This window comes from Bos mutus, chromosome X, assembly GCF_027580195.1.
Source record: "Bos mutus isolate GX-2022 chromosome X, NWIPB_WYAK_1.1, whole genome shotgun sequence".
Taxonomy (NCBI): Eukaryota; Metazoa; Chordata; class Mammalia; order Artiodactyla; family Bovidae; genus Bos; species Bos mutus.
The window spans coordinates 101727779-101871957 of NC_091646.1; the positions used below are offsets into that span (position 1 = coordinate 101727779).

Consider the following 144179-nt stretch of genomic DNA (forward strand, 5'->3'; position numbering starts at 1 on the left):
GTCCACTTGTCTTCATACTCCAGGTTGTCTGGCTCTGGGTGAGTCATCACACCATCATGGTTATCTGGATCATTAAGACCTTTTTGGTACAGTTCTTCTGTGTATTCCTGCCACCTCTTCTTAATATCTTCTGCTTCTGTTAGGTCCTTGCCTTTTCTGTCTTTTGCTGTGCTCATCTTTGCATGAAATGTTCCCTTGATATCTCCTATTTTCTTGAAGAGATCTCTAGGCTTTCCTATTCTATTGTCTGTCTCTATTTTTTTGCATTGTTCACTTAGTAGGCAAACCATTTTAGTATTCTTGCCTCAGGAACCCCATGAAGAGTATGAAAAGGCAAAAATAATAAAATATACTATTTATAATTACAATAATGAGATTCATAAGAAATAACTTATAAAATATTTGTTAAAGATGTAAATGTGAAAAAAAAAAAACAAAGCTTGAAAATCTTCAGAAGAAAATAGAGTTATGTATTTCTGACCTTGGACTAATAAATAATGTACTCAGATAAATGCAAATAAATGTGTTCAACTTAACCAAATAAAAATTGAGTTTCTTCCAGTGAAAAGATGAAGGTGTCCATTAAATACAAACAGCAAACAGAAAAAGGAAACCATAATGGATAGTGTACTAGTCATTAGTCTTTAGAATGTTTAAACAAATCTTACAAATGCATGAGAAAACAACAAACATCTTCCCTTTCCTCAATAAAAATAAAACACAGGAACAGGCATTTTACACTTACGACCAGTACATAGTATGTAATCAACAAATTGAAAATTCAGACCGTATCTTAATTGGATTCCCCGGAAAGCTACTTATAAGAGACCACAACCCCAAGGAGCAGGAGTGAGGGATAAGCATAATGAAGTAGGGAGAGAGAGCCAAGATGAGGGTGTGTTAATGACCTGGTTGCAGCTCAGTGTGCCTGATTATCCTATAGGATTGTCTTCTGAGAAGTTGTTTAATTATGACTCACGTCAGTCTAACTTAGAGGAGAGAAATGAAGGGGGTAGAAAAATGTACTCCATTTCTCATATTCCCTAGTCAGGATTCATCCCATGAGGCATATGTGGGGCTGCAGAACAGAGTTTCATAGCATCCCACATCTTGGCCTCAGTTCAAATCCCCAAGCTTAGCAAGGGCATGAGACCAATTGCTGTTATTTTGTGCCTGCTTGAAAATTCTAGAAGTCTTCACTGGTTATGGTGCAACTGGAACAGGAGATGGGGAAGTTGAGACTTTGAACTGGTTCATAAGAAATATCTGATAAAGATGCTAGATACCTTTTTCTACCTGCTGTATTTGTGGAAATTAAGAAGTCTGGCTACATCAATTGTTGGCAAGGATATAAAACAATGATGTTACATAGTGCTGATAGATAGCATATATTTGTTTGGATAAATGCTAATCAGAAAAGAAATAATAATTTCCCCTGGTACTAAAAAGGAAAGAAACCTTTCAGAGCAATTTTTTTTTTTTTTAAAAGAAAACTTATAAATTCTTTCTCTGTTTCTTTGAGATGTCCATAAATCTTTTTAAAACTGAAGTAAGCCTCTTTATAGCCTTACAACCCAGGAATCTTTTTCTCTAAGACTTGGGAGCCATATGTTTGAAATGTAATCATTCAAAGAAGAGAGCGTCCCTTGCTCGCATTTTCTGTGGGAGACTAGGAGCCTAACCTCAGCACAAGTCTTGCTGAAAAATTAAATTATGTAATAAAGATAGGATAAATTTATTTTTCTTTTGGATAAAGCCAGTTAGCTAGATGGTCAGCCCAACTACCAAGTGAATTTTAGGATGAAGCATGTGTGAGAAATGTTGCTGTCAAGTCCTTTTACCTGCAGACTGGTGGTTTTTTCTCTTGAGAACATAAGTGTAACAGGTTGTATCTCCTTGACTATAGAGAAGTGGAGGTTTCTTTCTATTTGTGCAGCATTTTTAGTGGATTGCCTGTGATGTACATCACATTCTGGTTTCATGTTTATTAAATAATAAAACTGTTTTGTCTTCTATCTTTGTTGGAGAGGTTTGCTAGATTGGCAGGAGTTTTTCTTTTTCTTTTTCTTTCTTTATTTATTTTAATTTAAATTTATTTATTTTAATTGGAGGCTAATTACTTTACAATATTGTATTGGTTTTGCCATACATCAACATGAATCCACCACGAGTGTACACGTGTTCCCCATCCTGAACCCCCTCCCACCTCCCTCCCCCTGTACCATCCTTCTGGGTCATCCCAGTGCACCAGTCCCAAGCATCCTGTATCCTGCATTGAACCTGGACTGGTGATTCATTTCTTATATGATATTATACAAGATTCAATGCCATTCTCCCAAATCATCCCACCCTCGCCCTCTCCCACAGTGTCCAAAAGACTGTTCTCTACATCTGTGTCTCTTTTGCTGTCTTGCACACAGGGTACTTCCCCATCATGTTTTCATTTTGGGTTTAGGTTTTAAGTTCATAAATATTCATTATATAATTATGATTTATAGATTACAGACACACACATTCTTTTGAATGTATCAAATAATATTTTAAAATATGGTATATTAAATATTTTTACTCTATCCAAAAATTCCTTAAAAGGCACAGACACAAGTTAGTCTGCTATGTTGTCAGAAAAAAGATGTAGTAGCACCCCTCTCCCCCACCCCTCTTTAGAGCTGAAATATTCCTTTATCTAGTGGCTGGGAGTATAGGCAATTACAGTACACAACTAGGTTCCTCCCTCCCTGGGAACTGTCAGAGGACAAAGGTTGTTACATGACCTCCCACCAAGGTCATGTCCCAGTCAAAGACAGCCTAGTTTTACGTGTTAAATATTAACAAACTTTATGTATTAATGTTATAAAAACTTAATTTTCTAGCAGCAGACTAACTTGTGTCTGTGCCTCTCAAGTTCAACTCAGAAGATGCCACAGAAACAAGGGTAATGAGACAGAGACACTACATAAGAAGGGACATGTGAATAATTGTATAAAGCTGAAATTAAAAGCAAAGGAGAAAAGAAAAGTAATGCAAATAGAAAGAATTAAATAAAATGACAAAAAATCCAAATGTGACAGTATTTGAAAAAAAGTAAATATGTTTTTTGAGCATTTGTAAACTCAGAACCCTAAGATTGGAATTTTTTCTTTAAAGTTTCAAAAATGTCTAGCAGTATATACCCAGAAATTTTTAAAATAAAATGCAAATATGAAGAACTCTAGATGGATATAGGACCTAAATGTTAACTTCTCAAAAAAACAAAAGAAACTGAGAGAGTATCTATTTATCTGGGGGAATGCAGAAGATTTCTTAAATAAGATAAAAATAAAGCACTCATGATTATGTTAACATTGATTTAATTATCTAAAAAATAAAGATTTATCTCAAGAATGTCATATGTATTGATATGTATCAATATGAAGCTATTTACAATGCTTATCACATTGTAAATAAATAGTGAATCCCTGGATATCAACAGGAAGATGGAGAAAGGATAGATATTTTGTACATGAAAAGATGCTCATCATCACTATCAATCAATAAAAAAGCTAATTTATTATTTTTTAATCTATTTATTGAGATGAGATGGTTGGACGGCATCACCAACTCTATGGACATGAGTTTGAACAAGCTCCAGGAGTTGGTGATGGACAGGTAAGCCCGGTGTGCTGCTGTCCATGGGGTCGCAAAGAGTGGGACTCAATGGAGCTACTGAACTGAATTGGTTTATTTATTTATTTGGTTGTGCCAGGTCTTAGTTGTGGCACACAGGGTCTTTCAGTTGCAACATGTGAGACCTAGTTCCCTGACCAGGCATTGAACCCGGGCCTCCTACATTGGGAGCATGGAGTCTTAGCCACTGGACCACCAGGGAAATTCCCAAAAATGCAAATTTAAAAAGGAGATACTACTCAACAATCATCAGATGCATAAAATTAGGAGCTGATAGTATAAAAAGTTTTCCAAGAATGAGGAGAAATAAATCTAAACTGGTAAAGGAATATAAGTTGGTAAAGGCTTTCTGGTGGAGAAGGCAATGGCACCCCACTCCAGTACTCTTGCCTGGAAAATCCCATGGATGGAGGAGCCTGGTGGGCTGCAGTCCATGGGGTCGCTAAGAGTCGGACACGACTGAGCGACTTCACTTTCACTTTTCACTTTCATGCATTGGAGAAGGAAATGGCAACCCACTCCAGTGTTCTTGACTGGAGAATCCCAGGGACGGGGGAGCCTGGTGGGCTGCCGTCTATGGGATCGCACAGAGTCGGACACGACTGAAACAACTTAGCAGCAGCAGCAGCAAAGACTTTCTGGAGAGTAATTTGGCAGAATGTAACAAAATTAAGTCTGAATATTTTCTATTGGGAAGAAATTTCCCTTCTGAAATAGGCAAATTGTTTTCCAGTTTGGTATTGTCTAGTCTTCTTTGAACTCTCTCCTGTCAACTTGGCAAAATCACCCTTTTGGCCTCTTTTCCATCACCCATTCTGTTTCAAGCTTATTTGTAGAAGTTTATAAGGAAATGTAGCTAATCAGTGTCACTTACAAAGAGTGATCATCTAGCTCTTTGTCTGAAGGCACATTTCCTTTTTTAAAAAATTTGTTTTTACTGAAGTATAGTTAATTTACAATATTGTATTAGTTTTGAGGTATGCAACATAGTGATTTAATATTTTTATAAATTATTCTCCACTTAGTTATTTTTAAATATTGGCTATACAATATCAAGGAGATCCAACCAGTCCATTCTAAAGGAGATCAGCCCTAGGATTTCTTTGGAAGGAATGATGCTAAAGCTGAAACTCCAGTCCTTTGGCCACCTCATGTGAAGAGTTGACTCATTGGAAAAGACTCTGATGCTGGGAGGGATTGGAGGCAGGAGGAGAAAGGGACGACAGAGGATGAGATGGCTGGATGGCATCACTGACTCGATGGACATGAGTCTGGGTGAACTCCGGGAGTTGGTGATGGACAGGGAGGCCTGGCGTGCTGCGATTCATGGGGTTGCAAAGAGTCGAACACGACTGAGCGACTGAACTGAACTGATACAATATCTTGCTGTACAGTAGAACTTGTAGCTTATTTATTTTATACATAGTAGTTTGTACCTCTTCATCCAATATACTTATCTTGCTCCTCCCCCATTTCATCTCCCCTCCGGTAGCCACTAGTTTGTTCCCTGTATCTGTAAGTCTGTTTCTCTTTTGTTATATTCATTCGTTTCATTTTTTAGATTCCACATAAAAATAATAACATACAGATTTGTCTTCCTCTGCCTGACCTATTTAACTGAGCATAATGCCCTCCAGGTTCATCCTTGTCATTACAAATGGCGAATTTCATTCTATTTTATGGCTAATGTTTCATTGTAGATATATAAACCACATCTTCTTTATCCATTCATCTGTTTGACACTTAGATTTCTTTCATATATTGACCATCATAAGTAATGCTGCCATCAACAGTGGAATGTATGTGTTTTTAGAATAAGTGTTTTCTTTTTTTTGATAGATACCCAGGAGTGGGATTGTGGATCCTATGATCTAATTTTAGTTTTTTGAAAATTTCTGTACTGTTTTCCATAGCAGTTGCACCAGTTTACCAACAATGTAGGGGGTTCCCTTTTCTCCATGTCCTCACCAACGTTTGTTATATATGTTCTTTTTGATGACAGTCATTCTAACAGGTGTAAAGTGATATATCTCAGTGTAGTTTTGATTTGCATTTCTCTCAATATTGGCAGTGTTGAAAATCTTTTGTATCTGTTGGGCATCTGTACATCTTTATTAAAATGTCTATTCAGGTCTTCTGCCCTGACCATTTTTAAAAATCAGGGTTTTGTTTTGTTTTTTGATACTGAGTTGTATGAGCTGTTATATATTTTGGATATTAACCCCTTATCAGTCGTATCATTTGCAAATACTTTCTCCCATTCAGTAAGTTGCCTTTTTGTTTTGTTGATGGTTTCTTTTGCTGTGCAGAAGATTTTAATTAGGTCCCATTTGTTTGTTTTTGCTTTTGTTTCTTTTGTCTTCAGACACATTTCTTATGTAAGTTTTTTTTTTTTGTTTTTAGTTGTTTGTTTTAACAAGATATATGCCCCTCTTAAAAGCAGCTACTTAAGACACCTTAGCATTTTAATTTTATTATTATTTTTTTTTACTTTACAATATTGTATTGGTTTTGCCATACATCAACATGCATCCGCCACGGGTGTACAAGTGTTCCCCATCCAGCATCTTTATTTTGAACTCTGAGAAACATTTCTTCCCTATACAATTCGATACAAAAATTTGAAACTACAAATGATAAATATTGACAAGTCTATATTTTAGAGTTTTAAAATTTGCCAATATGTTATTAATACAAGCAATAAAACTGCATATATAGTTTATCTGAATTTATTTTAACTGGGTGAGGTAGGAAAGGAGATGGATTACTTGTTATGAATGAAATATTCATTGAAAGGCCAAAGCCACCTTTCCTTCAAAAAAGAGATATTTTGTCACACTTTCTGGGGGAAGTAGATAAAATCAGAATTTCGAGCAAGTTGTGGGTTAGGGCATCAAGGGGTTACTTGTAAGAAGACTGTGATTAGGCATTTTACAAGCAATTTGTAGTGAAATTATTAAATAAATCTCATTGATAAATTGAAAATTTCTCAGTCATTTTTTGTCCCTCTCTTCTAGCAACAAGCTGAGTTATTGAATAATTATGAATATTTTAACAGTTGAAATCAGTTCAGTCGCTCAGTCGTGTCTGACTCTTTGTGACCCCATGGAAATGTATGCATGCCGACACAGAATGAAAGTTAAAACTCAAGGCAATTTTACTTATATTTTATTATTTTTAGCACTAAATGTTATACCCTGTTCAAAGCATGCATTTCTCTTTTTTTTTAATTTAAATTTATTTATTTTAATTGGAGGCTAATTACTTTACAATATTGTATTGGTTTTGCCATACATCAACATGCATCCGCCACGGGTGTACACATGTTCCCCATCCTGAACCCCCCTCCCACCTTCTTACTTGATAATATATGGGTCTGTGTTTAGAATTACTGCTCTAAACCATTCTCCATTTTTCTCCTATATGGAACCAGAGCTCTTAAAAGTATTCTGAGTGTGAATTTCATACCTGTTTGTTGCTGATTAAATACATGGAAATTGGTTTTTCACTATCTCAAATGACAGCTTACATGTTGTCAACCAGATAGAAAAGAAAACCTGTCAATTGTTGAGCATTTCCCACATAATGAGATAAATGTTATAGTGTGGGTAAAATATTAGCACACTTTAAAAACAATTATTTACTTGTCATTTGGAGGATTTGGTGTCATGTAGTCAACAGTTGGAGAAGGCAATGGCATCCCACTCCAGTACTCTTGCCTGGAAAATCCATGGACAGAGGAGCCTGGTGGGCTGCAGTCCATGGGGTCGCTAAGGAACGACTGAGCGACTTCACTTTCACTTTTCATTTTCATGCACTGGAGAAGGAAATGGAAATCCACTCCAGTGTTCCTGCCTGGAGAATCCCAGGGACCAGGAAGCCTGGTGGGCTGCTGTCTCTGGGGTCGCACAGAGTCGGACATGACTGAAGTGACTTAGCAGCAGCAGCAGTCAACAGTGATCAATGAATAGAACATATGCCTCTTGACTCCCGGTTCAGGGCTACAAGAAATGGCAGTTAGTTAGCATTATATTGAAAATACATACTATAAATGATTTTGAAGAAGTACATAAAGGACATTCAATTCATGTCAGAAAAAAATAAATGAGGAATCTAAAAAGATAAGCAGTAGAATAAATCTGAAACTTATGAATTGCTTCATTTTAAAAATCACTTCCTACTTAAATATGTATGAAGTGGGCCATAAAGTGCAGCTAACCATCACTGGCAAAAATGTAGATTTTTTTTTTTTCTCTTTTGATGGCTACAGAATGCAGAGTATGAGGATTTCTTGAGATGTCCCACTTTTCATTCACAAACCTTGCATTCCCTGTACTAGTGTTTTGAAATCAGATTCCAGAAGAAGATTTAATTTTGGTTACTCAAGCTTTAGAGTAAATTATGGCAATATGTTACTACTCATCCTGCTATTATCTGTTAAAATAGTGTTGCCTAATTGAAAGAGCACAAGCCTTAGAGTTATAAAGATATGCACTTTATTTTTTAATTTATTTTTTCTTCCAGTTTTATTGAGATATGATTGACATACAGCACTGTACATTTCTGTGAAACATAATGATCTGACATGTACATCATGAAACGATTACCAAAGTATAGTGAACAGTAATTCCCTCAAAGTTAAAGAAATAGAAGAAAATATCTTTTCCTTACAATGAGAACTCTTAGGGTTTATTCTCTTAACAACTTTCAGAAATACAAGAGTAAGGATGTATGGTTTAATTTCAATTGTGACAATAAATTAGCTGTGAGACCTCAAGAAAATATGTTTTTTTTTTCCCTTTGAACTTGTTTACTTTCTGGAAAGGACAAGTAATAAGATCTTTTTTAGAGCAGTATTATAATTAAATGTAAAACTGAACATTGAATTTTTGTATAAAAATTCAGTAAGTGGTAATCATTGATATAATTTTACTAATATAGTTAACTTTATTCTTATTATATATTTCTAATTTTAGTTATTACAACCCTGGGCAAGTTACATGTTCTCTATTGCCACTATCTACAAATGTGTAAAATGAGGATAGGTTTCGTATGTATTCTTCGGATAAAGTAATGATTTAATACATGTAACTCACATAGCAGAATACCTTGCACACTAAAAGTGCCATGTAAATGTTAATCATTATTATGATTTGTGTTAGAGGAATTTCTTGTTCTTGTTCAGTTGCTTGTTCAGTACAGTTCAGTTGCTCAGTCATGTCCGACTCTTTGCAACCCCATGGACTGCAGCATGCCAGACCACCCTGTCCATCACCAACTCCTGGAGTTTACTCAAACTCATGTACATTGAGTCAGTGATGCCATACAATCATCTCATCCTGTGTCATCCCATTCTCCTCCTGCCTTCAATCTTTCCCAGCATCAGGGTCTTTTCCAATGAGTCAGCTCTTTGCATCAGGTGGCCAAAGTATTGGAGTTTCAGCTTCAACGTAATCCCCAGGACTTATCTCCTTTAGAATGGACTGGTTGGATCTCCTTGCAGTCCAAGGGCCTCTCAAGAGTCTTCTCCAACACCACAGTTCAAAAGCATCAATTCTTCGGCACTCAGCTTTCTTCACAGTCCAGCTCTCACATCCATGCATGACTACTGGAAAAACCATAGCTTTGACTAGATGGACCTTTGTTGGCAAAGTAATGTCTCTGCTTTTTAATACACTGTATAGGTTGGTCATAACTTTTCTTCCAAGGAGCAAGCATCTTTTAATTTCGTGGCTGCAATCACCATCTGCAGTGATTTTGGAGCCCCCCAAAATAAATTCTCTCACTGTCTCCATTGTTTCCCCATCTATTTGCCATGAAGTGATGGGACCAGATGCCATGATGTTAGTTTTCTGAATGTTGAGTTTTAAGCCAACTTTTTCATTCTTCTCTTTCACTTTCATCAAGAGGCTCTTTAGTTCCTCTTCACTTTCTGCCATAAGGGTGGTGTCATCTGCATATCTGAGGTTATTGATATTTCTCTCAGCAAACTTGATTCCAGCTTGTGCTTCATCCAGCCCAGCGTTTCTCATGATGTACTCTAAATACAAGTTAAATAAGCAGGGTGCCATTATACAGCCTTGATGTACTCCTTTCCTGATTTGGAACCATTCTGTTGTTCCATGTCCAGTTCTAACTGTTGCTTCCTGACCTACATACAAATTTCTCAGGAGGCAAATCAGGTGGTCTGGTATTCCCATCTCTTTAAGAATTTTTCAGTTTGTTGTGATCCACAAAGTCAAAGACTTTAGCTAGTCAATGGAGCAGAAGTAGATGTTTTTCTGAAATTCCCTTGCTTTTTCTATGATACAACAAATGTTGGCAATTTGATCTCTTGTTCCTCTGCCTTTTCGAAACCCAACTTGTCCATCTGGAAATTCTCGGTTCACATACTTCTGAAGCCTGCTGCTACTGCTGCTAAGTCACTTCAGTCGTGTCCGACTCTGTGCGACTCCATAGATAGCAGCCCACCAGGCTCCCCCGTCCCTGGGATTCTCTAGGCAAGAACAATGGAGTGTGTTGCCATTTCCTTCTCCAATGCATGAAAGTGAAAAGTGAAAGTGAAGTCGCTCAGTCGTGTCTGACCCTCAGTGACCCCATGGACTGCAGTCTTCCTGGCTCCTCCGTCCATTGGATTTTCCAGGCAAAAGTAATGGAGTGGGGTGCCATTGCCTTCTCCACTTCTGAAGCCTAGCTTGAAGGATTTGAGCATAACCTTGCTATCATGTGAAATGAGTGCAACTGTACTGTAGTTTGAACATTCTTTGGCATATCTGTTCTTTGGGATTAGAATGAAAACTGACTTTTTCCAGTTCTGGGGCCACTGCTGAGTTTTCCTAATTTGCTAGCATATTGAATGCAGCACTTTAACAGCATCATCTTTTAGGATATTAAATAGCTCAGCTGGAATTCTGTCACCTCCAGTAGCCTTGTTTGTAATAATGTTTCCTAAGGCCCACTTGACTTCACACTCCAGGATGTCTGGCTCTAGTTGAATGACCACACCACGGTGGTTATCCAGGTCATTAAGACCTTTCTCTTTTTTTGAAGATTACAACATATTTTTCATTGAATGACAAGAATAATTGTACTTAGAAGAAAGTTTTATAGCTTTAAAAGCCTATATTAGAAAGGCACAGAAGGTTTTACTGACTTTTCCTCCAAACATTTATAACACGTCTTTTTTTTTTTTTTTATAACACCAGTCTTAAAATCTTTTAGACAATAGAAAAAGAACACTTTCCAGCTCATTTTATTAGAACAGCTTCACAGGGATATCATAGCATAACAAGGATATTACAAGGAAGAAAAATTACAGGCCAAGCTCCCATATAAATAGAAGCAGAAATTCTAAAAAGAAAAAGTTAGTAAATTGATCCAGTAATTTATAAGAAGGATAATCTATGACAAACATTCAGGTTTATTCCAGGAATGTATGAGTGTTTTACCACTCAAAAGTCAATCATTGGTAGTCACACTTTTTTAAAATTCCAATTTCCTTATTTTTTTTCTTTTTTAAGTTGTATCCAGATATAATTGACATATAACACTGTATAAGTTTCAAGTGTACAACATAATGATTTTATATAATTATGCGATTCATGGAGTTGCAAAGAGTTGGACACGACTGAGTGACTGAACTGAGCTGAACTGAAATTATGAGATGACTATCACAATAAATTTAGCAAACATCCATCACCTCACACAGTTATAAAGTTTTATCCTTGTGTTGAGAACTTTAAGATCCACTCCCTTAAAAGCTTTCAAATATACAATACAGTATTATTACCTATATTTACCATGCTATGCATTACATCTCAAGATTATAACTGGAAATTTGTACTGTTTGATCTTCTTCACCCAATTCTCCCTCTGTCTTCTCTACCCCCTCTCCTTCTAACCCCTGGAAGCCAGCAGAAATTTCTATGAGGGATTTTTGTTTTTGTTTTAAATTCTGCATAAAAGTGAAATCATAGAATATTTGTCTTTCTCTGTCTGATTTATTTCACTTAGCAGAGTGCCCTCAAGATTCATCTGTATTTTTGCAAATGGCAGGATTTCCTTATTTTTTCAATGAATTGTATTCCATTGTATATACTCAGACTTCTTCTTTCTTTTTTTAGAAACTTCTTTATTATGACTACTTTTTTTTTTCTCCCAGTTTTAGTGAGATATAACTGAGATACAGCACTGTATAATTTTAAATTATATAACATAGTGGTTTGACTTAAATATATTTTGAAATGCTTACACAAAACTTAGTTAACTTTAGTTGTCATCTCATATAAATACAAAATTTCTCCTTTCAATGAGAACTGTTAAGATTTACTCTCTCTTAACAATTTTCATGTATTACCTGCTACAGTGTGATATTCTCATTTATAGGTGCTGAGAGACTGCATATGTGGACAATAGACCTTGTGTAAAAATGGAACTCTGACCCACAATCTGCAAGAACTTGCCAAAGAAATCAACTGTCTTATCAATAATAAACAGCCCAGGAAGACAGCCTTGTGTAAGTCAGACTTGTAGGAAGACAGAATGTTAGCTTTGATAACAACCTAGGAAGCCAATCACTTCTGTAAAAATAGGCCCCAAATATCCAATACCTGACAGCTTCCCTAATTTTTGCCCCACTTCCAATTTAGGACCAATCAGAGAAAGCCAGATATTTACCCTACCAATCACCCTGCTCTTTTTATTCCCCCAGGTCTTCTTATCTGTTTTTTAATTAAATTTATTTTTAATTGAAAAATAATTGCTTTACAGTATTCTGTTGGTTTCTGCCAAACATCAGCATGAATAAGCCATAGTTTTACCTACATCCCCTCCCTCTCAAACATCCCTCCCACCTCCTTCCCCATCCCAACCCTCTAGATTGTTACAGAGCCCCACTTTGTGTTCCCTGAGTCATATAGCAAATTCCCATTGGCTATCTGTTTTACATACGGTAATGTATATTTCCATGTTACTCTCTCCATACATCCCACCTTCTCCTTCCTCCCCCCTCCCCCAGTGTCCATAAGTCTTTTCTCTATGTCTGTGTCTCCTTTGCTGCCCTGAAAATAGGTTCATCAGTATTGTCTTTCTAGATTTCATATGTGTACATTAATATTCAATATTTACTCTTTCTGACTTACTTTGTGTTATAGGCTCTAGATTTACCCACCTCACTAGGACTGACTCAAATGTGTTCCTTTTTATGGCTGAATAATATACCATTGTATATATGTACCACAGCTTCTTTATCCATTCATCTGTCGATGGACGTCTATGTTGCTTCCATGTCTAGCTATTGTAAATAGTGCTTCAGTGAACATTGGGGTACATGTGTCTTTTTCAGTCTTGGTTTCCTCAGGCTATATGCCTGGTAGTGGGATTGCTGTGTCATATGGTGATTTTATTCCTAGTTTTTTAAGGAATCTCCATACTGTCTTCCATAGCAGCTGTGTCAATTTACATACCCACCAACAGTACAAGAGGGTCCCCTTTTCTCCACACCATCTCCAGCATTTATTGTTAGTTGATTTTTTGATGATGGCCATTCTGACTGGTGTGAGGTGATAATTCATTGTGATTTAATTTGCATTTCTCTAATAATGAGGGGTGTTGAACATCTTTTTGTGTGTTTATTAGCCATCTGTATGCTGGCTTTGGAGAAATGTCTGTTTAAGTCTTTTTCCCACTTTTTGATTGGGTTGTTTGTTTTTCTGGTATTGATTTGTAGGAGCTGCTTATTTATTTTTGAAATTAATCCTTTGTCATTTGTTTCATTTGCTATTATTTTCTCCCATCTGAGGGTGTCTTTCCACCTTGTTTCCTTTGTTGTACAAAACCTTTTAAGTTTAATTAGGTCCCACTTGTTTATTTTTGTTTTTATTTCCATTACTCTAGGAGGTGGGTCATAGAGGATCTTCTGTGTTTTATGTCAGAGTGTTCTGCCTATGTATTCCTCTAAGAGTTCTGTAATTCCTAGTCTTACAGTTATGCCTTTAATCCATTTTGAGTTTATCCTTGTGTATGGTGTTAGGAAATGTTCTAATTTCATTTTTTTACATGTAGCTGTCCAGTTTTCCCAGCAGCACTTATCTTTGCCCCATTGCATATTCTTGCCTCCTTTGTCAAAAATGAGGTGCCCATAGGTGGATGAGTTTATTTCTGGGCTTTCTATCTTGTTCCATTGGTCTATATTTCTGGTTTTGTGCCAGTACCATACTCTCTTGATGACTGTAGCTTTGTAGTATAGTCTGAAATCAGGAAGGTTGATTCCTCCAGCTCCATTCTTCTTTCTCAAGATTGCTTTGGCTATAAGACCTTTCTTATATAGCTCTTCTGTGTATTCTTGCCACCTCTTCTTAATATCTTCTGCTTCTCTTAGGTCCTTACCATTTCTGTCCTTTATTGTGCCCATACTTGCATGAAACATTCCCTTGATATCTCCAGTTTTCTTGAAGAGATCTCTAGTCTTTCCCATTCAATTGTTTTTCTCTATTTCTTTGAACTATTTGTTTCCAAAGGCCTTCTTATCTCTTCTTGCTATTCTTTGGAACTTTGCATTCAGTTGGGTATATCTTTCCCTTTCTGCTTTGCCTTTCATTTCTCTTCTTTCCTCAGTTATTTGTAAAGTCTCCTCAGACAACCACTTTGCCTTCTTGCCATTGCTCTTTCTTCAGGATTGTTTTGGTAACTGCCTCGTGTACAATGCCACGAACCTCCATCCATTGTTCTTCAGGCACTCTGTCTACTAGATCTCATCCCCTTGAATCTATTTGTCACCTCCACTGTATAATCATAAGGGATTTGATTTAGGTCATACCTGAATGACTTAGTGATTTTCCCTACTTTCTTTAATTTAAGCCTGAATTTTGCAAAAAGGAGCTGTTGATCAGAGCCACAGTCAACTCCTGATCTTGTTTTTGGTGACTGTATAGAGATTCTCCATCTTTAGCTGCAAAGAATATGATCAATCTGATTTGGTATTGACCATCTGGTGATGTCCATGTGTAGAGTCATCTCTTGAATTGTTGGGAAAGAGTGTTTGCTGTGACCAGTGTGCTCTCTTGATAAAACTCGGTTAGCCTTTGCCCTGCTTCATTTTGTACTCCAAGGCCAAACTTGCCTGTTACTCCAGGTATCTCTTGACTTCCTACTTTTGCATTCCAATCCCCTATGATGAAAGGACATCTTTTTTTGGTGTTATTTCTAGAAGGCGTTATTGGTCTTCATAGAACCCTTCGACTTTAGCTTCTTCAGCATTAGTGGTTGGGACGTAGATTTGAATTACTGTGATGTTGAATGGTTTTCCTTGGAAACAAACAGAGATCATTCTGTACCCAAAGTACTGCATTTCAGACTCTTTTGTTGACTATGAGGGCTACTCTGTTTTTTCTAAGGGATTCTTGCCCACAGTAATAGATATAATGTTTATATGAATTAAATTTGCCCATTCCCATCCATTTTAGTTCACTGATTCCTAAGATGTCAATGTTCACTCTTGCCATCTTCTGCTTGACTATGTCCAGCTTACCTTGATTTGTGGACCTCATATTCCAGGTTCCTATGCAGTATTTTTCTTTATAGCATCAGATTTTACTTTCACCACCAGACATATCCACAACTGAGCATAGTTTCTGCTTTGACCCATCCTCTTCATTCTTTCTGTAGCTCTTAGTAATTGCCAGGGCACTCTTCCCCATTAGCATATTGGACACCTTCCAACCTGGGAGGCTCATCTTTTGGTGTCTTATCTTTTTGCCTTTTAATACTGTTCATGGATTCTCATGCCAAAAGTACTGGAGTATGTTGCCATTTCCTCCTCCTGTGGACCATGTTTATCAGAACTCTTCACTGTGACCCATCCATCTTGGGTGATCCTGCATGGCATGGCTCATAGCCTCATTGAGCTACACAAGCCCCTGGTTAGAAGAATTCCATTTTCTTTATTTAATTTCGTAAGTCAATTGGGGAGTATTTGGAGTGTATAAATGGTCACTCACCACAAACACTAAACACTTAATTCCTGCAGCATTATAGAGAAATGTGCCATCTCTTAGATCATAGTGAAACAGCAACAACAAAAAATATTCAGAACTAGAGATGTGAGCAAATCTCATGACGTAAAATATAAATGTAAAACATGAACATCTAAATCAGTGTTACAGAATTGAAAATTATTTAAAACAATTTGAAGAGTTTGACAGTGCAGCCCAAATCCAACCTCCCAGGAGATCATGCCAGAAAACCCTAGTGACATATTTTAATCTGTACCTCCATAGGCATTCTGTTATACCCTCCCCAGGGAGCCTTGCAACTCCCTCTTCTTAGTCCCTGCCAAGTAACATAAATGCTGTGGTGAGTCATGGTTACTGGTAGAAGTTAACTACGGTACAGTCTGAGAATCCCTGGTTTGAAGTCAAGATTGTCTTTTCACATTTGGTAGACATTTTCTTCTTTCTCATCTGAATAATCATATACTAAATATATACATCCTTGTTAAGATAGAAACTTATTTATAAAACACTTGAAGTAATATTTTATGGAGATAGGGTTAAACTGACCTGTTTGCAGCTGAGATTTAATTTCAGAGTTTAATGAGACTTTTTGTCCACTAGGTGTGTAATTTTTTCTTTCAGATGAATAAGAAATTAAATATCTCACCACAATTGACATAGTAAGGGAATTGTATTTTTACAGTGATACAGCTAAGCTTTCACTAAATGAATAGTTGAGAGTATTGGCAGACTGTCACTATAAATTTCTAAAATTAATAGTAAATATTTAATAACTCAATATGAAATCCAGCCTGGGTGTGTGGAATCATAGATGGTGTTTGATTCTTTTTTATCTAAGTTTTCTTGGAGGAAATTAACTTGACTGTTTGTTGTTAAGTAAAGGAAGATGACTTGCACCCTTTTCTTCTTGAAGGGTTGTCTCAATTCTGTCTTCTTTGGAAAGGAATTTCCGTTCCCAAGTTTCTAAATTATATACTTAAAAATACAAAGATTATTTTTTCTAAGCATGATATATAGATGTCACTGAAGACAATATAAAAATGTAAGGTTTTAAAATTTTCATCAGTTAACAGTTTTGAAGTTTAAGATAAGCAGATATTAATGTGGTTATCTCACTTTATCCCCACAGCAACCTTGCTGTTGTTTCTGAAATGATATTATTTGCATTTTGCAGATTAAGAAACTAAGAGTACTTGAATTATGTGTTCATGGTCACTCAGGTGATAATCTTGGTAGAACTAGGGTTTGAACTATGATCTGCTTGCATTAGAACCTCCATTCTTAACCATCAGAGCACAGGTTATGTGAATACACCAGGTTGTTTAAAGAAATTGGAAAGGGCCATTGCGAGTCTGATTCAGCCACTGAGACTTGTAGAAAAAGGGCAGTGGAGAGAGTTCTTATTTGGTCAGAAGTTCTTTGTTTATGCTCTTTAATCTTTGTGGGTGTTGTTGTAATGGCCCAGATAGTCTTGTATCCTTCTCCGCATTTAAGGAAAGATGATATGGCCATTTATATAACTAAAAAATGCAACTAAGATGAAAACAGAACATAGCACATGTGACAGTTTATTCAAAATCAAAGTGTTTCTTTTCTAGAATATGTTGAAAGTCATTGCTAAAGGAAATATATATATTTGTTTAGAAATCAGAGGTACCCATAGTTGCTTCATGTATGGTAATTGTCTTAATATGCACAATCTGCTTTCAGGAACTAAGTAGATATTCACTGCCATGTTACTTACCCCACCGTGAACACAATCCTGGGATCACTCCTACTAATTTTGTAAGGTTGAAAATGCATCCAATCAATTTGCAATACTAATAATATTAATAATATTTTTGAACACTTGATGCACTCTTCTAAAATCTCTATGTGCTGTGAAAATATGAAGAATTTACCTATTCAGAAAATCTCTGTGGATCATAGAGAAGGAAATACATAGGGCAGCAAGATAAAGGGTTTATTTTGTAGCTAAGTGCTGTAAAGTTTCCCTATTGCCTCTAGGATCTCAAGCAACACAAATCAATTTTGTAAGTATTACCAACAGGCCAGCTTTCCTTGCAGTTTAATGCTTTATATTACAGGTTGCCCTTTTCTCTCAGTAATGTGAAATCCTCTTAAGCTGTGCTTGTTTAGCAAATTCTGTCAGCATGATGACAAGGTAGTGTGAATGTGCACCGAAAGAACCCTGCAGTTTTAAAATATTTAAGAGTTGGTCTAGGTATCATTTATTCTTTCTTGTGAAAAATCTATGGAAGAAGTTACCAAAACTGTGTATTTTTGTCTGCCATTTTCTTACAGTCATGTCCTAAAATAGCTTGTACTTGCTATGATCATTGGTAGAATATAACTTTTTTAAAATTTTATGACTGTCATAAAATGATGCAAGTTTTATTTCACATTCTTTGAAATATCCCAGAAATTTAGAGTCAGAAAGGCACAATTTTTCTGAACAGTGTAGATTTTCTTTAAGTTAGCAAATTTTAAAGTAAGGCAAATTTGAGAGTAAACTGCGAACTAGTATTCCTCGGGAGATGCATAGATGCATAGCTGAGAATCCCATGTCTGCAGGCATCATTCAGCTTGAAAGTCAGACTGACAAAGGAGTTAATTTCCATTCTATATGGGACCTCAAACCTTGAAACAGATATGGAAGTTTTTGTCCAGGTCTGCATAGTCATTCAGTCAGTCAGGAAACAAACTTTCGCATCTACTCTGTGCCATGGGTGGGTGATATGTAGCACATGGTCATGGTGTCCCACCTGTATCCCTTTAACATGTGACATTTCAGTGCATATTGGCAAGTTTCCAGCTGCCAGGAACCTGTGACTTTGAGGGCTCTCTCTTGCCCCAAAGCTTGCTCTGCAATAAGTACTGATAATCACCCACCCACCCTATAAGCAACATTTAGCACAGCTGCTGGGAACTGCTGGATAAATACTCCATTTCCATAACCTCTTTTGTAAGATAACTCTGAGGTGTTGCCCTGAACAGTCTCCCCGAGTTCTCCAGGTGACTAAACTTCATTTACATATCATGATAAGTAGCTTGAAAAACTACCTTTTAAAATTTTTACTTTCCTTTCATCTAAATCTAATGTTCTCACTTTGCTGCTGGTTACCGTCTCCCAAACAAACCACTTGTAATCAAATCCTTGTCTCTGGATCAGCTCCCAGGGGATCCTAAATTAAAGGATAAATAATATAAAAATGATGAAATCAGGATCTGTCATGAAGTAATTTGAAAGAAATAGTCTGAACAAGGAACAGTAGTGATTCTGAAGAGGAAGGAGAATGGAGCTTTATAAGGAGTTCAAATAAGTCCTGCAATAAATTCCCTGGATTTAGCACTTTGCTTTCTAGGTGATCATTGTAAAAGTACGTGGCAACCATGAACACTGGCTGCTCAGATCTTACAAAGGAGAAGCTGCTAAAAAGAATATAGTTGGCTGACAGCCTCCAGTTGTTATCACTTGGGAATTATGCATGGCATTCATGCCAAGGTCACAGTCTCCCTGGGCAGCTCCCTGGTAGTGACTGAGCATGGCAGGTGTATCAGTCAGGCTTTAACCAGAGAAACAGAACCAGCAGGATCAGTTTACATGGTTGTAAGGGATGCCTCGTTGTCGTTATTTAATCACTCAGTCATGTCCGACTCTTCGTGACATCATGGACCATAGCCTGCCGAGTTCCTCTGTCCATGGGATTTCCCAGGCAAGAATACTAGAGTGGGTAGCCATCCCCTTCTCCAGGGGATATTCCAAGCCCACATTTCAGAGGGTTGGGAAGATTAGCGTCTCCTGCATTTCAGGGGGGTTCTTTACCACTGAGCTGCCAGTGAAGCCCGGGGAATGCCTAGACAAGTTTGAAAATCCATAGCCCAATACTTGGCCACCTGATGCAAAGAACCAACTCATTGGAAGAGACTCTGATCCTGGGAAAGACTGAAGGCAGGAGGAGAAGGGGATGACAGAGGATGAGATGGTTGGATGGCATCACTGACTCAATGGACATGAGTTTGAGCAAACTCCAGGAGATAGTGGAGGACAGGGGATCCTGGCATGCTGCAGTCTATGGAGTTGCAAAGAGTCGGACTGAGCAACTAAACAACACCAACAGCAGGGGCAAGTCAGGAAGGCTGGAGCTCATGGGCACTAGTTGAAGTGACAGTTCATTTAACAGGCGGAATTTCCTCTTCCTCAGAGAAACCTAAATTTTGCATTTAAAGCCTTTATTCTGATTAGATGAGGCCCACTCAGATTATTGAGGCTAATCTTTATAGAAAGTCAGCAGATTGTAGATGATAGGGACATCTCCAAATGTACCTTCACAGCAACACCTAGAGTAGTGTTGAATAATTAGACCAATTTATATACTGATCATAGAGGGTATTAGAAGTAAGAATGTGAGATTTTTCCAGCGGTGGTTAGTATCAGATAGGAAAAATTAATAAATTGGGACAATGACTCTAATAAGGAAAACAAGTGCTCAAATGAAGACCAACTCTTTGTTCTGAAAGTAGTTTTCTTATTTTTGTTTTTGTAATGCATTACTACATTGAAAATATCATCAAAAGTATTATCAATAGGTACATTTTTCTTTTCATTGATAATCTATTTTAATTTTTAATCTTCTATTAATAGATTTAGAATTAACCTTTTAAACACATCAAAATTTAAAATGTATTTGTAAATCAAGTATATTCCAATACAAAATTTTAAGTTTAATATGTATTAACAACACCTTGTGATAAATTCCACAAACCCTAGTAAATAATTCCTCTCTGTTAATTGCATAAAATGTGGTGCCTGCTTTTCCTTATACTTGTGACAATTACAAGTATAATTGATATTACTATAATAACTACACCATGGAAATACAGAGGAATAATTTCCAACATTTATAAGTACAACACTATTAATCAGTAATATTATTAAATGTGAATTTCTGAAAATTAACTTCTTTTAGGCATTTATACATTAAACACTGCAGAATCACATGTTAACATTTATAAGCCATTATTTGTGCACTTTATTAGCAATTAGGTTCAAAAATTGCTCCTGTTATTATTTTCTTCACAATGTAAACTAAATCTCACCCATCAATTTAACTTCAAGAAAACGCCTCACTGAGCAAGGCACCAACTCAAATGGCTTGTTTTAGCTCATTATTACTAAAATTTGTTAAGTATTTTTCATTTTTTGAAATGGTGGTTTTATTTTCAGTAGGCCAAAGTTGGTTCATCAATATATTTAGTTTTGAATCTGCAATGAACTACTCAGGGTATTCCAGTTCCTGCAAACAACCACCTTGGTTGTAGGGGATGAATTATGGCTCTAACAAGATCAGGGTGGCCTGTTTAGCTGTCCTTATAAGGCCAGTTTCAGCCTCCTGTGGAGAAAGAGTATATATCTGCCTAGAGAGCCACAACTGAAAATTTTCATAGTCTCCTCAGTTTCGAGTATTTTGTTCATCCATCTTCATGGAATAGCCTTGGTTTGATCTATCCAAAAGTTCTATCATTATTAAGGTAGTCATTGTTTAGATAACAAAAGCAAAGACATATTCTCTAGACCTGTATTAGACAATTGCAGTAGCACTAGCCACATCAATCTAATTAAGATTAATTAAACATAAAAATTCAGTTCTTTGGTTGTAGAAGAACCTATTTCAAGTGTTGAATATCCACATGTGGTTGGTGGCTACCATCCTGGACAATGCATTTTATTTCCATCACAATAGAAAGTTGTCTTGGACAGCACTGCGCTGAAAGGTCTATAAAGTATCTGGTTAATAACTTAGGTCTTGATTAAGATTCAGGTTACATTTACTGAGCGCCTCAGATATATCTAGCATTACATATTCATGGATGTTATTCTTTGTTAACTGTCACAACAGTCCTGATGGGTAGGTATTGTTCTTCACATTTTAGAGATGGGAAGACTGAGGCTGGAAGACTAAGGCTGTGTATGACACAAGAATGAATGACAAGTTGATTCATGCTCTTTCCACTGTAACTTGCTGCCTCGAAGAGAGAAACATACTCCAAGACAATCCTCAAGAGCTAGCATGAGAGTAAACAATGCCTGAAAGAGAGCTCAATTTGGAAGAGTTTCTTCCTTCAGGTGAGAGCACAAAAATAAGCATATTGATGACTGAGAGGAAGTTCATGGGGAATGGCGTAAGAAAAAAGGTAGACGAGAGGGCCCTATCAAGAAGGAACACGTGCTTTTTTTTTCCCTTTTACTGTTCAGAACATGGCAGTGTTCTAGCCTAAGGTAAAATGTAAAATATATAAAACCTTTATGCATTAACATAGATTTCATAATGTTATTAATAGAGTGGGAAAAACTACTTAAATATCTAATAATATAGTTAATGAAACTCAATAGAATATGATCCAGCCACTGGAAACAGTTGTTAGGAACCTGATATAATAACAGAGAGAAGCATTTGACATCCTCTTCAGTTCAGAAAGTATTGCTAAAATCAAAAACATATATAAAGATGTATACATATATAATAAACATATATAATATAAAACATATATAATATAATATAAAAACATATATAATAAAGATGCTGCTGCTGCTAAGTCGCTTCAGTCATGTCCGACTCTGCGTGACCCCATAGACGGCAGCCCACCAGGCTGCCCCGTCCCTGGGATTCTCCAGGCAAGAATACTGGAGCAGGTTGCCATTTCCTTCTTCAATGCATGAAAGTGAAAAGTGAAAGTGAAGTCACTCAGTCATGTCCGACTCTTAGCGACCCCATGGAACGCAGCCTACCAGGCTCCTCCGTCCATGGGATTTTCCAGGCAAGAGTACTGGAGTGGGGTGCCATTGCCTTCTCCAATAATAAAGATGACAACAGTATTAATGAAAAGTGCATCAAAATTTACATGGAGAGACATAATGCTAATAGTTTGAGCCACGGAGTAGTTAAAATTTACTCTTCCTTCTAAACTGTAATACTTGAAATTTACATGAATCATACAATTAAGACATGTCTAATAACCCTAAGCCACAGAACAATTTGGAAATAGTCACAAATTAAATGGGAAGAGGTAGTACGTTTGAAGAAGTTTGATTAAAGTTCACTGGTTATATAATAAAGCAGCTTTCCTTATGTGTTCACCACACCTACACACATCCCCCCACAACACATACACATAAACCATCTCCCAACTTAGGAATTAGTGTTATTTAAAAATTTACCTATTGAATTTAACCTACATATGGCAGTATTATTGTATTTGGATGATCTATCAAAGGAAAAATTGTTCTATTACTCATTTATGTGTGCATGGTGTCTAGATATTTTTACAGCTATTGTGTCTGTAACGAAGGTGTTGTTAGGAATTAGAATTAGGGCTAGAAAATGTCAGACCTGGGACTATTCGAGAATATAATATAAGGGCTATGTTCCCTATGTTCCCCAGAAGAAAATAATTGCATGAATGATTGTCTAGCTTCAATTTATTTAGGGCTTCCCATGGGTCACACAGAGTCAGACACGACTGAAGCAACTTAGCAGCAGCAGCAGCCGTAGGTGGTCTTAGTGATAAAGAACTCACCTGTGAATGCAGTAGACATAAGAGATGCAGGTTCAATCCCTGTGTTGGGAAGATTCCATGGAGAAGGAAATGGCAGCCCACTCCAGTATTCTTTCCTAGAGAGTCCCATGGACAGAGGAGTCAGTGGGCTACAGTCCATGGGGTCGCATAGAATCAGACACAAGTGAAGCGACTTAGCATGTACACACCTCAATTTATCCCACTCACCTGCAAATTTCACCATAGTTTGAACACATGCAGGGACATGAATGCATTGCAGTTTAGGTTTGATTTTAAAGATACTGAAATAAATGTTTCAACATCAATTGTATTGGGCCTTATACTTTATATTTAAAACAAGTGTCTTCTGAAGGAGCAATATTTCTCATCCCTATTAATACAGAGAAATTCTGCAAAAGCAGTTAAGGTTTATGAACTTCAGTAACACATTTCATGAAAAGAATGTAAGTGTACATTTATCTTTAATGGAAAATAGGGCTTTTTTTTTTTAAATTAATGGTCTTGATTTAATTTCCTTGCTACAAAATGAGAGAAGTAAAATGATATTGAAAAACTATGGTGGTGGATCTTCACTAAGGAATTCCTCCTACATGCACAGTGGGAATATTTAACTCACTCTTATTATTTTTGTTCATTATTTTGTTTTATTTAAATGATACAAAAATTATATTTACAAGCTACCTAGATACATGAAAACAATTTCTGTAAAGAATTCTAGATGTCCATTTAACCTTCATGGGTTTCTAAAATGAATTATCAGCTACATAACAAGATGGAATTTTGTACTTGTGGAAGGAGAGGCCTATATCTGGGTAGTTTTCACACAACAGCACCTGTTTTCTCACGTCTAGTTTATTGCAAATATCCAGACATGGATATGATAGCTTACAGTGAACGATGTCAGATTCGTGATCTCTGAAGAAGATTTAGCTTTGAAATCAGGGACCAGGCTTGATTACTCAGAGCTTTTGTGTGGCAGAAGTTTTATTACAGTGAAAAAGGACAGGGACATCAGACATAGACATCAGAATGGGAATGGAGCATGCCCTGAGAGAGTCAATTCCTAGGCAGGTTGATAAGAAGTCTGGGGGTCCCCAAGGAGAGAGGGGTCTGGAATTCTCAAGGAGGCTGCTGCTGCTGCTGCTTCAGTTGTGTCCGACTCTGTGTGACTCCATGGACTGCAGCCTACCAGGCTCCCCAATCCATGGGATTTTCCAGGCAAGAGGACTGGAGTGGGTTGCCATTGCCTTCTCTGTTTCAAGGAGGAGGAAAGAACAAACTTTTTTTTTTTTCCCTCTACATTCCTTAGTCTTAGTCACATAAAACATTTTTATCTTTAAGCCAGGAACTGATGATTACACAAGGAACAACTCAGTTTAAACTCTGTACTAAGGATATATAACAACAATGTATCCTGCTTGAAGACAGTTTCTCCTTCCTGAAAACCTTCTGGCTAATCCTGTTATCTTAAAATGTAAATTATGAGAGTGGGTCTAGTAAGATCTTTACAACCTCCAGACATTCTTTCCATTCATTGTAATAACTAATCAAAAAGTATATAACTCCCTTGCTAACACTAGGGAGGGGGTACTCTTTCTGCCCACTTCTGATGTCAATGTTGGAAGCTTTATCTATCCCTTTTATACTTTAATAAAACTCTATTACACAAAAGCTCTGAGCAATCAAGCCTTGTTTCTGGCCCCGGATTGAATTCTTCTCCTCCAGAGGCCAAGAATCCCAGTGTCTTCTGTGGTTCAGCAACAACCTTTCAATGGCAACCCACTCCAGTACTCTTGCCTGGAAAATCCCATGGACGGAGGAGCCTGGTGGGCTGCAGTCCACGAGGTCGCTGAGAGTTGGACACGACTGAGCAACTTCACTTTCACTTTTCACTTTCATGCATTAGAGAAGGAAATGGCAACCCACTCCAGTGCTCTTGCTTGGAGAATCCCAGGGATGGGGGAGCCTGGTGGGCTGCCGTCTATGGGGTTGCACAGAGTCGGACACGACTGAAGCGACTTAGCAGCAGCAGCAGCAACAACCTTTCAGCCCCCTCACTAGTCTTAGCAAGGGAGCTATATACTTTTTCAATTGGTTATTACAGTAAATCAAAAGAATGTTTCAAGGTTGTAAAGTCTTACTAGACCCATTTCCACAATTAACATTTTAAGATAACAGCATTAGAACTAACAATAGAAAGGTCTTACCAGACCCACTCCCACAACTTACATCTTAAAATAACAAGATTAGTCAGAAGGATTTCTCCTTCTGCAAGATACACTGTTGTCCTCAAGCAAGATACATTGATGTCCTCAAGCAAGACACATTGATGTCCTCAAGCAAGATACATTGTTGTTAAATAATCATTGGTACAGAGTTGAAGGAAAAACATATCCTTGACCAAGATGAGTTGTTTTGTTCTGTAATCATTAACTCTGGGCTTAAAGAAAAAAACTTTTATGTGTCTAAGAATGTAGGAAAAATATTAAGGAATGTAGGGGGGAAAATGGTTGTCCATTTCTCCTCCTCCTCCGGGGCTTCTTATCAACCTACCTAAGAATTAACTCCCTCAGATATGAATACTCTATACTCATTTCCTGTCCCTGTGCCTCCCTTGAGGTTCAGCTATAAATTGTTACCCTTTGACAAAGTCCCAGAGATAGTCTTTGCTCTCTGTTCAAGTTGATTCAGCTTGACATATATTCACTGGATGATTATTATGGCTGGAGTGTTTCAGTAGATGACTTCTTTTTCTTTTCCTCTTTATACTTTTAAAATTTTTGTTGGAGTGTAGTTGATTTACAGTGTTGTATTAATTTCAAGTATATAACAAAGTGAATCAGTTATACATGTCATATACCACTCAATTTGGGGATTATTTTCCCATATAAGCCATTACAGAGTATTGAGTAGAGTTCCCTGTGCTATACAGTAAGTCTTTATTAGTTATCTATTTTATTTCTAGTAGTGTGTATATGTCGATCCCAATCTCCCAATTTATCTCTCCCATGCTTGCCCCCTGGTAACCATAAGTCTGTTTTATACATCTGTGAGTCTGTTTTTGTTTTGTAAATGAATTCATTTCTCCGTTATTTTTTAGATCCCACATATAAGTAATATGGCCATTCTGACTGGTGTGAGATGATACCTCATTGTAGATTTGTTTTGTATTTATCTAATAATTAGTGATGTTGAGCATCTTTTCCTGGACTTTTTGGTCATCTGTATGTCATCTTTGGAGAAATGTCTATTTAGGTCTACCACTCATTTTTTGATTGGGTTGTTTCTTTTTCTTATATTAAGTAGAATGAGCTGTTTGTGTATTTTAGAGATTAATTCCTTGTCGATTGCTTCATTTGCAAATATTTTCTCCCATTATCTGGGTTATCTGTTATGATTTCCTTTGCTGTGCAAAAGCTTTCAAGTTTAATTAGATCTCATTTATTTTTATTTTCATTACTCTAGAAAATGGGTCAGAAAAAGATCTTGATGAGATTTGTGTCAGAGTGTTCCTCTAAGCATTTTGTAGTGTCTGGCTTTACATTTAGGTTTTTAATCCATTTTGAGTTTGTTTTTGTGGAAGTGTTAGGAAGTGTTCTAATTTCATTCATTTACATGCTACTGTCCACTTTTCCCAATTTTTGAAGAAACTGTCTTTTCTCCATTGTACATTTTGCCTCCTTTGTCATAGATTAAGTGATAGGTGCATAGGTTTATCTCTGGGCTTTCTATCCTGTTTCATTTATCTATATTTCTGATTTTTTTTGTCAGTACCATACTCCTTTGATTACTGTAACTTTGTAGTACAGTCCGAAGTCAGGGAGCCTGAGTCCTCCAGCTCCATTTTTCTTTCTCAAGGTTGCTTTTGCTGTTCAGAGACGCTCATATTTTCATATAAACTGTGAAGTTTTTTGTTCTAATTCTGTGAAAAGATTGCTTTGGGTAATATAGTAATTTTGTTGATATTGATTGTTCCAATCCAAGAACATAGTATATCTCTCCATCTTTCTGTGTCATCTTTGATTTCTGTCATCAGTATCTTAGAGTTTTCTGAGTACACATCTTTTGCCTCCTTTGATAGGTTAATTCCTAGGTGTTTTATTCTTTTTGATGCAATAGTAAATGGAACTGTTTCCTTAATTTCTCTTTCTGCTCTTTCTTTGTCAGTGTATAGGAATGCAAGAGATTTCTGTGTGTTAATTTTGTACCCTGCAGCTTTACCAAATTCATTGATGAACTCTGGTAGCATCTTTAGGATTTTCCATGTATAGTATCATGTCATATGCAAACAGTGACAGTTTTACTTCTTTTCCAATTTGGATCCTTTCTTTCTTTCTTTCTTATTTTAATCACTGACTGCCATGCCTAGGACTTCCAAGACTATGTTGAATGATAGTGGCAAGATTTGATGAACTCACTCTTATTAAAGGATTTTAGAAGGAACCTTAGAAGGCACAGAGTTTTCCACTGGAAAAAATAAATAGAAGAAAAGAAACTTGACTGAATATTTGTCTCCATTTTTAATCCAATGTTGAAGTGTAAGGGCATCTCACATGCATGCCACTTCCAAGATATCCACTTGCCACAGGGGAGAGTCTTGTAAATGGGGAAATGCTTCAGGCATGGCATAACTCATGTGGTTGCTTTTCTTCCTGTGAAGTTAAAAGGAGAAAAAAAAATCTGTTTCTCAAAGTGGATACTGTTAGTATCTCTATTCCAGTAGTAAGTAATGGAATCACCCTTCTTCTGAGCCCATTGAATCTGAAACAAAGTTCAGAGTATCTTAGTCATCTTAGTATTTAATACTGTTTCTTTCTTTATAATATCTGCAAGGAAAAATTACTATTTCTACATGTAGATATTGTTGGAAAGATAACTGGGCTCAAAGGATAGATTATCATTTATTCAAGAATGTGAATTCCAAATTGATCTTCTTTTTCTGTTCTTGGTCATTGTAGTTCTTTTTGAGTTAGTATTTATGAAATATAGCATATCCATCCATTAATTCAATTAGGCTTCCTTGAATTTATAGGCCTTTCTGATTTAAGTTGCTATTTTGTTAATATTCTATACCTGGTAATGAATTCAAGCGACACTGAAAACTTTTATTTCAAAGATATCAATAGTTTCTGAATACTAACTTAAAACTTTCCATCTAAAAATAGAAGTCCTCTTTTCTTTTATATATACAATCTTCACTGCTCATGGTATGATTTGATTTAGTAGTTGATATTTCACCTAGAAATATCAGTGTTCTTCTAGACACACAGAAATGACACTGCCCTCTAGGTGCTCTTGAAATTCACTGTAACATCACTGACTAGATCATAGAATGTAGACATTATACAATTTTGCTTAATCATTACATTAATTGTACTTGGAATTAGGTAAAACATTTTTTGCCATTGAGTTTGTTACAATTGCATAGATCTCATCTTTCAAAGCATTTAAAACACTTGCTAATATCCTCTTATATCATCACCAGAGCTTGTAAGGGTGACAAGAAACAAATGAAGGTATATACTTTCTTTCACAGAAATGGGGGAAAAAAGCAAGAGCTTGGTACCAGTAAGTATCCAAACTTAAAAGTTGAGGGCTGTGTTGGACAGATATGAATCTGGAGAACTCAGCATCGTATGCAGTGACATAATTTAGAATACTGATATGTAACCTGTTTGAGTCTACCAGAAAGTGTTTTGGTAGGAGAAACAAACATTCACAGAATAAATTAGATCTCATGGACCAGTTCCAAATCTGATAGATATTTGTGATACTTTTATATTATAATTCTTTTCCTTCCTGCCTCTGTTGATAAAAACCTCTTTGTTTTTAATATTGGTATTTCTTTAGTGATACAATGTTTTCATTTTTTATATCCAATGTAGCTAATTCAAGTTCTTAAAATAGTTAGAGTCATAAACAGGATATTCAAGTAACATTTATCCTTGTCTAAGAGAGTATCTTGGAGAAGGCAATGGCACCCCCCTCCAGTATTCTTGCCTGGAGAATCCCATGGATGGAGAAGCCTGGTAGGCTACAGTCCATGGGGTTGCAAAGAGTCGGACACGACTGAGTGACTTCACTTTCACTTTTCACTTTCATGCATTGGAGAAGGAAATGGAAACTCACTCCAGTGTTCTTGCCTAGAGAATCCCAGGGATGGAGGAGCCTGGTGGGCTGCCGTCTATGGGGTCACACAGAGTCGGACACAACTGAAGTGACTTAGCAGCAGCAGCAGCAAGAGAGTATCTATAAGAAATCATTTGGGTTGAAAAAATGAGTACTTCTAGAGTGAGGAGAGATTGTCCCCCAATACTAATAGTTGATAGTTGAACAGGGCTAACTACAGAGAAAGAATGTGTAGAATCCAACTAGAAAAGAAGTGTTCTTTAGCTTTTTAGCTACTAGATGGCTTGGCAAGAAAGAGGCTGATTCCAGAAAGTTCCAAAAAGAGAAGTAAATGCTTGGCAGAACCATACTTAGGAATTTGTCCTTCTTTCTCAGACACAAAAGCATAAAGTCAGAATAGGGGTTAGGGAATTGTTACAGAAGAAAAGAGACTAGAACACTTAAATGTATTATGTGGCCTTTGTTTGGATCCTGATTGAAACCAACTATAAAGAGACATCTTTGAAACAGTCACAGAAATTTTAAAAAAGTCCAGTATGAAATAAGTATTAAGGACTTACTGCTGAGGGTAGTAGATGTAATAATGCTCAATAATAATACAGAAACAAATGTATTTATTTGTGTATCAACCAGAAATGTGTGATAAAGTATTTATGGGTGAAATGATACGTCTGAGATTTCCCTTGAGGATCCAGAAAAATTAATAAAGAGGAGGGTAAATGAAGCAATGAGAAAGATCGGTATAATATTGAAATGTTGAAGTTGGTTGATGGATACATGAGGTTAATTATATTATTCTTAGTTTATGTTACAAAATTTCTATAATAAATGTCTTATTTAATGTGAACAGCTCAATCCAGTAGTCAGAGAACAATTCTGTCAGATACTAGAGGAACAAACAGAAACAAGTTGATTGTAGAGACTGCCACTCAGGCAGATAAATGCAGAATAATCAGCAGTTAACCTCAGATATGCAGATGACACCTTATGGCAGAAAGTGAAGAACAACTAAAGAGCCTCTTGATAAAAGTGAAAGGGGAGAGTGAAAAAGTTGGCTTAAAACTCAACATTCAGAAAACTTAAGATCTTGGCATCTGGTCCCATCACTTCATGGCAAATAGATGGGGAAACAATGGAAACAGTGAGAGACTTTATTTTCTTGGGCTCCAAAATCACTGCAAATGGTGACTGCAGCCATGAAATTAAAAGATGCTTGTTCCTTGGAAGAAAAGTTATGACCAACCTAGACAGCATATTGGAGAAGGAAACGGCAACCCACTCCATTACTCTTATCTGGAAAATCTCATAGACGGAGGAGCCTGGGAGGCTGCAGTCCATGGGATCACAAAGAGTCAGATACGACTGAGCAACTTCACTTTTTGACTTTGAGACAACATATTAAAAAGCAGAGACATTACTTTGCCAACAAAGGTCTGTCTAGTCAAAGCTATGGTTTTTCCAGTAGTCATGTATGGATGTGAGAGTTGGACTATAAAGAAAGAATTGATGCTTTTGTACTGTGGTGTTGGAAAAGATTCTTGAGAGTCCCTTGGACTGCAAGGAGATCCAACCAGTCCATCCTAAAGGAGATCAGTCCTGAATATTCATTGGAAGGACTGATGCTGAAGCTGAAACTCCAATATTTTGGCCACCTGATGTGAAGAGCTGACTCACTGGAAAAGACCCTGATGCTGGGAAAGATTGAAGGTGGGAGGAGAAGGGGACGACAGAGGATGAGATGACTGGATGGCATCACCGACCTGATGACATGAGTTTGAGTAAGCTCTGGGAGTTGGTGATGGACAGGGAGGCCTGGCATGCTGTAGTCCATGGGGTCACAAAGAGTTGGATACAACCGAGTGACTGAAATGAACTGAACAAATTTTTCAGCAAGGTCCAGAATTTTAGGATTCTAATTGTCCACAAAATTAGGAAAAGGAATAAAAGGAAAATTAGAAAAAGGAATCAAAACTCTGCTCAGAGTTAGAGCAGAGCCAGCTTTTCACTCTCCTCTTTCACTTTCATCAAGAGACTCTTAAGTTGTTCTTCGCTTTCTGCCATAAGAATGGTGTCATTTGCAGATCTGAGGTTATTGATATTTCTGCCGGCAATGTTGATTCCAGCTTGTGTTTCATCCAGTCTGGCATTCCGCGTGATGTACTCTGCATATAAGTTAAATAAGCAGGGTGACAATATACAGCCTTTTCATACTCCTTTCCCGATTGGGAACCAGTCTGTTGTTCCACGTCCAGTTCTAACTGTTGCTTCCTGACCTGCATACAGATTTCTCAAGAACTAGATCAGGTGGTCTGGTATTCCCATCTCTTGAAGAATTTTCCAGAGTTTATTGTGGTCCACACAGTCAAAGGCTTTGGCATAGTCAGTAAAGCAGAAGTAGCTGTTTTTCTGGAACTCTCTTGCTTTTTCGATGATAAACGGATGATTGCAATTTGACCTCTGGTCCCTCTGCCTTTTCTAAATCCAGCTTGAAATCTGGAAGTTTACACTTTACATACTGTTGAAACCTGATTTGGAGAATTTTGAACATTACTTTACTAGCATGTGAGATGAGTGCAATTGCATGGTAGTTTGAGCATTCTTTGGGATTGGAATGAAAGCTGACCTTTTCCAGTCCTGTGGCTATTGCTGAGTTTTCCAAACTTGCTGGCATATTGAGTGCAGCACTGTCAGACCATCACCTTTTAGGATTTGAAGTAGGCAAGAATCAGAATTAATGCTGGTAACAGATCAATTGGAGCCAGTATTTCTCACCACAGCTGCCTCCTTTTGATTCTCATTTAAAAAAATGATGGCATCCAGATATTGACAACACCTTTGCAACCCTTACTTACCTGGAAACTGTGAACATATCCCAGGAGCCCTGTGCAGGGAGGTTTAGTATGACAGTCAACTAGCATGTAAGTGAAGAATCAGTTTGTCCTAGAACAGAAGAGTAGAGGTCCGTGGATGGTGCAGAGAGTGGAATAGATGGAATAGACATTCAATTCAGTTCAGTCACTCAGTCGTGTCCAACTCTTTGTGACTCCGTGAACAGCAGCACGCCAGGCCTCCCTGTCCATCACCAACTCCCAGAGTTCACTCAAACTCACGTCCATTGAGTCAGTGATGCCATCCAGCCATCTCATCTTCTGTCGTCCCCTTCTCCTCCTGCCCCTGATCCCTCCCAGCATCAGAGTCTTTTCCAATGAGTCAACTCTTTGCATGAGGTGGCCAAAGTATTGGAGTTTCAGCTTTAGCATCAGTCCTTCCAATGAACACCCAGAACTGATCTCCTTTAGGATGGACTAGTTGGATCTCCTTGCAGTCCAAGGGCCTCTCAAGAGTCTTCTCCAACACCACAGTTCAAAAGCATCAATTCTTTGGCGCTCAGCTTTCTTCACAGTCCAACTCTTACATCCATACATGACCACTGGAAAAACCATAGCCTTGACTAGATGGACCTTTGTTGGCAAAGTAATATCTTGGCTTTTGAATATGCTATCTAGGTTGGTCATAACTTTCCTTCCAAGGAATAAGCGTCTTTTATTGGCTGCAGTCACCATCTGCAGTGATTTTGGAGCCCAAAAATATAAAGTCTGACACTGTTTCCACTCTTTTCCCATTTATTTCCCATGAAGTGATGGGACCAGATGCCATGATCTTCGTTTTCTGAATGTTGAGCTTTAAGCCAAATTTTTCATTCTCCTCTTTCACTTTCATCAAGAGGCTTTTGAGTTCCTCTTCACTTTCTGCCATAAGGGTGGTGTCATCTGCATATCTGAGGTTATTGATATTTCGGCCAGCAATCTTGATTCCAGCTTGTGCTTCTTCCAGCCCAGCATTTCTCATGATGTACTCTGCATATAAGTTAAATAAGCAGGGTGACAATATACAGCCTTGACATACTCCTTTTCCTATTTGGTACCAGTCTGTTGTTCCATGTCCACTTCTAACTGCTTCCTGACCTGCATATAGGTTTCTCAAGATGCAGGTCAGGTGGTCTGGTATTCCCATCTCTTTCAGAATTTTCCACAGTTTATTGTGATCCACACAATCAAGGCTTTGGCATAGTCAATAAAGCAGAGATAGATGTTTTTCTGGGACTCTCTTGCTTTTTCGATGATCCAGCAGATGTTGGCAATTCGATCTCTGGTTCCTCTGCCTTTTCTAAAACCATTACTGAAGCCTGGCTTGGAGAATTTTGAGGATTACTTCACTAGTGTGTGAAATGAGTGCAATTGTGTGGTAGTTTGAGCATTCTTTGGCATTGCCTTTCTTTGGGATTGGAATGAAAACTGACCTTTTCCAGTCCTGTGGCCACTGTGAGTTTTCCAAATTTGCTGGCATATTGAGTGCAACACTTTCACAGCATCATCTTTCAGGATATGAAATAGCTCAACTGGAATTCCATCACCTCCACTAGCTTTGTTCATAGTGATGCTTTCTAAGGCCCACTTGACTTCACATTCCAAGATGTCTGGCTCTAGGTGAGTGATCACACCATCATGATTATCTTGGTCGTGAAGATCTTTTTTGTACAGTTCTTCTGTTTATTCTTGCCACCTCTTCTTAACATCTTCTGCCTCTGTTAGGTCCATACCATTTCTGTCCTTTATCGAGCCCATCTTTGCATGAAATGTTCCCTTTGTATCTCTAATTTTCTTGAAGAGATCTCTAGTCTTTCCCATTCTGTTGTTTTCCTCTATTTCTTTGCATTGATCGCTGAGGAAGGCTTTCTTATCTCTCCTTGCTATTTTTTGTAACTCTGCATTCAGATGCTTATATCTTTCCTTTTCTCCTTTGCTTTTCACTTCTCTTCTTTTCACAGCTATTTCTAAGGCCTCCCCAGATAGCCATTTTGCTTTTTTGCATTTCTTTTCCATGGGGATGGTCTTGATCCCTGTCTCCTGTACAGTGTAACTAACCTCCATCCATAGTTCATCCTGCACTCTGTCTATCAGATCTAGGACCTTAAATCTATTTCTCACTTCCACTGTATAATTATAAGGGATTTGATTTAGGTCATACCTGAATGGTGTAGTGGTTTTCCTCACTTTCTTCAATTTCAGTCTGAATTTGGCAATAAGGAGTTCATGATGAGCCATAGTCAGCTCCTGGTCTTGTTTTTGCTGACTGTATAGAGCTTCTCCATCTTTGGCTACAAAGAATATAATCAATCTGATTTTGGTGTTGACCATCTGGTGATGTCCATGTGTAGAGTCTTCTCTTGTGTTTTTGGAAGAGGGTGTTTTCTATGACCAGTGTGTTCTCTTGGCAAAACTCTATTAGCCTTTGCCCTACTTCATTCCATACTCCAAGGACAAATTTGCCTGTTACTCCAGGTGTTTCTTGACTTCCTACTTTTGCATTCCAGTCCCCTATAATGAAAAGGACATCTTTTTTGGGTGTTAGTTCTAAAATGTCTTGTAGGTCTTCAAAGAACCGTTCAACTTCAGCTTCTTCAGTGTTACTGGTTGGGGCATAGGCTTGGATTACCGTGATATTGAATGATTTGCCTTGGAAACGAACAGAGATCATTCTGTCATTTTTGAGATTGCATCCAAGTACTGCATTTCAGACTTTTGTTGACCATGATGGCTACTCCATTTCTTCTAAGGGATTCCTGCCTACAGTAGTAGATATAATGGTCATCTGAGTTAAAGTCACCCATTCCAGTCTGTTTTATTTCTCTGATTCCTAGAATGTCGATGCTCACTCTTGCCATCTCTTGTTTGATCACTTCCAATTTGCCTTGATTCATGGACCTGACATTCCAGGTTCCTATGCAATATTGCTCTTTCCAGCATCGGACCTTGCTTCTATCACCGGTCACATCCACAACTGGGTATTGTTTTTGCTTTGGCTCCATCCCTTCATTCTTTTTGGAGTTATTTCTGCACTGACCTCCAGTAGCATATTGGGCACCTACTGACTCGGGGAGTTCCTCTTTCAGTATCCTATCATTTTGCCTTTTCATACTGTTCATGGGGTTCTCAAGGCAAGAATACTGAAGTGGTTTGCCATTCCCTTCTCAGTGGACCACATTCTGTCAGACCTCTCCACCATGACCCTCCCGTCTTGGGTGGCCCCACACAGCATGGCTTAGTTTTATTGAGTTAGACAAGGCTGTGGTCCGTGTGATCAGATTGGCTAGTTTTCTATGATTATGGTTTCAGTGTGCCTGCCCTCTGATGCCCTCTTGCAACACCTACCGTCTGACTTGGGTTTCGCTTACCTTGGATGTGGGGTATCTCTTCACGGCTGCTCCAGCAAAGTGCAGCCGCTGCTCCTTACCTTGGATGAGGGGAATCTCCTCACAGCAGCCCCTCCTGACCTTGAATGTGGAGTAGCTCTTCTACTAGAGGTAGGGTAAACAGTGTTTTTGGATTTAAAAAAAAAGACCCATTTGAATTTGACATTGAAAACTTCCCTCACTAAGCGTCATAGGGGCATATCATTAGAGCAGTTAGAGAAGGAAATATTACTCTAGAATATTGCTAGATCTGGTGGTAAATAATAATTAAACCAAATACTGTGTGTTTATTATGTGTCTATGGGTGCATAAGAAGTTATTCCTCCGAATCAGTGGTTACAACAATAAGAAACGTTATCTCTCACAGTTTCTATAGCTTAGGAATTTGGAAGCAGCCAGGTGAGAGGTCCTGTCTTGCTGTTTCTTACAAGGTTGCTGTCAAAATGTTGCCCAGGGTGCTGTGATTGGGTAGCTTGACTGGAACGGGAGGATCAAATTCAAAGATAGCTTGCTCACATGACTGGCAAGGTAGTGTGAGTGAGGGCTGGCAGCCTCAGTCCCTCTCCAGATGGGCCTATCTCCAGGGTTGCGTGACAGCCTTCTCTACGTGGTGCCTGCTGTCATGGTAATTTTTAGTGTCAACTTAAGTAGGTCTCAAGGTGCCCAGAAATTCTGTGAAACATTATTCTGGGTATGTCTATGAGGGTGATTCAGGATGAGATTAATATTTAAATCAGTGGACTGAGTAAAGTGGATTGCCCTCCACAATGTGGGTGCACCTCCTCCAATCTTGTGAAGTTTTGAAAGAACAAAAAGGCTGACCATCCCCCAAGTAAGAGACAATTCTTCCTGCTTGACAGCCTGTAAATTTGGACACGAACTGAAACATGAACTCCTCCTGGGTCTCAAACCTACGGGCCTTCAGAATGGAACCTATACTCATTGGCTCTCCCAGGTCTCCAGCTTGCCAACTCATGCTACAGACCTTGCAATTTGCCAGACCTGTGATGGCACAAGCTGATTCCTGATAATAAATCTCCTTAAATATATATATATAAATATATATATATATATAATGTTATAATTTGTGTATTGTGTACACCCATTCACACACACACACACACACACACACACATGCATACATATATACTGTTAGTTCTGTTTCTCTGGAGAATGCTGATTAATACAATAAGTTATCCAAAAATGCACTTAGAGTAATGGAACAAGAAATGGAGGTTTAAAATGTTTGACAGGAAGGAAAAGGTGCATGGAAGAATTGAGATTATTGATATAAAACTGATTTGGCAGAAGCAGAAAGAGATTATAAGATGTTGTTAATAAGCCAGTGGGTCATTATCAACTGAGAAAAGCATAGATAAATTGTAAAATTAATAAGTAAAAGTTATCATATAACAATAGTGTTTAGAAACAGGACACAAAATTCTGTAAAGCAATTATTCTTCAATTAAAAATTTTTAAAAAGAGTGAAAGCAGAAACTATTCAATTTTTTATTCCTTGGGGTGGTGGGGTGGGTAGTAATACAAAAGTGGGATGATTACAGAAAATTATTGATTATATTATACATTGTTCTGTATACTATTTGATTTTCAAACATGCATACGTATGACTTTGCCAAAATTACAAAAAGGTGATTTTTTTATGAGAATGAGTAAGATAGGTAAAGTATTTTTCAGAAAAACAAACTAAATGAAACAACAAATAAGGCTAAAAATCTTTGTCTTATTTCTTTATGCAAGATTTTGTTTCCTGTTATTAAACAACTGCTTTCTGGGTTTTCCTTTGCTTCCTGATACTGAATGAAAGTCATGTGTATCATCCACATGGGTTCATTCATAAAAATAACTAACTTGCTTCTTTGAATCAAGGTTTCATAAAATTAATAATGTTTATTGATTAGCCAAGAAAATTTATTTTTATTAGTGAAGTACAGTTGCATTAAAATTTATATTAGTGTCAAGTTTTTACAACATAGTGATTTAATGTTTTATGGATTATTTCATTGAAGGTGATTATAAAATAATGGCTATATTTCCTTGTGCTGTATAATATATTTTTGTTGCTTATTAATTTTATACATAGTAGTTTTTCTCTTAATACCATACCCTTATCTCACCTTCCCTCTGTCCTTCTCCCCACTGGTAACTACTTATTTGTTCTCTACACCTGTGAGTCTGGTTCTATTTTATTATATACATTTTTTGTTTTTATTTTTTAGATTCCCCATAGAAAGGATATCATACAGTATTTGTCTTTTTCTGTGTCACTTATTTCATTTAGACAAATGCCCTCCAAGTAAGTCCACATTGCTGCAAATGACAAAATTTAATTCTTTTTATGACTAATATTCCATTGTGTGCATATATACATCATCTTCTTTATCCATTTTTTCTGTTGATGGACACTTAGGTTGCTTCCATTTCTTGGCTGTTGTAAATAATGTTGCTATGAACATTGGGGTACATGTATCTTTTCAAATTAGTATTTTGAATTCTTTGGATATATACCTGGTAGTTGGAGAAGGAAATGGCACCCCACTCCAGTACTCTTGCCTGGAAAATCCCATGGATGGACGAGCCTGGTAGGCTGCAGTCCATGGGGTCGCTGAGGATCGGACACGACTGAGCGACTTCACTTTCACTTTTCACTTTCATGCATTAGAGAAGGAAATGGCAACCCACTCCAGTGTTCTTGCCTGGAGAATCCCAGGGATGGGGGAGCCTGGTGGGCTGCCATCTATGGGATCACAAAGAGTCGGACACAACTGAAGTGACTTAGCATAGCATAGCATAAGCTGTTTATATATTCTTGATATTAACCATTATCAGTCATATCATTTACAAATATTTTCTCCACTTAGTAGGTTGTCTTTTCATTTTGTTGACCATTTCCTTTGCTGTGCCAAAGACTTTTAAGTTTAATTAAGTCTCAGTTGTTTATATTTGCTTTTATTTCTTTTGCCTTAGGAGACAGATCTAAAACATTTTGCTACCATTTATGTCCAAGAGTGTTCTATATTCTCTTCCAGGACTTTTATGGTTTCCAGTCTTACACTTTGGTCTTTAATCCATTTTGAGTTTATTTTTGTATATGATGTGAGGAAATTTTCTAATCTCATTGTTTTGTAGGTAGTTGTTGAGTTGTCCCAGCACCACTTATTAAAGAGATGGTGTTTTCTCCATAGTATATCCTTGCCTCATTTGTTGTACGTTAATTGACCATAGCATATGGGTTTGAAGTATACTCTAAAGTCAGGAAGCATGATACCTTCAGCTTTGTTCTTTTTCCTCAAGATTACATTGGCTGTTTGGGTCTTCTCTGGTTCTGTATAAACTTTAGGATTATTTGTCTCATTCTGTGAAGAATGTCTTTGGTATTTTGATAGGGATTGCATTAACTAATCGGAGAAGGCAATGGCACCCCACTCCAGTACTCTTGCCTGGAAAATCCCATGGACGGAGGAGCCTGGTAGGCTACAGTCCAGGGGTGGCTAAGAGTCGGACACGAGGAGCGACTTCACTTTCACTTTTCACTTTCGTGCATTGGAGAAGGAAATGGCAATACACTCCAGTGTTCTTGCCTGGAGAATCCCAGGGACAGGGGAGCCTGGTGGGCTGCCGTCTCTGGGGTCGCACAGAGTCGGACACGACTGAAGCGACTTAGCAGCAGCAGCAGCAGCAGCAGCATTAACTAATGGAGAGTGCTTTGGATAGTATGACCATTTTAACAATATTAGTTCTTCCAATCCAGGAACATGAGATAGCTTTCCATTTCTTTGTATCATTTTGACATTCCTTCATAAGTGTTTTAAAATGTTCAGAGTATAGGTCACTGACCTCCTTGGTTATGTTTATTCCTAGGTATTTTATTCTTTTTGATACAGTTTAATGGGATTGCTTCCTTAATTTATCTTTCTGATAGTTCATTATTTATTATAGAACAACAGATTTTGTATATTAATTGTATATCTTGCAGCGATTGCTGAATTCATTTATGAGTTCTAATAGATTTTATTAGAGACTTTAGGGTTTTTTATAAATATTGTCATGTTATCTGTAAATAGTGACAGTTTCACTTCTTCCCTTCCAGTTTAGATGTCTTTTATTATTTTTGTTTGTTTGTGTGACTGCTATGCCTAGGGACTTCCAACACTATGCTAAATAGAAGTGTCAATAGTGGGCATCCTTGTCCTTTTAGATGAAAGGCTTTAGGCTTTACACCATTGAGTATGATATTAGCTGTGGGTTGTCATAATTGCAGTTTGTTATATTGAGGTATATTCCCTCTGCACCAACTTTGATGAGAATTTTTATCATGAATGGGTGTTGAATTTTGTCAGATGCTTTCTCTGCCTGTATTGAGATGATTGTGTGATTTTTTTATCTTTCTTTTGTTAATCTGATATATCTCATTGATTAATTTGCAAAATGTTGATTCATCCTTTCATCCCTGGAATAAATCCCACTTGATAATGGTGTAAGATCCTTTTTGTATTTTTGGATTCAGTTTGCTAATACTTTGTTGAGAATATTTGCACCTGTATTCATCAGAGTTATTGGCCTATAATTTTCTTTTTTTGTTGTTGTATCACCTTGTCTGGTTTTTGGTATCAAAGAAATGGTGGTCTCCTAGAATGAATTTCGGAGAGTTCTGTCCTCTACAAAAACTTGTTTAATAAGGATGCTGTGCTGTGCTTAGTTGTTCAGTCATGTCTGATTCTTTGCAACTCCATGGACTGTAGCCAGCCAGGCACCTCTGTCTGTGGGGATTCTCCAGGCAAAAATACTGGAGTGGGTTGCCATGCTCTCCTCCAGGGGATCTTCCCAATCCAGGGGTCAAACCCAGGTCTTCTACATTGCAGGTGGATTCTTTACTAGCTAAGTTATCAGGTAAGCCCAGATATTCAGCTTCTGAGTCCCTAAATATCCATCTCTTAACAAGAAAATTCCTAAACTTTTTTCACATTTCATGCTAGTTTGAGCATCAAGATATGACCAGGGATCGATCCCATGTCCCCTGAATTGACAGCTAGATTCTTAACCACGGACCACCAAAGAAGTCGGAGATTGTTTTAAAGGACTTAAGAATTAGAATTCTGACAAACCGCAACCCTTCAACTTTTCAGTTTACACGTTTTCCTATTGTTCAATAATATTAAATAATGACTTTATGATTCAAGACACTGATTTTTTAAATTTTAATACAGTTATATTTAGCTTAAACACCTTATTAAAAGTTAATGGCTTTCAAAATAATAAATGGTGAGTGAAGATTTTAAAATCTCAAAAAATTAAGATATCTATTTCATTCATAAGTTCTAAAACTATGCCTGCTGAATTTTAAAAATAAACATATTTCTTTGATTCAGTACTGTACTATAAATTGTCTAACACCTTTCAAAGACAGGGTAACATTAAATGTCTGTCATGATTCAAACTGATTTATTTGTGGTTAAGCCTAAACTAGAGTACTGTTTATTAGGACAGTAAATGAAGAACTCATTAGAATTCTGAGAAACTGCAACCCTTCAACTTTTCAATTTACATGTTTTCCTATTGTTAAATAATATTAAACAATGGCTTTATGATTCAAAAAAAAATAAAATAAAATAAAGTCTATTTTGTCCAACATGAGTATCATCATACCCCCCACTTTATTGTTTCCAATTGTGTGTAACATCTTTCTTCCATCCCTCACTTTCCATCTGGGTGTGTCTTTAATTCAGAAGTGAGTTTCTTGTAAGTAGCCTATAGATAGGGCTTGTTTTATTATCCAATCATCCACTCTATGTCTTTTCATTGGAGTATTTAAGCCACTGACATTTAACATAATTATTGATAGGTTTGTACTTATTTCCAATTTATTACTTGTTTTCCAGTTGTTTTTATAGTTCTTGCCTGTTAATTCCTCTTCTTTTAGTTCTTTTCCCTTGCAGTTTGATGGTTTTCTTTAGTGGTACCCTTGTGTTCCTGTCTATGTTCTGTGTGTCTGTTGTAGGTTTGTGCTTTGTGGCTGCAATGGGCTTCATATATGTTGCCCTATAACTATACATATTTGTCTTAAATAGGTAGTCCTTTAAGTTCAAACACATTCTAAAATATCTACATTTTTTATTCCCTTCCCCCACGTTTTGTTTTTGATGTCATATTTTACACCTTGATGTCTTTCTCTTCACTATTTATTGTAATTGTACTTATTTACATTATTTTTCTTTTAATTTTCATACTAGCTTATTTAAATGGTGGATCCTCAGACTTTACTGTATATTTGCCTTTACTAGTGGAATTTTTCCTTTCCTATAGATACTTTTAGATATAGCTTTTAGGACTTATTTAGTCTTGATGCACTCACAGTTTTTGTTTGAGAAATTTATTTTATCTATCCTTCAATTCTCAGTGTTAATCTTGCTGGGTGAAGTATTCTAGTTCCCAGGTTTTTCCCTTTCAGCACTTTAAATATATCATGTCACTCCCTTCTGACCTACAGTGTTTCTGCAGAACAATCAGCTGGTAGCCTTAAGGGGGTTCCTTTGTATATGGCTGTTTAGTTTTTCTTGCTGCCTGTAGAATCCTCTCTTTATCTTTGATTTTTCCCATTTTAATTTTGTTATGTCTTGATATGGGTCTGTTTGAGTTCGTCTTGTTTGGGACCCTCTGTGTTTCCTATCTGAATATCTGTTTCCTTCAGGTTTGGGGAAGTTTTCAGCCATCATTCCATTAAATACATTTTTGACCCCTTAGTCACTTTTTTCTTCTGTAACCCCTGTAATGCAAATATTGGTACTCTTGAGGTTATTCCAGAAGTTTCTATATTTTCTAGTTTCTTGCTATAACTCTGGTCATCTATTACTTTTGCTCATTTAGTTAGCATTCTTATTACTAATACTTTGAATTATTTATCTAGTAAATTTATTGCCATTTCATTAGTTGTTATTTTGGGCTTCCCAGGTGGTAAAGAACCTGCCTGCCTAGTGCAGGAGACTTTAAAGATGCAGGTTAGATCCCTGGGTTGGGAAGATCCCCTGGAGGAGAGCATGGCAACCCACTCAAATGTTCTTTCCTGAAGAATCCCATGGACAGGGGAGCTACTGGCAGGCTACAGTCCATAGGGTCACAAAAAGTTGGAACCAAGAGAAGTGACTTACCACGCATGCAGCAGTTTAGTTATTTGAGGAATTTTCTCTTTCAATTGAGACATTTCTCTGCCTTCTCAGTCTCTATGATATGAGGTGAAGCAGTTGTCTGTGGTGGTTACAAAGGGCTATCCTTATGTGGGAGCTCCCTGTACAGTCTATGTGTACCCAGTGGCTTGGGGACAGAACTGGATTTGACATGAACAAAAGTGTGTGGTGACATGAACAAAAGTCTCAGGGTGTGTTGGTAGCTATCACCTTGATAGGAACTGGGGCTTCAGGGAGGTGATAGTGCTGAAGCCAGGTGTGAGCTGGGGCTTCTCCTGTGATCATTGGCCATCCTCGCCCTATAAGGGGTGGAGGCAAGTCTCAAGCTATTGAAACAAAAGTCCTTAGGGTTGGGTCTGAGCTGATTCAGTTCCCTTCAGCTGTGAGATCTCCCTCCCAGCACTGGTATCCTCACCCCAGAGGAGAGCAGCCCTGGAATAAGAAGGGATGGCATGGGCACTCAGTGAGGGTGGAGCATGGGCTATGGCAGTCTGGCTGTCATCAGAGATCTGCACTACCTCCAATGTGCTACCATATTTTGCCAAGTAGTGGCTGTCTCCATCCTGCTCATGTACCACTTTGGATTTGAACTACCTCAGTGTCTCACAGCTGAGGTCTTTCCTGGGTTGTGGCAGCTTTCACTCCAGTCTGAGCTGCAATGTGAGTTAAGTGGGATTAGTTGGACACAACTGAAGCGACTTAGCAGCAGCAGCAGAACATTCACATGGCCCAGGCTGGGGTATGCACCAGGACAGTTACAGGAAACCAGTAAGCAACCTGTGCATTCTCATTCTGCCCATTCTACCTTGCTTTTGGAGGAAGCTAGCATTTGTATGATACTCACAAACAAAGTTTAGGCTTCCTGCAGCCCTCTGGTTAGCCCCACTGCCCTCCAACCCGCCAAGGTGACTTGCTTTCCCTTGGTTGGACCCCAGGACTAGGGCACCCAATATGTGGCTCGAACTACTAATCCCCAGGGAGGATGTTCACCTGTGTAATCTTCGTTTTCCTGAGTACCCTCCCACAAGAGACTGACCCAGACTTGTCTGTGAGTGTCCAGGAGTCTCTAGTGGAGGCGTGGGTTGGTGGTGGCCTGCTGCAGGGTTGGTGACACTAAGTGTAGCAGTACATGCATGGGATCTTTTGAAGGAGATCACCATTATCTTCATTACCTCCACCATAGTTTAAGTGAAATTGAAGTCGCTCAGTCATGTCCGACTCTTTGCAACCCCATGGACTGTAGCCTACCAGGGTCCTCCGTCCAAGGGATTTTCCAGGCAAGAATACTGGAGTGGGTTGCTATTTCTTTCTCCAGGAGATCTTCCTGACCCAAGGATTGAACCTAGGTCTCCTGCATTGTAGGCAGATGCCTTCCCATCTGAGCCACCAAGGAAGTCACCATAGTTTGGCTCCAGGTACCTAACAGGGAGGGAACACAGCTCCACTCCACAGAAAATTGGATTAAAGATTTACTGAGCATGACCCCACCCATCAGATCAAGACCCAGTTTCCCCCTCAGTCAGTCTCTCCCATCAGGAAGCTTCCATAAGCCTCTTACCCTTCTCCAGCAGAGGGCTGCTGCTGCTAAGTCACTTCAGTCATGTCTGACTCTGGGCAACGCCATAGACGGCAGCCCACCAGGCTCCCCCGTCCCTGGGATTCTCCAGGCAAGAACACTGGAGTGGGTTGCCATTTCCTTCTCCAATGCATGAAAGTGAAAAGTGAAAGTGAAGTCGATCAGTCGTGTCTGACCCTCAGTGACCCCATGGACTGCAGTCTTCCAGGCTCCTCTGTCCATGGGATTTTCCAGGCAAGAGTACGGGAGTGGGGTGCCATTGCCTTCTCCATTGTCATAGATTAGGTGACCGTAGATGTGTGGGTTTATCCCTAGACATTCTATGCTGTTCCATTGATCTGTATTTCCGTTTTTGTTCCAGTACTAAGCTGTTTTGATGACTGCAGCTTTGTAGTAGAGTCTGAAGTCAGGGACCCTGATACCTCTAGCTCTGGTTTTCTTTCTCAAGATTGCTTTCTCTATTCAGGGTCTTTTGTGTTCCCACACAAATTGTAAAATTTTTTGTCCTAATTCTGTGAAAAATGCCATTGGTAATTTGATAGGTATTGCATTGAATCTGTAGATTGCATTGGGTGGTATAGTAATTTTGATAATACTGATTCTTATGACCAAGGAAAAAAATTACTATTTTAAGACTCCAGAGGCAGGCTCCCAGTATAATTCTGTGATGTTAAAAAAGGCTTATTTTGTAGACCAAAGGGGAAAATCCAACTTTAAAAATATATTCAAAGTGCTGAAATTTGACTTTTTTTGTGATAAAAGTAGGTAAATATTAAATATTTAATAAGTAAATCTTTTAAAAGGGTGTGAATATTTAAAAAGATCATGGAAGTTTATAAGAAACTGAAGTAAGATAACATCAATAAAATTAGTTTGAAACTCTCAAAAGGAAAAATGTAACATTTGTGGTATAGATAATAGGATTTAAAAGCATATGATTGACCAAGACATGGAATAATTCAGGTTGTTTGGGAAAGCAATGACTCCTTTAGTCACAGTGAAATTTTCACATTATGTTTAACCTATATATGAGTATGATATTAGTTTCAATATTAGAGTTCACCTAAATTGTGTATGTAAAGTTATATAATGTAATTACATTTCTCAAAAAGGTTCTTTAATTTTCAATGTGTTTGACTTTGTTTCCATTTACTAAGGAATTATCATAAAGTCTACTTTTCGGACTTCAAGCTGTTCACCCCTTCCTGATTGGAAAAACATGAATGTGGACAGTCATTAATATTCACTAAAGATGTCCTTTTCAACATAGTGGATTGAAATGCCAAAGTAGGAAGTCAAGAGATACCTAGAGTAACAGGCAAGGTTGGCCTTGGAGTACAAAATGAAGCAGGGCAAAGGCTAACAGAGTTTTGCCAAGAGAACATACTGGTCATAGCAAACACCCTCTTCCAACAACATAAGAGACGACTCCACACATGAACATCGCCAGGTGGTCAATATTGAAACCAGATTGATTATATTCTTTGCAGCCAAAGATGGAGAAGCTCTATAGAGTCAGCAAAAACAAGACTGGGAGCTGACTATGGCTCAGATCATGAACTCCTTATTGCAAAATTCAGGCTTAAATTGAAAAAAGTAGGGAAAACCACTATACCATTCAGGTATGACCTAAATAAAATCCCTAACGATTATACAATGGAAGTGACAAATAGATTCAAGGCATTAGATCTGATAGAGTCCCTAAAGAAGTATGGATGGATGTTTGTGACATTGTACAGGAGGTAGTGATCAAGACCATCCCCAAGAAAAAGAAATACAAAAAGGCAAAATGGTTGTCTGAGGAGGCCTTAAAAATGGCTGAGAAAAGAAGAGAAGTGAAAGGCAAAGGAGAAAAGGAAAGATATACCCATTTGAATGCAAAGCTCCAAAGAATAGCAAGGAGAGATAAGAAAGCCTTCCTCAGTGATCAGTGCAAAGAAATAGAGGAAAACAATAGAATGAGAAAGATTAGAGATCTCTTTAAGAAAATTAGAGATACCAAGGGAACTTTTCAAGCAAAAAAAAGTGAAAGTGAAGTCCCTCAGTCCTGTCCAACTCTTTGCAACCCTGTGGACTGTAGCCTACCAGGCTCCTCCCTCCATGGGATTCTCCAGGCAAGAATACTGAAGTGGGTTGCCATTTCCTTCTCCAGGTTATCTTCCTGACCCAGGGATCGAACCCAGGTCTCCCACGTTGCAGGCAGACGCTTTAACCTCTGAGTCACCAGGGAAGCTTTTCATGCAAAAATGGGCACAATAAAGGACAGAAACAGTATGGACCTAACAGAAGCAAAAGATATTAAGAACAGGTGGCAAGAATACATAGAAGAACTATACAGAAAAGATCTTCATGACCCAGATAACCACGATGGTGTGATCACTTACCTAGAGCCAGACATCCTGGAGTGTGAAGTCAAGTGGGCCATAGGAAACATCACTAAGAACAAAGCTAGTGGAGATGATGGAATTCCAGTTGAGCTATTTCAAATCCTAAAAGATGATGCTGTGAAAGTGCTGCACTCAATATGGCAGCAACTTTGGAAAACTCAGCAGTGGCCACAAAATTGGAAAAGGTCAGGTTTCATTCCAGTCCCTAAGAAAAGCAATTCCAAAGAATGTTCAAACTATTGCACAATTGCACTCATCTCACACACTAGCAAAGTAATGCTCAAAATTATCCAAGCAAGGCTTCAACAGTATGTCAATCAAGAACTTCCAGATGTTCAAGGTGGATTTAGAAAAGGCAGAGGAACCAGAGATCAAATTGCCAACATCCATTGGATCATCAAAAAAGCAAGAGTTCCAAGAAAACATCTACTTCTGCTTTATTTATTACACCAAAGCCTTTGACTGTATAGATCACAATAAACTGTGGGGAATTCTTAAAGAGATAGGAATAACAGACCACCTTACCTGCCTCCTGAGAAATCTGTATGCAGGTCAAGAAGCAACAGTTAGAACTGGACATGGAACAACATACTGGTTCAAAACTAGGAAAGGAGTACGTCAAAGATGTCACACTGCTTATTTAGCTTATATGCAGAGTACCTCATGCAAAGGGCTGGGCTGGATGAAGCACAAGCTGGGATCAAGATTGCTGGGACAAATATCAGTAACTTCAGATACGCAGATGACACCCTTATGGCAGAAAGTGAAGAACAACTAAAGAGCCTCTTGATGAAAGTGAAAGAGGAGAGTGAAAAAGCTGGCTTAAAACTCAACATTCAAAAAAATGAAGATCATGGCATCCAGTCCCATCACTTCATGGCAAATAGACGGGAAAACAACAGAAAGAGTGACAGACTTTATTTTGGGGGGGCTCCACAATAACTGAAGATGATAACTGCAGCCATGAAATTAAAAGATGCTCTCTCCTTGGAAGAAATGTTATGACCAACCTAGACAGCATATTAAAAAGCAAAGACACTACTTTGCCGACAGAGGTCCATCTAGTCAAAGCTATTGTTTTTCCAGTAGTCATGTTTGGATGTGAGTTTTGGACCATAAAGAAAGCTGAGCAGCAAAGAATTGATGCTTTTGAACTGTGGTGTTGGAGAAGACTCTTGAGAGTCCCTTGGACTGCAAGGAGATCCAACCAGTCCATCCTAAAGGAAATCAGTCCTGAATATTCATTGGAAGGACTGATGATGCTAAAGCTGAAACTCCAATGCATTGGCTACCTGAAGAGCTAACTCATTGGAAAAGACTGTGATACTGGAAAAGATTGAAGGCAGGAGGAGAAAGGGATGACAGAGGATGAGATAATTGGATGGCATCACCGACTCGATGGACATGAGTTTGAGCAAGCTCCGAGAATTGGTAACGGACAGGGAAGCCTGGCATGTTGCAGTCCGTGGGTTCACAAAGAGGCAGATATGACTGAGCAACTGAACTGACCTGACCTTATATTTTTAAAGAGTTCCACGAAACATGAATACAGCTGGGTACATAGTTTACTCTGTGGACTTTGTCCAAAGATAGTTGTATTAATAAAAATGGGGGGAAAAAACCTTATAAACTGATCAAACCGGAAATTATTTCTTGTTAAACTGTATTTCCTGGAGTATAGAGAGAACCAAAGGACCTTACAAGCAAAATTCATTGCATACCAAGGTGGTACCAATGAAGCAAAATGGCATGTATATAGAAACCTCCATAGTTATTTGTTTCTGAATTGAATCAATGGTCTCACCTAAGGGAACACTGTCCAGTAAGTGTCCTGCCTCCTGAAGTCATGTTAAAATGGGATTTGTAGAGTCCTTGGTAACTGAAAAAAAAAAGTGCTTCTACCTTTTTAGTCTATTTAACCACTGATATTTAAGGATAATCTTTCTTTTTCTAATTCCTTTTCCCAATACTGAATACTTTTACTTGTGCCTGTATTATCATATTGGTTTATTTATTGCTTCTTTTTAATGTGAACTTCTCTACTTCTGAATTGTGAATTTACTGCCTCTGTACCTGGCATATCATGAATGCTAAATAAATGCTTATTGAGCAAGGATATCTTGGGCAATCTGAACCTAAACATAATTATTCTAATAATCTAACCAGCTTTTATGGAGTGCAAGCTATGCATAAAATGCATTGCTAGGCATTAAGACAGAAACAAAAAGGAGATAAACTCGCATCCTTACAATTTGGTTTGCGAAGCAGAAACATAAAAAAGCACCTTTTGTACAGCAGAGTGAGAGAAGGACTGAAATACTCCTAAGCTTTGTTTTAAATACCTTTTTATCGGGGAGATATATGATAGACTCAGGGAAGAGGAAGGAGGACACATGAGTGTTGCTCATGATATTCCCTAGAACATTCTGTCCTCCTTTAAGGAAAGACTAGTTCAATTCATCATTTTCAGCATTTCCTCTGAGTTAATTATATCCCAGAATGCCTTATGTCTTATGTCTGCCAAAATTCACACTATGTCTGTGGTTTTACAACTGCTCCCTCTTTTAGATTTTTGCATCCCTTTTCCCAGTTTTCTTTTCAAGGTTATTGACTCAAAGCCTCTGCTCAGATTTACACAGAAAGATATTTGACTCTTTAGTGTGTCATGTATGACCGGTAAGCCACGAGACCGTTTACATCCGAGTATGAAAGGGAGGGATAAATTGGGAGATTGGGATTGATATATACACACTACTATATATGATAGCAAATTAATAAGGACCTATGTATAGTACAGGGAATCCACTCAACACTCTGTAATGACATAATAAGGACCTACTGTATAGCACAGGGAATTCTACTAATAACTGTTAAGGACCTACTATATAGCACAGGGAATTCTACTCAATACTCTGTAATAACCTACATGGGAAAAGAATCTAAAAAAGAGGGGACATATGTATATGTATAACTGATTCACTTTGGTGTACAGCAGAAACTAACACAACATTGTAAATCAACTATACTCCAATAACAATGATTAAAAATAATAATAGTACCTTTACAACAGCTCTAATGGTCCCTTAGTAGAAGCACAGAACTGCTTAGAGTACTCTCCATCTTTTTCTCTTCTCCTTTCCCTAGTCATAATTCTAAGAAGGTATATGAAGTTTGGCTTCAGTGTACAGTACCCCCTGGTCCACCCACAAAGGTGAAATGATGATGAAATATTGTGATGGTGTTAGGACGTGCTATCCAAAATATGGTACCTTGGCATATTAAATATGTTAAGCTGAAGGGGTTTAAGAAAATGGCAGAAGTGGGAGCATCACTGTGACCTCACATCTCTTGCCCTTCTTCCCTGAAACAGGTCATAAAACTCCTTTGTGAAAGGTACGGTCTGTACCTGTACCAGAGGGAAGGAAGACATTCTTATCACCAGAGACAGGGAATTAGAGGGCCCAGATATCTGTATAAAGAAATGTTGTTAGACAATCTCTTGTGTTCCTAGTTACTTCTTTACCATTTACTATCTCTAGCCCAAATCCCTTTGTCTTTTCAGTTCTTCACAAATTTGCTGTTTATCTAAAAGATGTAAAAGCTTCCTGCTCTGGGTCATTTCTTTCAGTCTTCATTCAATAAAACTTGTATGCTTTTCTCCTGCTAATCTGTCTTTGTCAGTTTAATTTTCAGGGCCAATCAGGGACCCTAAGACAGGAAAAACTTTTTCTTCCTCTGCAGTTACTAAGGGAAAAATTCTGAAAGGGACAGGAGAAGTTCAAGGATAGTAGAGAAAACTGTTCCCTGATCATTATAAAGTTGCATTCTAACAGATTCTAATCTGGTAAATTAGAAGTACAGAACTATATCTCAGAAAAATATTATCAAGGATGTTGATCAGTGTGTTTTCATGATGACTAATCTCATATTCTATTTCCATATATATCACCTGGACCTCTGAAATTCATACTCTTGTTATGCACCACTAGTCATCACTGAATATTTCATGCCATTTTCCATAATCAAACTTTGTCTTAATTCACTCAGTCCTTCTGGGAAGCCAAATATGTGAGAATAAGATCAGTAGTAGTTAATATATTATCAGTTCATTTGAACCATGTCATCTATCACTGAGCAGAGTTATAAAATGCCTACTATGTGCCAGGCACTATTATTGGTATTGCTGCAGACTCACAAATGTTTTATCATCAGAAATTTCTTTGGTGAAGAGAACTTTTTTAGGCTTTTATGTTTCATTTGCAGATATGGTGTTCACAAATATATAACAAGAACTGTTTTAGTGGAAAATCTTTAATAGGTTGGCATAAAAAATATTAGTGCATTCTAAAGCACTTAGGGTGGGACAAACTTATTTCTGGCACAAAAATTTCATGTTATAAAATGAACTGGTGAATTACAGGAAGATGTCACAGATTTCGAGATTTGCTTCTTTTAAAAAATATATATATATATATATATATATATATACACACACACACATATGTATTTTAATTGCCAGTATTAGAAAACATGTTAAATTTGAAATTGTATTTAAGTATGAGGGAAAGAAGCCTATGATTTACATAAACATTTGGAGAAATTGCCTGCAGATAGTTTTTCTATCCCCTTAGCCTGACTCCCTAAGGCTAAACCATCAAGCCTGACCAGATCATTTTAGCTACTGACAAGAGATGTGGAGAATTAAGAGATTTTCTGGGTGTCTAAAAATATTCCTTTCATAAAAGTCAGCACTACATTTCTAGGACAGAGACCTGGAAACTGCATTTCTTTGTTTCTCCTTTCTCTGTTTTCTCTGTCTCATTGGTGATTTGGTTAATTAACACTTCATCCAAGGATTACATCTCTTAGAGATTCAGGAGAGTGTGAAATTGCTCTCCTGGCAATGACAAGGATGAAGGAATATCCCACTCTCATAGCTATTACTGTACAGCTGGATTTAAAATTTAATATTTTAAAGAACACTTTCTCTGGGAAAAGAGAACTATTACTCTATGACAGTGGTTCTCAAATTGTGGTCCTCAGATCAGCAGCATCACTGTCCTTGAGGAACTTGTTAGAAATGCAAATTATCAAGCCCCATTCCAGATCTACTGAGTCAGAATCCCTTGGATCAGGGTCCCTGTAATCTGTGTTTTAACCCCCAGGCAATTCTGATGAATGATAAAGTTTGGGAACCATTGGTCTATGCAACTCCCTCACTATGTTGTATATGAATATATTATTTAGTGATACAAGAAGACTTGGGTTAAATTATTAATTAGTAATTTAAATCTTAAATCATTGCCTTTGAATTTGTTAAGCAGACTAGTTCAAGTCCACAGGGCTCCATCAATGTTTTATTGCAGTTCACAGCATGTAGGTCTATTGGCACAAAAACGACTAATTATCTTAGTAGATCTGAAAAGCAGGAAATGCCAGCTGAAAAGTGGCAATGCTTGTTTGAACAAAGTCTCCAAGCTGAAAAAGTGCTCTGCTGCTGCTAAGTTGGCTTCATTCGTGTCCGACTCTTTGCAACCCCTCGGACCATAGCCCGCCAGGCTCCTCTGTCCATGGGATTCTTTAGGCAAGGATACTGGAGTGGGCTGCCCATTTCCTTCTTCAGGGGACCTTCCCGACCCAGGGATCAAACCCACATCTCATGTCTCTTCACCACTAGTGCCACCTGGGAAGCCCTTCATATTTATCTAATGGCCCCTTTTCAGAGTGGTGGAGCCACAGGAGGAAGAACCCAGGGTTCACACCCAAGTCAGGCTCAGAGCCCACATGGCCCCGGGCTCTCCCAGATGCTCCCCATCACAGTACCCATGACACCCAGGGCCATATCTGGTGGACAACTGAAAGCCACACCACAGAAGCAGGGACAGCTGTACTGTCCAGAGAGCTGTCCTGACTCTGGCTGTGTACCATCCACCCATGGAGCCCATACAGGCACCGGTGCTTTCTCTGCACACTTGTACTGCACCTTTTCCTTTCGTGTCACCACACTGGGGAAATTCAGTGCTTCCCAAAGGCCGGCTGCCCGCCTGCACAGTCTCACCTCAGTGCCTGGAGGGCGGCTACGGTGGAAGCCTCCTGACCATGGATGGTGGAACACACGGATGCTTCTACTTGGCCTTGAGCCCCACCTTCTAGGGGAAGAAGTTCACCCGCCACCAGGCTCTGCAGCTTTGCCCCAGTGGCCCACAGGCACCAGGGCAGGCCACCTCCAGGCCTGGGGAGGCGGACGGCAGTGCCTGCAGGAAGCACCTCTCTGTTCCGAACTCAGATCTGTGCCTCGGGTGGTTTGACTAGGTCACATGATAGGTCTACTGAGGCTGTTCCAACTCCCTAACCATGTGGGGCAGGAGGGAAGTCCTGGGATGTCAGTATCTGGGGGACCAGTGCCTCACCATCAAGGGGGAAGTTAGGATTTTTAATGTCATCATATTCATTCTTGGGATACTGCCTTATCTTACAGAATTTGGTTTAAAGTGTTTTTTTTTTTTTTTTTTTTTCCTTTTCACTATCTTGTGTTACGGTAATTTCAGTCACCACACTTGCCATTGTGGTTTTACATTGGTGGTGTTATTTCTTCCAGGTAATGCTATTTGTCAGGAGAATTGTAGGTTTTGATGCCTAAGAAGTCTTTTGGTGAAGAAGTAGGAGCTCCTGGATGAAGATAAAGGTGGGATTTTATCTTTATTGCCCCATTTTCCAGTCCTTTTCCCTTTTATATCCACACCTGATCAATTTCAAGGTTCTACAAATCATTTCTCAATCACCTCAACCTATTCTCCTCATTTTAATTTTTTGCCACTGTTACAACTTGGCTGCTGATCATTTCTCAACTTGATGATTCAAATTCAGAGACACAGAAAGGATTCACAGCAGCTAATTATCATTCTAGCTTCTAAGGTAAAGTTCAGGTATTTAATAATTGTTCCTGTAATACTAAGTGAATTGAATGGGAAAACCAACCAGTGGTGGTTTGTGATGGTTCTGTTCTTTTCAACCGACACTCCCTCCAACTCTATGTACCTATATAATGCTTGTACTAATTCATTCAGTCAACTTTTTTAGGCTGTTATATGTCAAGAGCTATTTTAAACAAAAATGTAACAATAGTCAACAAATACAAAACCTGGAGACTTCACTTATAGAATTCATAATATAATAATGGTTATGTGTGATCGAAGACCTACCATTATATCTGTATCTATAGCCATAGCTACAGCTTTCTGTATGTGTATCTACTTATTTGTCTGTCTAGCTATTTTAATTATGATGGTAAGGAGGTCCTCTGATGTACTGACATTTAAACAAAGACATGAATGAAGTGATTGATGTTGCTATATGAGGATGAAGTGTTCTATTAGAGCAAACCAAGTAACCTGGGGTAAAAAAAGGAGACTGGTATAACTGGGCAGGGTGGTGGTGATGAGAAAGGTGCTGGATGGAAGAGGATAAACTCAGAGGTAGCCAGGGAATGGGTTGCCAGGGACCATTTACATTGTACTTCAAATGAAATGAGAAGTCCTTAAGAGGTTTTAAGAAGAGAGGTGACTGACACTGTGGCGATATTTTAGAAAGACCACCCTGATTACCAGCAACTGAAGCAAGAAAACCCTTTAGGAGACAATCTGCAATAAACCTGATGAGATTTGATGTTGTCGTGAGTATGTCATGAGTGATTGGGGTGGGAGTAGTGGTATTTCTTTTCACGCTGAATGTGGAGAATGAGAGAAAGGAAGGAGTCTAACAGCAACTCAAAAATTTTAGGCCCGAAGGAACTAAAAACTGAATTGCCTTTCACTGAGACAGGGAGATAGCAAACACCCTCTTCGAACAATACAAGAGAAGACTCTACACATGGATGTCACCAGATGGTCAATACTGAAATCAGATTGATTATATTCTTTGCAGCCAAAGATGGAGAAGCTCTATAGAGTCAGCAAAAACAAGACTGGGAGCTGACTGTGGCTCAGGTAATTAACTTCTTATTGCAAAATTCATGCTTAAATTGAAGAAAGTAGGGGAAACCACTAGACCATTCTGGTATGACCTAAATCAAATCCCTTATCATTATACAGTAGAAGTGACAAATAGATTCAAGGGATTAGATTTGGTAGACAGAGTGCCTGAAGAACTATGGACAGAGGTTTGTGACATTGTACAGCAGGCAGTGATCAAGACCATCCCCAAGAAAAATAAATGCAAAAAGGCAAAATGGTTATCTGAGGAGGCCTTACAAATACCTGAGAAAAGAAGAGAAGCAAAAGGCAAAAGAGAAAAGAAAAGATATACCCGTTTGAATGCAAAGTTCCAAAGAATAGCAAGGAGAAATAAGAAAGCCTTCCTCAGTGATCAGTGCAAGGAAATAGAGGAAAACAACAGAATGGGAAAGATTAGAGATCTCTTTAAGAAAATTAGAGATACCAAGGGACCTTTTCATGCAAAGATGGGCATAATAAAGGACATAAACAGTATGAACCTAACAGAAGCAAAAGATATTAAGAACAGGTGGCAAGAATACACAGAAGAACTATACAAAAAAGATCTTCATGACCCAGATAACCACAATGATGTGATCACTCACCTAAAGCCAGACATCCCGGAATGTGAAGTCAAGTGGGCTGTAGGAAACATCACTAAGAACAAAGCTAGTGGAGGTGATGGAATTTCAGTTGAGCTATTTCAAATCCTAAAAGATGATGCTGTGAAAGTGCTGCACTCAATATGGCAGCAAGTTTGGAAAACTCAGCAGTGGCCACAGGACTGGAAAAGATCAGTTTTCATTCCAATCTCAAAGAAAGGCAATGCCAAAAAATATTCCAACTACTGCACAATTGCACTCATCTCACACACTAGCAAAGTAATACTCAAAATTCTCCAAGAGAGGCTTCAACCGTATGTTAACCGTGAACTTCCAGACGTTCAAGCTGGTTTTAGAAAAGGCAGAGGAACCAGAGATCAAATTGCCAACATCCATTTGATCATCAAAAAAGCAAGACAGTTCCAGAAAAAAACATCTATTTCTGCTTTATTGACTATGCCAAAGCCTTTGACTGTGCAGATCACAACAAACTGTGGAAAATTCTTCAAGAGATGGGACTACCAGACCACCTTACCTGCCTCCTGAGAAATCTGTATGCAAGTCAAGAAACAACAGTTAGAACTGGACATGGAACAACAGACTGGTTCCAAGTCAGGAAAGGAGTACGTCAAGGCTGTATATTGTCACCCTGCTTATTTAACTTATATGCAGAGTACATCATTAGAAATGATGGACTGGATGAAGCACAAGCTGGAATCAACATTGCCAGGAGAAATATCAATAAACTCAGATATGCAGAAGACATCAGCCTTATGGCAGAAAGTGAAGAACAACTAAAGAGCCTCTTGATGAAAGTGAAAGAGGAGAGTGAAAAAGCTGGCTTAAAACTCAACATTCAGAAAACTAAGATCTTGGCATCTGGTCCCATCACTTCATGGCAAATAGATGGGGAAACAATGGAAACAGTGACAGACTTTTATTTTGGGGGGGCTCCAAAAGCACTGCACATGGTGACTGAAGCCATGAAATTAAAAGACACTTGCTCCTTGGAAGAAAAGCTGTGAGCAACCTAGACAGCATATTAAAAAGCAGAGATATTACTTTGCCAACAAAGATCCATCTAGTCAAAGCTATGGTTTTTCCAGTAGTCATGTATGGATGTGAGAGTTGGACTATAAAGAAAGCTGAGCACCAGAGAATTGATGCCTTTGAACTGTGGTGTTGGAGAAGACTCTTGAGAGTCCCTTGGACTGCAAGGAGATCCAACCAGTCCGTCCTAAAGGAGATCAGTCCTGGGTGTTCATTGGAAGGACTGATATTGAAGCTGAAACTCCAATACTTTGGCCACCTGATACGAAGAGCTGACTCATTGGAAAAGGCCCTGATACTGGGAAAGATTGAAGGCAGGAGGAGAAGGGGACAACAAAGGATGAGATGGTTGGATGGCATTACTGACTTGATGGACATGAGTTTAAACATGCTCTGGGAATTTGAATGGACAGGGAAGCCTGGCGTGCTGTAGCCCATGGGATAGTAAAGAATTGGACACGACTGAGCAACTGAACTTAACTGAGAAAGGGAAAACCATTTTGTAGGGATAGGGGCCAAAGTTGGGGAAAATGAGTTTAGCTTTGGATACGTTATTTGAGATAGCAACTGTCAATCAAGTAAAAGGTCATAAATTGTTGGTTCCATCAATTCAGGTGGGAAGTTTAAAAACATATACCTCAGGTCACTCTTTTAAATATAATCACCCATTTTGTTGTTGTATAGTGTTGTCTGGTATTTTTGTCCATATTACAAATCATGCCTTCTCATTCCTCAATAATAAAATATACAGACGTATAAAAGAAAACCAAAAATCACTGTCATCTAATCTTTCCAAAGGTGATAACCATTATCAACTTCTCAATGTATAAGTTTCCAAATTGTGTGTTTGTCTACATATATTTAGATATATATTAGTGTATACCATGTGAAACTATTGCTATTCACTTTGATCTACAAAAATAATAATTTAACATATCAGCTTAATATATACATATAGATATGAACACTATAAAAATAGAAGCATGCAAAATCTATTTGTCTATGAAGTGAAAGTCATTCTTTGCAACCCCATGGACTATACAGTCCATGGAATTCTCCAGGCCAGAATATTGGAATGGGTAGCCTTTCCCTTCTCCAGGCGATTTTCCCAACTCAGGGATCAAACCCAGGTCTCCTGCAATGCGGGCAGATTCTTTACCAGCTGAGCCACAAAGGAAGCCCAAGAATACTGGAGTCGGTAGCCTATCCCTTTTCCAGCGGATCTTCCTGATCCAGGAATCAAACGAGGGTCTCCTGCATTGCAGGCAGATTCTTTACCAACTGAGCTATCAGGGTAGCCCAATACAAATAGAAGCATGCAAAATATATTTGTCTATGCTTTTGTTAAATACTTTATTTTGGCTGAGTCTCTTACGTTGCACATGACAGGAAAAAGCTAGAATAACTGATGATGTATTTTAAAGAAAGGAAACAGGTAGTGTGTTAAACCTGACAAATCCTACAAAATACAATATAACTATACAACATTAAGGGTTCCAAAATGGTCCTGCTGCTGCTACTGCTGCTAAGTCGCTTCAGTCATGTCTGACTGAAAATGTCATGTGCGAAAATGGTCCTAGGCAGCACCAAAATTACCAGTAGACAAATATCATGTTTTTGGGTACTTCTTTATTTTTCTGTTGAGGATTATAGCATAAATATGGCAAAATTCTTTGATTTACTTTAAAGCATTTTAATCAGAGTAACTGAATTCTGTGAGATGTTGGTTGTTAAATTAGGCGTTCAGCTCAATGGTGTTTTTATAACATTTTGAAAGAACAACATTGAACAAATTAGTAGTCAACAGTGGCTTTAATGAGATTAAATTGAATTTATGGGTTTAATACCTCTCTGGGTCAATTTTGGGACCTAGTGAATAATCTTAGCTGTATTTATCATTGGTCTTGAAGAGAGATGGAAAAAATATGTGTAAGCTAGTACATCTCTGTTTCAGGAAAAATTACCCACAGTAGATACCTCAGAGTTATTTAAGGATCAAATGTACAATTACACATTGTGAAAGTACTTAACAAACCACAAAGCACTAAATAAATTCAATAGATTGTTACAGTGACAAGATAGAGCTAGCAAACACATAACCGAAGAACAGATTGTTCTTTCAACTTCAGTCTTTTGTTGTTTGCTTCTGAAGGTATTGTAGGTTTTATTTTGTTGTTCCTTTAGAAATGAAAAGAAAAAAAATTTTAAAAGAATGCACTGTAAGGCAAAGAGAAAACTAATAATTTCCCAAAAAAACGTTTTAGTCTTTTCTTGAAATGTTGCTTATCATGTGTAGAGCAAGAGGAAGATAGATAATGATGGGTTTTCTTCCTTTTCATTGGGTCAATTAAGAAAGATACTGAAAACTCCTTCCAACTGCAGTTTAAATTAGGAACGATAGCTTTTTGTTATTTCGTAAAAAGTCATTACAGTGTGATGAATTTTCATTAAAAAAAACATATCTTACAAGATTGGACTTTATTTTAAGATGCAATTCTCTTGGTTACAGATTTAAAAATACAGCTTTTTGATGAGTTAGATATAAATGAATAAAGAATTTAAATGATTTTCCCTGGTAATTCATATAAGGCAAAAATCAAGTAGTAAATTATATTATGGCATAAAAGCACCTTTTAAAAACTAAATATTAATCAATTTGATAATATACCTACCTTTAACTTAAAATTTAACATACTTTTTTCAGCGTTCATCGAGGAAAATAAATGTGTTGGGCATGTCAATTTATTCTACAAATGAATAAAATATCTGCACTGAGGTGAGTAGGGAAGACAAGAACTAACCTAACCTAAGTTACTTTGGGAATCAATACTTTGACTGGAGACTGTAAATCAATAAAAAAGGAACTATAAGTATTAAAAAAAATTATTCTAAAGAACTAAAATTGCTGTTAACTTCCATAATCCAAGAAGCTTTAAACATGACGCTGGCTAGAAAAACACTGGCACAGAAATACAGTGAAGTGGAAGGAGCTAGAAACTGGGTAGAGACGAGGCTAAGAGACCACCCAAGATGGAGGAAAGGGCCAGAGATTGAATAGGACTGGAAATCCACTTCTAGGAGTTGGGTGAGGATTAGTTTCAGGACCAGGTACTGAGTCCTTCACTGATGCTGTGACAGTAATCTTCCTGATAAAATTAAAGCCAGAAGGGCACCTGTTGTCATTCTAATGGTAAAATGGTGGACCACTAGGCTCAGAAACTTGAAAAATGAAGTTTTGAGTCATCCCACCAGGAGAAGTACTGTGACCAGTTGAGGTTTTATCTGAAAGTAAAGGGAATATAAAATGTGTAACAGAAGCAGGAATTTATAAATACTGTATGCAAGCACATGACTAGTTGTAGAAAGAAAAACTATAGTTATTATGCATTCTATTTATTAAATAAATTTTTATCTTCTACAGTTTTATATATAAAGTATGTATTTGGTGACTTACCTTATTAATTGAAATGTTAGAGGATATCATTAAAGGATAGTGACTGAGATAATAGTAGAGCATTCATCACTCACAGGTGGAGATGTTTACGAGCAGGGTGGCCATATGATTTATTGTCCAAACTAGGAAGATGATAAAATCAAAGGGCATACTAAAATAGTAAAATATATACGTTTAAAAATATTTGATTAGTGTTTATGAACCTAAAAATAGTTTTATTCAAAAGTTATTTTCCAAAATAATTTCTGAAAAATCATGTATGTTACACCCTTTTAAACAATTTCTGTATTCATATTCTGAATATAAAACTTAATGGTGATAAGTATTCTGGTTACGTGTCCATATACTTCTGTCAGGTTTTAACTATATATGTTTTTAATACTGTATCACTTGTATTTCTCTAAAGAATATATTTTTCCAATGTATCTTCCTTTCTATTAAAAAATAATTCGTGGGACTTCCCTCGTGGTCCAGCGATTAAGATTTCACACTTTCATTGCAGGGGCTGTGGGTTCAATCCCTGGTCGGGAAACTGAGACCCCACATGCTGCAGGGTGCAGTCAAAACAAACAAACCAAAAAAAAATTTCCAAAACAAAAAAAAACTTGCACCTTCCTCAAAATTGCATTTGATGACTGACAAACTAAGTTGTTGACATCTTCTAATGTCTCTTTACTCTAGACTTTAATCATTTTAATTGAGAAAAGTGTATCTGTACAGGTGCCAAGGTACCTGGTAAACTGCACAATCCTACTAAATGGCAGACATTCTTAGGCCTATTTTTCATATTGAAAGGTGTTAATATATAATTCCAAATATTTTATTTTTTCTCCCATACTGAGTAACTTTTGTGAACAAATACTGTCCCAGGGCAAAACTTAACAAATAAGTTGCTTTTTTTTTTTTTTTTTTGCACATTCATTTAAAAAAAAATTTATTTGACTCTGCCGGGTCTTTGTTTCAGCACATAGAATCTTCATTGTTCAGTTGCAGCTTGTGGTATAGATGGTGTTTTTAAAGTATTTCATTGGATTGAGATGCTACACAATCATGTTCTTTCAACTTCTCTCCTTTTCAGGACAATATAAGTTTTTTCAATTAGAAATATGAGTGCCATCAAAACGCTCTTCCAAAACACCTAGATTTCTAGGCACAACTATAAAATTTCAAAATAAGATGTTGTAATTCTTTTTTTTTTTCCTTAACTTTTATTTATTTTTTAAATATAAATTTATTTATTTTAATTGGAGGCTAATTACTTTACAATATTGTATTGGTTTTGCCATACATTGACATGAATCCACCATGGGTGTACATGTGTTCTCCATCCTGAACCCCCCTCCCACCTCCCTCCCCATCTCATCCCTCTGGGTGATCCCAGTGCACCAGCCCCAAGCACCCTGTATCATGCATCAAACCTGGACTGGCGATTCATTTCACATATGATAATATACATGTTTCAATGCCATTCTCCCAAATCATCCCACCCTCGCCTTCTCCCACAGAGTCCAAAAGACTGTTCTATACATCTGTGTCTCTTTTGCTGTTTCGCATACAGAGTTATCGTTACCATCTTTCTAAATTCCATATATATGCGTTAGTATACTGTATTGGTGTTTTTCTTTCTGGCTTACTTCACTCTGTATAATAGGCTCAAGTTTCATCCAAGTCATTAAAATTGATTCAAATGTATTCTTTTTTAATGGGTGAGTAATATTCCATTGTGTATATGTACCACTGCTTTCTTATCCATTCTTCTTTCTCAAGATTGCTTTGGCTATTCGAGGTTTTTTTTTTGTATTTCCACACAAATTGTGAAATTATTTGTTCTAGTTCTGTGAAAAATACTGTTGGTAGCTTGATAGGGATTGCATTGAATCTATAGATTGCTTTGGGTAGCATACTCATTCACTATATTGATTCTTCTTATGTGTGAACATGGTATATTTCTCCATCTATTTGTGTCCTCTTTGATTTCTTTCATCAGTGTTTTATAGTTTTCTATATATAGGTCTTTAGTTTTTTTAGGTAGTTATATATTCCTATTTTTATTCTTTTCATTTCAATGGTGAATGGAATTTCTTCCTTAATTTCTCTTTCTGTTTTCTCATTGTTAGTGTATAGGAATGCAAGGGATTTTTGTGTGTTGATTTTATATCCTGCAACCTTACTATATTCATTGATTAGCTCTAGTAATTTTCTGGTGGAGTCTTTAGGGTTTTCTATGTAGAGGACCATGTCATCTGCAAACAGTGAGAGTTTTACTTCTTCTTTTCCAATCTGGATTCCTTTTATTTCTTTTTCTGCTCTGATTGCTGTGGCTAAAACTTCCAAAACTATGTTGAATAGTAGTGGTAAGAGTGGGCACCCTTGTATTGTTCCTGACTTTAGGGGAAATGCTTTCAATTTTTCACCACTGAGGATAATGTTTGTTGTGGGTTTGTCATATATAGCTTTTATTATGTTGAGGTATGTTCTTTCTAGTCCTGCTTTCTGGAGGGTTTTTATCATAAATGGATGTTGAATTTTGTCAAAGGCTTTCTCTGCATCTATTGAGATAATCATATGGTTTTTATTTTTCAATTTGTTAATGTGGTATATTATGTTGATTGATTTGTGGATATTGAAGAATCCTTGCATCCCTGGGGTAAAGCCCACTTGGTCATGATGTATGATCTTTCTAATATGTTGTTGGATTCTGTTTGCTAGAATTTTGTTAAGGACTTTTGCATCTATGTTCATCAGTGATATTGGCCTGTAGTTTTCTTTTTTTGTGACATCTTTGTCTGGTTTTGGGATTAGGGTGATGGTGGCCTCATAGAATGAGTTTGGAAGTTTACTTCCTCTGCACTTTTCTGGAAGAGTTTGAGTAGGATAGGTGTTAGCTCTTCTCTACATTTTTGGTAGAATCAGCTGTGAAGCCATCTGGTCCTGGACTTTTGTTTGCTGGAAGATTTCTGATTACAGTTTCAATTTCCGTGCTTGTGATGGGTCTGTTAAGATTTTCTATTTCTTCCTGGTTCAGTTCTGGAAAGTTGTACATTTCTAAGAATTTGTCCATTTATTCCAAGATTTCATTTTATTGGCATATAGTTGCTGATAGTAGTCTCTTATGATCCTTTGTATCTCTGTGTTGTCTGTTGTGATCTCTCCATTTTCATTTCTAATTTTGTGATTTGATTTTTCTCCTTTTGTTTCTTGATGAGTCTGGCTAATGGTTTGCCAATTTTATTTATCTTCTCAAAGAACCAGCTTTTGGCTTTGTTGATTTTTGCTATGGTCTCTTTTGTTTCTTTTGCATTTATTTCTGCTCTAATTTTTAAGATTTCTTTCCTTCTACTAACCCTGGGGTTCTTCATTTCTTCCTTTTCTAGTTGCTTTAGGTGTAGAGTTAGGTTATTTATTTGACTTTTTTCTTGTTTCTTGAGGTAAGCCTGTATTGCTATGAACCTACCCCTTAGCACTGCTTTTACAGTGTCCCATAGGTTTTGGGTTGTTGTGTTTTCATTTTCATTCATTTATGTGCATATTTTGATTTCTTTTTTGATTTCTTCTGTGATTTATTGGTTATTCAGAAGCGTGTTGTTCAGCCTCCATATGTTGGAATTTTTTAATAGTTTTTCTCCTGTAATTGACATCTAATCTTACTGTATTGTGGTCAGAAAAGATGCTTGGAATGATTTCAATTTTTTTTGAATTTACCAAGGCTAGATTTATGGCCCAGGATGTGATCTATCCTGGAGAAGGTTCCATGCACACTTGAGAAAAAAGGTGAAATTCATTGTCTTGGGGTGAAATGTCCTATAGATATCAATTAGGTCTAACTGGTCTATTGTATCATTTAAAGTTTGTGTTTACTTGTTAATTTTCTGTTTAGTTTTTCTATCCATAGATGTAAGTGGGGTATTAAAGTCTCCCACTATTATTGTGTTATTGTTAATTTCCCCTTTCATACTTCTTAGCATTTGTCTTACATATTGTGATGCTCCTATGTTGGGTGCACATATATTTATAATTGTTATATCTTCTTCTTGAATTGATCCTTTGATCATTATGTATTGTCCTTCTTTGTCTCTTTTCACAGCCTTTGTTTTAAAGTCTATTTTATCTGATATGAGTATTGTGCTATTTGTGTTTTGGGAGTCCAGGTCTTTGCCTCATTAAGTAGGTTTATTTCTAGGTAGTTTATTCTTTTTGATGCAGTGGTAAATGGGATTGTTTCTTTAATTTCTCTTTCTCATGTTTCATTGTTAGTGTATGGAAATGCAACAGATTTCTTTGTATTAATTTTGTATCCTGCAGCTTTACTGAATTCATTGATGAACTATAGTAGTTCTCTTTTTTCCCAGTTGGTTGGCAATTTATTAAAGCAGTAAGTCTCAGGAGATTAGCACAGGAGATTAGCACACATAATATTATAAGACAAAATGTCAGTGTCACAAAACAAAGAAGTTAGTATGAATCAGAATGCATTTGAGCTTTTCAAGACGTATATTTTATTATTGGAATATACTTACAGTATTAGTTTCTGTTGTACAACAAAGTGAATCAGCTATATGTATACCTAAATCCCTCTCTTGAGCCTCCCTCCCACACCTCCCCCCACATCCCATTCCTCTAGGTCATCACAGGACCAAGTTGAGCTCCCTGTGCTTTATTGCAACTATACAGCACAGAACTCCCTGTGCTATACACTAGTGATCTGTTTTATATACAGTAGTGTATATATGTTAATGCTAATCTCCCAGTTTGTCCCACCCTCCCTTCCCCTTGTGTGCCCACATGTAAACTCTGTATGTCTACATTTATTCCTCCTTACATAGGTTCATCTGCACTATTTTTTTAGATTTCATATATATGCATTAATATATGATATTTTTCTCTTTCTGACTTCACTCTATATGACAGATGCTAGGTCCATCCACATCATTATTTACCTTCCTTGTTATGGGTGAGTAATATTCCCTTGTGCATGTGTATGTATATGTGTGTGTGTGTCCACATCTTCTTTATCCACTCATCTGTTGATGGACATTGAGGTTGCTTCCATGTCCTTGCTACTGTAAATAGTGCTTCAATGAACATTGGAGTACATGTGTCTTTTTGAATTCTGGTTTTCTCAGGGTATATGCCCCTGGTGGTATTTCTAGATCATATGGTAGTTCTATTTTTATTTTTTATTTCCATAGTGGCTGCACCCGGAGAAGGCAATGGCACCCCACTCCAGTACTTTTGCCTGGAAAATCCTATGGATGGAGAAGCCTGGTGGGCTGCAGTCCATGGGGTCGCTAAGAGTCGGATACGACTGAGCGACTTGACTTTCACTTTTCACTTTCATGCATTGGAGAAGGAAATGGCAACTCACTCCAGTGTTCTTGCCTGGAGAATCCCAGGGACGGGGGAGCCTTGTGGGCTGCCATCTATGGGGTCGCACAGAGTCGGACACGACTGAAGCGACTTAGCAGCAGCAGTGGCTGCACCAAGTTACATTCCCACCAACAGTACAAGATGGTTCCCTTTTATCCACACACTCTCTGGTATTTATTGTTTATAGATTTTTTGATGATGGCCATTCTGACTGGTGTGAGGTGATACCTTATTGTAGTTTTGATTTGCATTTCTTTATTAGTGATGTTGAGCATGTTTTTATGTGTTTGGCCATCTGTACATCTTCTTTGGAGAAATGTCTATTTAAAAGGTCTTCTGCCCAGTTTTTGATTGGGTCATTTGGTATGAGCTGCATGAGCTGCTTGTATATTTTGGAGATTAATCCTTTGTCAGTTGCTTAATTTGCAAATATTTTCTCCCATTCTGAGGGTTGTCTTTTTGTCTTTTTTAGGTTTTCTTTGCTGTGCAAAAAGCTTTTCAGTTTAACTAGGTTCCGTTTGTTGCCCTAGTGGTTTTCTGGTAACATCTTTAGGATCTTCTATGTATAGTATCACATCATCTGCAAACAGTGACAGTTTTACTTGCTTTCCAATTTAGAGTCCCTTTAGTCCTTTCTTTGCTGATTGCTGTAGTTGGGACTTCCAAAACTATGTTGAATAAGAGTGGTGAGAGTGGACATCCTTGTCTTGTTCCTGATCTTAGAGCAAATACTTTCAACTTTTCACCATTGTGGATGATGCTAGCTGTAAGTTTGTCATATGTGGCCTTTATTATGTTGAGGTATGTTCCCTCTAAGCTCACTTTCTGGAGAGTTTTTATTGTAAATGGGTGTTGAATTTTGTTGAAAGCTTTTTCTGCATCTATTGACATAATCATAAGGTTTTCTTCAATTTGTTGATGTTATATATCACACTGATTGATTTGCAGATATTGAAAAATCCTTGCATCTCTGGAATAAATCCCACTTGATTATGGCGTATGATCCTTTTAATGTAATATTGTTGGATTCAGTTTGCTAGTATTTTGAGGATTTTTGCATCTTTGTTCATCAGTGATATTGGCCTGTAATTTTGTTTTTTCGTAGTATCTTTTTCTGGTTTGGGTATCAGGGCTATGGTAGCCTTGTAGAATGAGTTTGGGAATATTCCTTCCTCTGCAATTTTTTGAAACAGTTTCAGGTGTTAATTCTTCTGTAAATGTTTGATATAATAATAATTCATCTATGAAGCCATCTCTTCCTGAAATTTTGTTTGTTGGGAGGTTTTAAGTCACAGTTTCAATGTCAATACTTGGTCTGTTCCTATTTTCTATTTCTTCTGGTTCATTCTTGGGAGATTGTGCTTTTCTAAGAATTTGTCCATTTCTTCTAAATTGTCCATTTTATTGGCATATAGTTGCTTGTAGTAGTCTCTTATGATCCTTTGTATTTCTCTGGTGTCTGTTGTAACTTCTCCTTTTCCATTTCCGATTTTATTGATTTGAGCTCTCTCCCTCTTTTTCTTGATGAGTCTGGCTAAAGGCTTATCAATTTTGGTTATATTTTCAAAGAATTAAATTTTAGTTTCATTGATCTTTTTTCTATTCTGTTCTTCATCTCTATTTCATTTATTTTTGCCAGTGAGTACTCCCCAGAGCTGCTTCTGCCAGTGTCCTAGTCCACATAATGAGCCACACCCATCCCCTCCCTCCACAGGAGACCTTCTGATACCTGCAGATAAGTCTGGCCCAGTCTCTTAGGAGGTTATTGCTTTCACCTCTGGGTCCCAGTGCACACCAGACCCTGTGTGCTCCCTTCAAGAGTGGAATTCCTGTAGTGAAACTCCATTGGCCTTCAGAGCCATATTCTCCGGGTATTCCTCCTCCCATTGCCAGACCCCCCCAGGCTGGGGAGCCTGACGTGGGGTTCAGAACTTTCACTGCTGTGGGGGAACCTCTGTGGTATAATCATTTTCTAGTTTGTGGGTTGCCTACCAGGCACGTGGGCTCCCTAGGTGGCTCAGTGGTTAAAAAAAAAAAAAAAATCTGCCTGCAGTGCAGGAGACCTGGGTTTGATCCCTAGATCATGAGGATCCCCTGAGAAGGGAGAAGAAAATGGCAGCCCACTCCAGTATTCTTGCCTGGAGAGCTCTATGGACAGAGGAGCCTAGTGGGCTACAGTCCATGGAGTCACAAAGGGTTGGGCATGACTGAGCAACTAACAGTTTTACTTTTTACCTGGCCTATATGGGACTTAAGTTTATCACGATTGCATCCCTCCTTCCATCTCATTGTGACTTCTTTGTCTTTGGATGTAGGGTATGATTTTTGGTAGGTTCTAGCATTTTGTTTTATTTTTGTCACTGGTTATTTAGAAGGTAGTTGTTATTTTGGTGTTTGCATAAGAAGAGGTGAGCTCATGTCCTTCTACTCTGTCATCTTACCTCTGGACTGGAACTACTGGAACTTGAATTGACTGCTGATAGGAGCATAAAACAGTACAACCACGTAGGAAAACTGTTTAGAAGGTTTATAGAAAGTTACAAATACACATACCATATGATCCAACCATTCCACTTTTAGAAGAGAAATTAAATATACATATAAAGACTTAAACATTAATGTTCATAACAGCTTTTAACTGTATCACCCTCAGACTGGAAATAATCCAAATCTCCTTTACTAGGTGAGTGAATAAACAAATTGGGACGTATCACCCAATAGAATAGTACTCAACAATAAAAAGCAGTAAACATTCAGATATGTTGATGATTTTCAAAATATTTATGATGAGTTAGAAGAAGTAGACCAAAAATAGTACTCTGATTCCATTTATAGAAAAATTCTGGAAAAGGCAAACTTATCTACAATGACAGAAAGCAGATCAGTACTTGCCTGGCAATGAGGGCATAGGAAGTGAGGGGCAGAAGGGAGGAAGTACAAAGAAACATTAAGTAACTTTTAGAGGTGATGTTCATTATCTTATTTATGGTGATGGTTTTATAGGCATATACTTATATCAAAACTCATTCAAATTTTATAATTTAAATATGTCGTGTTTGTTGTATGCTAAGTTATACCACAGCAAAGGTATTGAAACTGCAGATTTAGTCATCAAAGGTACTGGAAAGATAGGTGATTTCTGAGGCCAAAATAACAAATGAATTTACTTCATACATTTGGTTACAGAAACATAAGAATGTGTACATCTGAAAATACACTTGCAAAAGAGTTGAAGGTTATTAGCAGTGTGATCAGAAGTATTTGAGATATTTATTTCACACAGTGTGTTAAGGTCTATAACATAAGAAAAGTGTTTAAAGTATGTAAATCTGATAAAAATGTATAAGTGTGCAAATCAGTAGAAATAAAGCAGAAATCATCAATAAGCATATTTTAAAACTGTACATTAATAGTTTTAAAAATCCATACATAAAAAATAAATCATTTCTCAAAACTGTCAAACATATAGAAAACAATGTTAATACCAAATCTTGTCTCCACAAAGAATACTTGGTTGCTCCCACATATTGTGAGGAAATTAGGGCAAACTCCTAAGCTCCAATTGTCAATATATTCAAAATCCTTAAAACAGGTCCTGATCAGCAACTCTAGTTCTATAAAATTACTAAAATAAAGTCATATGAATATGTCAAGGTACAAAGATTTAATAACAAATACATGCTGTTAATATTAGGAAACAAGTTATATATCCAAAAGTAAAAGATTGATTGGGACATCTGTGGTGCTTCTCTGATCTCGTTGTGACCCATAAGATGGAATACATTGCTGCCTTGTGTTTCTTGATCCTCAAATAATAGCAAAATGTTTGGAGTGCAAGTTTTGAATACAGACAATCTGTGACATCACTTACTACTTTCAATCTTCATTATGAGGCATCAGTTGGTTAGCATACCCAAGTCTCAGTTGCTCATTATGTAAAGATAGTGATAATTACAGCACTTATCTACAGGCTTCTACTGAATATTATATTTAAGATAATTGGTAGAATATTTGTAGTCTACTGCCTGGCCCTAGTAGGGATCATGAATGTCACCTATTATCATCAAGTGAAAATGCTTAAAACAATATTGTTTATTTTCATTAAAAAAGTATACACATATATTAACAGTAGTTAACTCTGAGTCTTGGACTTACACATAATTGTCATATTCTTCTTTCCTCTGTTACTCAATTTTACAATAAACAAAGTAATTTTTAACATCTATGTATTTTCAAATTTGCTACATTTATAAATAGAATTCAGTAGTAAATATAAAATTTCTTGATATTTCAAACATTTAACTTGAAAATGCATTTAATTGAAAAATTATCTTATTTCATTAAAGAGATAAATTAGTGGTTAATGAATGCAGTAAAAAAAAAGAAGCCATATTTATTAAATTCTCCAAAAGACTAAGTCACCTTCTTAAAGTTGTGAATTTTCATTCAATATGGTATTGTGAGTTGACTTTAATATATAGTAAGCAAACCATATTTCCTCTGAAGTTGTATAGTTTCCTGAGATAATTTGGAAAGATCAAGATCCAGTTGCCAATGTTGTTGTCTCCTTTTTAGTGAAATAGGCATAATGAATCATCTTAACTGCCACCACAGGATTCTTTTGACTCTCATATAATAAAATATGGAGAAAGGTCCTGATAAAAGAAATATCCTATGGAAATATAAAATATTTTTATTTTAGAAATCATCAAATATTTGTTTCACATTCTTTTAATAAGTTGAAAGCATACTAAAAATTATTAATCAATAACCCTATCTGGTAAATAGTAGCTTCAATAACAAAGATAAAAGCATACAATGAGTAAAAGTGAATGGAAGTATATTTCCTTCGCATGCAAGTTCGACATCCAGACTGGAGGTGTGGCTTAATGCCAACAAGATATTCAGTGGTGAAGGTGCTGTCAACATTGGTGCTTTGCCATCCCCTAGTATACAGCCCTCCTCTGCATGCTCATAGCTGTCCCCTGCCTCGATTGGCTTCTAGCTTATGTGAAGAGGAGATAGAGGAATCCAGATGAAACAAAAATTGCTTGTGCTCATATTTTATTAGCAAGAATTTAGTTGAGCGACCACATGTAACTACAAAGGAGACTGGGTACTGTGGTCCCCAGTTGGGTTGCCCTGAGTAACCAGGGAGAAAAGTACAATAGATTTAGAAGGCACAAGTAACAGTCAAATGTACACCCTACACAAGACATCTGGTCACTTGGAACCACTTGATGTAGCAATAATACTTGAAGTAATTTCCTAGATTTCATGATTAAATTTGCTTTGTATCAAAGTCATGTTGTTTATCTCTTTCTATGTGTTCACTTCAGTTCAGTTCAGTCGCTCAGTCGTGTCCAACTCTTTGCAACCCCATGAATCGCAGCACACCAGGCCTCCCTGTCCATCACCAACTCCCGGAGTTCACTCAGACTCACGTCCATCAAGTCGGTGATGCCATCCAGCCATCTCATCCTCTGTCGTCCCCTTCTCCTCCTGCCTCCAATCCCTCCCAGCATCAGAGTCTTTTTCAATGAGTCAACTCTTCACATGAGGTGGCCAAAGTACTGGAGTTTCAGCTTTAGCATCATTCCTTCCAAAGAAATCCCAGGGCTGATCTCCTTCAGAATGGACTAGTTGGATCTCTTTGCAGTAGGTGTTCTTTATTCTAAAAACTATACTTTAGTATAAGACAAAAAGAACAGTTGTGGCAAGTTTTCTGCATTGTACAGGGATTTCATCTCTTCTAGTCACAAAAGAACTCTGCTTCATCATCAGATGTCTTGCTTGTCAATAGCTCCCTGTGTGAAACTTCACAAGAGCTATAGAAGTAGTTAATGTTTGAAGTTAGGTAACTTTGATGGTGTCTGTAAGGAATAGTGGGGAAAAAAAGAGAGAGGAGAGTGTTTGAACTGTTTCAGAGAAAAACATATTTTGTACAGAAAGCCTGTAATACAACTTAAAGATTTGGCAAAATGCCCACAAGGTAGCTTAATATGCTTTAGTAATGGGAGGTTGCTTTAATACTGCTCATGAGGAAGCAATTCCTTTGTTAAAGGGCTTTCCAAGTGAATGAGTATGCCCTGTGCTTACCTTCAGAGGCCTTCCATTCCTCTAGAACTCATGTTAATTGCTTAATGCATGCCTGGAGACAGACATAACCTTGATTTCCCAAAAAAAACAACTTCACCTTTGATTTGAAAAATGGACTTAATAGGTCAACCCATTAAGCCTTTCCTTGTTGTTTGGTAATATTGCCAGGATTAGGAATAACCTCACACTACTGAAAATTCCATCTGTTTCAAGAAGCATGTGGTTTGCAACAGAAGGTCTTCAATCTAATTTCAAAATGTCCATGGCTGCTATAAATTACTTTGGGCAGAAAGGTGGTAGCAGACAAAGTTCCTGTGAAATACATAATTTTAAATGTCATGGAGGGAATCAATAATCAAGGTTTGTGACATAAAGTTTTTTTTAGCAGATACAAGAATGAGAAAAGGCTCTATAAATTCCCTAAGGTCTTCTCTCTGAGCCCCAAAAAGGAATTAATAGTAAGTGAACTGGATGACAGACCCGAAAAGATTACAATAATTCCTTCATGATTTGAAGTATGAAAAATAATGGGAAGTTGTAAGACTGTGTCAGAGTCATTAAGCAACTCTTTCAGAAATTGTGAAAAAGAAGGATGGCAGGAAGTCATCATATTGAGAAAGCAGATGTACTTTTCTGAAAGTAAGTCTTTTACAAAAATATAACATTCAAAAAAAAGACACAAGAAAACATTGGGAGGTGTTACATAGGTCTATTACCTTGACTGGTGATGGTATCACAAGTGTTTCAGTTCAGTTCAGTTCTGTCACTCAGTCGTGTCTGACTCTTTGCAGCCCCATGGACTGCAGCACACCAGCCTTCCCTGTCCATCACCAACTCCTGGAGTTTGCTCAAACTCATGTCCATCTAGTCAGTGATGCCATCCAACCATCTCATCCTCTGTCTTCCCCTTATCCTCCTGCCTTCAGTCTTTCCCAGCATCAGGGTCTTTTCCAAGGAGTCAGTTCTTTGCATCAGGTGGCCAAAATATTGGAGTTTCAGCTTCATATCAGTCCTTCCAATGAATATTCAGGACTGATTTCCTTTAGGATGGACTGGTTTGATTTCTTTGCAGTTCAAGGGACTCTCAAGAGTTTTCTCCAACCCCACAGTTCAAAAGCATCAATTCTTCTGCACTCAGCTTTCTTTATAGTCCAACTGTGACATCCATACACAACTACTGGAAAAACAGTAGTTTTGACTAGACGGACCTTTGTTGGCAAAGTAACGTCTCTGCTTTTTAATATGCTGTCTAGGTTGGTCATGGCTTTTCTTCCAAACAAGTATTTCCCTATGTCCAGACTTGTGTGTATTGAATTATACACATGAAGTATGTGTAGTTTGTACATCAATTATACTTCAGTATGCTATTGAAAATGTAAGATGTGCAGAAAAGTGCCCAAAACTTAATGGAACAGCATGGTACATTTTCAGAGAGTAAATACCTACATATACCCACCAATCTGATAAAAAAATATAGCATTACCAATACCTTTGAGGCCCCACTCATGCTCACTTCCACTAAGTACCATCATGAAGTAACCATCCTGATTTCTAACACTTATATTAGTGTCGCCTTGTCTTGGACTTTATATAAATGTAATTATATGCTGTATACTCTGCCCAGTTATTTTTAAAAACTTTTTTTATATTGTAGTAAGTTAACAATGTTGTGATATTTTCAGGTGGACAGCAAAGGGACTCAGCTATACATATACCTGTATCCATTCTCCCCCAGATTTCCCCCCCCATCTTGTCACATAACATTGACCAGGGTTCTATGTGCTATACAGTAGGACCTTGTTGGTTATCCATTGTAAATATAGTGGTGTGTACATGTCCATCCCAAACTCCCTATCCCTTCCACCTATCCTTCCCACTATCCTTCCCCCCAGCAACCATAAGTTTGTTCTCTAAGTCTATTTTGTAAATAAGTTCATTTGTACCATTTCTTTTTAGATTCCACATATAAGGGATGTAATACAATATTTTTCCTTTTCTAACTTCACTCAGCATTACTATCTCTAGGTCCATCCATGTTGCCACAGATGGCATTATTTCATTCTTTTTAATGGCTAGTAATATTTTTTGTATATATGTACCGCATCTTCTTTATCCATTCCTCTGTCAATCAACACATAGGTTGCTTCCATGTCTTTTGCTTGGCTTCTTTTGTTGAATATTATGTTGATGCTCATCTGTGTTATGGAACATGGCAGTAATTTAATCCTTCTCATTGCCATATAGAGTTCAGTTGTGAATATTCCTCATTTTGTTTATTCTCTAGAGTTGATATGCATTTAGATTGCTTCCAATTTGGAGATCATATGAATAATACTTCTCTGAATGCCTTTGTATACATCTTTTGATGGATGTACCTACAAACATTAGAGTTATATACTTAGTAGCTGAGTTCCTGTGTCACAGAGTGTACCTGTGTTCAGATTTAGAAGCTACTGCCAAGGAGATTTGCAAAGCAGTTATGCCAAAGTAAACTCCCACTGGCAGGATACGAAGGTTCCAGTTACTCTACAGCCTCAACAATCCTTTAAATTGTCAGGCATTTTAGTTTTCTGCATTCTGATTTCCATAGGCTTATAACTCCTGTTATAAGCCTGTTAAAAAGCCTGCTTACAGGCTTTTTCCTGTAAACTTGCATTTAAAGATATAATAATAGATATTATTTATTTATAAATGTATATTTAAATATGATTTAAACATAAGGACATAAGAATAGGTTAATCTGTATATGATTTAGGGGCAGTAAATTAATTGTATAAATATCAATCATTGCAAATTTCACACGGTTCACGTGTATATAGAGAGAGTGCAAAAGTGAGAGAGAGAAATCTAAATATACACATATTTTCCTCTCTCTCTTTTGATATATAGGAATAAAGATTGATTTTGGTTGGTGACTTATTTATATACTTTATCTTAATAGCAATTTGTTTTAGTAAACATTTAATGACTTTCATTATCCTTTATTTAGGAGCCAAATGAAACATTTTCTACATTTACAATCCAATGATTGGTTATATCATAAAATAAAATCATTGAGAAAAACAGTTTAAATTAATAACACATGCTGGGTCTCTATCACAAAGTTTGATTCAAGAAGTTTATTTTCTTTTTCATTTAAGGAGTTGGATCATTATGCTGCAACTAATGGGAAATAAATACATTTTTAAAGTTTTGCAATAATGATCTCACACTGCTGCATTATTCTTAATTATAAAATGTTACAGTTGATTTCATTCAGTGTTTATCTATACAACAAGGGTTTAATTTTAAATAGATGTAAACCCTTCATTAAAGCTCAAAAAATTCAGCTTATTCCCATTGTTCAGCAATTATATAAAGTCTGTCATTTAAGACCCACAGGTATACTGCTAAAGAAGTAATTGATATAAAAAAAAAAATGTCCTTTATTTTACTATAGGGCTTCCCAGGTGGTGCTAGTGGTAAAGAATCCACCTGCCAATGCAGGAGACATAAGAGACACTTGTTCAATCCCTGGATTGGGAAGATCCCCTGGAGGAAGGCATGGCAACCCACTCAAGTATTCTTCCTGGAGAATTCCATGGACAGAGGAGCCTGGCAGGCTATAGTCCATAGGGTCACACAGAGTCGGACATGATTAAAGTGACTTAGCATGCATATTTCACTATATTGAGCCTTCCTAGAGGGAAGGGAAAGTGTTAGTGTTAGTTGCTCAGTCGTGTCTGACTCTTTGCAACCCCATGGACTGGGGTCTGCCAGGCTCCTTTGTCCATGGAATTGTTCAGGCAAGAACAGTGGAGTGGGTTGCCATTCTCTTCTCCAGGGGATCTTCCCAACCCAGGGATTGAACCCAGTTCTCCTGCATGCAGGTGGATTCTTTATCATCTGAGCCACGAGGGAAGCCCCTGAGGGAAGAGCGATAGACATTAATTATCACTGTTTGCATATATCTAGAAAAGGATCTTAGAAATAATAACAAGGGCTTCTTGTGTTGTTTTTATTCTTTGTTATGATGTAGTCTGATAATAAGGTAGGCTAATCTATGCAGCCCTGAAAGGATCTAAGGTTAGAACCACTGAGTATGGAAAATGGACCCACAGATTAGTACCCAGTCATATTCATTTATCCTTTGAACAAATGGAGCAATTTGCCAGAAGTGCAATATTTTGTCTGCTTTGTCCAGATCTAAGCTCCAAAGTTCTTGGTGTAGACTTAGGTTTGGTCACCACTTTTCTCCTTGTATCATGTCTTTTTCCCTGTTGACATTGTAATTTCTGCCACTAAAGACAGAGTTTACTTTCTCTTTGACTTTGGGCTCAACCATGTGACTCGTTTTGGTCAGTATGTTTTAGTAGAGGTGATATAAACAGGCATGTAATCTACATCTTTGATAGGGCTTACACTCTTGCAGTTCTGCCATAATAATGAGAAGAGAATGGGTCTCAGAATGAACACATGTTAAGTAAAATGGGGCAAGGAACAATATCTAGCAGAACTTGCAATTTGAAACAGTGAAGAGAGATTACCCACTTAGCAATCAACCTGTATACCCATGAATGTGAAAATAAATGCCTGTGGTTGCATGACACCAAGTTGTCTAGGAAGCATTGTTGTAGCAGTAAATAAGTGATACAATTCTTAAAGGCAGGTACCATGTTGAATTCAAGTTTGTCCATAGTACCTATCCAAGTACATGTAGTAAGTAGTCTACAAAAGATTATGGAATGAATATATGAAAAGACCTATTTTCAAAAGCCCAATCTTTGAGTACTTTTCTTCTCAGTATTTTATTATGAAAAGTGAAAGATAAGTTGAAAGAATTGCATGGGGAACATCCATATACCCATCATCTGAATTTGCAAACTTAACATGAACTTTCAGATGGCATTTATAGTAATTAACTGAAACCAGTTAAACTAAAGAATCAAGTATCATCATTTGTTTGTTATATCAATATTTCAGAAAGGAAATAGATCAAGGCTAGTGTGCTGAAGGATCGCTGCTCCATATATCTCTATCAAGATTTTAGGGAGATTAATTGCAATGCCTAAGACAAACTCCATACCTGTTTCTCATATACATGATTCAGTTAAGTGTACAGATTGGTAAGGATAGTTTCTGTCATTCACTATCTGTCCCTGGCATAGTTTAAGAAATGCCCAAATTAATCATTTTAATGCAAGGAGGAGGGGATTCTCTTCAATGGAGTGGAACTGGGCTAGTCCAGCCTTTTCTGGGCTTCCCAGAAAGAGATTTAGGGTCTCTTTCTGGCCTGCACTAGAACTTAGCAGGGCTGTGATGAAGGGGAAAATGCTATTTACATTTCAGAGCTTACCACTTCACCCAATAGACAGATTTAGTAGTAAATACAGACCTTCACGTGTAGAAAGCAAATTAAATGACTATTAAGCTGGGGTTGGAGAAGGAAATGGCAATCCACTCCTGTACTCTTGCCTAGAAAATCCCATGGATGGAGGAGCCTGGTGGTCTGCAGTCCATAGGGTCACAAAGAGTTGGACATGACTGAACAACTTCACTTTCGCTTTTGCTTTCACTTTCACTTATGAAGCTGGGGCAGTACAATCCCTCAGCACTGTGTACATCTCTTCCATGCTATGTGTATTTGTCCTTATACTGTTGGAGCATAAAAAAACATGCATTTAACTCATACTAATTCAAATATGTACATTCAGGACAATTGAGGGATGAGAGAGAGAGAAAAAATATTGCCAGTGCTTCTGCTAGTAATTCTGTTCATCAGATGTTCCCCAGGTAAAAGGTACAGTGGGAGTTATAAAAATCACTGCAGTGGTGACTGCAGCCATGAAATTAAAAGACGCTTACTCCTTGGAAGGAAAGTTATGTCCAACCTGATAGCATATTCAAAAGCAGAGACATTACTTTGCCAACAAAGGTCCGGCTAGTCAAGGCTATGGTTTTTCCTGTGGTCACGTATGGATGTGAGAGTTGGACTGTGAAGAAGGCTGAGTATCAAAGAATTGATGCTTTTGAACTGTGGTGTTGGAGAAGACTCTTGAGAGTCCCTTGGACTGCAAGGAGATCCAACCAGTCCATTCTGAAGGAGATCAGCCCTGGGATTTCTTTGGAAGGAATGATGCTAAAGCTGAAACTCCAGTACTTTGGCCACCTCATGCGAAGAGTTGACTCATTGGAAAAGACTCTGATGCTGGGAGGGATTGGGGGCAGAAGGAGAAGGGGACGACAGAGGATGAGATGGCTGGATGGCATCACTAACTCGATGGACGTGAGTCTGAGTGAACTCCGGGAGTTGGTGATGGACAGGGAGGCCTGGCGTGCTGCGATTCATGGGGTCGCAAAGAGTCAGACATGACTGAGTGACTGAACTGAACTGACTTTTTGGATCCACCCACCCCACCTCTGATTTCTTTTACCTATGTAAGCTTCTTTTTGTTATGGGAGTGATTTCCAGTGTTTAAAAACACATATTATTCATACAATATGACTTTTAAATATAAGCCAACTGCTTAATCTGTTGTCAAACTGAGGAAAGAGAGAGCTCTTCTGAAACTGGATGAGGAACTGTCACTGAGATGGGGTGTTTAGAGAAAACCAACCCTTACAATCTGAAGCTTGATCAAAGGTAATTTTCACTTCAAATGATATCATGTGCACAGTTTAAAAATCTAACCCTCATGTTAAATTGATTTCAGCCCCCTGAGATGAGAATAAAACCTCTGTCTCCCAAACTGAATCATGGAATCTCCAGTCTGTCATGGAAATAAGACTTAGGTCCGTCTAGTCAAATCTATGGTTTTTCCAGTAGTCATGTATGGATATGAGAGTTGGACTATAAAGAAAGCTGAGCACCGAAGAACTGACGCTTTTGAACTGTGGTGTTGGAGAAGACTCTTGAGAGTCCCTTGGACTGCAAGGAGATCCAACCAGTCCATCCTAAAGGAAATCAGTCCTGAATATTCATTGGAAGGACTGATGCTGAACTGAAACTCCAATACTTTGGCCACCTGATGTGAAGAGCTGACTCACTGGAAAAGACCTGATGTTGGGAAAGATTGAAGGCAGGAGGAGAAGGGGATGACAGAGGATGAGATGGTTGGGTGGCATCACTGACTCGATGGACATGAGTTTGAGTAAACTCTGGGAGTTGGTGATGGATGGGGAGGCCTGGCATGCTGCAGTCCATGGGGTCACAGTCAGACATGACTGAGTGACTGAACTCAAACTGAAATATTTATCAAGTGTCGCTACTAATATACACAAATCATAGCTTTACTATTTATCATCTGTAAAATAATTTAAGTAGTTATTTGCCTAATGTTATCTCTTTTTAGCTAGTAGGATTCTGGACATTTTTCTCTCTTTGCTTCACTCTGAGTGTTAGCACATTTCACTGCACAGTCTTATAGATGAATGAATATCTTAATTCAGACACCATCCATGACTGCTTTCCTACTGGATCATATTGACATCCAAAAGGACACTACATGCAAACAGATATGTGACATTTGTCAATATGAATACTTTTTTTTTAATGGCGTATAATTGCTTTACAATGTTGCGTTGGTTTCTGCTGTACAACAATGTGAATCAGCTATAAGTATACATATATTCCCTCCTTCTTAAGCCTCCTTCCCACCCCGCCATCCCACCCCCTCTAGGTCATCACAGAGCATCAAGCTGAGCTCCCTGTGCTATACAGCAGCTTCCCACCAGCTAACTATTTTATACAGAGTAGTGTATATATGTCAGCGCTACTCTCTCAATTTGTCCCACCCTCTCCTTCCCTCCCTGTGTCCACAAGTCTGTTCCCTGCATCTGTGCTTCTATTCTTGCCTTGCAAATACGTTCATCAGTACCATTTTTGCCAGATTCCATTTGTATGTGTTAATATATGATATTTGTTTTTCTCTTTCTGACTTACTTCACACTGTATTACTGACTCTAGGTTCATCCACATCACTAAGATGACTCAATTTCATTCCTTTTTGTGGTTAATATTCCATTGCATATGTGTGCCACAACTTCTTTATTCATTCATCTGTCGATGCACATCAAATTGCTACCATGTCCTTGCTATTGTAAGTAGTTTTGCCATTAACATTGGGATGCATGTGTCTTTTTGAATTACAGTTTTCTCAGGGTATATGACCAGTAGTGAGATTTCTGGGTCATATGGTAGTTTTATTCCACATTTTTTAAGGAATCTCCGTACTGTTCTCCATAGTGGCTGTATCAATTTACATTCCCACTAACAGTGCAAGAGGGTTCCCTTTTCTCCACATTCGCTCCAGCATTTATTGTTTGTAGATTTTTTGATGATGACCAGTCTGACCAGTGTGGGGTGATATCTCATTGTAGTTTTGATTTGCATTTCTCTAATAATGAGTGATGTTGACCATCTTTTCATGTGTTTGTTGGCCATCTGTATGTATGCCTTCTTTGGAGAAATGTCTGTTTGGGTTATCTGGGGTATTTTTTGATATTTACTGAGCTGCCTAACGGAGAAGGCGATGGCACCCCACTCCAGTACTTTTGCCTGGAAAATCCCATGGACAAGGAGCCTGGGAGGCTGCAGTCCATGGGGTCGCTAAGAATCGGACATGAGTGAGCGACTTCCCTTTCACTTTTCACTTTCACACATTGGAGAAGGAAATGGCAACCCACTCCAGTGTTCTTGCCTGGAGAATCCCAGGGACGGGGGAGCCTGGTGGGCTTCCGTCTATGGGGTCACACAGAGTCAGACACGACTGAAGTGACTTAGCAGCAGAGCTGCATAAGCCGCTTGCATATTTTAGAGATCAATTAGCTTTGTTTGCAATATGAATACTTTTATATTATTCCAAATAAATGTAAAGTCATAGTATCCTACCTGAAAAACAAAACAGGGAAAGTAATATGATACAACAGCCATAACACAGAGGTGATCTAATCTGATGAGAAATAAATCTTTTCTTATTTAATCTATTGAATTTTAAGGATTGACTTAGAAAATACCATAGTACTATATAATGCTAACATGTATTGACTGCTTAAAACAAGCCTATGAGGCAGGTACTATTCTTATCCCGATTGTATAGATGAGAAAAATGTCATGAGAAGATAAGTAACTTTTCTAATGTCATATAGCTAGTCAGTGCTAGAATTTGAATCCAAGAAGAGACTGTATATATAACCTCTCTGTCATAGACCTAGTGCCAGGTATATGACACTAATAAGCGAAATCTATACAAATGATTTTCCTTTTTGCCCAGCTAGGAATAAGAATTCTTATATGCATGAATGAGATTCTGAATATCAACTACCCTTTTGTGAAATATATTCCCAAAGCAATATGATTGAACGTGAAATAATAATGGAAAAAAAGAAAAACCTTTAAAAGCATTTTTTCATCTAACACTACCTGAGGAAATAATGCACCAATCAGCAAAATAATGTTCCTTAGATGGATTATCGGCTGCAGAAGTAGCTTCCAAGGCAAGGCATAATTCCTTATCACTAACAATTCATCAGTAAAGGTTTTATGAGTAAAAAACAAAAGCACCCTTTATAGTATCATAACTGTTTTATTAAAGTCCAGATAAAAATCTGAAAATACTGATAATCATTCTAATCATGAATATCTCAAGCATACAATTGCTTCCTGAACCCACATTCTAACTACAGTTTATTGGAGGCATCATTGTCTATTATGGTTTAGCATCTTTAGGACCGGCATTTCTGGAACCCCTGAAAAGAATGAATACAGGGGTTATCTTGCCAATTACTTAGGAAAGACTGAATCTTTGTGTTTTCCTTACACCTGGAGATAGATGTGGTTCTACATTTTTCTGTGTTTTTTATTAAATTCTTAGTACTCAGGGCTCATTCTGATGCAAAGATGGGGCTGGCTATTCTCCGTTTTCTCCCTTTCTCAGGTCTGTTTTTGAACTTTGCTCTGATGTTACCCCCCTACTATTTGAGTACCTATAACTACTCAATAAATATTTGTTGAATAATGAATAGCATCACACACACAAAAACAAAACCAAATTAGTTTTTGCACACCGTCCATGACCACTTTCCTGATGGGTCAAATTGACATCCAGAAGGAAAATTTCAATCCAGCTTAAGCTCTGATTTTATTTGAGGCAATTTTGATGCAACCCAGAACTTTCAGTGGATTACACAGGTCCTGTAATAGCTTTAAGGCTATCACATGTAGCTGGAGTCTGATTCAGATTAACATAGGTGATAAAGTTCTGAGGTAAACAAACAGGGTGTTGGTTATATCCCCATAAATGTAGGTTGAATAATGTATTTTTTATTTTACTCTTCAGTTCAGTTCAGTCGCTGAGTCGTGTCCGACTCTGTGACCCCATGAATTGCAGCACGCCAGGCCTCCCTGTCCATCACCAACTCCTGGAGTCCACTCAAACTCAGGTCCTTCGAGTCACTGATGCCATCCAGCCATCTCATCCTCTGTCGTCCCCTTCTCCTCCTGCCTCCAATCCCTCCCAGCATCAGAGTCTTTTCCAGTGAGTCAACTCTTCCCATGAGGTGGCCAAAGTATTGGAGCTTCAGCTTCAGCATCAGTCCTTCCGAAGAACACCCAGGACTGATCTCCTTTAGGATGGACTGGTTGGATCTCCTTGCAGTCCAAGGGACTCTCAAGAGTCTTCTCCAACACCACAGTTCAAAAGCATCAATTCTGTGGCGCTCAGCTTTCTTCACAGTCCAACTCTCACATCCCTACATGACTACTGGAAAAACCATAGCCTTGACTAGATGGACCTTTGTCGGCAAAGTAATGTCTCTGCTTTTGAATATGCTATCTAGGTTGGTTATAACTTTCCTTCCAAGGAGTAAGTGTCTTTTACTCTTAGACCTTCTATTTAGACCCCTAATATTTGGATCTTCATGTTTATAAACATTACTTTTTTTTAACTTAAAAATCACAAAATGTTTGTTTCACCTTAATTACAATATACCGTTAGAACTCCTAAGTACAATTTGAATGTTAGGTAAAAGTACTATTTTAAAAGTTTGAATGTTATGTCCACCTCTTGCTTTTTGAATCATCAGTGCCTGAAATAGGCACCATCTATATCAGCAAAGACACACTTGACACACTTACATTGTAAAAAAAAGAGCTTTCACCATGAAAATACTCAACTTTCAAACTTCCAAGTGGATGGTTTCCAATTGGGGAGCACACAGTACTTTCGTAGGTAGTAAGAATAGGGCCTGACAAAGGATTCTAGCTAAGTCTATGTGGGTAGAAATTTCAGTCAAGAGGGAAAAAATATCTCATGAGAAAGATATTATAGAGAGGAACACATTTTAAGTAATGCTGTAGGAAGTAGAGATAGAGCACCTTCCCAAAATTTGGCATAAACAAATGCATGTCACCAGATTATAGGGTGAACAGGCCTCCTAGCAAAGAGTCAGTAAGGAAACACCTTTTTACTAACAGCTCCCATTGATGTGACCTGTTAGTAAAATTCAAACCTCAGGATGACGTGATACTCTTTTCTCATACATAAGTGAGAAAAACTTGGTAACAACATGAGATCATCCCATAAAAGAGATTAAAGGGGATCTGGGGCAACTAAGCCAGCAAAGCATATTGGCTGAGGGTATAGAATCTTGGATTGGATTGTCTGGATGTGATCCTGTTTTTTTTTTTTTTTTACATTTACCTTTATATCTGTGAGTAAATGGTTTGGCCTTTCAGGTCTCAGCTTGCTCATCTCTAAATCATACCAAATAGAACTCTCCAAAAGGAGGACACAAAAAGTAGGGAAAGCTCTTGCAATGGTGTCTGTGCTACAGGACAGTTGGAGGTGCAGGTTTGAGATGGCAACAAGATTCATAAGAGAAACACTGGCTTCAAGCTGATGCTGCATTTTCATAGCTTAATAGATGTTACCTGTTACTGTTCCAGTTAGCAAATAGGTAATATTATATGTGAGTGAGTGTGTACCCTCACCACCAAGGAAGGTACGTTGTTAATACATGAAAGTGAAGACTGCCAGAAGAATCTAAATTATCCACTGAGACAGTAACTATGTTGAGACTACTAAGAATGCTATTTTTGCCTGATAAGTTATCCAGTTCCCCCTTATTCTAGTAAAATGTATTGCAGTTTTTCTTGGGAGGTTATTCTTGGGAGGTCTGTTCAGCCAAATTTGCCTGTTACTCCAGGCATCTCTTGAATGCCTACTTTTGCATTCCAGTGCCCTATGATGAAAACGACATCTTTTGGGGGTGTTAGTTCTAAAAGGTCTTGTAGGTCTTCATAGAACCATTCAACTTCAGCTTCTTCAACATTACTGGTTGGGGCATAGACTTGGATTACCGTGATATTGAATGGTTTGCCTTGGAAACCAACAGAGATCATTCTGTAGCTTTTGAGATTGCACCCAATACTGGATTTCAGACTCTTTTGTTGACTATGAGAGCTACTCCATTTCTTCTAAGAGATTCTTGCCCACAGTAGTAGATATAATGGTCATCTGAATTAAAATCTCCCATTCCAGTCCATTTTAGTTCACTGATTCCTAAAATGTCAGTGTTCACTCTTGCTATCTCCTGTTTGACCAATTCTAATTTACCTTGATTCATAGACCTAACATTCCAGGTTCCTATTCAATATTGCTCTTTACAGCATTGGACTTTACTTCCGTTGGATCATAGAAAAAGCAAGAGAATTCCATAAAAACATCTACTTCTGCTTTATTGATGATGCCAAAGCCTTTGACTGTATGGATCACAACCAACTGGAAAATTCTTCAAGAGATGGGAATACTAGACCACCTGACCTGCCTCCTGAGAAATCTGTATGCAGGTCAAGAAGCAACAGTTAGAACTGGACATGGAACAACAGACTGGTTTCAAATTGAGAAAGGAATATGTCAAGGCTGTATATTGTCACCCTACTTATTTAACTTATATGCAGAGTACGTCATGGGAAATGCTGGGCTGGATGAAGCACAAGCTGGAATCAAGATTGCTGGGAGAAATATCAATAACCTCAGATACGCAGATGACACCACCCTTATGGCAGAAAGGGAAGAGGAACTAAAGAGTCCCTTGATGAAAGTGAAATAGGAGAGTGAAAAAGCTGGCTTAAAACTCAGCCTTCAAAAAATGAAGATCATGGCATCTGGTCCTATCACTTCATAGCAAATAGATGGGGAAACAATGGAAACAGTGACAGACTTTATTTTCTTGGGCTCCAAAATCACTGCAGATGATAACTGCAGCCATGAAATTAAAAGACACTTGCTCCTTGGAAGAAAAATTATAACCAACCTGGATAGCATATTAAAAAGCAGAGACGTTACTTTGCCAACAAAGGTCCGTCTAGTCAAAGCTATTGTTTTTCCAGTAGTGATGCATGCATGTGTGAGTTGGACTGTAAAGAAATCTGAGCGCTGAAGAATTGATGCTTTTGAACTGTGGTGTTGGAGAAGACTCTTGAGAGTCCCTTGGACTGCAAGGAGATTAAACCAGTCAATCCTAATGGAAATCAGTCCTGAATATTCATTGAAAGGACTGATGGTGAAGCTGAAACTCAAATACTTTGGCCACCAGATGTGAAGAACAGACTCATTGGAAAAGACCCTAATGCTTGGAAAGATTGAAGGCAGGAGGAGAAGGGGTTCACAGAAGCTGAGATGGTTGGATGGCATCACCAACTCGATGGACTGAGTTTGAACAAGCTCTGGGAGTTGGTGATGGACAGAGAAGCCTGGCATGCTGTAGTCCATGTTGTCTCAAAGAGTCAGACACGACTGAGCGACTGAACTGAACTGATTCCTTCCTCAGACTCATGCACTTCAGATGGGAATAACTCACCTTTCTATCTAAGGGTGGGATTTACTTTGCAGGCTTGTGCACTCATGTTTAATTCAAGAGGAATATGTAACTCGGCTTAGGCCAATGAAGGTGACCTTGGATTTTTTACCAGAGTTAACGACAACAGAGAAGTATTTGCTCAGCCATCAGTTTATCACACTTAAGGTTGAGTGTCAGTGGCCTGGTACCAAATGGATAAAGTCTGCCTGAGAACAAAGGATGCACATAAAAATGTAATGACGAAAGATGAAAAGAGGGTGAAAATGAAGTCTCCGGTTGTCTATTAATTGCAGTCTGTAAGATTCCAGACCAATATAGGAAATGAATTGAGAGGGGAGATGCAAATGAAAAGACAGGCTGCTTAACCAGAAAGAGCAAAATCCACAACAAATAGTCCTGAGAAGCATATGCCAAGGTGAACCAATGCCGAAAGTGGATTAATGGCTGGGAGAGCTGGTCTAAAGGATTTACGATGTCCCTGGCACATACAAACAGTCTATGGTAAGTAAAGATGAACTGCATCAGGCTGTATTCCTGGAAAAGATTGGCAGAACTTTTGAGCTCAGAACATATTCCAGTCTGCTGGCTGAGATGTGGGCTTGGCTGCTCTGAGGCATTAAAAACCCAGTGGGGATGGAGAAACCACCTGTTATCCAAGAGCCAGAAGCCAAAGGAGATCAGAGATCACATGGAAGATGAAACTGATGTTTAAAAAGACTATTTCCTGATTGTGCTGAAAAGTTCTCCTTGGATCCAGTCTGAGCAGCCTGGAGATGGAGGAGGACCATGGTCTATATCTGGGATGATAGAGGTCAGGTTTTGCCATTTAATGTTGTTAGGAAAATACAAGAGAACTACTCATATGCTTTCCCCAAACTACTGTCTAAGAAAAAAGGTCAGTACAGACCATTTTTCATAATGCTTGTCATTCAAATGATATAAACTTTTAAAGAATGGTAAAAATGGAATAATTTCTCTTATTAGTAGGTGAAAATCTTATTATTCGGGACTTGTCATGTGGCATTAGATATTTGCATGGAAAAAGAATTCAAAGCAGCAGCATTATATGTGATATTAAAATATTTCTCATTTTTCTGGTTAATAGAATAATATTAATGAGATGAAATACTCTGGAGATGGTTAATCATGGTTAGACTAATACAAGCAAACATTATAGGGTTATGTGATGCATTCTGGGTAGAGTTTTTCTATAAATTAGGTAAGGTGAAAAGTGTATATGCAAAAGTGTCAATATATAGAACATCATCCTTAAGAATTGTAGAAGATTGAAAGCTGCATATTTAGTCATTTGAATACTTAAACATGAAGCCATGTGCTTTAGCAGCCTACTGTAACTTCTTCACAATTTACTACATGATGTTAATAATAAGCATACAATATTTAATGGGTGCTTACTAGCAATATATCAAGTGGTTTCACATATGCTTTCTTATTATCAGACTTTCCTCAGAGCCCAGCACACCATGAGTTCAAATGGTATCATATTAGAAGTAAAAGCCTCAAGTTCAGTGACTCTTACCCCAGGTACTGATAAAGGATATCTACTTGCCTGCAGAAATCTCACTCAGATCTGAGAGTCTGCAGGTATTAATTGGTGTGTGCTCACATATGTGCCTATACTTGCTGAGTACCGCCATATCCACAGACAGTAGATATACATTAGAAACTGCAATTAATTTCCAGTCATCGCTGGACACTTCGTTACTCCTCCAGACATCCAGAGACCTCTCAGTCTCTGATAGTCATACCCTAAGTGCCAACATGTCCTCCTGTGAAAGCAGACACTTAGAGTCGTTGCTGAGCACTGCAGATGAAGCATGGGCCCCCTTCTGCTGGCAGAGCTGTCCGGAGGTGGTGTGGTGGAGTGAGTGGTATGCCAAGTGCTTTCCTCTTCTTCTGTCCCCAAGTGTCCTAGTGTGTCGCCATGCTGTACACAATTTCTAATGGAAGTGATCTTTCTGGTTTTTGTTTTTACCTGTAATCCCCTACCCCCGATATTTTTATCCTGATATTCCACAAGACTTCTACAGGGAGAGGGGAGGCAGGGTGGGGAGATGAAATCAGATGACAAATATCAAAAAGGGATGGCGTGTTTAATTTAGGATCAGCTGTTCTTTCTAGTAACCAAGGCTTTACTGTATCAAGTTCATCTTACTTAGCTCCTACCCTAGTGGCTCAGACAGTAAAGCGTCTGTCTGCAGTGCAGGAGAACCGGGTTTGATCCCTGGGTTGGGAAGATTCCCTGGAGAAGGAAATGGCAACCCACTCCAGTATTCTTGCCTGGAAAATCCCATCGACCGCGGAGCCTGGTAGGTTACCGTCCATGGGGTTGCAAAGAGTCGGACACGACCGAGCGACTTCACATTCACTTTTCCTCAGAATTAGCTCTACTAAAAGCCCTCTCATCCCCTAAATCAGAACTTTTTTTTCATGGTTGCTCGGGCCAGAATCTTTATTTTTGAAATTTTTTTTAGTTTTTTTAAAATTTTGAGTATACTCAAATTGCTTTACAGTGTTGTGTTAGTTTCTGCTGTATAGCAAAGTGAATCAGCCATACATATAAATATATTTCTTCTTTTTTGGATATCCCATGGCTCAGGTGGTAAGGAATCTGCCTGCAATGCAGGAGACCCGGGTTTGATCCCTGGGTTGGGAAGATCCATTGGAGAAGGAAACGGCAACCCACTCCAATATTCTTGCCTGGAGAATTTCATGGACAGAGGAGTCTGGCAGGCTATAGTCCATGGGGCCACAAAGAGTCAGACACAATTGAGTGACTAACACTTGTCACTTGTAAATATAGGGATAATGGAGATATTACATTACGTTCCAAGCGTGGTTTTATCTTTAGACACAGCTTTGTCCAAGGACTTCAATGATATATTCAAGGTTTATCTCTCTTTTTTTTTTTCCATCTCTCTGTTGTTCTTTGTATTGTCCCTGTCTCAGGCAAGCCAGAAGGGGGGAAAAATGATAGCAAGATAGCACTTCTTTATTCTTGGTTCCAGAAAATGTCATTGGGATGAATTTGATGGCTCCAAGTTGAGTAACTGGGCCCACACCTTAGCCAGCCACTGTGGCCAGGGAGACAGAGTATGCTGATTGCCAACTCTTGTTACTAGGCAGGGAAAGCCATGTAATTAACATCTCTATGAGTTAGGGGGAGGATAGTTTACCAAGAAGAAAAATAAGCTGGGCAGTCACAGTCATTTACTAGACCCCTGCTCTCAACAGATATCTGCAGGGCCAATTTGATCACAAAATAGTGTTGTTGTTCAGTCACCCAGTTTTGTCCAACTCTTCATGACCCCATGGACTGCAGTACCCCAGGCCTCCCTGTCCCTCACCATTTCCCCGCGTTTGCCGAAGTTCATGTCCATTGCATCAGTGATCCCATCCAGCCATCTCATCCACTGACGCCCTCTTCTCCTTATGCCCTGAATCTTTCCCAGCATCAGGGTCTTTTCCAAGGAGTTGGCTGGTGACCAACTCTGCATCAGGTGACCAAAATATCGGAGCTTCAGCTTCAGCATCAGTCCTTCCAATGAGTATTCAGGGTTGATTTCCTTTAAGATTGACTGGTTTGATCTCCCTGCTGCCCAAGGGACTCTCAGGAGTTTTCTCCAACACCACAGTTCAAAGGCATCCATTCTATGGCGTTCTGCCTTCTTTATGGTTCAGCTCTCACAACTGTGCATGACCCCTGGAAAGACCGTAGTCTTCACTACACATACTTTGGTCGGCAGTGATTTTGCTTTTCAACACATTGTCTAGGTTTTTCATAGCTTTCCTGCCAAGAAGCAGTTGTCTTCTGCTTTCATGGATGCAGTCACTGTTCACAATGATTTTAGATGCCAAGAAGAGGAAATCTGTCACTGCTTCTGCCTTTTCCCCTTCTATTTGCCATGAAGTGATGGGGCCAGATGCCATGATCTTAGTTTTTTTTAACATTTAGTTTTAAGCCAGTTTTTTCACTCCTCCTTCACCCTCATCAAGAGGTTCTTTAGTTCCTCTTTGCTTTTTACCATTAGAGTGGTATCATCTGCATATCTGAGGTTGTTAATATTTCTCCTGCCAATCTTGATTCCTGCTTGTGATTCATCTGGCCTGGAATTTCTTATGATGTGCTCAGTGTATAAGTTAAATAAACAGGGTGACAACAAACAGCCTTGTCATACTCTTCCTGAACCAGTCAGCCGTTCCATACAGGGTTCTAACTGTTGCTTCTTGACCTGCGTACAGGTTTCTCAGGAGACAGATAAGATGGTCTGGTATTCCCATCTCTTTACGAGTTTTCCACAGTTTGCTTCCCAGGAAGTACTAGTGGTAAAGAACCTGCCTGCCAATGCAGGGTACATGGGTTCAATCCTTGGGTTGGGAAGGTGCCCTGGAGAAGGGCATGACAACCCATTCTAGTATTTTGCTTGGAGAATCCCATGGACAGAGGAGCTTGGCAGGCTACAGTCCATAGGGTCACAAAGAGTCAGACATGACTGAAGTGACTTAGCACACACGCACAGTTGGTTATGATCCACACATTCAAAGGCTTTAGCATAGTGTGGATGTAACAGAAGTAGAAGTTTTTCTGGAATCCCCTTGCTTTCTCCATGATTCAGCAAATGTTGGCAATTTGATCTCTGGTTCCTCTGCCTTTTCTAAACCCAACTTGGACATCTAGAAGTTCTTGGTTCGCATAATAGTGAAGTTGCTCAGTCGTGTAGATTTTGAGCATGACCTTACTAGCATGGGAGATGAGTGCAATTGTCCAATGGTTAGCACATTCTTTAGTACTACACTTCTTGAGAATTGGGATGAGGATTGACCTTTTCCAGTCCTGTGGCCACTGCTGGGTCTTCCAGATTTGCTGACATATTGAGTGCAACACTTTGATAGCATCATCTTTTAGGGTTTTAAAAAGCTCTACTGGAATTCCATCACATCCACTAGCTTTATTGATAGCAGTGCTTCCTAAGGCCCAGTTGACTTCACACTCTAGAATGTTTGGCTCTGGGTGGCTGACCACACCATCATGGTTATCCTGTTCATTAAGATCTTTTTTGTACAGTTCTTCTGTGTATTCTTTCCATCTCTTCTTGATCTCTTCTGCTTCTTCTAGGTCTCTATCATTTCTGTCCTTTATTGTGCCCATCTTTGGGTGAAATGTTCCCTTGATATTTCCAGTTTTCCTGAAGAGATCCTAGTCTTTCCCCTTCTGCTATCCCCTACTTTTATGCACTGTTCATTGAAAAAGGGCCTTCTTGTGTCTCCTTGCTATTCTCTGGAACTCTGTGTTTAGTTGGGTGTACCTTTCCCTTTCTCCCTTGCTTGTCACTTCTCTTCTTTCTTCATTTTTTTGTAAAGCCTCCTCAGACAACCACTTTGCTTTTCTTGCTTTTCTTTTTTTGGGGGATGGATTTGTTTGCTGCCTCCTGTACAGTATTATGGACCTCCATCCATAGTTCTTCAGGTATACTCTTTACTAGATCTAATCCCTTGAACCTGTTCAGCACCACCACTGCATATTCATGTGTGTGTGAGCACACTCAGTCATGTCTGACTGTTTGCAATCCCATGGTTCCTCTGTTCATGGGATTTCCCAGGCAAGAATACTGGAGCGGGTTGTCATTACTTTCTCCAGGGAATCTTCCCAACCCAGGGATCAAACCTGGGTCTCTTGTGTCTCCTGCATTGGCAGGCAGATTCTTTACCAGCTGAGCCACCAGGGAAGCCAGCATATTCATAGGGGATTTGATTTAAGTCATACCTGTCTGGCCTAATGGTTTCCTCTGCTTTCTTTAGTTTAAGCCTGAATTTTTTTCTATGACAAGCTGATGATCTGATCCACAGTCAGCTCCAGGTCTTGCTTTTGCTGACTGTATACAGCTTCTCCATCTTCGGTTACAAAGAATGTAATCAATTTGATTTTGGTATCACAGAGTATGTCCAGATAATTCAGAACCTCAGAAGTAGGAATGACGGTTTAAATTCTTCCCTTAGCTCATCACAAAGAGGGTTGAAAATTGGGTCTCACTGCTCCAATTCCTATGTTCCTTTGGCCAGACTCTCCTTTCCTAATTATAATGTGTTTTCACATTTCAAAACAGCATTCCTTGCTATAATTATTCAGGCACATCAAGAGAAAATACAACTTTGAAGAAGTCAGAAAAGCACATTTGGGGTTCACTTCTGAACTCTTAAAGCAGGATCTTCGGGGTTTCCTCCCATGCCTGCTTTGGCTTGTACTGGTCCATTGTCATTGGTATAGTCCAGAAGGGTGAACTGTCTGATAAAACATTGGCTTCCCTGCTATAATGAAAGTTTCCATTCAACCAGATATGTGCATTTTTGTTCACACCAACTTGCACAAAAAGAACAGACAGCTATGTCTTATCAGGGATTTAGTGAGCCATCAGTGGAGTGCTATGTTCTGAGGTGCTGCCAATTCTATGGCTCAGATTCCCTATATTTGACCCAACCTTCTAGCCAGGGTATTTCCAGAAAGAAATGTCAGCGGTGCTTATGTTTTTCTGTGCTGAACCAAACACAGCAGTAGTTTCACGTCAGAGTGAATACAACACAGAAGCAGTATGTCATTAGCTTCGGCATGGCCACCTCTTAAAGTCACCATACTTAGGAGGCTCCTCAGCTACCAGTGTGATTGAATATAAAGTTAAAAGCCAAAAGAAAAAGAAGGGATTGTTTCTATTCTTAAGAAATTTAAGGCCTTAAATGATATATTAAAATGGCTATGCTTTTTAGTATGGGAAAGCTGGCAAGGGCAAGATGAGGAACAGTCATGCATCCACAAAGGACTGCTTGCCGAAGGATCAGCATCCTTAATATTTATGCACAGTGAGATTTGAGAAACGATTTGAGGCAGTTGTCACCAACCTCTGCAGGATATCGGGATCCCCTGGGGAGGATTAATAAACAGTGTTGCCTGGATCCTAGCCCTGGAGATTCTGACATAATTGGTCTGGGGTGCAGTCTAGGTACTACTCCCCAAGTGATTCTAGTGCACAGCCAAGGTTGAACCCCACCTAGGCCAGGGAACTATCATAGTGTTTCATGAAAATGCCTACAAAAGTGTTTTCAAAGCATTTCTCTTAGGAGAACTGTGAAGAAAGTGTTCATCAGTATAGTAAAAAGAAATTGGGAATGCTTTTCTAGGGGAAATGATAGTACATATGAAAACTCAGAGGCAACCCCAAGATATGAATGCTCAAAAATAATTAGGTTTGGAATTCAGAGGGCTGTGAACATGGCAGAGTGGAAAATAGGAACTTTTAGGTAAAGGAGAATGAAGTGGAGAACTTTAGACCCTGGATCAGAAAATTGAATTCAGCTTGAGAGCCAGTTGAGAGCCACCATAGGTATCTGCAGATAGCAGTGGCATGATGAAAACCATGACTGAAAGAGAACATGAATAATAGCAAAGTGAGGTAGTTAATCTGGTGTATCTTGGAAAGAATCAACTCCAGGGAGCTTTATTTCTGTTTCTCCCTAACAGGCATTTTTAGCTACAAAGATGAAGTAATTACTCTGACATTAAAGAAACTGCATGTGGGATCATTAGTTAGCTACTATTTGCTACTCTGAGTTTACATTATCTGAAGAGCTAGGTCAGACCACCACTGTTAGTCTCCAGTTAAAGAGTGGTAAGAATGAAGATTTAGAGTTCAGGTTGTCTTGGTTCGGTTTACCACTTAACCTACAAGCAAGCCTCACAAGAGGGTACGTGTGAGTGATCACGTGAGAAGAGTTTACAATCATGAACCTGCTGCTTTTAAAACTATTTTATTTAGGCTTTTACGGATGCACTCGAGGATCCAGTCAATAAAATAGGACATTGCTGCCGCACCACTTCAGTAACATACTTCCTCAGTTTAATTCACCCTCTGTTGTTGGGGCAGGGGTTGGCATAAAGTCTGCCAACCATGCCAGGCAACTGGATATGATGGTGCTTGTTACCATGGCTGAGGACGTGCAGTTGACGGTAGGTTCTATGTAGGAAACATGAAGGTACAGGATGGACAGTTGAGGTCATTCAGTTGAGGTATTTCTACTCTAAATATAAGAAACTAAAATTCGTTAGTGCAGGAGACCATCAGATTGTGGTGGCCCTAGCACCTTGGTAGCCAAACGTAAGCAAACCTAAACCTAAGCAAGAGCCAACACACTCTTAACATGCATTGAATGGAAACTTTAGAACAACCAATCACAAACGACCCTCTGGGCTTTCTCAAATAAGGCAACCACCTAAGCTATACCAAATCAAATAATTGCTTTGCTTCGCTTCCTCCTCTTCTCTCTAAAATCCATGCCCTGGCTCCTGTTTGCAGAGTGCTCTTAACCATTTCTGGTTTGGTGCCGCCTGATTCAAAATGATGTTTGCTCAAATAAACACTTGAACATTTAATACAGCTTAGTTTATTTATTTTTTAACACTTGTAACCAACTTGGTAGTAGCTGTCAGATCCTGGCCAGTACCCCAGGATTATATTCCCCTCTCCCAACATATTGGACATTTTGCCTCCTATCTTATGCTTCAAACTGTAGGACATGGTTTATGTGGCATAGTTCCTCAAGGTGTGATCCTACACCATCTGTATTAAAATCTTGTAGGCTTCTTTCCCTCAAAATGTTATTCCTCAGTCCTACCAGAGACTTATAGAAACAGAATATGTGGTGTGCAGAATCTATGAATCTGAATTTGTATAGGCCATCCAAGCAGTGAAGTTTAAAGACTGCTCCTCAGGTTACTTTCAAACCCAGTGTTTCCTAAAATCAAGAAGTTGGATGCTAAGCAGATTGGATACCAGCATCCTCAGGTGTACCTGCATGGCACCAGGTATCCCGTCCTCACTAGACAGAAATCCCCCCTGGTCCAGCTGACCATGTTTGGTCCCTTCCCAGAATCAGGGTCACCATCTCAGACTCCCATGTGCTTTGACCATCAGTAATCCCTCTGCTCAATTCTGATCCTAAATCTCAGTGATTCCTATGGCCTCCACTAGCTTATTATGAACTTCTATGTATTCTTCCTTTGCAGTCTGAGGTAGGAAAGTGATGAAATATTTCTAGCCTTTTGTGTGTGTGTGTGTGTGTGTGTGTGTGTGTGTGTGTGTGTGTGTTCTTAAAATCTCAGCCTTATGGTCTGACAGTAATGAGAGAAGATTAAGAAACTTCACAAAGTAGACATACATATTTGGACAGGGATGTTCTAGACGATACTCTGATCTCAAGTAGTAGCCTAGATAGCAAATCTAAGCCCAGGGAAAAGGGGAACCACAATGGAAATGCAGGGATGTTACTCCATAAGAGAATTCTTTATTGGGAGATCCAAAATCAAACTGTGCTGATTTCCTAATGAATGGCAATGTCAGTGGAGAAAACAACAGTCCATACTGGGAAGTCAGGATTGACAGATTTGGGTATAACAGTGCTCCAGATATTAGTCTTTGGTTTAAGGGCAAAATTTCACCCTGTTGGAGTAAAGGTAGTATTTTTCTTTTAGTTTTTATCTCTTAGGAAAGTTACCAAATCAGGAATTCACAAACAGGGAGCCTCACTTTGGTTTATGATGTGGGAACATATCATAGCACCTTCTAGGAGAAAGGGTGACTTGATGGGCTGGAGCCTCCTCAATCCCTCCTGCTTCTAGTTAAGTGGGGTCTCACCTAGGCTGCCTGTCAGAATCATCTTCAGAGCTTCTTCCTTGTTGTTATTTTGTTGGTATAGATCCAAGAACCATCTAATGAGAATCCTGGACAACTGTGCATTTTAAAATTGCTCAAGCAATTCATAGGAACTACGAGGTTAAGAGCTACAGTCCTCAGAATCAGAATTGGGCTGAACCTGAAAGGGGGTGGGGCATCAGGTAATGGGGGCGGGGTGAAAGTGGCAAGTGGATGGAACTACTGGTCCAATCAAAACAGGCTTCTGGCAAAGTGCTGTGAGGAAAGTGAACCCTTAGAAAGCATAAGAGTGCTTCCTCTTTTCGAGTGCACCTACTTCTTAAGATTGTAAAGTATGAATTAAAAGAGTTCTGCATTGTATTCCAAAATTATGGAAACCACTACTATCCCTTGAATGGGGAGCCTTATCTGCACCTTTGCCTTTTTCCTTCTCCACCAAATATAGGGTACCTTGACACACAGAGCATTTTTTTTTTTACAACCTGTGGACCATTAGGCATTTAGGTCTAGTATTCAAAAGAATTTCCTACTATAAGAAATCTCTGAAACATCTAAAGAAAGTAATTTTGGCACTTTTCTATCATTCAAAAATTGTTAACTGATTCGATTCTCACCTCTCAGGTATATTATTTTAGATAAAGGAATTTCAGTGGCAGCAATTCTTTCATAGCTGTTCAGAAAACCCATTACAAACAACCACAGGAAGGCAGCCATCATTTCTCCAAAAGTGAGAGTAAACACAAGGCTTAATCTGTTCATGTGCAGTAAACAGTTTAGTTTTGAAGGAAGAATCTTAAGTGAAGCTTTTATTTCTCTCTGGTCATTTCGATCTCTGTGGTTGAAAGATATTACTGAGATAAGGAAGCGTCAAAACGTAGTGCCAGGTAATCAGAGTTGACGGAATATAGCTGTGTTGGGGAATTATTGTCTTAAATCTTCCCTGGCTCAAGACAGTAAAGTTGGGACCCTTTACAGACTTTCTTCTGAGGTGGCTTGAGCTAAGAATCAAGCCTTTAGGGACTTGGTATATAGATTAACCCATACAACAGTATCAATTCCAAGTAGATTAAATACAGAAATGCAGTTAAAAAACAATACACACAACATAATTATAATAACATGAGGGTAAATATTAATTTGATCCCTGGTCAATGAAGGTCCTTATAAATATATTTTTAAATAGTATTTGTGACTATGTAAAGACTTAAAATTTTATCATAAAAATAAACATGAGACAAGTAGATACATTGGGAAAAATACTCTGAAATTATATAGCAAAGTAGGTCTTAATATTGTTACATAAAAACACTCAAAACTAATAAAAGAACATGAACTAGGAACTTTAAGTGAAAAGTAAACAAGAAACATTAATAAACCTACAGATTCATACAATATCCAAGAAAGTAAATTAAAGCAACAATGAAACTCCACTGACCAAAATTTTTGTTCATTTATTTGTACTATAATGACAATGAGTGTGTTGGCACACAACCATTCCATAAAACTGCTTTCCAGAATATATCAAAAATGCTCAGAGCCTAACTCGGCTATTTAACTTTGGAAAGTTATTTTTTAGAAATCAGAAATACTCAGAAAGATGTAATCATAAGGTTGAACACTACAGAAAGGTGTACATCATGAAACTGGTAGAATATACAATAATGGTAGGGAATAGATCAATTGCATTATTAATTATAATTGCAATGAATATTGAGCAACAATTAGATTGTCAAAGAATAATGAGGAAAATCTTACAGTATTACAAGTGGTTAAACATAAAATAACATCCACAGTAATCTATAATAGTTTAAATTATGAAGTTTAAATAAATGACTAGAGTTATATAGAATAAAACAAAAAGTTCTAGATATAATAGGGTGGTGAGATTTTTGTTTTATTCTTTGTAATTTTTAAAAGTTCCCAAATTTTCCAGAATGAAAACAAATACTGGAATAAGTACAATCCATGCTAATACGGAAAAAGTAAAAAAACAAAGTAGCAGTAGTATCAACAATATAAAACAAAGAATAAAGAAAATAAAGAAGGCAGAAAAAGTCATATTAGACAAGAGGCCCATGTGCAAAAGCACCAGAGTGGAAAAGAGTTTGAGATGTTCTGGGAACTCCGAGTAATTTCATGTGGCTAAGTCACAGGCTATATAAGGACTCAATTCTTATGTTTAGATTTTTATTTTATATTGGAATATAGTTGATTTACAATGTTGTGTTAGTTTCAGATGTACAGCAATGAGATTCAGATATATCTGTTCTTTTGCAAGTTCTTTCCCATTTATGTTATTACAGAATACTGCCTAGAGTTTCCCGTGCTATACAGTAGGTCCTTGATGGTTTTATGTGAGGATCCAGGATGGGGAACACATGTATACCTGTGGCGGATTCATGTTGATATATGGCAAAACCAATACAATATTGTAAAGTTAAAAATAAAAAAATAAAAAAAAAAAAGAATAACAAAAAATAAATAAATAAATAAATAGAGCAGTGTATATGTGTCAGTCTCAAATTACCAATCTATCTCTATACCACCACCCCCAATCCTTCCCCTCTGGTAATCCTAAATTCCTTCTCTAAATCAGTGAGTCTGTTTCTGTTTTGTAAATAAGTTTGTGTGTGTTGTTTTTTTTAGGTTCTGCATATTAAATGATGTTTGTCTTTATCTGTCTTAACTTCACTCAGTATGACAATCCCTAGGTCCATCCATATTGCTGCAAATGGCATCATTTTATTCTTTTGAATAGCTGAGTAATATTCCATTGTGTATACGTACCACATCTTCTTTATCCATTCCTTTGTTGATGGACATTTAGGTTGCTTCCATGTCTTAACTATTGTAAACAGTGCTGCAATGAACACTGGGATACATGTATCTTTACAGGCCTTGTTTTTCCTCTGGATATAGGCTCAGGAGTGGGATTGCAAGGTCATATGGAGCTCTATTTTTAATTTTTTAAGGAACCTCTATGCTATTCTTCACAGTGCCTATACCAATTTACATTCCCATGAACACTGTAGAAGGGTTCCTTTTTCTCTGCAGCCTCATCAACATATGTCATTTGTAGACTTTAATGATTGCTATTCTGACTAGTGTGAGGTGATATTCATTGTAGTTTTGATTTGCATTTCTCTAATAATTAGCAGTGTTGATCATCTTTTCATATGCCTCTTGGCCATCTGTATGTCTTCTTTGGACAAGTATCTGTTTAGGTCTTCTGCCTTTTTTTTTGTGATTGGGTTATTTGTTTTTATGATATTAAGCCACAAGAGCTGTTTATAAATTTTGGAGACTAATCCCTTGCTGGTAGCATTGTTTGCAAATATTTTCTCCCATTCTGTGGGTTGTCTTTTTGTTTTGTTTATGGTTTCCTTTGCTGTGCAAAATCTTTTGAATTTAATTAGGTCCCATTGTTTATTTTTGTTTTCCATTACTCTGGGAGATAGATTAAAAAGATATTTCTGCAATTTATGTCAGAGACTGTTCAGCCAATGTTTTCCTCTAAGAATGTTATAGTATCTGATCTTACATTTAAGTCTGTAATTCATTATGAGTTTATTCTTTGTGTATGGTATTAAAGAGTGTTCTAATTTCATTTTTCTACATGTGGCTTTTTCAGCACCTTTTATTGAAGCAACTGTCTTTCCTTTGTAGTCTTGCCTCCTTTGTTGTAGATTAATTAACCATAGGTATTTTTTTTTAAATTTCGCTACATGGTATGACATGTGGGATCTTAGTTCCCCAACCAAGGTTTTTACATGCAACCCTTGCAGTGAAAGTATAGAGTCTTAACCACTGAACTCCCAGGGAAGTCTCCATGGGTTTATTTCCGGGCTTTCTATGCCATTCATTACATTGATCTGTATTTCTGGTTTTGTGCTCAAGTACCATATTGTTTGATGACTACAGCTTTGTAGTATAGTCTGGAGTCAGGGAACCTGATTCCTCCAACTCCATTTTTCTTTCTCAAGATTGCTTTGGCTTCCCAAGTGGCGCAATGATAAAGAATCTGCCTGCCATTGCAAAAGATGCAAAAGACATGGGTTTGAAAAGTAGTTCTGATAGAAGGATAAAAAATAGGGACAGAAAGTGGTACAGCCAAGGATGCAGACTGGGATAGTAGCATCATGGTGGACCTTGGATAAGGAATAAGAACTTTATCTTATGGACAAAAAACATGCACTGAAAGGATTTGAACAATGAGGGAAAGGATTTGCATTTTTCAGTTATAAAAACTCTACATGATCATTGTAAAAGAAATCAAATCAAAGAAGGTTAAAGTAAAAAAGATCCCCTCCTGTTCTGGTCTTCAACCACAAAACTACTACTGTTGGTATTTTATTTCCTTACAAATAGACACATAGACAGACACATATGTGCATTAGTTTCCTTTATGCACATGTAAAACCATGCATTATATATGTATACACACACATATATACTTGATATATTTTGAGTATTTTTTCATATCAGTACATATATATCTACATCTAGTCTTAAAAGAATTTATTTCCTTCTAGCATGTATCTTTATTTAACTTCCCATCTCTTATTTGACATCAAGGTTGCTCCTTTTATTAAACCAGTGTTAAATAGATGTGAAAAATTATAAATCAAGTTGTAAAACCCTCTTCTCACTAATTTTTATTTTGTTTCAGAAAAATTATTTTTCATAAAATGTGTTATTTATGTTAATGTGAATGGGTTGGAAGACAATTAACTAGGGGTCTCTCATGTTTGTACACTTTCTGGTGAGAGGAGGCACTCACGCCCTTTGTTCTGGGCTACTTTTTCAGTTTATTTACTGAACAGCCTGGGAGACAGAGATAGTGTCTTTCTCAACTGCAAAGAGAAGTTATACATTTTTATAATTATAAAATGATTATTAAAAAATGTCAGGATCCTAAACTAAGGTTCCTCTCCTAGAATACGACTGACTGCATGTGCCCATGTAACCTGGTACTCTTCATTTTTCCCTGTGGGAAGTGGCATTCAGAATTGGTGAAAGACAATTACAATACTCTGACCACTATTAATGTAAGTTATTTCCTTTCTCATTTCTTTTGCAGCATCCACAAAACTGTGGCAGGCTAACTTGTAAAATCTCAGATGTATCACAGTTCTAAACAATTTATTAAACAGTATCTCAGTTTCAATTTTAATAGTGAACATATAAATAGATATAACACAAATAAATAAAGGCTTTTTATTCTTTCAACAAGTGTAAGGCCTGATACATTTTTTAACTTTTTATTTTATATTGGAGTATTAGAGATACCAAGGGAACATTTCATGCAAAGATGGGCTCGATAAAGGTCAGAAACGGTATATACCTAACAGAAGCAGAAGATATTAAGAAGAGATGGCAAGAATACACAGAAGAACTGTACAAAAAAGATCTTCACAACCAAGATAATCACAATGGTGTGATCACTCACCTAGAGCCAGACATCCTGGAATGTGAAGTCAAGTGGGCCTTAGAAAGCATCACTACAAACAAAGCTAGTGGAGGTGATGGAATTCCAGTTGAGCTATTTCAAATCCTGAAAGATGATGCTGTGAAAGTGCTGCACTCAATATGCCAGCAAATTTGGAAAACTCAGCAGTGGCCACAGGACTGGAAAATGTCAGTGTTCATTCCAATCCCAAAGAAAGGCAATGCCAAAGAATGCTCAAACTACGCACAATTGCACTCATCTCACACGCTAGTAAAGTAATGCTCAAAATTCTCCAAGCCAGGCTTCTGCAATATGTGAACCGTGAACACCCAGATGTTCAAGTTGGTTTTAGAAAAGGCAGAGGAACCAGAGATCAAATTGCCAAAATCCACTGGATCATCGAAAAAGCAAGAGAGTTCCAGAAAAACATCTATTTCTGCTTTATTGACTATGCCAAAGCCTTTGACTGTGTGGATCACAATAAACTGTGGAAAATTCTGAAAGAGATGGGAATACCAGACCACCTGACCTGCATCTTGAGAAACCTATATGCAGGTCAGGAAGCAACAGTTAGAACTGGACATGGAACAACAGACTGGTTCCAAATAGGAAAAGGAGTACGTCAAGGCTGTATATTGTCACCCTGCTTATTTGACTTCTATGCAGAGTCCATCATGAGAAACGCTGGGCTGGAAGAAGCACAAGCTGGAATCAAGATTGCCGGGAGAAATATCAATAACCTCAGATATACAGATGACACCACCCTTATGGCAGAAAGTAAAGAGGAACTAAAGAGCCTCTTGATGAAAGTGAAAGTGGAGAGTGAAAAATTTGGCTTAAAGCTCAACATTCACAAAACGAAGATCATGGCATCTGGTCCCATCACTTCATGGGAAATAGATGGGAAGACAGTGGAAACAGTGGCAGACTTTATTTTGGGGGGCTCCAAAATCACTGCAGATGGTGACTGCAGCCATGAAATTAAAAGACGCTTACTCCTTGGAAGAAAAGTTATGACCAACCTAGATAGCATATTGAAAAGCAGAGACATTACTTTGCCAACAAAGGTCCGTCTAGTCAAGGCTATGGTTTTCCCAGTAGTCATGTATGGATGTGAGAGTTGGACTGTGAAGAAAGCTGAGCGCCAAAGAATTGATGCTTTTGAACTGTGGTGTTGGAGAAGACTCTAGAGAGTCCCTTGGACTGCAAGGAGATCCAACCAGTCCATTCTGAAGGAGATCAGCCCTGGGATTTCTTTGGAGGGAATGATGCTAAAGCTGAAACTCCAGTACTTTGGCCACCTCATGCAAAGAGTTGACTCATTGGAAAAGACTCTGATGCTGGGAGGGATTGGGGGCAGGAGGAGAAGGGGATGACAGAGGATGAGATGGCTGGATGGCATCACTGACTTGATGGATGTGAGTCTGAGTGAACTCTGGGAGTTGGTGATGGACAGGGAGGCCTGGTGTGCTGCTATTCATGGGGTTGCAAAGAGTCGGACACGACTGAGCGACTGAAATGAACTGAACTGATAGTTGATTAACAATGTTTTGTTATAGGTGTACAGCAAAGTGATTCAGTTACACATATATATGTATCTATTCTTTTTTAAATTCTTTTCCCATTTAGGAAATATTGAGTAGAGTTCCCTGTGCTATAGAGTAGAATATTGAGTAGAGTTCCTTGTGCTATAACTAGATCATTGTCTGTTTTAAATATTAGCAATGTATACATGTCAATGCCAACCTCCCAATCTATCTGTTCTCCCAAACATTCTACCCCACCTCATAACCATAAGGTCCTTCTCTTTGTGAATGTGTTACTGCTTTATAAATAAATTCATCTGTATAATGTTTTTAGATTCCATATGTAAGCAGTATTATGACACTTGTCCTTCTCTGTCTGACTTTACTCAGTATGATAATCTCCAGGTGTATCCATGTTGCCAAAAATAGCATTATTTTGTTCTTTTTTCATGCCTGAGTAATATTCCATTGTGTACATGTACCACATCTTCTTTATGCATTCTTCTAATGAGGGACATTTTGGTTGCTTCTATGTCTTAGATACTGTAAACAGCACTGTAATGAACTTTGGAGTGTTGTATCCTTTCTACCCATGTCTTTCTCTCGATATATGCCGGAGTGGGATTGCTAGATCATATGGTAGCTCTGTATTTAGTTTTTTAAAGAACCTCTGTACTGTTCTCCATAGTGGCTGTACCAATTTACATTCCCACCGGAAGTGTAGGAGGGCTCCCTTTTCTCCACAACGTCTCCACCATTAGCATTTATTGTTTGTAAACATTTATTTTTATTTTATATAATTTATATAAATTTATTTTATATAATTTTATATAAATTATATATTTTAATATATATAAATATATATTATATATAAATATATATTATATATAAATATATTTTTATATAAATTTATTTTATATAATTTAATAAATATAAAATATAATTTATTTTATATTTAATATTTTAATTGGAGTGGGCTTCCTGGAAGCTCAGTGGTAAAGAATCTGCCTGCAATGCAGGAGACCTGGGTTCAATCCCTGGGTCAGGAAGATTCACCTGGAGGAGGAGATGGTAACCCACTCCAATATTTTTGCTTGGAGAATCCCATAGACAAAGGAGCCTGGTGGGCTATAGTCCATGGGGTCACAATAGAGTGAGAGTCGAGTGAGCATGAGCTCCAATCGGATGTTACTAAAAAGATAACAATAATCATAATTGAAAATTTATTTCTTCTATTAAGATTTAATATAAAATTTTAACCCTTTTTCAATGTTTAATAATGGAGTAGAGGAGATGATCCAAAACCAACCATTCAGCAAACATTCAATAAAGTTATTACTTTGTTTTTGGATTAATTCTACCCATGGGTAGTTATAATATTGAAAGCAGTCAAATATTTCAAAGGAACATTAATGCTTTTTAAAAATGAATTGTAACAATTACTAAGTGATTTCATTGTAGTAAAGCATGCTTATATATTCCTAGGGATAGAATTGTAAAGTTTTTGTATTAGGGAAATGAGATGGAATAAGTGGCAAATTCCATGTTTCACTGAATTGATAAGGGAGAGGGAAAACTCATCTTTAAACTTTTTGTTCTACATTTCAAAGTGTGACTACAACTACAGTATTGTCTCTATCAGAATTTGAAAACTGAAATGTGTATTCAGGATAATGGGGAAAATATGTCATAGAAGAAAGGTTAGTCTCCATGACATCTTAAAATATAGAGTGCCCCTGGGATTCACAGGAGGGCCGTGGGGAGCCTGAAATTGAGTCGTGAGGAGCACAAGTGCCAGGAGAGAGGGCACCCTGAGGACTGGTCCAGCAGCGGCCAGATTTCCTGAGGTGAGTGGCTGTCCCAGCCCCGCTTCTAGCACTGGATCTAGAACCTCCAGGAGCAGAGAAAGAGTTCAACGGTGGGACTCAGTGGTGCCTTCCTCCCGGGGCAGAGTCTGAGTGGAGTGGTGGCCATTGTTAGTGTTGACTCAAATGTGATCTGTCAGAAGCAGCTGAGAACACAGACAGCAGCTGGTATCCTGGCTCACCCCCCACCCGCCTAGAGGAGCCAAATGTGCATGGGGCTAAGGGCTGCCCAGCTGTGTCAATCCACAACGGGGGGCGGTGGGGGAGAAACGGGGGTAGCAGAGGCTGTGAGGGACCAAACAGTGTTGCAGGTGAAGCTCTGTAGTGAGCAGGAACAGAGGCAGCTGCCACTTACCCCTCAGGATTTCTGCTCTAGCAACTTGGGCTCTGACCCTGCGCTGAACACAGCAGTGACAGCCACTGCTACAGTAAATCTTCCCTGAAGCACCTCACCCATGAGTAAGTATTACTCTTTGGAGAAAAGGATGGAGGTTCTAAAAAACCAGGAATAAATAAAGACAATTGAGTGTTGTTAAGAAAAGCAGAGCTAAGGAGACTTACTTGCCCTGAACGTGTAGTGTTCTTCTCAGCTCTCCTTAGAACACTTGCCTGGGGTAAGTAAGTCTCCTTATCTCTCTTTAGCTGTCCTTAGAACAATATATGTCAGAGTAAGTAAGTCTCCTTAGCCCACTTTAGTTCTCCTTAGAACACTACAGTTCAGAGTAAGAAAGTCTCCTTCCCTCTCCTTAGAACACTATAGTTCAGAGTAAGTTTATCTCCTTAGCTCTCCTTTGCTCTCTTTAGAACTCTATAGTTCAGAGTAAGTACATCTCATTAGCTCTCCTTAGCATACTACAAGTCAGAGTAAGTCTCCTAGCTCTCCTTAGAAAACTACAGGTCAGGGTAAGTAGGTCTCATTAGTTCTCCTTAGCCCTCCTTAGCTCTTGTTCTCTCTCCTTAAGTCTCCTTAGAACACTATAGTTCAGAGTAAGTAAGTCTCCTTAGCTCTCCTTAGCCCTCCTTAACTCTTGTTAGCTCTCCTTAGAACACTATAGGTCAGAGTAAGTAAATCTCCCTTACTCTGAACTGTAGTGTTCTATAGTGTTCTACGAGAGGTAAGGAGAGCTAAGGAGACCTACTTTCTCTGAACTATAGTGTTCTAAGGAGAGCTAAGGAGACTTACTTAACCCAAGAAAGTAAGTCTCCTTAGCTCTCCTTAGCTCTCTTATAACACTATAGCTCTGAGTAAATCTCCTTAGCCCTCCTTAGCTCTCCTCTCAGAATCACTTTGACCCATAGTGTTCTAATGAGAGCTAAGGAGACTTACTTTCTCTGAAGTAAAGTGTTCTAAGGAGAGGTATGGAGAGCTAAAGAGAGGTAAGGAGACTTACTGACTCTGACCTATCATGTTCTAAGGAGAGTAAAGTAAGTAAGTCTCTGTAGCTCTTCTCAGCTCTGGAATCAAACTTATTATCCCTGTACTGCCAAGCAATGGCCTAATCACTACTAGGAACTCTCAAACGCTTAGCTTTTGCTTCCCTCCTTACTCTGACAAATACCCTGACTTTACAGAGCATAGGAATGGTTCCGTGAAAAGTAGAAATCATGCTGAGTCATAAACAAGACAGTAGAGTCATAAACAAGACAGACTTATACACATACAGCTTTAGAGGACAATTTGTGAGAGCAAAGCATATTGAGCACAGCTCAATTATTTTCATATTCTAAATTTGAAACTCATCACAATCAAACCCAGCTATGGAAACCTGTTCAGCCATTTTCCATACAGTGAGCTCCTTCTGGCCAGAACGGTACAAGCTCCTGTGCTTGGCAGAAACAACTGCAGAGGGAAAAATTGGTGTTTCTTGCTTACCTTGAACCATTCTCCAAAACTTACCTAAAATACCCAGCAAGCACAGAGGGTCCCAAACTGACCCACACCAGTACGTGTCATAATTGAAATGGCCAAAGTCACAATTCTACAGGCAGCAAGAGAAAAAGTCACATACAAGATAATTTCCTTAAGATTTTCAACTCAATTTGCTGTGGAAATTTTACAGGGCAGAATGGAGTGGCAGGATGGATATTCTAAGTGCTGAAATGGACACACCAAGATGATCTGCACAGTGAGATTACCATTTAGAATGGAAGGAGAAAGAACTTAACAAAGAAGCAAAAAACTAAAGTCTATCACTGCTAAAATTACCCTAAAGTAAAGGGTGAAGGGTCTTTAAGTGGAAAAGTAAGAATCCATGGAAAAGGGAAACTCCCACTAGGAAATGCAGATGTAGTAAGGACTGAGGATCACCCACTTCATTAGCTAATATCTACCTTAAAAGATAAAAAAATCAGCCATACAATAGGACATCAGAAACACAAAATGGAGGGGGTACAAGTGTAGATCTTTTAAAGTGAGTGTAAGCTTAAATGACTACCAGTTTAGGAGAAGTAGATGGTTACACGTCAACATATATGAACCCCCTGGTAAGCACAAATCAAACATCTCCAACTCAGAAATGGAAAGCCAAGGAACATCATCAGCATACTACTGAAGAAAATCAAACCACAAAGAAAGAAGAACTACAAAAGCTTGGGTATTAAGAGAGAAACTATGTATAAAAGAGCAACAAGTGTGTATTGTACAGCACAGGAATTAAAGCCACTGTCTTGTCATAACCTGTCATGCTCTGTAATCTGTAAACATATTGAATCATTCTGTTGTTCTGTGCTTCATTACAACAGTATGTAACAGAAAACAGAAACAACAGAACTCAGAGCTGGTTTCTTGAGAGACACACAAAATGGATAAACCCTTAGCTACTTTAAGGAAAACACAAGACTGCTAGAGGAAAACCCAGGCAGAGCAGCCTGACATACACTGCAGCAATATCTTTGTGGATCCATTTCTCAGAGTAATGAAAAAAGAATGGAAATAAAAACAAATAAACAAAGGGAACCTCATTAAATTCAAAAGCTTCTGCATAGCAAAGGAAACCGTACACAACACGAAAAGAGACCACAGAATGTGAGAAACTCTTTCTCAATGACATGACTGACAAGGGGTTAGTCTCCAGAACTTCCAAGCAGCTCATGTGGCTTCATGTCATCACAACAAACAACCCAAAACTATCACCTCACACCAGTCCAAATGGCCATTATGAAAAAAAAAATCCACATTTCTGGAGAGGTGTGGACAAAAGAGAACCCTCCTACATTGCGGGTGAGAATGTAATTGGGTACAGCCACTATAGAGAACAGTATGGAGGCTCCTTAAAATCCTTACCTAAAAGCTGCATGCACCCCAGTGTTCGTTGCTCCACTGTTTACAATAGCCAAGACATGGAACTAGCCTTAATGTCCATCAGCAGAGCAATGGATAAAGAAGATGTGGTGTATACATACAACAGAATATTACTCAGCCATTAAAAAGAATGAAATACCATTTGCAACAACATGGGTAGACCGAGAGATTGCCACACTGAGTGAAATAAGAGAAAGAAAAATATAATGATATTGCTTATATGCAAATTTTAAAGAAATGATAAAAATAAACTTATTTACAACACAGACTCACAGACTTTGAGAATGAACTTGGGATTATGAGAGGGGAAGGGTTGGGTGTAAAGCACAGGTAAATGGGTAAAGAATTTTGAAAAGAATGGATACCTATATGTTTATAGCTGGATCACTTTTCTGAGCAAAAACAATATACAAAATATTCAAGTACCTCCTAAAACTCAATAGCAAAAAATCAACCTGATTAGAAAAAGGTTAAAGAACTTGAATAGACATTTTCCAAAGAAGACATACAAGATGGCCATTGGGTCCATGGAAAAATGCTCAGCATCACTATCCCAGAAATGCAAATCAAATCAGAATGAGATATTATCTCACACCTGTTAGTATGGCTATTATTTAAAATGATGATAATAAGTGTTGGTGATGATGTGGAAAAACTACAATCCTTTCACTGTGGGAACGTAAAATCTTGAGGCCACTCTGAAAAACAGAATGGAAATTTCTCAAAATTAAAAATACAACTAATATATGACTCAGCATTTCCACTTCTGGGTATGTATCCAAAAGTCTTGAACTCCATATCTCAAAAAAATATCTGCACTTCCATGTTCATTGCACTATTAACAATAACATAGAGGTAGGAATACCTTAAATGTCCATTGATGGATGAAGGCATAAATGAAAGCTAGTTATAGTCATACAATTAAGTATTAATCACTCCTAAAAAATGCAATCCTGCCATATGTGACAACATGGAGGAAACTAAAAGACATCATGGTGAAATAAGATAGTCATAGAAGGACAAATAGTGAATAGTTCCACTTATATAAGATATCTAACATGATCAAACTCATAGAAACAGAGTGAAATGCTGGTTGCCAGGGAGTGACAGCAGTGGGAAATTGGGAGTTGCTATTCAATGTATGTGAACTTTGATGTACAAGATAAGTTCAATCTGCTGTACAAGACTGAACCTATAGTGAATGCTACTTTATTGTGCACTTAAAAGTTTATTATGAGGTTAGCTCCATTTTAAGTGTTTTTCCCTCAATAAAATTTTTTTAATTTTTGAAAAAATAATGCGTTGATACTGATTCATTAATCATGAGACTATATAACACAATAATATATTAACCAGGAGTTAGGTTCTGTGGTATTGGGAACTCTAACATCTTTGCAACATTTTTGTGAACATAAATATATTCTAAAATAAGTTTATTTAAACAAACAAAATTCCACCAGCATAAATAATTTTAATGTTACAATTGAGGAATTTAAAAATTATTTCAACACTTCATTATATAAAGATTAAAATAATTTAAACCCCAACATTTGACCTAACAAAATGAGTATTTTATTTTTAAATTATAGAATAGAAATGTCTCCTCAATCTAAACAAAATGGTTAATGGAAATTTAATTGTAATTTCTGACATCACATAATAGGATAGCCTTTCTGTAAAAGTGTATGTCTATACATTTTAGTCTAATAAGCAAGGAGATATTGTTTCTATGTAACTGAATGCCAATTGTAAATTTAAAATAAAAATAATGGAAATTCAAGCTCATTCATCCAAACTAATCTGAATCCACTTTTGAAATCTAAGAACTGCTGAATGCTTAGAAGAAAAGTTAATCCACTGATTAATGGTCAAATGATTATACACTAGAAGTGACAAATAGATTCAAGGGATCAGATTTGATAGACAGAGTGCCTGAAGAACTATGGACAGAGGTTTGTAACATTGTATAGGAGGCAGTGATCAAAACCATCCCCAAGAAAAAGAAATGCAAAAAAGGCAAAATGGCTGTTTCAGGGGGCCTTACAAATGGCTGAGAAAAGAAGAGAGGCAACAGGCAAAGGAGAAAAGGAAAGATATACCCATTATAATGCAGAGTTCTAAAAAAATAGAAAGGAGAGACAAGAAAGCCTTCCTCAGTGATCAATGCAAAGAAATGGAAGAAAACAATAGAATGGGAAAGGCTAGAGATCTCTTTAAGAAAATTAGAGATACCAAGGGATTTCATGCAAAGATGGGCACAATAAAGAACAGAAACAGTATGAACCTAACAGAAGCAAAAGAAATTAAGAAAGAGGTGCCAAATATACAGAAGAACTGCATGAAAAAGATATTAATGAAAACAATAAACATGATAGTGTGATCACTCACCTAGAGCCAGACATCCTGGAGTGCAAAGTCAAGTGGGCCTTAGGAAGCGTCACTATGAACAAAGGTAGTGGAGGCGATGGAATTCCAGCTGAACTATTTCAAATCCTGAAAGATGTGCTGCACTCAATATGTCAGCAAATTTGGAAAATACAGCAGTGGCCACAGGAGGAAAAGGTCCGTTTTTATTCCAATTCCAAAGAAAGGCAATGCCAAAGAATGTTCAAACTACCACACAATTGCACTCATTTCACATGGTGGAAAAGTAATGCTCAATATCCTTCAAGCTAGGCTTCAACAGTATTTGAACCAAGAACTTCCAGGAGTACAAGCCAACATCATTTGGAACATAGAAAAAGCTAGAGAGTTCCAGAAAAACATCTACTTCTGCTTCATTGACTATGCTAAAGCCTTTGACTGTGTGGATCACAACAAACTATGGAAAATTCTTCAAGAGATGGGACTACTAGACCATCTTACCTGCCTCCTGCGAAACCTGTATGCCAGTCAAGAACCAACAGTTCAAACTGGACATGGAACAATGGACTGGTTCCAAATTGGGAAAGGAGTATTTCAAGGTTGTATATTGTCACCCTGATCATTTAACTTATATGCAGACTACAGTATGCAAAATGCAAGGCTGGATGAAGCACAAGCTGGAATCAAGATTACGAGGAGAAATAATGATAACCTCACATAGGCAGATTACAACACCCTTATGGCAGAAAGCAAAGAGGAATTAAAGAGCCTCTTAGTGAAGGTGAAAGAGGAGAAAAATTGAAGGCAGGATGAGAAGGGGATGACAGAGGATGAGATGGCTGGATGGCATCACCAACTCAATGGACATGAGTTTGAGCAAACTCCAGGAGATTGTGAAGGACCGGGAAGCCTGGTGTGCTACAGTTCATGGGGCTGCAAAGAGTCAGACACAACTGACCGACTGAACAACAATGGTTAAATGACTCTAGATCTACATTATTCATCATATTTAAACAAGAAAACCATAGGACTTACTCCTGTAGAATCAAAATGTTTAAAACTTAACATTTTACTATAGGATTTAGAAATCTTGAACAGCCTTAGTATAGGAGAGTGACAAATGACTTAAGAATTGGAGGGAGATGAAGTTCTAAATACCTTATACATACGTGTTCAGCATTTACATCAAAGCAGTCCTGTGAAGTTGAAAGAGCAGGTCCTACCAGCAACTTACTGGGAGCTGGGAGACTGAATCACCTGTCCAGAATTCCCCAGCTATCAGTGGCTGAGTTAACAGTTAAAGCCCCTGTTCTGTACTTCTTAATCAGAGGTCTTTTCAAGATAACATTTACTTTATGGCGGTGGGTGGGGTAGGTAGGTGGCTTTGAAAAACATCAGATCAGATCAGATCAGATCAGTCGCTCAGTCGTGTCCGACTCTTTGCGACCCCATGAATCGCAGCACGCCAGGCCTCCCTGTCCATCACCAACTCCTGGAGTTCACTGAGACTCACGTCAATGGAAGAAATTTGTTCTGGCTGGTACAAAAGGGCCTAACTATATTTTTGAGCATAAATTAAGATTTTGATTGTTTTTAAGTGAGTTTAAAAATGTTTCAATTGAAAATATGTTTTGTTGTTTTAGACTTAAAACAATAACCGCTTTAAAAATCAAGAGAAAACGTTTGTTTTTTTTTAACTTGAAGTAAAATTGATGTACAATATTACAAATATCCAATATAGTGGGCTTCCCTGGTGGCTCAGGTGGTAAAGAATCTGTTTACAATGCAGCAAACCCGGGTTTGATCTCTGGGTTGGGAAGATCCCCTGGAGAAGGAAATGGCAACCCACCCCAGTATTCTTGCCTGGTAAGCTATAGTCCATGGGGTTGCAAAGAGTCAGACATGACTGAGCAACTTCTTTTCTTTTCTTTGACTGACTTATTTCACCTAGCAGAATGCCCTCCAAGTCTATCCATGTTGTTGCAAATGGCAAATTTTCACTCTTTTTAAGATAAATTAAGTCACCTTTTATGAGATAAAATTTATGATTTCATTTCCTTCCAAGAACCTCAACTACTGATATAAAAAGTGGGTATTGGTTGGTTCATTTTGACAGGGCACCCACTGTCCATCACTGCAGATCCGACTTCCTTCCTAAGAAAAGGTAGTCGTCCTTCTGGCCAGGAAGGTAGAAACCCCTGTTCTTGGCAGAAACAGCTATGAGGGGGAAATTGTTCTTTCAGAGCTCTTCTGGAAGAGCTTTTTTGCATCATACGCATTTCTGACTCTGCCTTTATGGCAGCTACTGTTCAGAAAAAAGTCCATCCATTCCATGTAAATCTGGCTGCTCCCTGCTCCAGTACCAGTGTTAGAAAACTCATTTTAAATCAAACCTAATCACTTCTGCCAGCTGTAGTGCACTTCCCAGCACTTCTCACCCTCCCGTACATTCTAGCGTGACTTTTTCTTCTTCCATCTTGCAGCCTTCCTCCAATTCAACCACCTTCTAATTGGCTGGCCGGGGATTCCACTGTCACTCATGCTAAACCCCAGTTTCACTGAGGAAATTGGAAGCTGAGTTTGCATTTTGACTTTGGTTCCCAGGGTACATATTTCCCTGCCTTTTTAAAAAAAACCCTTATAAGTAGCCAGCTATTCATAGACAGTAAGACAGTGTGTGAAACTATACCTTAAAATACAGCACATCATTTTTCTGACACATATAAATGTTTACTTCAATGCCTGTGGTCAAGAATGGAACTAGAGGCTTGTCTCCACATTTTGCCACAAATAAGTGACCCATGCATTGCTGGAAAGCCTCTTTCAACAGCCTGTTGGTTACCACTTTTTAAGTGACTTCATGTGACCTAAAGATTATTTGGTTTTTGGAGGAAATTTAGCCAAGTTTTCTGTGGGTACCAATCCAAACAACTCAAGATTAACTTTTCTGCTTCTATACTTGGGCTGTGAGCATCAAATTACTGATGTTTTTAAAAAATCTCAAAATATTTCTGGATTGTTACTAATGTACCTGATGCTTGATAACACAAGAGGAAAATTTCCAGGTTGTGATGTACAAATAAAAGGGAGATATGATTACTTCTGAATCACCAATTATGGATTTCACTGAGAGTAAACAAAGAAGGAGCTGGTAGGATTTTTGGCTGTGTGGTGACTGTGGGAGGGTTACAAAATAACTAACACAAAGCCCTTGCCCTCAAGTAGTTTCCATCTTATGAAGGAGACATTCAGGTAAAAAATGCATAATGTTTTTCTAAGTTCAGTTCAGTTCAATCGCTCAGTTGTGTCCGACTCTTTGTGACCCCATGAACTGCAGCACGCCAGGCCTCCCTGTCCATCACCAACGCCCAGAGTCCACCCAAACCCATGTCCATTGAGTCAGTGATGCCATCCAACCATCTTATCCTCTGTCGTCCCCTTCTCCTCTTGCCCTCAATCTTTCCCAGCATCACGGTCTTTTCAAATGCGTCAGTTCTTCGTATCAGGGGGCCAAAATATTGGAGTTTCAGCTTCAACATCAGTCCTTCCAATGAACACCCAGGACTGATCTCCTTTAGGATGGACTGGTTGGATCTCCTTGCAGTCCAAGGGACTCTCAAGAGTCTTCTCCAACACCACAGTTCAAAAGCATCAATTCTTAGGCGCTCAGCCTTCTTCACAGTCCAACTCTCACATCCATACATGACCACTGGAAAAACCATAGCCTTGACTAGATGGACCTTTGTTGGCAAAGTAATGTCTCTGCTTTTCAATATGCTGTCTAGGTTGGTCATAACTTTGCTTCCAAGGAGTAAGCGTCTTTTAATTTCATGGCTGCAATTACCATCTGCAGTGATTTTGGAGCCCAGAAAAATAAAGTCAGCCACTGTTTCCCCATCTATTTGCCATGAAGTGATGGGACCAGATGCCATGATCTTAGTTTTCTGAATGTTGAGCTTTAAGCCAACTTTTTCACTCTCCTCTTTCACTTTCACTCCTCTTGATAGAGACTCTTTAGTTCTTCACTTTCTGCCATAAGGGTGGTGTCATCTGCATATCTGAGGTTATTGATATTTCTCCAGGCAATCTTGATTCCATCTTGTGCTTCCTCCAGCCTTCCTTGTTTTTCTAAACTATGTACCAAACTTGTAACAGACACAACTGATAAAGCATTTTAGAGGTGGGGAGAGATGAATTAGTTTTCTGAGAATTAGCTAATTAGAGAATTAGCATTATCTAATACCATTTGCAAAAATAAACTGAAAATGGATTTAATACCTCAATGTAAGACCAGATACTATAAAATTCTTAGAGGAAAACATAGGCAGAACACTTTCTAACATAGATCACTGCAAGACCTTTTTTGATCCAAGTCCTAGAGTAATGAAAAAAAAAAAAACACACAAATAGGACCTAAGTAAACTTAAGACTTTTTGCACATCGAAGGAAACCACAGACAAAATGAAAAGAGCCTATCAAATGGAAGGAAATATTTGCAAATAATATGAACAATAAGAGTATAACATAGAGATGCAAAACTTTTATACATTGTACTCCATTTAAACTTAATACAAAACAATTGCTATATTTCCCTGTGTGTATGTAACAAAAGAGAAACAGACTCACAGATAAGGAGAACAATCTAGTGGCTACCAGTGAGGAGGGGAAAGAGGGTGTATCAAGAAAGGGGTATGTAATTAAGAGGTGCAAACTGCTATCTATAAAGTACATAAGCAGCAAGGGTATATGGTACAGCACAGGGAAATACGGCAATTATTGTGTATTACATTTAAATGGAGTATAAAGTATAAAACTTTTGTATTACTATGTTACCTGAAACTAATACAATATTATAAATCAACTCCAATAATTCTTTTTAAGTAAACACACAGTATGTCTATTACACACCTCATTTGAATAATGAGTGAAATGCAAATCTGGTTTATCCTCAAACCACAAATTTGCCAAATTGATTTAAACAATGAAAAGAAAGCTATTGTCCATGGTGTATTTGTTACTTCTTTCTAAACATGGTTGAAGTATGAATAACAACTTTTTACCACAAGTTTAAATTTATCTTAACCAGAATCAGACTGGAGTTTATTCCTAGGGAACCAAAGTGTCTTATTTTTCTTTCTTGTTTGTTTTTGTCTTTGTATTTGGTGATAGCATTTACTGCCTAATAGCTCAGTTGGTAAAGAATCCGCCTGCAACGCAGGAGACCCTGGTTCGATTCCTGGGTAGGGAAGATCCTCTAGAGAAGGGATAGGCTACCCACTCCAGTATTCTGGCCTGGAGAATTCCAATTACTGTATAGTCCATGGGGTCACAAAGAGTCAGACATGACTAAGTGATTTTCACTTTCACCTTTCCTCTCTTAAAGAGTAAAGATGCTAAGTGTATGCATACACATGTGTCTTTTGGTCAAATATTCTTTAAACATTACCTGCTTTCTTCTGTAAATGCCTTGTTTTCATTCCTTTTACATATTCTCCTTATACTCACCTTTTATTTCCAGTCTTGGTCGATTAACTATTATATATTTTTCAGCTGTTGCCTAGCTTTCCCCTTTTCACAATTACTGTATTTTACCATATTCTTGACCTATTTTGATTCTAGTAGACAAAATTCAGGCAACCTTCCCTAATAAAGAGATATTTATTGTTGCTCAGAGAAAAATATCTTTAAATGGACATGAACTTTATCTAGTATGTTCTCACTTCTGAGGAGCGGTCACTGAGTTGGCTTTGATTCACACTAGGAATACAAATTAGTTATCCCTTTAAAATGGGATGTCCATCCAAACAGTGGTACAAAGTACCTACCCTACTCCTACCATCACATAAACCTAGTAAATGAAATAGGCACTCATAAAGACAGAAGAGTGGGTCTCATTCTCTCATCTCCTGTTACAGAAAATCATATTCTATCCCTTTGTATTTTTTTTCTTTTCAGAAAAAAGTTCCTCAGAATCTCTGTCTGAAACAAGATATCTTATGAAATACCCTAAACAACTTCCTACACTTTAATTCTTGGATGATGGTAATGTTGGATTTGGGGGCCATCTAGTCCCTAGATACATGTCTAAGCATGTTACAGGATAGAGACCTATCTAAGACTTGATTAGTGTTTCCAGATTTGTCCCTGTCTCAGAAAGCTGCTCTCATCTCTTACAGTTATCTTTCTGAGTGACAGTTACTACAACACTATAGCTCAGATGGGAAAAAAATCAGTTCTTAAGGAATGCAAATTTAATTAGCGAGTTATTGTTGGCAGGCTTCTTAAATTCCCTGAACCTCAATTTACTCATCTCTAAAGTGAAAAGCTTGAACAAGATATTTTAAAGATATATATATATATATATATATATGTATGTATGTATGTATGTATGTAATGGGAATATCATAGAAAGCGCTGCCACTACTTGAGAGCAAACACTTTTTCCTTGTTTACTAAGGTCATATGTAACCCAGACCATTAACTGACTTCATTCCCCAAGTCTCTTCCTCTTGTCCTCATGAATGCCCATCAGATTGAACCATCCAGTGGTCTTATTCCCTCTACTTTATTCCATCATATTCCTTGGGTCTTCTCAGATCCCTTCCATCCTCACAAGCCCAGCTTCCTTTTCTTGTTAATCTCTTGGTTCAATCTGATTTCCCAACTGGGGTAAGGGGCTTCAGATGTGAATGAGGAGGGATGGATGAACAAAAATGATATAATGAAAAAAATCACAAATATTTATCTTAGTAAAACTGATAAGGATATAACGCCAATATGTTGTCATTCTAATAGTGTCTGTCTCTTTTTCCCATCTTACCAGTCTACTGTGGTCCCATCTTTGTTTTGATTACAATCTAAGAAGAGCTACAGTGATGTATGTTAATATCCCATTTCAGGAAAGAGGATAGGAGGTAAATAACATGCCCTACCACATATGATCCTGTGGTAGTCTCTGCATGATTTGTCATTCCTTTCAAATCCCTAAGCCTTGGTACCAGGCTTGTCCTGGAAAAATCTGTTTCGTTTCTTTTTTTTAAAATATAAATTTATTTATTTTAATTGGAGGCTAATTACTTTACAATATTGTATTGGTTTTGCCATACATCAACATGTTTCCTTTCTTTCTTGCTGTTCTCAGTGACTAGCAAACCCCACTGTAGTAGGATATTCAAACTTTTACTCACTGGGGGAGCAGCACTTTATGAAACTGTTTCTTAGTGATTTCCAGCCCTAATCAAAAGGATGTCTATCCTCTGCCTTGACTATTTAGGTCTCTTTAAATATAATCACTAACCTTTTTTTAGATAATATGCTAAAGATTACTCATTACTGTGCTGTCCATACTAGTATTTAATTTTTAAACAATATCCAATGACTATACTAAAAGAATCCAAATACACAACCGTGTGAAAATCATAAATTCAGCTGAAGGACTGGCAGGGAAGAAATATTTGGGATGTAGATAGAGAAGACTGAATAATTATATATGCAGTTTTTTCAGTATGAATGTGTATATATGTATCAATTGAGATAAATATTCATCTGTACCCTATACTTCTAAATGTTTTCACCGATTTTGCAAAGTTTTGTTTCTCTCTTCTCCCGTAAACAACAACAAAAAAATGGAAGTATAACAATATTCCGTAAGGTCAGATTTGCTCTTTGAAGAATTTTGCTATCACAAAATCCCTAGTTTATTTCCCCCCTTCCTTTTAAGGTACCTATTTCACATTTTAGAGTATTTAGTGCTGAAACTAAACATAAAGTAGCTCTTGCTTCAGTTGTCTATCTTAGAATAAGTTATTTAAATAGACATCCAGACTACTTGAGGATTTTGTGAGGAAAAGATGAGTGAACAGTGAAGACAAGAACCCATACGAGATTTAGAGGAAAAGTAGCCATAACTAAGAGAGATACTCGAACATCTTGACATTTAATGAATATGTAATGCTTATGCAGATGAACATATACAATTTTTTCATTGAATCAGTAACTCTGGTTCTCCGACTCTGATACCATTAGCACTTAGTTTAAACAGAAATATTTTGAGTTATTCAGTAACAATTCGGCTATTTAAATATATTATGCAGGAAGCAGAGGAGTTGGTATAATATACCAATATCCATAAGTTAACACTACACATCTGAATTTCTTAAGCAGATTACAATGATAGGATAGGTCCCGCAGTATAAAACCACTGAAATACAAGATAATTGAACTGGATTCTTCTCTCTATGATCGTTTGCTGATATTATAATATTTAAATGACACTCCATTATACCAGTCCCATTAATGCTCCCTCTTCAACACTGGTGTATAAAGAAAGGCATCACAGCCATTAAAAGAGCAAAATATAACTTCTGATTCTTGCTGTGCCCACCTGTAATAATAAAGCCGACTACCCACCAAATCGTACTGAGTTTGACCAACTCAGTTTGAGTTTGATTCTCCCAGTTTGCCTAGGACTCAGGAGCCTCCCAGGACACAGAACTTTCAGTGTTAAAACCAAGAAAGTCCTAGGCCTACCAGAACAGGCACCTTAACCCATCATCCATGTAATTGGTGAAACTACCCCCTAAGAGTCAACCTTGAGTCTTCCTTACCCTTAATTTTCCAGGTCAAAATTTTCAGTATATCTTGAAACCTCTACCATGAAAACATCCCCTGGGCTCAACACTTCTTAGCTGTCACCTGTAGCAATAACAACCCAAACCAGCATGGCCCCGCACCTAGTGTACTGTGATGGCTACTGAAGTGTTCCCTTTCCAGCGCTGCCCATTTACAAAACTCCCTAGCTCTGAATTAAGGCCAGGCATGATCTTGTTTCCACCTACTTCTCCACTCTCATCTCCTGCTTCTCTTGAAACTTTCACTATGATTCAGCCTTCTGGCTTTTCTCCTTCTCCTTAAACATGCCAAGCTTAGTTCCATCAGGAGGTCTGTGTGCTGCTGTTCTCATTGCTTCCAGTGGTTTTTTTCCCCTGCTCTTTATGCAGCTGATCATAGCACTTGCCATATATTCTAACAGTACATAGCACCTCCACAGAGAGCCTTCTTTGACCACCCTGTCTAAAATTCCAATCAGATAGTGTTGTGTCAGTCACTCAGTCATGTCCAACTCTTTGCAACCCCATGGACTGTAGCCCACCAGGATCCTCTGTCCATGGGATTCCCCAGGCAAGAATACTGGAGTGTGTTGTCATTCACTTTTCCAGGGGATCTTCCCAACCCAGGGATCGAACCCAGGTCTCCTGCACTGCAGGCAGATTCTTTACCATTGAGCCACCAAGGACAGTTAAGACAGAGATATTCAGATAAGTCAGAGACAAATACTGTGCACTATCACCTATATATGTCTTCCCTGGTGGCTCAGAGGTTAAAGCACCTGCCTGCATTGCAGGAGACCTGGGTTCGATCCCTGGGTCGGGAAGATCACCTATACGTGGAATCTAAGAAATACAACAAACTAGTGAATATAATAAAAAAAAGAAGCAGACTCACAGATACAAAGAACAAACTACTGGTTTCCAGTGATGGGGGAAGGGGCTATTAAGGGAGTGGGAGGTACAATCTGTGGGTGTAAGATAGGGTCAAAAATGTATTGTACACCCTGGGGAATACAGCCAGTGATTTTGTAATAACAAAATGGAAAGTAACCTTTAAAAAATATATAAAAAAATTGTATCAGGGCTTCCCTGATAGCTCAGGGTAAAGAATCCGCCTGCAATGCAGGAGACCCCAGTTCGATTCCTGCATTGGGGAGATCCCCTGGAGAAGGGATAGGCTACCCACTCCATTATTCTGGCCTGGATAATTCCATGGACTGTATAGTCTATGGGGTCGCAAAGAGTTGGACATGACTGAGCGACTTTCACTTCACTTACAAAAATTAAATAAACCTCAAGATAAATTTCCATTCAGTGACTTTCCATCATATCACCATGATCTAATTCTCTCCATAAACAGCACTATCTGCTATTTTCTTATTTGTACTTGTTTATTTTGCATTTTAAAGTTAAATTTACAAAATAATTCAAAACTATTTGTTCACAATAAGCACAACACCATTTAAAATCCCTGCCATGCCATGCCTTGCTTAATCGCTCAATCATGTCCGACTCTTTGCGATACCATGGACTATAGCCTCCCAGGCTCCTTTGGATTCTACAGGCAAGAATACTGGAGTGGATTGAAAATCTATGCAAAATATGCAAAGAAACATCTAAAACTAATACTAATATGTGGATTTACCTGGTAAAATTATGGGTTGTTCATATTTTATTATTCATGTTTTCTGCATCTTCCAGACTCTATTATTTATTGTGCTTTCATAATTTTGGAATCAAACAAACTAAAAATCAAATTTATCCTGGAAGAGTTGTAGCCTCGGGTCTGGCCTCTGCCTAGAAGCCTTGCTGCCTTCCCCATCGGGGTTTTAGAGGCCACACCCCCTACTTCACTTGTTTTCTTTGTATATGTCTATCATGTTACTTCTTGGGTCATTCAGGATATCTTCTTTCCCTGTTGGTCTCTCTGTCTAGAGTGTGAACTCCCCTGAGGAACAGAAATGAAGGTCTGTGTCTTTGAGGTTGTATTCCTGATACCTACAGTACATATATATAAACTCATTCTGCCTTTAAACATTTATATTCATATCTATGCTATGCTACTCTCTAATCATAATGAAAAAAAGCTTTCAACATGTCCAGTTCCTATCTACATGATTGTCTGCATCATTTTTCTCAAAAGAAGAACATGAACACAGGTCAATAAATTGTCCACACAAGTCACTCATAATTGCTCAATCTAATGATTCATGCCTCTCTTAAATTAGAACAATCATACACAGCAAACCTCCAGGGCAGGTTGGGATTTCCTGGATTCTGTTGCATTATTTACATAAACAGATCCTAAGTGGATTGATTATGTGTTTCAATATCTGCCCTCTTTACATTTTGAGGGTGTACTATTACGACCGCTGAGTTGAATGACTTCAAATGAAATTCACAAATGATCTCTGACAAATGACTTAACACAGAAAAGAATACCACGCAGGTGTCAAGCTTCAGAATAGCTTTTGATGGTACACTGGAGAGTCTTACTGGTTTAGAGAAGCAATTAGAATTGCAAGGGTCCTGTAGACCTTAAAAGTTATCCATAATTCTCCTAAGAGTTAAAAGTGCAAGAATAAGGAGGATCCTTAGGGAACAATATCAAATCGTAAAGCATTCAGACACAAAATAGGTAATAAAATAGACAAGTTTGTCATCAGCATTGTTCTTTGGATGGTTTCTAGTTGCTAGTGGAAAAATCAACATGAGATACATATGTTTACAAGGAACTTGATCTATAGAAGAGTAAAAATAGAATGTGATCATTTCAAGCAGTCTATTAACACAGACAACAAAAACCCACTTGCTTACTGACACCTCACATTCTTCTAAAAGGATGAAAGCCTTTAATTACATATTAATAGGTAAAGTTCTCTGCTCCTAAAGATTGTTACAAGTCCATATAAATTCACAGTTCAGTTCAGTTCAGTCGCTCAGTCGTGTCCGACTCTTTGCGACCCCATGAATCGCAGCATGCCAGGCCTCCCTGTCCATCACCAACTCCCAGAGTTCACTCAGACTCATGTCCATCAAGTCAGTGATGCCATCTAGCCATCTCATCCTCTGTCGTCCCCTTCTCCTCCTGCCCACAATCCCTCCCAGCATCAGAGTCTTTTCCAATGAGTCAACTCTTCACATGAGGTGGCCAAAGTACTGGAGTTTCAGCTTTAGCATCATTCCTTCCAAAGAAATCCCAGAGCTTATCTCCTTCAGAATGGACTGGTTGGATCTCCTTGCAGTCCAAGGGACTCTTGAGAGTCTTCTCCAACACCACAGTTCAAAAGCATCAATTCTTTGGCGCTCAGCCTTCTTCACAGTCCAACTCTCACATCCATACATGACCACAGGAAAAACCATAGCCTTGACTAGACGGACCTTTGTTGGCAAAGTAATGTCTCTGCTTTTCAATATGCTATCTAGGTTGGTCATAACTTTCCTTCCAAGGAGTAAGCGTCTTTTAATTCCAAATAACTGATATTATAGTATTATAGTCTTTTCTGTGAACAATTTATTTTTAAAAAATCATTGGCTTCCTGCTTACATTTTTTAAACATTAAGGTCCATAGCAGAAAGTTTAGGGGAAAAAAAGAAAATGATTTCTAATCCTATCACACAAGATTAAAAATTTTAAATCTTGGCAGTAATATTTCTGAAATTAATATATCTTTGTGTCTGTGGAATTGTCTTTCTCTTCACCAAGCATGCACAGAAAATAACACAAAAACTTATAAAAATCTAGTGATGTGAACAGATATAAATCTATCACAAGACAATATTGCAGATCCTATGATTGCAGTGTAAATCATTTGCCACTGACTTAACCATATAGGAAATGCTAAAAATATTAGCAATTCTAATTCTATCATTCTAATTTATACCAAGTGTTGTGAATATAAAAGAGAGGTGGATAACTAAACTTTTCTTGGAAAATTAGGCAAGGTAATCTGTGTGTTGGGGCATACAAATGAGTAGGAGGTTCCTGAGTAAAGAGTAGGATAAAGACGATTTAAAGGTAGCAACAGCAATATGAAATGTAGAAACTTGGGGAGAAGCTAGAACATAGGGTTTCAGATGAAAATGGTAGTAGAGAGGGTTACAGATAAAGATAGGAGAGAATTACACTGTGAAGAAATGCATTTCGGTGTGGAAGTGGAGGAGTGTATTTTTTTTTTTTTTTTAACCAGGAAACTGATAGCCATTTGAAGATAAGATTAGAAGTTTTTAGATGATTAATTTGGGAGAAAATTAGAAGGAAGTGGAGGAGTGTATTTTTTTTTTTTTTAACCAGGAAACTGATAGCCATTTGAAGATAAGATTAGAAGTTTTTAGATGATTAATTTGGGAGAAAATTAGAAGGTGAACTAAATAAAGGGACTTAATGTTAAGAAGATCAGATAAGTATCTTACAATATACCTATAAAAATTACTGCTGAAATAGCTCTGAATTCTCTCTTTAACATTATTTATATTTATCAAGCCTTTTATTATCAAACCATTTCTTTCTCATTTCATTTTCTGTTTGGTTTGTTTTTCCTGCTACAAAATCATGACATATTTTTCCAATCAAGCATACATGAACTAAAATCATCTTTTAAGACAGTATGAAATATCTTATCCATTTAGTAGTGAAAAATACTAACATTAAAAAAGACTGATACCAAATAAAACTTAAGCCCTCTAAATTCATCCATTCTATGCAATTCTGATTACCATACTAAAATGGCTGCAATTTAACATTTGTGTCAGCTAGATTCAAAATGTTTTTTTTTCCACAATAGTGATTGTAATTTTCACACACATAAGGAGTATTTTAAAAAGCCACTCAAGATCTAATATTACCCCTTAACTTGCCATATTATTCTTTAGAACTTTGAGTGAAAGTAAATATGAGACATAAATACCATTTCCTTTATTTCTAGGTGAGGTTTTTAATCTTACTTGCAAAACAGGAATTGTACTTACGCCCGAAGGTAATTAGCTGTATTATTTTAGAATGACAATAATAAACATATGGAGGCAAACACATCTCTAGGTCACTCCTGAAGACACTGGGGAGATACCAAGGCAGTTAAGACCCCAAGGGTTAAGACACCAGAGAGAAGAAAATTCTGAGTAAGAAGCCTCAAATCCCATGCTGCATTTCCTAGCTGAGAAGCCAAGCAGGAAGCAGTGAGTGAGAGGATGAGCAGATGAGCAGAGCTTCTAGTGGTCTTAGATAGCCAACTGGGCAAAAAGTGAGGTTGTGGCCCTGATAATCACTCGATATACAGTTGTGATGGCCAGAGAACTCAGAGTGAAACAGAAATAGAGTAGCCTATACAAACATTAAAGCCCTGTGATGAATCAGCTCAATTCACAGTTGCTTGTTTACTTGCCTCAAACATTACATGTGCTAGAACCTAAAGCAAGTTCTCTCAGAAGTATATCATCCAGCCATTCAAATCATTGCTACTGCATTTTCTATGTAATGTTCAGCCATCAATAAAAAAGAAACAAGCATATGAAAATTAGACCAAATGAACAAAAAAGTAAGAGGACATATGAAGTAGAACCAAAGAGATCCAGGTACTGAGGTTGTCAGAGGTTGACTTTAAAATGACTGTAATTAATACTCAAGAAACAAAAAGTGAGTGGAATCATCTGTAGCAGATATGCAATGATAAAAATGTCCGGGGAAGTACTTAGGTAGATAAAAATGAACTCATACAGAAGCAGAAAGAAATAGTCACCAAAACAATACACGAATGTGGATGAATAGTGGCCATTTAAAAAATAAAATACTGTGATGTGTGGTCTAAATATATATATAAATTATAAAGTTACATAAAAAGTTAACAAAAACATGATAGGATAGTGAAAGGAGTTAGAGTATTGTATGGTGTTTGTGTCATTCTGGAAGTGGTTAACGTACTAATTTATAATAGACTCATGACTCAGTGATCAATATGGTAATCACTAAAATTAATACTCAAGAGAGTTTAAAATAATGTATATGCTGACACAGGGAAAACAGGCTATATTTTAAAAATCGAAAGAAGAAGAAATGAATGAAAAAAAGGTGGGGGAAATTAGAAATTACATTGTTTGGTAGCTGATTCAAGTGCAAATATATCAGTAATGACATTAAATATAGTGAGTGAGTGAATGTGGGTCAGGTTTGAATCAAGTTTGGAAGCAAGGACCAACTGTGATGGTATACAGAGAGAGACAGTATACCATGATGGCAGAAAATACTAAGGAAGAGACAGTTCTGAGATGTAAAGCAGAAAACAAATCAGTTAGGCAAATGAAGATTTGTATGGCTGGCTGGGGAGAGGATGGCAAGAACATAAAGTAGCTATAAGACGTTTAAACTACTTTAAGATTGTACATTAGTCTGCTTGGGCTGCCATAATCAAGTACCACAGACTGGGTGGCTTAAACAACTGAAATTTATTACAGCACCATTCTGGAGGCTGGAAGTTGAAATCAGGGAATCAGCAGGGTTTGTTCCTTCTGAAACTTTGAGGGAAGATTCTGCTCCAAGCCCTTCTCATTAGTTTGTCAATGGCTGTCTTCTGCCTGTCTTTTTTCACATCATTTCCCTCTATGCATGTCTGTGTCCAAATTGCCTCTTACTATAAAGGACACAGTCATCTCTGACTACAATCCACCAGAATATCCTCATTTTAACTTGCTTATTTTTGTAAAGCCACTTCATGGATCACAGCCTTGTGCATGGCAAAGGAGCTGGCATAACTCAATGAAGCTATGAACCATATGCTGCAGGGACACCCAAGATGGAAGGGTCATAGTGGAGAGTTCTGATAAAATGTGGTCCACGGTAGGAGGAAATGGCAACTCACTCCAGCATTCTGGGCGAAAGCAGAAACAATGCCCAGTTGTGGATGTGTCTGGTGGTGAAAGAAAAGTCCAGTGGTGGAAAGAACAATATTAAATAGGAACCTGGAATGTTAGGTCCATGAATCAAGATAAATTGGATGTGGTCAAACAGGAGATGGCAAGAGTGAGCATCAACATCTTAGGAATCAGTGAACTAAAATGGACGGGAATGAGTGAATTTAATTCAGATGACCATTATATCTACTACTGTAGGCAAGACTCCCTTAGAAGAAATGGAGTAGCCATCACAGTAAACAAAAGAGTCCAAAATACAATATGTGGGTGCACTCTCAAAAACAACAGAATGATCTCGGTTTATTTCCAAGGCAAACCATTCAACATCACAGAATCCAAGTCTATGCCCCATCCAGTGAGGCTGAAGAAGCTCAAGTTGGCAAGTTCTATGATGACCTACAAGACCTTCTAGAACTGACACCAAAAAATAGATATCCTTTTCATCACAGGGGATTAGAATGCACAAGTAGGAAGTCAAGAAATACCTGGAGTAACAGGCAAATTTGGCCTTGAAGTACAGAATGAAGCAGGGCAAAGGCAGATAGAGTTTTGCCAAAAGTACGCACTGGTCATTGCAAACACCCTCTTCCAACAACACAAGAGCAGACTCTACACATGGACATCACCAGATGGTCAACACTGAAATCAGATTGATTATATTCTTTGCAGCCAAAGATGGAGAAGCTCTATACAGTCAACAAAAACAAGACTGGGTGCTGACTGGCTCAGATCATGAACTCCTTATTGCAAAATTCAAACTTAAATTGCAGAAAGTAGGGAAAACCACTAGGCCATTCAGGTATGACCTAAATCAAATCCCTTACAATTATACAGTGGAGGTGACAAATAGATTCAAGGGATTCAATCTAATAGACAGAATGCCTGAAGAACTATGGACGGAGGTTCATAACACTGTACAGGAGGCAATGATCAAAACTATCCCCAAGAAAAAGATATGCAAGAAGGCAAAATGGTTGTCTGAGGAGGCCTTACAAATAGCTGAGAAAGGAAGAGAAGTGAAAGGCAAAGGAGAAAGGGAAACAGATACCAAACTGAATCCAGAGTTCCAAAGAATAGCATGGAGAGGTAAGAAACCCTTCTTAATTGAACAATGCAAAGAAATAGAGGAAAAAAACAGAAGGGGAAAAAGTGGAAGCTGTGGCTGATTTTCTTTTCTTGGGGTCCAAAATCACTGCATATGATGACTGCAACCATAAAATTAAAAGACGCTTGCTCCTTGGAAGAAAAGCTATGAGAAACCTAGACAGCATATGAAAAAGCAGAGACATCACTTTGCCAGCAAAGGTGTGTATAGTCAAAGCTACTTTTTTTCCAGTTCAGTTCAGTTCAGTTCAGTTGCTCAGTCGTGTCCAGGACTGCAAGCACGCCAAGCTTCTCTGTCCATCACCAACTCCCTGAGTTTGCTCAAACTCATGTCCATTGAGCTGGGGATGCAATCCAACCATCTCATTCTCTGTTGTCCCCTTCTCCTCCTGCCTTCAATCTTTCCCAGCATCAGGGTCTTTTCCAATGAATCAGCTCTTTGCATCAGGTGGCCAAAGTACTGGAGTTTCAGTTTCAGCATAAGTCCTTCCAATGAATATTCAGGACTGATTTCCTTTAGGATGGACTGGTTGGATCTCCTTGCAGACCAAGGGATTCTCAAGAGTCTTCTCCAACACCACAGTTCAAAAGCATTAATTCTTCGGTGCTCAGCTTGCTTTATGGTCCAATTCTCACATCTGTACATGACTACTGGAAAAACAATAGCTTTGACTAGATGGATCTTTGTCAGTAATGTCTCTGCTTTTTAATATGCTGTCTAGGTTGGTCGTAGCTTTTCTTCCAAGAAGTAAGCGTCTTTTAATTTCATGGCTGCAGTCACCATCTGCAGTGATTTTGGAGCCAAGAAAATAAAGTCTGTCATGCTTTCCATTGTTTCCCCAGCTATTGCTGTGAAGTAATAGGACTGGTTGCCAGGATCTTCGATTTTTGAATTTTGAGTTTTAAGACAGCTTTTTCACTCCCCTCTTTTAATTTCATCAAGAGGCTCTTTAGTTCTTCACTTTCTGCCATAACGGTGGTGTCATCTGTGTACCTGAGGTTATTGAAATTTCTCCCAGTGATCTTGATTCCAGTTTGTACTTCATCCAGCCCAGCATTTTTTTCCAGTACTCAGGTACAGATGTGAGAGTTGGACCATAAAAAAGGCTGAGTGCTGAAGAATTGATGCTTTCGAATTGTGGTGCTGGAAAAGACTCTTGAGAGTCCCTTGGACTGCAGGGATATAAAACCCCAGTCAATCCTAAAGGAAATCAACCCTGAGTATTCATTGGAAGGACTAAAGCTGAAGGTCTAATACTTTGGCCACTTGATGTGAAGAGCCAACTCATTTGAAAAGACCCTGATGCTGGGAAAGATGGAGGGGAGCAGGAGAAGGGAGAGACAGAGGATGAGATGGTTAGATAGCATCACTGACTCAATGGACATGAATTTGAGCAAGCTCCAGGAGATAGTGAAGGACAGGGAAGCCTGGCGTGCTTCAGTCCATGGGCTCAGAGTAAGACATAACTTAGCAACGTAACGACAAGAAGCTTTGTAAAGACCATATCTCTAAATTAGGTCACAGTGTGAGGCACTAGAGGTTAGGACTTCAACATATAAATTTGTGGTGGGACACAATTCAATCTATAACACAGTGTTTATCATTATCGTCGTGGTTTGAAAGTCAAATGTGTTTGGAATGCTTTACAAGGCAACAGAAAATGTTTTTAGAAACATAAACATGTTAATAGAGATATATAATTCCTGTTATACTTGAGTATGAGCAGAATCTGCTATCAGCAGCAGTGAATCACCTTAAGGATGTTTTATTTGTGTTCAATTCTGAGTTGCACACATAGGAAAGATTTCAAAATCTTAGGAAGGATAAGTGAAGAGCCCCTAAGTATTAGTGAACATCAGTTAATATCATTTTCAAAGAACAAAAGATATGAATTAGTTCAGTTGTTTGATGAATGACATTTACCACTCCCCGTGCCCAGAATATACCTCATACCCACCTCAAAAGTGTTGGCTATATTTTTACAGTCCCATCCCAGACATCTTACTCTTTGTGGCATTTTAAATACACAACAATTAGGCACACACTGATATATACTGATTTTTCCTAAGTTATATTTTTGTTAAATAGCTGCTCAAATAGCTTGCTCCGCTTGGATTGTCACACAACACCTTAATTCAGCCATGTGAAATTATACTTTTGTTCTCCAGAGTGTATTGTGTTTAATCCAAGAGGTTTGCAAGATACTCAGTTTGTGAAGATGCAACTTATATATTGCTATTTAATTGTAAAAATAAAAGAGAAATGAAGATTTATTGATATTTTTACATTAAGATGAATAACTTTGTCTACCCCATATTGGTCACATGTCATAGTTGGTATGTGAACTACTTTGAGGGCAATGTTTAGAGTTCCATGAGAGGGCTTATAGGCCCTATGCCCCAACCCCCATCTCCATCCATCTATAGCATCATGAGATGATTTGTAGACTTTGTATGCCTAGTTAAGATTCTTTGATTATTTGTCTAGTTTTAACCAATCAAACCCTTTGAAAATGGATGTGACCTAATAAGATTTCTGAAAAGTAACATTAGAGTGAAGATACTATGAAAAATTCCAGCACAAGAGAAGATCAATAAAGAGAGTGCACTGGCACTTCTAGCAAGGATTTCTCAGCTGGGACAGGAAGGAAAACTATGTCAACCTAATTATTTCTGCTCAAAGTTTAAAAAATACAAATCCTGGAGAATACTATTAGAAAACTGAGTTTGACCTTTGACCATCTTTCAAGCCATAAAACACTGTAAGACTCTAAAAACTAAGCTTCTAGAACATGAAAATAAATCTCAATAATTGGAAGTAAAAAGTTTTATATGTATATTAATGAGAAAATAATGTTAAATGTTAACTCAATAATTATCTTCTTTTTTGTGTCTATTTTGGTGTTTTAAAAATGCATATATTATTATATTATATGTATATATTAAACATAATGAAATAGGTATACATATATTGAGATGCTCTAAACCGTTTTGCTAGCATTAGGGTCTGATAAAACAATTGGGAGATTTATACTCTACATATGCTTTATTTGGAAGTAGATATATCAAGTGAATTTCCAACTGAAATTTCTCCATTTTAAAAAATCACACTTACTTTGACAAAGTGAAGCTAGAGAGTTCTGACTAGTAAGTTTCTGAAGTTCCAAGATCAATTCAGAAGCAAATTCTATACAAATATAACTAGCTCATTAAAATGGACATAGGCCACAATGTGCTTAGCTAAAAAAAAAAAAATAACAGAGTTGAATATACTTTTCACTTAATCACAGTATGTACTGAATGTTTATTGTATGTCAGGGACTTGTTGGACTCCTTTCTGGTGGAAATGACAAAACAATAAATACATGATGTGTCAAATGTGATAAATGCTAGCTAGGGAGATACCTATATTAGGATGCACTGGCTAAAGAATGCTAGTGAAGGCGACTATTCATCAAAGATGATCAGCAAAACCCTGACTGATGAAATGAGTTGAACAGTGACTGCAAGAAGTGCAGCAGAAAGCCATGAGCTGGCTGGCTGTTCCAGGCAGAGGGAAATGCGGGACAAACTCCCTGCATGATGTGTTCCAGTAACAGCAAGGATGCCAGTGGAAGAAGTGGAGGCAGCAAGGTTGGTACTAGTAAGACAGTAACAGGCAGCAGAAGACTAGATCAAGAGCAAGCCTTCAGCCACTGGAAGAGGTCTGTATTTAGCTCTGAATGAAATGGCAAAGCCACTGGAGGATAAAGAGACAATAAGTGACATAACTGAAAAGGATGGACATGTTTTAGAAGTATGACTCTGGCCTGTTGAGTCATAGTCATCTGAGGATAGAGAACTTAGCAGAGAGACCATTTCTGAAAACGTAATAATCAAAGTGAGTGACAATGATGACTAGACCAGGATGGCAGCCATGGAAGGGTGGGAAAAGGTTGAATTCTGGACATATTTTGAAAGTAGAACAAAAAGTATTTGCTGAGGAGTTGGGAGAGAAAGACCAAAAAATCAAAGCTCCCTCTCAAGTTTGAGGCCAAAGCAACTAGAGATTGGGAGGAACACATGTTGGGGGAGGGGAAGTTGGTAGAAGGGTAGCCTGGAAGTGCTGGTAAGGAACAAGGAGGGTCCCCATCCCTAGGACCATGGCACAAGCAGGTGGAGGGGGGAGGCTATGAAATAATGGAGTAGTAAAGAAGGAAGCTGCAGAGGAAGTATTTTCTCAGTGGAAATTCAGGCTTGGGATAGAGTAAAAAGGTAAATGGACGGTTTTGGAAAGAAAATTAGTATAAATGATTCACTTTGCTATTCAGCAGAAACTAACACAACATTGTAAATAACTATACTCCAATAAAAAGTAATTAAAAAAAGAGAATTAGGCTATATGGAGTTATGACATATGGAATTTTTTCTGGTTCAAGAATAACAGGAGTTCTGGAGATCAGTGGAAGGGATTGGGGGAGGTGGGTTTTGGGACATGGGGACAGACTGAGGGTGTGCAGACTCATGTGGGGATGAGAGTCAGGGTAAGGAAGTCAGTCACTGATATAATGAAAATAAAAGGCATCATTTAGTAATCCTATCTATCTAATATTTTGGTAATTGATATTAGGATATCATTCAATTCAAATATAATATATTATGGTTTTTGAAACATAAATAAATTTCCAAAGAACCCTTGATCCAGAGGGATGGTATGGGGAGGGGGGTTCAGGATGGGGAACACATGTGCACCCGTGGCGGATTCATGTTGATGTATGGCAAAACCAATACAATATTGTAAGTAATTAGCCTCCAATTAAAATAAATTTAAAAAAATTTTTTAAAAAAGAACCCTTGAGGATGAACCATGTGAAAAATTGAATGCTAGGGATAAGAATAACAAAACACAAATTCTCACCTTCCATGAAATCTTAATTTAGTTGGGGATTTAAGCCAAATAACTGAGAATTTCTATAACCTACTATTTTATAAAAATGAAAAACAATACAATTCATATACGGCTATATTTATTTAAACAAGTACCACACAGGTGGTATATTTTAAAAACTTTAAGTTCAGAGGAGAGATACATAACTGTGGCCTGGGTCAAGAGGTGTCTTGACAAAGCGATAAAGAAGCAGTAAAAAGGGGAGGATGCATTCCAGGCAGAGAGAAAAGATCAAAATTTAAGGAACTTTTCTGAGTTTCTTGGTAGATGTTCTTCCTTCTATCTAAAGCATACATTCTCCATAAATATCTAAATATTTCACTAGTATGGTTATTAACTATTGGATGATTATATTTCAGGGATATTAACCAGCTTGTCTCTACTGACAAAGCTGTACATTTTTATTTTTAATTATGCTACTGACATCAAAAAAAATCTGAAAGCAAAGAGAGCAGATGTGTACTCCACGGGATTTAAAGAGTAGCCCATCGTCCATTGCACCCACTTAGGTTCAGGCAGGAAGAAAACTTGCTAATGAGTCAGATGATTAGCAGCATTGAGTTTATTTAGAGGAATTCCATGTGTGAGGGTGGGCCTGGAGTGAGTACACCCAGAAATAGAAATGTGAATGCCACCCTGTCAACATTATGAAAGTACAGATATACTGACTCAGCTTCGTACAACGGAAGTTTATCAATTGTTACTGTTCTAGGCTGAAGCTTAAATCTAGATGTTCTCCTAACATGGACTCAGCTTATAGGTGCTGTTTGGCTAGGCTGCCCACACGGCAGAGGTATATACTATAAAAAGCTGAACTGAGATAATGCCATGCACTTGGAAAGTCTATGACAAGAATTCTACTGCCATCAAGAGCATCTTTCCTTCATAGCAGGTCAAACAAGAATCTAATTCAATTTGTGGGATGCTAAAATCTTTGGTAGAGAAATAACCATACCAGCTCCCTCGAAGCAGCAGGAAATACTCCCTCTTCACCAAGCTGCAAATTATTTCACAATCACTATTTGATTTTAGACATAAACTGAACTATTCACTGCAATGATTGACACTATTAATCATTAACTGGCTCTAAGTGTTAAGGAGAATACACACACAGTAACTGTCTGCCACAAAAATAAAGAAAACCATCCTTTTTGGTTTCAAATTGTAATATCTGCTTAACTATTCTGTTTCAGTGAAATGTTGAGTACAAAGTCACTGTGTCTGTTTTCAAAATATGTGGGTTTCTTTTTACTCTGAATTTTTTTAAACTACATTTTAAAATGCTGTTTTAATTTCTGTCTTTTCTCCAAATGATTGTCTTGTCCCTCTTTAAGAAACCTGCTGATTTCCAAAAATGTTTGAGATATCTGATAATCTGAAAGGGATTCCCAAGGTCCATTTCTGTCAGCATTTAATTCTAGTCAATCTCAGGTAATACTTACTGTTGTGCAGTTACAGTGAAAAAATCATTAACCTTCCCAGAGTAAATCAAACATATCCTCAAACAAAAGCTTTACGCGGGGGACCATCTCCTTAAAGATTATCGCATCACACAGCTCAAAGTACAGTTACTCTGTAGTTTATACCACTAGGTGATTCTGAGCATAATCACAGATATTGACATTTGTCTGAGGATGTAGATTCTTTAAAAATTTTTAGGTTAATGACTATGTATATCATAATTATGCAAATAGTTGAATCCATTAACAAAAAAGAGTTACCTACAAGATTTTTTTGTGGTCAAAACCTATAAATAAGCTCTATGCTCAAAAGGAAAGAAGGTTCGACACTGGAATCCAAATACCTAGGTTTGAATCCTATGTATTTTGTCTTTTTTAAAAAAATTAATTTACTTATTTTAATTGGAGGCTAATTACTTTACAGTATTGTGGTGGGTTTTGCCATACATAGACATGAATCAGCCATGGGTGTACAGGTACACCCACATACACCCATGGCTGAATCCTGTTTGTCTTTAGGAAAGCTAACTGACCTCTCTGAATCTATTTTCTTTCCTTTGGTTTTTTTTTTATTGTGTGTGGGGGGTAATCTTTATAACAGTGATCTTACCTTCTGTTTCATGGTTGTTGAAAAAATTAAATAATTGCCTGTTAAATATGTGATAGGTAGTGACTAAAGCTAACTGCCAGTTTTGGCTGTAACCTCAGCAAAATTATTTAAATCTATTACATAGCTACAAGAGACAAAGGAAGGGAAATACTTAGTATTAGGTAATAACCAGTATCTGGGAAAATAATTATTTTTACAAGCATCAATTCAATATTATATGCTCTCCATCCTCGACTGTTCCGTGTACCACCACAGCCTCCACACTATCAGAAGGCACCCGGTTCCCATTTAAAGGCAACACCAGTATCTTCAAAAGAGAAATAAAATTAGGATTTGGCTGGAGGGGAGGCAAAGATCTAAAACTAGACAGCATGACAGTCAAGAGATTACGACTGGGAAAGGGGACCTTCAGGGCAGTGAATAACCAAACTCTTCGGATTCTGTCTTTAGCAATCTGTGGAACCTCTGGAAGAGGCAAAGCCAATAGACAGTGGCTATGGATATCTGGAACTCAGGGATGAATTCTAGATTAGAAGATTCATGAGGAATTCAACAGCATTTAGGAAGGAGCTGAAGCCATGTGTCAGGGGGAGGTAACCCAGGAAAAAAACACAGGATGAATACAGAGGATTTAGGCAGTATCTACAAGATAGGATTTGGCCGGAGGGATACTTAAAATTGAGCTTACTCAGAGGAAAAAAACTCACATTGGGAAATACAATCACTGGCAGATATATACAAAGAAAACCAAGATGAGTACTCTCACAGAAATCTGAGAAGGAAACTTTTAAAGAGGAAACAGTAGAAAAGTCATTGGATTCAGTGATGTGTTGGGACATATTTCTAAGAAACCTAAGAACAAAAGCCACCCTTCTTTGAGTGAGGAACAAATTAGTAACTGAGAAACTGCAAAGATAGTAAATGTAAAATATTTCATGAGGAAGCTTGGTTGAGAAGGGAGGAGAGAAGTTGGACACTGCTTATCATGGGACATGTGCTCCAGATGTAATAGTTTCTGAGTATGTTTTAGGCCAAGGAAACATTTAGTGCAGAGAAAAAAAGTAGACAAGGCAGAGGAGACCAGACCTGACAGAGGAACGGAGATGATTCTTGAAGAGAAGGAATGGACTGAAATCTAATCCTTAATGTGATTTCCCTTGACCTCCAAGTGGGAACAAAGACAGTCTGTCATTAATGCCCAATTTGAAACTGTCAAGGGACCCAACACAGCAGCAGCATCTGGTCATCTGCTAGAAGTCACATTCCGTTAAGTGGAGATTATACAATAAATTCATGACTTTCAGTGTTGATAATTCCATTGCTCTGCCAATTGAAGAGACAGCATGCAAACATGCTCATTTCCATTCACTAGAAAATTGAGGGTAAAGTAGAAGAGATAAAACTGGGAGAAAGCGATGGATCAGATGAAAATTTCCAACTGAAATTAAAGGAATGTACTGAGCCTGAAATAGGCTATGTGTGCTGCGTGCTAAGTCACTTCTGTCGTGTCTGACTCTCTGGACTGTAGCCCACCGGGCTCTTCTGTCCATGGGATTCTCTAGGCAAGAATACTCAAGTAGGTTGCCATGCCCTCCTCCAGCTGATTCCCAACCCAGGGATTGAGCCTGAGTCTCTTACATCTCCTGCATTGGCAGCGGGGTTCTTGACCACTAGCACCACCTGGGAAATGGGCTATAGGACATGAGAATAGTTTCTAGAAAATTCAGGGTAAAAGGCACTGTGATGTGTTGGCTGGAGATTACAAACAGAAGGTTCATCCTAAAGGATAAAAGCTATCTGGGAAAGTTAAAGCTCAAAATTTGTTCAACTTATAATACCTGGGGCAAGAAAGAAGACTCTATGAATCCAGAAAAAAGCGTGGTGTCTGGAAGTCAGTGGTTTTATCTGAGAATGCGGAACCTCTCAACATTTATTTTGATTGAATCTTTGCTATCAAGGACCATGATTTTCAAACTAAAAAGAATAAAACAAACATGGTCCAGAGATATTTGAAGTACACAAGAGGTGATAAGATAAGAGAGAATGAGTTCAATTCACACAGGATACATAAAAAATTCGCAGAGCACAGAAAGAACTGGCAAACCCCGCAAATGGAACTTTTTGAGACTTTTTTTTTAAATTTTATTTTATTTTTAAACTTTACAATATTGTATTAGTTAAGAAAAAGAAAATCACCTTAATTTTCAGGAAAAAAAAGAGATAGAGATCATAGAATCTAGGAACCATACTGACAAAGGCAAAAATACTAGGTGCGTCATTATACAGATATACAGATCATTTGTCCATATGAGAGATCAAAGTAGGAAAAAGTGAACATACATAGCCTGTACAGACATCTGCAAAGGCTCTTTAGGAGAAATGGCTTTTGAAGACTGGGGACATTTTAACAGATGGAAAGGAGGAGGGAGTGGGACAGTGGGTGGGGCACGTCAGACAAATGGGAGCAGCATGACAGAGAAGGCAGCAAGACTGGCCTTGTTAGGTTTGGAAAAAATAAATGGTATAAATATGGTAGAGCAGAAAGGAAATCTGGTGCCTAAAAACTTACCACTTTTTAAGTGGGTATATTATGCCAGAGGCCCCCAACCTTTCTGGCACCCAGGATGGGTTTCGTGGAAGACAATTTTTCCATGGATGGGGATGGGGGGAGTGGTTTCAGGATGATTCAGGCACATTACATTTATTGTGCATTTATTATTATTACATCAGCTCCACCTCAGACCTTCAGGCATTAGATCCTGGAGGCTGGGGACCCCTGCATTATGCTCTTCCTGCTAACAATAACAGTAGCAAAAGATAGGAGAATGTGAATGCCAAGCTAAAGCACACTTCATATTGACCTTTGGTTTTTATGTAGAGACTGCCTTGGTAATTTTAAAGTCTGTCTCTACCTGAACTCAACCAATCCAAGAGGGAAGAAGAATGTCACTATGAAGACATTCTTGCAAATTCTCACACTTTATGGATTCTTTAATTTAAAGGAAGCTTCACACCTCTATACTATATCTGGCCCTCCAGGTCAGTGATCCAAAACTTCCCACACACTCTAAAGGTTTTCATTACTCATTTCTTAATATGCCACGGGTCTTCTGTGACACATCACTTCAGAGTGTAGGTGTTCTGATGTGGAACAGATGTCAGCCCGGCAGGCAGAGCTGTGAAAACAGGATGGAAACTATGGTATTTGACGTTTGTATGACCTAATTATCAATTTTTAATGGTGTGCATTTTGTTGATTTTAAGTAAAAAATTCAGTAAAAGTCCCATATTTCAAAGACAGTCACCCATCAATACTAATTCCCTTATTGTCAAGATGCTGTCACCTGCCAGCCTTCTTAAGACCAAATGTGGAATGCAGTATGGCAGTTTTATTTATGTGTAAATAAACTCACACCATTGCCTTAAGGTTCCAGAGTAAAGCAAACAATATATTTTTCTGAGCAGTTGGGAACAATACTAGTACATTCCAATGGCAACATTCCAGCAGGTGTCCTGGTAGATATTTTACCAGCTCTAGCAGTAAATTAAGCAATGACAGTGATCACAGAGATGGAAAATTCAATCAAGGCTGCACACTGACCTCAACTTTTAAATCATATAAACACATAAATTGGATTTAGGATACTAGCAAAGGCTGCATGGTAAAGACAGACATAAATGTGGACAAACATATACCTGGTTTGGATACTAAAGACAGTACCTGGGGTCGAACTAGGGATTCCCAAATTTGAATCAGATTCTGCTTTCGGGTTAATCATCTCTAAAATGGGAATAAGTTGCATGATTGGGATAGTTCAGACAGAGTTTTCACAGCAGGGAAATATGCCTGGTGCATGCACAGTAGGTGAGCATTAATTTTATTGTAACATTTGTATTTTCATCTGTTAATATTTCTTGATCCACCTTTGATCCACAGGCCTATTGTCTAAGTGATGATTTAAATGATTTGAAGTTTTTGGAAAGCCTATTAAATATGAACTTCAAGTCTGTTAATATCATTTTGTTATGAAATACCAATTTTTCTCAAACAAATAATATTAATTATCTCACAAGGGCTTCTGTTTTGTCTTCAGTACAGCCCATTTCTGCACAAGTAACTCAGCTTCTACTTGCAGGGAATTTTTCACCTAATCAAGTATTGACATAGAAAATGTATTCCTGTCCTAACCCAAGCAATAAACAGCTGACACAAAGAGGTTCAATATTTGTGCACCAAGTGTTATACAGATGATTTGTGATGACACAAAAGTGTAGTTTTCATCTTCTGAAAGCATTTCCTTGGCTTTCTGCTGAAAGAAGGGGAAAAATCTGCCATCACTCCTTTCTATTTAGACACCTGAATTTCATTGAGAAGGAGACTTGGTGACAAGAGTGACATGATTATATGCTGCCTCGTGCCTTGCTGAGCAGGCGGGGGTACCAAGGCCAGTAGAGATAAGGGAGAATGTGAGAAATGAGGAGTGAGGTCATGCATCTGGTGTTTGTTGATTCTCTAATAATCAGAAAGATTATATTTAGTTAGAAAAGACGCTGCTGTGTTTTTCTGCATTTTTTACATGGCCATATTTTAACCCCTAATTAGCTGAAGTTGCCTTGGTTTTCCCTAATGGCCAGCCAGCTGGCTTCAGAGTATAATATGGCCTGATGCCAAAGCCTGGAGTATGAGGCACCTCTGGGTCTAATGACCGCCTGTGGCCTCAGGTCACCTCCATCCACCAAGCATGAGTGACAATCTGATTTGTATATCTCTTGTCATTACAATAAAGCAGACTCACATCGCTTATGGCATCCATTTCCTGTCATTCAGAAAAGGAAATGGTGCCTTTTTTCTCCCATGTCAGTGTACTTGCCAATGAAAACAGGTTTTCCTGAAAGAGCCAATAACCTCAAGGCACCTGTATGGGACAAATTCGTTCAAAATACGGACATACTTTCTTCTCAAGCTGTTGAATCAGTGCAGCCTCAGGCCAGAGGAAACTTGGAATGCAAGCCAATCACCAAAGACAGACTCAGGACATAACCCTGCAGTGTAGAGACCTCATTGTACAACACAGACTTCTCCCAGTTCTTTTAAGTATGTGGAACAGCTACAGTTTTGCCCATTTCATATATATCGTCTCATCTCTATAGTCCCCAGTTTTCCTTAAGAAATTGATAAAAGGGGAATACCCATCCCAACAAAATGCTCCCCACAGTCCACAGTATGGAAGAAATGGGCAGCAAAATACAGTCATCTATCACTAACAGCCACCACTGAGCTACTTTTAGCTTATTTGGAAGCCAGCAGCGAATCCCACTCAGAACTCCCACGTGCAGAGCCAGGCTCCTACCTACACAGTAAAATCAAGACACTTTTTCTCCTCAGCTGATCATTTAACATTTCTAAAGTCTTCTGAAGCCTATCAAAAAGTTGAATAAGTAACATTTTCATTAATGTCCTTGATCTACAACTCTAAACACAGACACTGAATAAATCAAACCCCAAAGTCCTTTAGCACCAAAGTAATGTTTTTCATTTGAAATATCTTACTCTTCTTTGAAAATGGAAATATCTCTTGAAATGAAACACAGATCTAAACTGCTAAGGGTTACAATTACTAAGAGAGAGAGAGAGAGATGTGCTATTTCCTCAGGAGAATATATTTCACTTTTTTTCTGGAATCTAAAGAAAAATGTTAAGTTTCATTTTACTTTTGGTTTTGACTCCCTTCTCAATGGTTCTTTATTAGTATATATCTTTAGGAATAAGGGACTTCAACATTATGTAGTTATTCGTGTTTCCCCAATATAACAGGACTTCAAGCAAGTTCAAGGTTAAAAGGGCATCAATCCCAACCTGAGAGTCATTCTATATTTAACACAGAAAAAAACTAGTATGAAGAGAGGCAAATGTCTGTTCTCCCATTTTGCCTGGTGAGGTGTGTGCATTTCCTGTTTCTGTTTCTCTCCTTGTTCAATCTCTTATATATTGTGGACCTTATCTCCCTGAACTTTAACAGACATAATTCAGACCCTGCAAAGAGTGACCCAATGCCTTGGGAATTGGCATCAGGCCAGGCTGACAGATGGCTATCAGTTCAACAAGAAATATGCTAGGTTAGAGCATTACCAGCCAAATTCTTCTTTGAAACCACTCAAAGGGAAGCCTGTGAACACGTGCATACTTTTATACACAGAGATTTTCCAATTAGGCTATTCTAGTGTTAGCTTAAATAGAGGACTTAGAAGTAAATTTAGTTGTCTGTTTTTGTGGATTTGTTTCCTGGATTTTGAATTTATGTGGTTATTCATACACAGCAGGGAATGGTTTTTATATTTCTGAAATTCATGGAAGACACTCAGAAACTGCATCCAAAAGGCTTCTTCCTCCTGTGCAAGCCTCCAGCCAAAGCAGGAAAACAACTGCTCAGGATCGTTTTTTTCTAGATGCTGAAGCTTGCTACGGAACTGCTCGTGTATTTTTACCCCATCTTAGACTCGACTGAATCTGCTACACAAACTAAATGAAGATGAAATATCACCTTCTTTGATTATCAGTAAATAGTTCACAAATTAACACTAAACTGCAAATGAGGGAATAATGTGTCTTTTTGAGAAAACCAGATGCTTTCTCTTCTGTAGTACGTGCGATAACAGGGTGGAATGGTTAATGTACAATGCATGCCATCTGCTGACTAATACAGAGTATTTACAAGCATAAATTCTCCCAATAACTGTGTTTGGTAAATGGTTATGTGAATTAATACAACTATATTTGAACCACAACTTGGATCTTGCCAATTTTGTTTCACTTTCCTAGTCAGGACTCGGCATTCTAATTAGAAAAAAATGATAATAAAAGGCAGGGGCTCTGAGGTTAAATCGATGGTAAGTTTTCAAATGCCTCTCAGATATGCAATTTTTTTTATTTTATTTTTAAACTTTACATAATTGTATTAGTTTTGCCAAACATCAAAATGAATCCATCACAGGTATACATGAATAATGAATAAATCTGAATGTTTCTCCCTTTATCCATGTCAATTAAAGGAATAAAATATGTTTCTTAAAACCCCATAGTAGAGCCATGAATCTCTGAGCTTTACCTGTTCCTGATATATGTGTTGTGCTGCTTTACACATCAATTTGAATTAGATGTAAACCATATCGCTGGAGAAATGTAATTTGTATTTTTGTTTGGACACAGCAAGTACTATAGATAATTATTAGATATTGTGTACAATTTATATTCAGTAGAAACAGTTCAAAAAAATAATAAAGATTACCGATCTCTGTTGTTAATTTAATAGTTCAATCAGTACAACTGAAATGTGTTCAAATGTACACCATTCACAGGTACTAATCTCATGTACATAATAATTTCCATCTTTAAAAATAAACAGAATAACAGAATATTAATTTTGTATTTTTCTAACCTAAAATTTCACCTGTAATGACAGCCTCTGATTTACTGCCACAGATAACTCACAGTTTGATTTTCTAAGTTCAAATATCATTTTCAGTGTCTTGGAAACTTTATCACAAACTTCATTTGACTGGCATATAAGTTAACAGATAACTAATCTCACCACCTCTATTTTTTTTCCATTAGCATTGCAAATACTCCCTTTTAAAGGATCATAGGGAGAGCAAGTATGCACCAGGCAGAAAGTGATGATAGTTTGGATCTTGAAACAAAGGACTCTCACATCTCACTTTGTGAACAATTAAGCACCTTTCTACCTAAGGGCACTTTTCAGTCTGTACAATGAAAATAGTCTTAACTGGCTTGAGGAGTCACAAGACAAAGTTTGAGGCTGCCTGGATGGCTGGAAATTAAAGAGAAAATTTCCAGAAAAGAAAGCCAAATAGAAGGGAGCTCCAAAATCTGCATGGAAACACCATTCAAATACTTGGCTGACCTTCAGACTATCATGTGCATGGGAGACTCGAGGAGCAACATATGGAAGGCTAAACTAATTGAACAAAGACTTCAGCTGCTGTCCATTTCAGGCAAGACAGGGTTTGAGTCCAACAAAGGTAACTGCCTGCTACAAGAAAATTGACACTGTTCTGGGAAAGAAAACACCCTTCAGAGTCTCTAATATATAACTCATGCTGTCTACTAATACAGGCTTTCCAGCTGGCACTAGCTTCCAGGAAACACAAAAGATGCAGGTTCGATCCCTGGGTTGGGAAGATCCCCTGGAGGAGGAAATGACAACCCACTCCAGTATTCTTGCGTGGGAAGTCCCATGGACAGAGGCACCTGGAAGGCTAGTCTATGAGGTCACAAAGAGTCAGACATGTCTGAACAGGTCTACTAAAGAATCAAAATTTATTAGATGTGAAACACTGAAATGTGACTCATGTTCAAGAAGAGAGGCAGTCAACAGAAATCAACCTGGAAATGACCCAGGTAATGGAATTAGCAAGCAAAGATCAGCTATTAGAAATACATTCAAATACTTAAAGAAAAACTATGGTCATAATGAGCACACTGATGAGAAATGTCAGGAGAGAAATTGAAGTTTGCTTTCTTTTTAAAGGACCAAATAGAAAGTCTGTAAGGGAAAACAATATCTTAAATGAAAAATTCAGTGGATGGGCTTAAAAAGAGATTGGAAAAGCAAAGAAGGATTCCGTAAACTTGAAGTTAGATCAATAGCAATCACCTAGTCAAGTAAACAGGAAGAAAATACACTGAAAAACCAAAAGAGACTCAGTGATTTGTGGGACAGTAGTAAATGGTCTAAGATATATGCAATTAGTATCTTAGAAAAGAATATTATGAGAGAATGAGGCAGAAAAAAAGTTTAAAATGGTCAATTTTTTATGAATTTTATGAGAAATATTCACTTATAAACTCAAGAGGCCCAGAAAACCCAAAGCAGGATAACACAAAGAAAAACATGCCAGTCAAACTTCTGAAAACCAAACATCAACAGAAAATTTTAATGCAGACAGAAAAGGAGCCAAAACATTACACATACAGGGGCACAATTAATATGAATGATGACTAAGTTCTCATTAATGGAGGCTAGATGTCATATTTAAATTGCCCTAGGAGGAAAACAAAATAACTTTTATTCCACAATTTTGTATACACTGAAAATACCCTTTAAAATGAAGGTGAAATAAAATCATTCTTTTAAAAAATTTTTAAAAGACCTGAATTATTTTAAAAAATGCTCAACAGTATTTCTTCAACCTAAAGAGAAAGTATATCGTAAAAACCGAAATGTAAAGGAAATAAAGGTAGCATCAGAGGTTAATATCTGGGCAAATACAAATGATAACTTGTTCGTGCCATTTTTCTTAAATTTATTTAATAGACCTATGAGTGTTTAAATCAAAATAGAAAAAGTAATTGTGAGTTTCATAGAAGTATCAGAAAAATATAAGACAACAAAACATTAGTAGGTGTAAATGGAGTTGCAAAGGTGTAGTACGGTCCTTAGACTTCTTGTGAAGTACTAAAATACTATTTGAATTTTGCCTGTGGTAACTTAAAGATGTATACTGTAATCTCTAGATCAGCCACTAAAATAGCTAAAGACATACTGTATATTTGAACAAGAATGTCTATACACCTTATCTATGATAGGTAAAATTGAGATAAAACCAAAATGTCCATCAACAAGAAAAACAAATTATGACATATCCATGAAATGGAGGTATGTAATCACAAAACAGTGAACTAGGGATATACAATAACAATAATGAATCTCAAGTAGGCTATGTTAAGTGAAAGAAGTCAGACACAACAGAGTATATTCTAAATGATTCCATTTCTAGGATGTTCAAGGAATAAGTAAAAGTAATGTATGGTGACAGAATTAAAAAAATTAGTTGCCAATGAAGTATTGTGTGACTTTGGTCACCTGATGTAAAGAACTGACTCATTGGAAAAGACCCTGATGCTGGGAAAGATTGAAGGCGGGAGAAGGGGACAACAGAGGATGAGATGGTTGGATGGCATCACCAACTCGATGGACATGAGTTTGAGCGAGCTCTGGGAGTTGTTGATGGACAGGGAAGCCTGGTGTGCTGCAGTCCATGGGGTCACAAAGAGTCAGACCCAACTGAGCAACTGAACTGAACTGAACTGAGCTGAAGTATTGTTGGTTGACTATAAGTGGGTACGAGGAAACTCTCTGGGATCAAGGAACTCTCCTATTTATTGAATAGGTGAATCATTACAGAATTGTATACATTCATACAAACTTACCCTTCATAACTGAACTATACCCTTCATAACTGAACATTTCACTGTGTGTAAATATAGCCTCAATGAGGAACTGTAAACAAGTGCTGAACTCTAGTTAGTAGGTTTTCTTTTTGTACTGGCTGCTGCTGCTGCTAAATCACTTCAGTCGTGTCCGACTCTGTGCGACCCCATAGATGGCATGGGTTAGCAATTCTGAAACAACTTTTGAATCTCAGGTGTGAACAAATAAGTATACTAAAGATATTAGGTGAAAGATTTTTCATTGTTGAGAAGAGAGATACAAAGATGGAAAGAGAAGACTGTTATAGGGAATTGAAGTTGTCAGGTAAATGTGTGTCTTTCCTAGTTCAGGCCACTGAAAAAGAAAATAGCTCTCCAGCAACAGGACCATCTAGCACCTAGATCTTGGTTTCTGAATACTGTTTTCCACTAAAAGGAAATATAACTCCTTAGAAAACTGGCTGACACCAGCACTGAGATTATGCCAAAAAATAATTCTTGTTGTTTAGTCACTAAGTCGTGTCAGACTCTTTGTGAACCTATAGACTGTAGCCCATCAGGCTCCTCTGTCCATGGGATTTCCCAGGCAAGAATACTGGAGTGGTTAGCCGTTTCCTCCTCCAGGGGATCTTCCTGACCCAGGGATCAAACCTGTGTTTCCTGCATTGGCAGGCAGATGTTGTTGTTGTTGTTGTTGTTTTTTATCACTGAGCCACCAAAGAGCCCCCCAGAATAATGAAATGCTTAAAAAATCATGAGAACACATTAAAGCACGCAATAGCCAACCAGAAGGTACTCACACAAGCCAAATCTGAGGAAATTTGAGCATTAAAATAAACAATAACAGTAAAAGATTATAACCCATTGAAGAAAATAAGAATCTATGTTTGCAAATTAATATAATGAATGA

At 37.9% G+C, this 144179-nt stretch overlaps 1 long non-coding RNA gene across 1 annotated transcript; it reads left to right on the top strand.

Annotated features, from left to right (window-relative positions):
• Positions 1 to 53383: 53383 nt before the first annotated feature.
• On the top strand, positions 53384 to 99958 carry LOC138986423 (uncharacterized). Its single transcript, XR_011463272.1, has 3 exons — positions 53384 to 53484; positions 59147 to 59218; positions 99858 to 99958. It is a non-coding gene; the product is annotated as an uncharacterized lncRNA (long non-coding RNA).
• Positions 99959 to 144179: the final 44221 nt, after the last annotated feature.